Here is a 144179-nt window from a genome sequence, read left to right on the forward strand (position 1 = left end):
AAGAATTGGAAGAAGGAAAATACATTGTTTTTTGCTGGGTTTATGATTCTTGGGTTTTATACATTGTTTTTGCATTAGCAAAACTTTGCTGTTTATCTCAGACCTTTTCAGTACCTGGCCAGCTCAGAAGACACATGGGAAACACTTCAGTACACACGAAGAAAAAGAGAACTGGGAGAAAAGAAAGCAGGGAAAGTAGTCCCCAAAGAATAAAGACAGGATAGGAGAAGGAAATGAAGGGAATCTGGTCAAGTGCATACCAACAGGACTTAAAGATGCCCCCTCCAAACCCCACACATTTCCAGTCATAGGCATGGCATGCTTTTTGCCTTTATTCCTAATCCTAAAAGAAGCTGTTTGAACTTGTGTAAGACTGCAATCCAGTGCTGCTGGTGTGCCCCAGGCTGTAGACTCACCTCTGCACCCTGAGCTAGCCCATCCAAGAGCAAGGCCACCATCTCAGCAGGGCCCAGTTATCACCCTCTTTGGGGCAATCTTCCAAGCTGTATTCCTTTACCTGTGGTAGTCCTGGCATGGCTCTAACCTGAGTGAAGACAGAATTGGACAGCACAGCTATTCTCAGTCACTGGGACTTCTGAAACACTGTAGGTCACATAATCTCAAAAGTTGAACCCATCCACACATTTTCATCTCTGTTCTCCAGTCTTTTAACAACTCTAGAAAAAAGGTTTCTTATTTGATAAATACAATGATAACAAGTTGCTTGCTCTTGGGCTTGAGAACTGTGATGTAACTGGCATCCTTCTTCTAGGAAGGGGGCATGGTTGTTCAGCCTACAATGGAGACAGAATAACAGCCATGAGGATGCATGAGGTTAGGTTTTGCTCTAATGGTCAACATAGTTAAATTTGAGGAGTGGGAGATTTCCTATTTTATTTTTTTTAATAGATAGAAAGCTTCATGTCCCTCAAGGACCCAGAAGGGATACTCTCAGACATTTTTCAGTGTGGCCCTGGGGCTTTTCCTCTGAACTCGTTAAAACCCTTAGAGTCATATTTTGGAACCCATTTCAGGACCTGTCTCATAATAAAAATTGTATCTATTATAGGTTAATACCTATAATAGATACAATATCCTATACATACCTATAATAGATATAATAGATTAATACAATACCAAATAACTTACATGCAAATGCCTCAGCATATGTAAAAGACAGTCTTTTCCTTCTGTAGCTTCAAAGCAGAGCTTTTTGTTTTTGCAATGTTAGTTCAGAGCTCTGTGCAAGTTTCTCCCAGGCCAGCTCATGCCCTTTAGCAGAGGAACAGATTTCTTCTGGATTTATCACCTTCATCATGGATTCCTGGGACTTTTTCACTACTAAGTTGGTAGATTTGCTACAAAATAGCAAAATTACAAAAATAGCTTCCTTCAGCTGAACAGCAGCAGAATGGACTGCAATGACTCACAAAAATAGATCTGCTGGCTTTTAAACATGCTTCAGCAAGAAAGGTGCAGCTGAATTTGATAAAATACACACACTTTCTCTGCTAACTTGCACAGTCAGGAGAAACTACCTTTCAAATCAGGTGAATTTGAAAGGAAATCTTTGATGTAAAGCACAGAATAATGACCTGCAAAAAAACCCAAATGCTTCTTCACTATTTTACTGTAGCTATATTTAATTAATATTGATGACTTGAAAATTTAATGTAAGGATTAATAGAAGAGACAGTATTTTTGTTCTTGATCTGCAGAGATACATCATTATTAATCAAAGCAGATACTGTACCTGAAGCCAAGTAGATAGCACACTATTTTTCATTTCTTTATGCTTCATATTTTTCAATAAATCTTTTTTAATAGGCAGAGTAATAACACCATTTATGAAAAAAATCTAACTACTGATTGATGTAGATTGAAAAATATAGTAATTATTACATTAACTTCAGAAAGCAAACCCCAAATGTTGGTTAGTTTCTGTACTGCTTCTGGGCATTAGTTTTGGCTTAATCCATAGAAAAGTGTTCAACTCTTTCAGGTAAAAGATTTTAATTGAAAGCTTTCAGGACATTCACTTTTCCATCTTTCCTCAGCTGCCAGGCTTTTCCTGATCTACTTTCATTGCTTCCACCTGCTCTGATAATCTTCAGCCATTACTTTCCACTTCTGGTAAAGAGGGCCCCTCTTCTGGCACTTGACAGCAAAGGAGCACAGCACTGAGCATCACCTGTGATGTGCTTCCTGCACCAACCTCATCTAGGATACATAGATTATGGTGTCTGTGCTTCACCAACCCAGCCACTTTCAGATGATGATAATTTATGCCAGAATGAAAATGCAGTCCTGAGATTTATGAGCAATCCATTAGAAAAAAAACATAATTATTACTTGTAGTATGCCAGAAGGCTATTGTCATAGTTTTCTTAGTCTCCAACTTGAAAGAGCCATTTGGGCACAGTGATCTCTGACACTTTGTAACTACAAGAAAAGCAACATGGAAGAACAGAACATCCTGGATACTAATGTAATGTGTACCAAGCCCAGGAATGACAAGGTGAAAATCCTCAGACACAGAGAACTCATCTTTAAAGACTGAAAATGGAAACCATGCACTCGTTTGTGTCAAAGAGGGCTGCTGATCCCTGCTAATATCAGTCTATTACTGCACTGCTGTCAGTGTGGGCAGTGAAACCTGCTGGATCAGTTCCCACCATTGCTGGCTTCCTTATCCCTGCTAGGAAATGTGATAGAGAAATATTTTGTCTTAAATGTGAAGGTAGGCCCTTCTTATGTTAGGTTCCAAACATCAGGACCTAGGCAGGACCTGATTAATGGAAGCAGTGCCACTCCAAAAATCTGGGGTGTGAAACAGCTCAGCTGGACAGTAAGTGATAGCAAGTCCCAAAGACTGACCTTAGGAAAGGGCCAAGTCAGGTATTTTCCTAGGGCAGCACAGATCCACGACGGGGAGATCCTCAAGGCTCACAGCAGGAGGGTGCTGCTCCAGTGGTTTCCCAGGCAGAGGGACACCAAGACCAAACAATCCAACCTCCCTGGCTGCTCATCCTGCTTCACCCACCTTTGCATCCTTGTCAGATAAACCAGCAGAATAAGTTATTCCTCTATGACAGCAAAGCCAAGCCTTGTACAAATCACTGACCTTGAGCCAGCCCTGCTCATGGATATCTCTAATGGGAGCTAACAGGTATTTAATCTGCTTTAGTCCTCATTTCATAAAATTTTACTAAAATCTCAATTTTTAACCTCAGCCAACTGGTGGATCTTCAAATGCATCATAAAAATTATGCATAAAAAGGAGTCTTTCACAGACACTTTTTTTGCCATCCTCCAAGGACCATTGACTGCTTTTCCCACCACTTCACTGTTCCAAATATAGTACTAAATTCCACAGTTATCTCCTGCAGGAATCTACACTTTCATACTCCAACTTTATATTAGCCTTTAAATTCTTTTGGTGCCAGAAATGCTCCCTGTTCAATAATGTAATTACATTGAAAGACACAGGAATAAAGGTGAGCAATTAAGTTTCTGTGAAATTGAATCAATTTGCAGCAGATTTATTTATTTATTTGAACTACTTGTAGTGCTTATCTTTTATCTTAACACAGAGTCTTGGAGAGTCATGATGGGAAGTCCTGTTCATTTTCATCAATCAGTCCTCTGAGGTCCAGGAAAAGAATGCTACCCACACGGCGTCTTGGAGAACTTTGTCACATGCATTTCTAGATTAAACAGTCTTTGACTTTCAAACAAGAAGCCTGACAGACAGAAGAGCACTGAGGGGAACTATAATCTTCACTTTGCTCAGATAATTAATACAATATAATGCTGCCTCCCCATTGCCTCCCATCCTGCATACAGTTATGCAGTCTAAATCTACAGAGAGATTTTTTCCTTCATTCAGAACGCAGGTCCTCAGAGTCCCTTCTTCAGCTTTTGCCTGACTTTGGCACTGGCTGTATCCCCATGGCACCTAAGATCCCATCAGTAAAGCTCTCTAGCTGCTTTAAATTTCTGCTTCTGGGCTTGCCCAAACATACTCAAGTTCTGACAGCACTGAAAAACTCATTATTTCAGTTCTATAGGGATTCACAGATAAGGCATTCTCCTTTTAGCAGCTTTATCTGCTAAGTGGGATCCCAAGGGAATTTCAATCCAGAGCTAGCAGAGAGCTTTGAGAAGGGGATGGTGGGGTGGTATAAACTACCACTGCTACAATAAGGAAGATGGGGGAACAAAGAAGTGCAAAGGATTTCCAAAGAGCGATTTGTGGTGTGCTTCTGTCACTCCTGAATGTACCAGCAAATCCTGGTAAGGACTTTTTGCAGGAGAATTTAATTTAACCAGTGAATGTGATGGGTAATAGCAGGGCCAGCTGCCTAGTTAATCAATGCTTGGCATGAGCAGCATGAACGAAGAGAAGTGCCCATGTAATTCAAAATTATACATGTGACACCTGCTCCTTTCTTGGCATTTGCTGTTGACCATCTCAGAGAGTCTCTGACTGCATGGTAGCTTTTGTAGCTCTAATTAGGCACCTAAATATCCACTTATCCAGGCTTTTCATTTTACTGGGCATCACGGTACCTAAGAGCTAAGCACTGCAGCACTAAAATTGAGTTTTCTGCATCACTCAGCCTCTACTTTGCAAATGAACTTTGCCTGGGAGTCCCATTTCTCCCCTTGGGTAATAAAAAGCTTGAAAAGCAGCAAATTAGCTCTCTGGATTTAATTATGCATATACACTAGTAATGGGAGTAATTGCACTGTCTCAGTCACATTGCACAGTGTACTTACTTGAAATCAAGTTGAAGAAATACCACTGGCAGCTATAGGAAGGCAGACTGGATAAGAGGACACTAGGTGCAATGAGGCTACAAGATTAACATCTCACCTGCTGTGGTAATTAACAGACATATCTCTCACCCTACAGATCACAGTTCTCTTTGCCACTCCATTCTCACAAAGGGATACTACCAGATAGTCATCCCTTGGCAAGACATCCTCTTGTATAAAAGCTAAAGGGCTGCAGGAGGAAGTGTATCTCCTTACTGTATACTCACTAAGAGACTCAAATTACCTGACTGCTACCTGCAGCTGTCTGAAGAACTGGGACATGCACTGGGTATTTGTGGTCTAAGATGAAACATCCCAGGGCTTATGTCTGCTCTGCTAATCCTGTGCTGTTGTACAAAAGGAAAGTCAAATATGCAGGGAAATATTGCGCCTCACCCACCAAGTTTTTGCAGGAGACAACCCTCTTTCTGCACCTAGCCTAGCACCATAATCTCACAGCAATACAGGGCTCCAGCCATCTGTTCACTCAACAAATTATTTAAGTTGAACTGAATGAGGGAAGCAAGACAGAAGTGTTTCCCACAGGCATTTTGTGGTGCAAGGAAATACTGGACATGGTCTGTGTATGCAAATAGCACAGGCTCTGAAAGGGAAGCTTGGATTAATCTGAATTTGTGGGGAAACATCTCTATTTACTTCTTGGTGCAAGCACTTGCTGAGGCAGAACACTCCCCATCACAGTTTTGCCCGGTTTGCTGTCACACCCTGCTGGTCCTCTGTGGTCTCTCCCAGAACAGTCAGCACTGCCACCCTGTTTCAAAATAGTCACTCCCCTTCCACATCCTTCTCCTTTCTGGAGGCCTGAAGTTGTTTTCATCTTCTTTGACACCATGCCAAGTTTTAATTCTTTGAACCCTGCAGTAGCCTTGGAGGTCTCCAAATGCACCCAGTGTCCTCCAAGCTCACCTTCCTCTTGCTTGTAATTTTATCCTTAGTAACTCAGAAAATAGCAAGTAATGGAAATCATCAGATACAGTCAAGTTTAAAGAGCCAAAACAAATTACTGAAGAAACATGTGTTCAGATGACACAAAAATATATTCAAAGAGGGATGTGTAATTGCACTTGGGAATGAAAAAGTAGACCATACCCTCATGAAAAAACAATGCTACTGTCAGCTTGAGGTTTAATTTAAAATAAAAAGTTAAATAACAAAATTTTGTGAACTGAATTTTTTGCAGGATTGACACCACAGAAGGGAATTTCTATGGGAGGTCACAACCCTCTGTGCCAACATGATCAAAGTCAGCCATTTGCAGTTTTGGAGTGTGTACATATAGAAGTATGCATGGTGACCTGGAAGGAAGACCAACCCTTTTGGTAAAAAGTGGTGTGTCCCACAAAGCATAGGTAGGTCTCATAAAGCGAGGTGCTGATGGTAAGGATTTACTGATTTCTGGATCTAAAACATGTAGTGGAAATCATACTAGTTCTAAGGACAGCAAGCAGATCACATGCTTCAGCTGTGGGGCGTGTTGTGTATGGGTGACAGAGTAATAAAGTGGCTTGACAGAAGCTGTTTAATGCAAAAACACTTCACTATCTGATTCTTCATCATCTTTAGTGTCTGGCTGACATTTGTCCTGCCAAAGAGAGTTCAAAATGAGCACATAAAGCACTTCTGTCTGCAGTAAGTGGAAAACTCTGAATAAGTATGCGTGTGCTCAAAACATTTTTTTCCGTAACTATAAGCAAATACAAAGATTACATGCCAAAAAAGAGTAAACACATTTATGTTTGGAATTCAAGTGAGTGACACCAACCCAAGAACAAAAAAGATCAAAGTGCTGCTTTGCACACACACAGGCTCACTGGGGAAAAGCCTGTCATATTTACAGTCAACAAACCTTCTAGGGCTATATATTTCAAGTAAAATTGTACACTACTGGATAAAACATGCTCCTTTCACTTTTTGCTTATATCTATCCTGTAAAGCCAGGATAGATGAATTATCTGCATCACCTTTATTTAAATGCCTTTGGCCAAGACGCTGGGACAGAGGGGATTTACGAAGAGTAGAAAATCCATTCTTCATTTACCTAAAACACATCCCTACAGTCATAACTGTGGAATGAGATAATGCCATTTTGGTAAACTGATCATGCAGAGTCTGGCATTTCTGTTTAGGCATTAAAGCAGAAACAAAAAATTGCATATACAACCCAAGATCTAAATAATGGAAGGGACTTTGTGCACAATTAACTAAAGCACTGAGGTCGTTATCAGCCAGTGTCCCACCCATCACAAAAGGAAATACTGTCCTTCTTCAAAGGCTCAGAATTTTACAGAACACAAATGCATTTATTTCTCCTCCTTCCCTCTCCCTGCCTCTCTACCCATTGCTGCAAAGATTTGTTTTTCTTCTAAGAAGAATAACATTTCACCATCCACTTTTAAATATTTATTGGTGAATTTAGTGTTCTTTAGTATTCCTTAGCATTCCAGCTTCCCCCATCATTTCACCAGAGTACATTAGCACTGATTTGTGAAGGTTAGAAAAATGTTGTGGGAATTTGTTGTTTCTTACTTTTTTTTTGCCCTTGCTCAAATCCATGTATCGTAAACATCATTCTCAGCCAGTGAATCTTCTGATTCTTCCTCAACACAATGAGCAAACACAGCCAGGACTTACTGGCCTGCAGGAAGCTCCAGCTGAAACACTGGCAAACTTCTGCTGCCACCCTCAGTGAGGGTATATATGTATATTTGAAGGAGGCACATACATATAAGCGTATGTCTGTGTGTATGTGTGTATTCCAAAAAAAGAAAAATATATACACACACATACAGAGTGTAAAAATAAGGGAGGGGAGACAAATTAATTTGGAAAGTGATGGCTCTCCCTTCAGAGAATTATTTGAGTAGCAAAACCATCATGGAAGAAATCCATATAGCTGAAGTGCTGGCCAGAGGGATAAAGCTGGTGGGGTCCACTCTGAAGCAAGTTTGCTGCAGATATAAGAAACATATGATCTGAGTGCAAGGCAACACATAGGATGAAATAATAGGACAGAGACAGGCAGAGCAGGCACATGCTACCCTAAAACTGCTTCCCTGTGTTCCCCTGCTGAATTTGTTAATGATATTCAAGAGCTGCTACTGCTATTGCCAGTGCTTGAAAAAGGACAGAGCCTGCTCCCAGACAGCTGGGAGAAGATATCTGCCCTTTGGAAATGCAGGGCTAAGCAGTGTATGGAGGGAAAAAAGTCCAGACATCCGTTTCCTGTTCAGGGGACACCTGTGAGGTCTTAGAAGAAATGACCTAAAGACAATTTATTCTGTATTACACTTTTATTAAACATTAGTGCCCTAATTAAAATGATTCACAGTTGGGTTTTTTCCCTTTGTTTTGTTTCTGTTTTATTCCAGCTGGTGGTGGAAAACACAATGAAGGAGGGATTATAGTGCCTCTTTATGTGTTTGACAAGAGACAGTTTATCTGCTCTGTCCGAAGAGTCCTGCCCAGCTTTCAGTTCTGCTGACACCACTGGCACACCAAACATCCTTGACTTTTAGGCCCAGATTTCCTATCCAGAGTGGAAAATATGGCAAAGGACAAACAGAACTTTTACCTCCTCAGCCACATGCAAGCAAGCAGCTCTGTCCCACTGGCACTGAGTTGCTGCATGGTCAGTCCTGGGCCGGCATTGCTCCCTGAAGGGTTGTGAAAAAGGACTGCGTCAGTCCAGCCATCCTGCAGCAAAAGGGTGTGCCCACGGTGATGCTGTGCACCAGCCAGTCACCACCTGCTCCCTCTGCCCCGGGAGCCAAGTCATTTTCTTACATGAAAAAAAGTGTAAATGGTGCTGTAGGTAGGAAGCAAATACTAAATCATCCCCTTTAAACAACATCAGACCTGAGAAACTTCATGCCTGATGCTAACATGGTATCTCAGGATGAAGAATTTCCTCTAGGTGAAAATAAAATCCAGAGCCTAGATGTTAACCTCCAAAGTAGCCCAGACCTTGTACAGAGACCGTACATTGTTACTCCAGTGACAAAACCCAAAGGCATCATAGGTTTTATTAGCTCAAAACTCCATATTTTACTTCAGATTGCTGAAGTGGTTTTTCAACACTTGACTGAACTACTGAGTGACTTATTTATAGTTTGACCTCAAAACCAGTTCAGATTTCAAATGTGTTTTAAAAAATATCAGGCAGGTCAAACCTATAAGACTATATGTCTTGGAAATGGCTGCTCACAGTTCTCAGAACAAATTCCTAGGCTTTCTGCAGCTTTTATCTAAACAGTGGGCAAAGACTGCAACTGTTTGATGCAGAATCTCTGGTATTCACCCTCCATCACCCCTTCAACACATATCCTTGAAACACAGTTTTCAGAATGGATCCAGAAGGGGTGTAAATACAGAAGATAGCAAATATACTAAGCTGAAGTACTAACTTCCAGATATTTCAGACCACAACAAAAACAGTAGCACTCATTCAAAATAAACCAGATGAAAAAGTAAAGAAATAATTATACAAAAGGGGTGAGAGTAAAACAGAAAGGATGAAAGAGCGATGCTAGTGTGAAGTTTGAGATCTCTGCAGAGCTCAGTTTGCATTGTGTCCCAGGTTCTATGTTCAGATAGAGCCACGTGTGCCTCTTGGTCTGCCTACAAAGAGAAACAAAATCTCTGCTGTCAACCCACAGTCATCAGCTATACTTATTTTGGGGCTCGGCAAAAACAGGTTTTGTGAAGGAGCACTGAGGAAGGGAGCAAGATAAAGGCTATCACCTCCAAAATCTACATATATTCAAGTGGGAGTTACTGCAGTAACAACATTAGCAATACAAACCCCAACACAAGTCCTGTCAGTTCTTTTTACAAGTGTCCCTTAACCTGATTCTTTGCTTCACCTCCTCCTTACCCAGGCAATATTTAGCAATAATCTTGCAGCTGTGGATCTCAGAAGATCCACGCAGAAAATTTTCTGTACAGGAGAAACACTCACTGATGGAGCAGAGTTTCATGGGGGGGGGGGGGGAGGGGGTCATCCCTTGCTCCTACAGTGAGCTCCACTGAAGCAACAAAGCCAATGGGATGGCACTGTGGATGACCTAACTTATATTTAAGAAATCAGCCATGACCATCATTGTCAACAATGTTCAGGAAAATTCAGTGTAAACAGGGTACTCCTTGGTACCCTAAAATATGTATTGTACCCCAGAACTCTGGTGAATGGCATCTCTGCCTTCTGGTATTTTTACTAAGAAGGTTCACTGAGGGATGATATTCAGGAAAGAACTCAAAGGTTTTGATGACACAAATAAGCAGCAGCAAGATGAGATGTGGAAGGGGTAATAATTCAAACTGTAGATCATAACAAACTTCTATTATAGCCACAGTAGAATGTTACCAAGAGAACATGAAAACAAACTGATAGCTGATCTTTTTTAATGGCAAATGAGTTTTTTCCTGCAGTGGTTCGAATGAGTTACAATGAGCGCAGAGTATAAATTACAAAGACAGTCTTTTCCATTGTCCCTGTATTTTCAGGAAGCACCATTTTCATAAACTTTCTTGGCAAAACAGGAATACCTTTCAGGTCACACATTAAATAAGAGAATGTCTTCCACATCTCTGATAAGTATAAAGAAGGCCACTAAATTAAGAGTGCATATCAGAGTTCAAATGTTTGTATAAAGGTATTTTATACCAATTCTGAAAAGAGGATAAAAACAACTCTTGTTATAAACATTTCCAAGGGCTTCCAGGTGATGTTACATCAGTCAGGAATGAACTGCTGCCATGCCCCTAGGAATCCCTGTGATGGAGCTGAGGCAGCTGCTGGTCCTGAAGGTGTGCACATTGGGAAGTCTGTGTGTGACAGTGCCCAGCTCGCCTGGCTGTTCTGGGCAGAGCCAGCAGGATGCCTCCAAGTTGGTTTAATTCAGATTACTTCACTCCCAGAAGGGGAATGTGCTTGAAATGGTACTGTGTCTGTGCCTCTGTTCCCGGGGGACACATGCAAAAGTGAAAAAATTCCCTGGTTTAGCCAGCAGCAAGTAAAATGTTCTTAAGCTGCTCAGCCTTGTCAGGAACCTGCATTAGCCACTGGCTCTGGCAGACACTGTAGTTTCCCCACCTCATGGAGAGAGAACTCTGACAGGGTTTTTTGAAAATCTTTGTGCTTTCTACAGTTATTGGATTGTGTAATGAAAAAGCCTGCATTTATTGTCAGTCTTGTGATGCTTTCAGCTCTCTCCTTGAACACACAGTTTTCTGTTGCCTTTCCAAAAAGTAGAGCTGCTAAGCAAGGAAATTGCTGGGAAAGCTTCCATAAGTACATCTAGTCCCCAGCAAATCATAGCAATCAGTCTAATAGAGAAATTTAACAGAATCTAAGTATCTTTGCTGCACTAACTGCACATTACCAGGGTTACTCAGAGTAATTAAACTGTGCTGTAAGTCACATCACCATAGCACCCTGGATTTCCTGCCACCTGTCTTGCTCCTCAGTCATTAACTGACACAAAGTTCAGACTTTCTATCCTTACCCCACTTGCCATGCTGCTCCAGAGGTGAGGAGCAGACACAGCAGGGAGGGAATGACATTAACAATGCAAATATCCTAGAGAAAGCAGATTGGGAGCTACATTTATTCATTTTTCTCTCTACACAAATGCATGTAAATATAAATCTGATTTACTGTCAGCAGGCAAATGCTGCTGGAATTATCAAATCCCCTAAAAAAGAGAGAGTGAGGAAGATGTTCTGCAGTCAGATATGGGCAGAATGGACCAGCTGCAAAACTGGTGTTGGACCTTCCAAGAGGATGCTGCTAGTCCTGTAGCTAAGATGAGCACAGGGGAAGGTAGCCTGATGAAGCAACACCATGTCTAGCCCACAGCATACAAGATAATAAGGGATTGAGCAGTATGGAAATCCTACACATGTGAAGTGTTAATGAAACACAGTTTCCTTTTGCACAAAGAGAAAAAACTGAGACCTTGGAGAGCTAAGATTGAATTAATGTATGTCACTATTAAGCTCAAGCTATTTACTAAGTTTTTGTTACACTGCTGTAATTTCCTCTTTTTAATGGCTTTGCTATTGGAAAACTTTCCTGTTGCAGTTGATTGTTGTAAGTTGTCCTCAGGAAGAAAAACAATAGCCAAGTGTGCAAGGCAAGAGGAGCACAAAATCCCTACGTTAAATGCATGCTTAAAGGGCTTGGGTGGATGGCTGAAGTGTTCCCCAGTTTACAGGGTCTGAGTCTTGAGTACCAGAAAATTTTCCATTCATCCTTAGGGGGAGCTCAGCCTCGGGGTCCTGTGACAGTGTCTACCACACAGCTCAAACTTCTCTACAGCAAGAGGTGCCAAGGTTGGATTATAAAACTGATTCCTGCTTAGATCCTCAGGTAATCAACAAGTCTTTAGGAAACCAACAATAGCAGCATCAGAAGACTTCAGTTAGCAGTGATGATGAAAAGGAAACTTTACCATTATTTCCTTTTTTCCTCAGCATGGGGCAATCCTGTAAGAACTCTTTTCTAAAACCAGTAGATATATGTAGAACTGTTTTCATCTGATAGATGCTGTGATTTTCTTGCTCCTTGTAAAGTGGTAGAAGTATGGTACAGTAGTTACACTATTGATGCTCCCAGATAAGAAGAGGGAGATCCAGGAATCAGGTATCATCTCATGGTTATACTGCTTCTCCAGGTGGCAAGCACTACATGCCACCCTTCTGTGTGTGCCACTTTCATCTCTGGATATGGGGAAAGATGGATGAAATCAGGAAGCCATCAAAGATTAGAAGCAGTGCCTACCATGACTAACCTGGGGCCTGTCCATGGAGCCGCTGGACTGAGAACAACTTGAAGGGACTCCAGTATCGGTTAAACCTTCAGAACTTTGTTCAAGCAGGACAGTAGAGCACAGCCTGATGAACTGGACTTATCTTGTAACAGGGTGATTTCTCTGTAACAGACTGTAAATGCTGAATTTGTTTGTAAAATCGGGGTTGATCTCTGCCATATAGCAACTATTTTGCACATACATAAGCATGCAATTCAGTAAAAATAGGAACAGAATTAAGTTAATTAAGTTAAACCCATTATTTGGCACCATGTGGCACAGCTTCCCTGCAATTTCAGTAGCTGTGGCAGGGAGGTGGGGTGGATTATGTACTGCTGACCCCCACACATGGTTACAAGTCCCCTTCCAACCTGCCTAATGATGAGAACTTCATCTGGAGTTTCCAAAGAAAGAAAAAAACCTAAATGCGATCATGCTATTTCAATGAGACTAATTAGCTAATAAAGGTCATTCTCATTAGAAGCTCTTCAGGGAAGGATCTACTGAAGGAAATTAAGCAGCAAAAGAATTTTAACATGATGTCCTCCCTTGCCTGCACGACACACTTCAAGGAGGATTTGATGAGCAACCAAATTACTTGACTAAGTGATGAAAGTGTTGATGCATAGGCATCCTGTGACAATAGAAATATGTATCTAAACTGCCAGAAGATCATTCAGTGTCATGCAGAGAACCTCTGCTAACTCCCTGTACTAACTCCCATAGTGGCAGCCCGGCGTCCATAAAGGAAGCTTGTGCCTGAAGTACATTTCCTAATTACCTCTCTACTACCCAATACCCAGAATCCCATCTCCCTGCCTATCCTAGGTAGTCAAGCTCGTACACAGCACCCTGATATGCCATTTCCTTTGATTTCTGCATATTCTGCCTCCTTCAACTACACATTAATGGAAGCTACTGTCTACTCATGGGTATGACATCCCACTCTAGGCTAACTCCATTCACTCCTGTAAAGACCATCCAAGAGTTATGACTACCTCCTACTTCCCACCTCAGGAAAATCTAATTCCAGAAGTTATAATGTGTTACAGTACAAAAGAGAGGAATTAAGTTACAAGAAATAGTTTTTCCCAAAACATAGAATGGACCTTTGCCATGGTCTCCACATGGATCACCTCAGCTAAAGAAATGATTTTAGCTTTTTTCCTGCTCTGAAAGGGCTTAAATCAGAACTGTGGGTGGGTTAGATTTCCTCCTCCCGTGATACTAGAAATTCCTACAGCATAAAGGAAAGTAAACAGGTCAGTCCAGCTTTATAGCTGGAAGTTTAACTGAGAAAGGAACTGTCACCTCTCTGGCTTGCACTGGAAAAATGAATGCAGTGGTGAAGGAAGAGAATATGATGCTCTGTTGCTTCTACTGCTAGGCCAGAAGAATGCAGCAACAGCACTCCTAAAGTTCTACTTACAGCTGTTCTCTCATCTTTTATGGTCCTTCTGTCATGGGAGTAATGGGGAGACAGGAGCTGCTCTGGGCCCAGAAAGGGCACTCATGTTAAAGAAGACTCACAGCACCTCAAAGACTTTGATAACTGCCTTTTTAATGAGGCATTAGGATAATTTTTAGTTGGGCTGAGTTCATGGGCTCCCGTCAGAAGAGCTTTATCATATTGTCTTTGGTTTGGCTGGGGTAGAGTTAAGACAGAACAGCTTCAACAGAAAGGTCTAGAAGAGACAACTAGTTAAAGAGATCTAAAGATATGAGACACAGAGCTGCTACCCAGAAAAAGAAAGGAGTAAGGGGAGAGTAATTTCTTTATCAACACTGAAGGTGAACTTCCTTACTACTGATTCTAGGGTGTCCATCAAGCCCTGAGGATCCTGGGTCATGCTTCTCAGGACACCTTCTCCATGGGATGGAGCTGTTGGTGGCTGCAGCATCGTTCGCTCCTGGGGGATTTTCTCCAAATGTTTTGTGCAACTTCAGGGGAAAAGAGAGGAGATGGTAAAAACTCCTTAGTATTCTTTAAATGTTGCTATCTGCGACAGGATGCATGTGGGGATGTCTTCCTTACCCTACTGTAGAAAGGAGAAATATGTTCTGAATTTGTTCATTCCTTTTGTGGTAATCGTAACAAAGATGAAGAAAATTTATCCAAGTTGACATTTTTAAGTAGCCATTTTTTTAAATTCCCTGTAATCTTTCGCTAAAAATTTCCTGTCAAAATGCTTTGATTTCCTTCGCTTTGTTTACTTCAGTTGCTAAAACAAAAATGCAAAATTTCCTAAATATTCACCTTATTATCCAAATTTTACAGAAAATTATTTTGATTAAATCATCTTGACTAGTTCTTTTCATAGCCATGGAGCTCTTTGTGGCTGATGCCCTGCCTTAAGTACTACAGCACTGAGTTAATATGGTCATGGGGTTTGCAATAGTTATATTTGTGAGGGCTTTAGCTTCTATGTTTGCTTGCTTGTTCTTAAATACAGATTTAAAGGGGGTTTAGAGTCCTGTACTGGCTATTGATTAATCAATAGCTGTTCATGGAGACCTTTCCCTACTTCATTTTTATAATATACACCAGGATTTTTTCTGGTAAAATTCAGCTTTGCTTTAGCTGGCCAGAGCAGTTCTTCATTCAGTGTCGCTTTGCTCCTTCCCTGCCTCTGCTTTCTCTATGATTTTTTGGAACCCACCCTTTGAGGACGGGGATGTGCAGGCAGCAGACGTTAAGCAGGGAGCTGCTCCACCCAGTGGGTGCAAGCAGCAGGCACCACATGCTTCCTTTAGCAGAAAAGTCCGTAGGAAACCTAGCATTAGAGGTATTTGAGGAAAGGATGCATACCCCTGTCCCTCGGGGAGATCACATCCCATCACATCCTGCCTTCAGCTGCTCCAAGTGACATGATACTGCTGCGAAATCAGGTCTGAACCCACAGAAGAGCTGCACCCAAAACAGTGTTACTCATAATGCTGGATGATGGCTTCTTGCCTTGGGCCTATTCACAAAGACTGGACAGTTGCACAGTCCCTGTCCTGGACATCAGAGGGTCCCCAAGCTGATATCAGTGGGTCTTGAGCCTTGGTCAGCCCACCTAGCTGAGTGGACATGGTGCACATAGCCCTGGCAAGGGAATGATGGAGCTGCCACAGCTGGGGGCAGGCAGGGCTCCTTACACCAAAAGTAGCACAGTGCAAATATATTTGAGCTAGTCTGACTGCATGAAACCAGGCTGTGAATCAAAGAAATCCTTACTTTGAGTAATACAGCATATCAAAGTTTGTGTGTTGAATGTACATTCCCATAAAGCATCACCACAACATACTAACAGATGAAGGCCAGGAAAACCTTCTGTCCACGCCCTGGCCTTTCACTCTCATGTGCTTGGCATCAGGCACAGCCAGGCAGGCTTTTGTATCAGTCAATACCAGGGGCTCTGCAAATAAAGATGTGGAGCTGGGGCAGAAGGACTCCTGCTCTGCTGACTCATCTCAGCAAGCAGTCCAGGCCAGTCTCATGAGCATCAGTTCTGAAACGCTAACTGCTGAGTCCCCTGAGGGGAGGATAATAACTCACAGGAGGGACAAGGTCAGAGGATACGCAGTTTATAGAAATACTTTAAGGTTGTAACTAAGTACAGCACTATTTTGGGAGGAAGCAAGCCTGGGCAATAAACAACTGAACAACAGAGGCTACTGAGAAATTAGTTGGATTTATATCTATCCCTTTCTGCAAAGGGATAAATATAAGAGAGATTTTAAAAAGTGTATTGCGTCACAAGCAGCCCTAGTTGTAACGAGACGACTTCTGTATCCTTCATGTAAAGCAGCCAATTAAGGCTTGACCCTCAAGTATGCTTTGCAGGAGACTAGAAAGACTCGAGGCTACTCTCTGCCAAAACAGCTCTTAGTTCATGATCTAATCCTTGTATTTTTAGCCAAGAGTTCACAACATTATTCTGTTTCCTGTGTTATAGCAGTTACTATTATTACTACTGTTACTATTATTGTTATTACTGTTACTATTATTATTTCACAGCTTTATACTGCAATGGCTGGTAGAACATCAGGAAAGTTCATTGGAATTGTACCAGGTGCTGCACAGAGTTTTAACTGATGGTGCCCCCTTGAAGCACCTCCAATGCCTTACACCAGGTGGTTCAGTTTGGTGCATAAAAAAGCATGGCAAGCATTGTTCTCTGACCAGAAACTGAGATTGGTGCTCTTCGATGCTTTGCTCTCCCAAAGTACATAGATAGTCTGTCAATATCAGGCAACTTCTCTGCACCCCCAAGCTTCTGAAAACATGCTGAACACTCCATGGCAAAGATCTGGGGGAGTGCTGGAGCCTGGGATCGCTTTGGGATTAGAGCTCCACAGACAAAAGGCTTCTTACTCCTGAGAGGACCTGGGCTAGACGAGAAGGGTAAGAAGTCAGGGGAACCCATGCCAAGCATGCTGTGACTACATCATTAACATAAGATTTTTAGCGGGGGCAACCCTTCTCCACTCCTCCTCTCCAAATTCCCATCAGGCTTTAACAGTGCTTCTGACTTAGGCTAGCTGGCCTGGCATGGACCACTAACTCAACTGACTGTTCTTACATAATTAATAATCCATTCACCATGGCAATGTGGATGTACCAAAAAATGTTTATTTCGGGCCTATGGTTTGATGTTTTATGAAACTGTTCCACAGCTTCTGACCAGATGAACAAAACATTGTAGGAAGGTGTAAATATTCCCAATTGCAACTATACATATATTTGTTCTCTGCTCTGTAACACTGCACAGTTCTGACTATGCACTGACTGCCAAGTACCTGTGGGACTGATGACCCTTTTCAACCTGCTTTCCAATGCAGAGAATTCTGTAGAGCAGAGGAACATGATGTGTCAGAGGTGGCTAAAGAGATCATTTTGATCTGAAGGATGAGCACAGCAGGAAAACGAGATGATGTGTCAAAATGAGATGAATGACAAAACAATCTCTGGACCAGACTTACTGAGAACATAACGTTTGGCCTTCTCACAGGCCCTTTGGTTCCTCATGGTGCAGTTGATGGCCTCCCCAAGGAGAACAGCGAGAGGACCTGAAATATCTTGCATTTACTCAGCAGAGAGAAAGACCTCTGTGTTTAAATACCCTGTGTCCTGCTTGCTAGCTTCAGCACCTGCAAACATTATGTAGGATAAGTACCAACCTCACGTCATCGTGGCAGTAGCGATGATGAGATGTGCTGCAGCTTCCAGGACAGGCAGGTCTCTGCACGAGTTGCCACTGGTATCACACAGTCTCTTTGCCACAACAGTATTATCAGGACATTACGGAAGTACATTTGCTCACACGGAGTCCAAGAATTAGAGTCTCAAAACATTTTTTACAAGCAGAAGGATAATGAGGATGGAAGAAGCAAATCCATCAGAGAAAGTTAGTAGCTTGGCAGGTTACCTGTTGGCATTTTTTCACCTCATTTTTGAAGGTAGGAATGGAGTCCATTTTTGGAAGTGCTCAGAGTTTTGCTGAGCCACATTTTATTTTAACAAAAATGAGATAGGTGCAAAAGGATGAGCTTCCAGCAGCAGGTGATTTAAGTTTTGTCTTCCATTCTTGCTGGTTGTTGGCAGGAAGGGTAGGGCTCACTACATACAACTTCACTACTAAAATGTTCATCTTACCCTGGGGGGACCACAGAGAATGTTCTTCAGCCAAATCTGTAAGAACACATTTTTCACCACTCATCAAACTGCTTGCTGTTTTTCAGCTTGCTTAACTGAATACAGCTGAGTGCTTCAGCTCTGAGCCTATGTAGAAAAAGGGTTGAAAGAATTTGATGGTGATAGCAATAGATGTAGACAGGGGGAAGAGCAGGCTGACCCTTCACTGGGTCACAGGTGTGCAGAGTATATACCTAGTGTTACCCTTTCTTTTTAATCAGTGTACTTGGTGTGGCTGCCAATTTGTGGTCCCAGGCAGCAGTAGCTACACACAGCACCCAACTGCTCCCTGGGTCCAGTGAGCTGCCAGCTGCCCCTAGGAAAGAACCTCCTAATCAGGCAAAAGCTCTGTTTCATAAACCCCATGAGCAAACCAGCTCTTCATAAACAGATGAAACATTCCAGCATTATTTTTATGCTTACCTTACTTACATAACTGAAATGCATCAAAAACAGTCAGCAATTTCCTTTAGATGACAAACATTTGTAGCAGCAATTTTACAGATGATGCTTATTGGTTAAAATGACCCCACCTCCACTTCACACCTAACTGAACAACTGAAAACTTCATCTCAAGAAACACTGAAGTGTAGCTCGGGTATGTTGTGCTCCTGCTTTAAGATTAGCAAACATCCATTAGTTCACAACAGTGAATGTATAAAGCAGAAACTGCACATTTTTTATCACTTGACAGCTGATTCTACCCGCTGAGAAGAAACTGCTGTCTACAGCCTTGATTTAGCACAGCAGGAGGAAAATGGCCTATGACAATCCCACTACACATCTAAAATTCTTTACAACCTTAAAAAGGTAGGAGGAGAAACAGGGATTGAGCAGAGCTGCCACTTATAGAAAGTTGAAGGAGCAGTCTTGAGAAAAGTGGCTTTTGCTTGAAAACCAGGATGTGCAACTCTTTTACTCTCCAGCCTGTATCTGTGGAAGACATGGAACAAGAGGAAAATCATGCAATAAGATCATGACATGCTTTCTTTTACCAGGGAACTGCTGCCAAACTACCAGCATGTCATCTTCTTTCTCATGACAGCTATGTAATAACAGAGGCATTTCATTGCTGAGAAACAGTTACCCCTCAGAAACACAGCTGAAAACCAAAGTTAAATCAGCCCTGGCTTCTTAAAGAAAACACAGCATTTATTCTGGAAGTAACATGTGGACACAGAGATTAAATGTAATTGTAGGCTTTGGGATCTTTTCCCCAGCAGACAGGATCTAGGTCTGCAAAGAAAAGCAATTTAATGCAGTGGCCTGGGCTTCAGCGCAGTCCCCAAGTGGGGCTGCACTACCTCTTTGCACAATCCCAGCAATAACGTACTAGCGCACAATGGCCTTTTATTAGCACAGAGTGCTGTTCCTATTAGATATCTTTTACAAGCAGATTTCAAAACGCTTTACAAAGCCGAACTCTTGAGCCCGCTGCCCTCACCGGCAATCTGAGCGAGGTGAAATGACTTGTCCACGACTGTCGTCCCCAAAGGGACGGCGCAGGCCGGGCCGGGCCGGGCCCGCTGCCGCTGCCGACAGGCGCCAGCAGAGGGAGCTCCGGCCCTTCCCAGCCCTCACGGCGCTTCCCAGCGCAAGGAAGGTTGCAGGAGCCTCCCTTCCCATTTCTTTCCTTTTACTTCGTGGGAAAGGAAAAAAAGAGCTCCACGGGGCTTACCAGGGTCTCTGTTCCCTGCCGGGCTTCTCCAGGCCGCTCCCTGAGACGCTGTGCGGCCCACGGCGAGGGGAGTCCCGCAGCCGGCACCGCCGGGCAGCGAGGCAGAGCGAGGGCAGGACTGCCCGCTGACCCCACCGGCATCTGCTGCCCAGGGAAGCCGGCGTGTGTCACTGAGGACTCTCCACGTCTGCATCCACGCGTACTTTCAGCTACCTGCGGCAGGGAGGAGGACAGAGTGCCCTGCAGGGCCAGCTAGAAAAGCCTTCAGGGGTGCCTGAAACCTTGAGGGGGGGCTGAATCAGGAGCAACTGAAAGAAGCCTCCTACAGAGCAGCAGTCCCACTAAAATACAGCATCTGTGAGCTGCATTAGACACGTTCTGGTCACGCTCTGTGACATGCGCTTACACAGAATATGGCCTGATCTCTTGTAGTCAAGGTTAAAGATCTTGCTGGGTTCACTGGACCAGTGGACTTCAGCTAGAAGTCCTAACCAAGCTGCCACAGGAGAAAATATTTCTAACACCTCCTCGCCCCTGTATGCAAATATTACTTGGCAAAGGTTGGGCATTTCTCAGATGTTGCATTCTTCATCTTTCCAATGGTCTGTTGTTTATTTTTCCCTGTCAGACCGCGGTCAGAAAAACATGCTAAAGACAAGGCTACTATTTTGTGGCTCCTGCTCACCTCCCATTCATCATTACACAAGCTGGTGTTCTCAGACATGTGTGATCCCTCCTACTGCATCAGGCTACTTCCCAGCTGCCTGACAGGCCACAATCTGCTCTTCTTCCAGATCCTGTCTGCCATTGAAGGCATATAACATTGCAATCTGACAGCCATGCAAGCTGCCAAAATCCTACCCAATGTGAGCCAGCACATCCTGAATTCAGTGCAGATCTTATTAGCTTCATCCGGCGTGGATCAGAAATCCTCTTCACAGCTGAAAATCCTTTCCAAGTCAAGGGGGTTTTGCCACCATCTGAGCAGCTCCCAGCCATCACAAGGCTGTTCCCAGAACTGGATGCTTGGCAAGGGCAGTGACTGGAATGTGAAACAGAATCAACCTTGTGGCACTCCAAAAGCCACGTGGACCTGGCAATTTCCAAGAGCTTTGAGTACATATGAAGAAATCATAGCAGTGATGGGAGAAGCAGCTAGATCCAAATTATTATGAGGCCAAGGAGAGTAAAAGAGTCATGAAGCCAAGTTCTTGGCTCTGTCGTGGCAATAGCTTACTGCTTTCTTCTGCCGTAAAACAAAAAAAAAAAAAAACAAAACAAAAAAAACCCAAATAAACAAAAAAACACAGAGGAAAGCTGCCATACATAAACAATTTTTTCATCATTTCTCAATATCCAAAGTACCTGACTCAGCAAGATGAAATCTCTCCATGGAGACCACACAGTCCTGAAGCACATTGTGGAAATGGCTGTCAGCCCTCATGAATAAAAAGCGAATTACAAAGTACATCAGTATCACTGTATTGGCTAATAACCTATGAAGGGTTTCTGGTTTTATCACAGACAATAGTTACAGAAAAAGTCTCATTATGCCTACCTCATCCTGAGGGAACACAGCAGGATTAGTCTCTCTGGGGTAAGTGCAAGTGCTTTCTTTTACCCAGGCAAGAGAGAGCTGTGATTTGCATCTGCAAGGTTCTAAGAATGTAAGTGCCAAAGGGCCCAGCTGGATAAGTGGCCCCTGTGCAGAGCTTTACCTTTAGGTTTACAGCATTACTTTAAACCTAAAAGTAAAACAGTTCCTTGCAGATCAGCTGCAATTTGACTTCACTGTAACCCTCATATACCTACCTGGTTTCAGCTATATCCCTGTCCCCCCACCCCCGGCCATCACCTGGTAGTGTTCATCCCTGATTTCTCTTCCTCTGCAGAGGGTTGTGAGTATCCACAAGACACTTGCTCAGAGCAGTGACATCCACAAGAAAGGGAAACGTGGAAGATCTAACCCAGGCACTGGCCAAAAAGTGGAGCTGAAACTGGCTTGCAGCTTGTCAGAGCACTGGGGGAATCTCAGACATGGTGAGGGGTTAACAGGGGATTCCCAGGATATCATAAAACTTGGGAGCTCTTCATGCCCCTCAGCACCTGCCACCTATTTTCACACCTGCTGTCCTGTTCTTCCTTCCAAGGATTATTTGCAGGCCCTGCACCCAAGACAACTGTGTGTGCCTCAAACCTGCCTTTTCCCCATGCTGTTTTTCTAAATTGGGTTTTCCAGCTTCTCCAAGTGCAGCACAGGATTTGGTAATCGTGTTTCTTGGGACCCTCCTTGCAACTTACCTGCTAGATGTTAGGTCCCCACCCCTTTCCCCATCGTAGGGGTCCTGGGCATGCACATCCCTGCATTGTTCCGCTTCCAATGGTTCTCTCTCCAATCTTTTTCCCAAACACATCAAAGTGTCTGAGGACACTGCAAGACTGTTCAATCGTTTGGGTGTTCTCTGGGAAGCAAAGGAGCAGGTGGATGATGGAGGCTGGACTTCACTGTGGAGGAGGTAGTTGAAAGAAGCCTTTCAGTTCTATATGTCTCACTCTCAATCATCCTCATCGTGGGCTGCATGCAGTTCTGTCAGTCATTTTCATTGCCACTGGTTCCACTTTCAACTGGAGAAACCCAGTGCTCACCGAAATAGCAATAGATAAAATAGAGCCTAAAGGACAGGCACCAGACTATAAATTCCCATCCCTGAGTCAATGTGTATTTTACGACAAATGAAGGAGATCTATGAAGAAAAGGTGCGAGAAAATATTAGCCAACCTGTAGTCTGGTAGTTGGGATGCTTCCCTGGAAGATGCAATATCAAATCCCCTTGAAGAGAGGAGGCAATGAAGCAGAGTCCTCCAGCATCCTGGATGAACTCTGGAGCCACTGAGGTGTCTGTGGAAGAGAGGCACATTCCCTGTCTCTCACTTTCCATCTTCTATGTTGTCTTGCTGGAAACTATTAGAAGCCTTTGAAGTGGCCATGAATTGCATGGACAAAAAAGGCTTAGTGCATAGAATCACTTGCTTGTCCTACTGGAGGGCCATGAAGCAAGCTGCTTCCCCAAAGGTTCCCTAAGAATATAAACTCAGAGGATAATGATTAAAGGACAGGAAATAAAAGGCAGATACAAGGAGCAAACCTTCATGACAGAGAGAGTTCACCAGGGCAGTGTCAGAGGGATGAGTGTTGAAGGCCATGATGTTTGCTGAACTTAGTAAATTACCTGGCAAATGAGTTAGTAATAAATGTGACAAACCTCCTGGTAGCATGAGGTTATCCTAAGTAAAACAGAAGGGTTATCTGTGAAGAACTGCAACACAACTATATGCTACCAAATGACGAGGTAAGAAGACAGCAGGAAAGCTGTAACCTAGAAATTCAAAAGAAAGGACATGGGAAAAACACTTCTGACCTCATTATATCAAGATGGCCTCTTGGGCCTGTTCTTAAAAATAATGTCATCTTAGTTTATGCTCCATAGCAGTGCTCGTGATACTTTAGGAAGGGGTAGTGAACACAATGGACAATGCAAGGATAGCACAGCAGTGCATCTGCATCCCAAAGACTGTGCACTTCTGGTCCTGCCATCTGCAGAAGGGCTTTGCAGAAAGTACAGGGCTCAGAGAAGAGCAGTGGGAAAGATTTAAAAGTGCTTCCATACAAAAGGTAAAACTAAGGCCAGACTAAGACTGCAAAAGAGACAACTGAAGGTGCTTATATATAAACCTGACTCCTTTGGTCAAGAAGCCCCTAAACCAAATTGCTCCAGGTGTATTCTAGGGGAATAACCCTGTCTGCCTGCCCTGTTCTTGGATCTGTACCTGAATGCCCAGTACTGAACACTGAGCCAGACTGGCTTCTATCTCATCCGGTACAGCTAAGCCCTGAGCTCAGCTACACCCCATATGGGGAGTACTGCTTCTGATCAACTAGAGTACTAGATCAAATAAAGAAAATTATTTTATTGGGATTTATTAATTTTCAGATAAGGATAACAAAGATTTTTCTGTTAAATGAGAACTAATTTATTGATACATCTGGTCTCAGAAATTAAACCAGAACTATCTCACACAGCATAGATATGGTATCAGCAGAAACTTTCAGCTGCCATCAGACAAAGTGTTAAATATACAGATGGCTACAGACAGGCCAGAAGCATAACAGCCCATGTCTCTAAATTTTGATTTCTTAAAATAAAAAAAAAAAAAAATTCAGAAGCAGCCTGTTTCTGTCTGTAATGCTACACCATTGCCTGAAAATGTGAAAACAAATCCATGAGAACATTTTTTTCTTGGCAGGAGTGCAAACACAGTATTAGGATTTAAGAAGTATCTGCATGACTGGCTGATAAATACTTTTTAAAGGCACTGAATAGTTTGATTACCATTATGGACAAATAGTGAATTGCTGTACATCCCACAATCTGCCTGTCAGTTTCAGGTATGTTATCAGATCAGGACCATAGAGAACTTGGAGCAAAGTGGAAGGCACTAAGAGCATCCTCAAAAGTTGTTACTAATTTTGAATGCCTTGAACTGTGAAGTTATTGAAGGGAAGGATTTGCGGTTGTGCCTTACATACAAGGCTTAGATATCTCTGAGTACACAGCAGCAGCTATATGATGAATGCTGGTGCCCTGAAGACTGTGTTTGCAGAACCACTAAACAGCCACAGTGCCTGATGCAATGGGATAAAAAGCAGGTCAGCCAGCCTTTCCTGAGCTCAGTCTGGAGCCTCGGCCCAGACCACTGGAACACAGAGCTGCCCTGTGCTCCTGGCAGGCCTGCCAGGTCTGCTGCCATTTGGGTACCTCACCTGCTCCAGGCCCTTGGGTAAATCTCTGACTCCATAGCCAGCCCTGTGGTGCCTTTGAGAAATCTAGGCCCATTTTCTCATTTTACAAGCTTTTCTCAGATCCCAAGGGACTCAAATTCTTCTGTTTTTTTCCCAGCCCAAAGAGATGCACTTCAGAAAGCATGGCCCCTTCCATTCAAACCTCCTGTTTAGAACTGGCTGTGGCAAAAAGCCTGTAAGTACAAAGCTATGTGTAGGGAAAACTTACTGCTTTTCCTCCTCACATGAGGACAGAGGTGAAGTTCAGAAACCAGCAGAAATTCAGCATTTAACCCACTTCAGCACCTTGTGAAACTGATTCAGCCTTTATCTGTGCATTTAGACACCGCCACTTGATCTTTTCAAATCTGCCCTGTATAAAAGCACTAAAATTAGTTTATTTTCAAACAGACTACACTGGAAGTATCCCTTAAACTCTCTCCCTCACTCTCAATACCTCAGGAAGCTTAAGCAACATGTTCTGTTTTCCCACAGGCATACTTCAAGACTACTCTGCCACTTCCTACTTGAGAAACTTCAGTAAGAGAGGTGTTGGTGTGCACTTACATGCAGAGTTTCGTTCTGTCTCTCCCTTGTCTTGTCATGAAATGGTTGGCATCTCACACCAAGCAGCCCTGGTTTTTCCTGTTCTGCTGGCACCTAGATTTCTGGGAAAACACCTCAAGGGCTCTTGTCCAGGATTGCTGCAGCTTCTCCAATGACTGTTGTGCGCAGGACTTGTCTGCCTTTTCTTGACCTCAGACTTTGCCTTGCCAGCACCTTTCTCTGAGGCACTTCCCATCATTTCTGCCCACTCCAGCCACAAAGACAGCAGGATGCAGGTTGCATGCCTGAGACCACAGAACCTGAGGGAGGACATCTTGCAGCAGACTGGAGATCCACATTACATTTGATTCTTATGTGATTCCAATGACTCTCCCCTATGTAAGCCATTACTCATATTTTGACTATCTAATTAAGATGGCTCACTTAAAAATCAAATATGGCTAAAAACTACAGGGACTAAAAACTAGTGGGGAATTAAGATTTAACTGCAGAATCAGACCAAACAAGTTAGAGCTGTGGAACTAATGCTGGTTTGAGTGTTGCTTTTAGGCCAGGGAAGAACTGAAAAATCACAAAGAGGGAGATTCACAGTTCAGTGCTATAGGTGTAACCTCATCAAGTTTGGTGTTTGAACAGTTAGGGGAACATGGTGCAGCTCTCACATATTTGGCCTCTATGCGGGACTTTCTAGCAGACTAGATCAGCTAGAAAACTTCACACATATAAAAATCTCCAATTTCAACAGCTCTAAGTGTGGCAGAGCACAAACAAGCAGGAAGAGGGGAAACAGTAGGCAAGGAGCTAGTTCTACATATTCCTCTCCACCTATTCTTCTTCCCCAGGCTGTGTTGAGCCTGACCTGAGGAAGAATATAAAGCAGAGTAGGTCACAAAACAATCTGCTAGTCAGTAATGTTATTAGGACTTGCATAGCTAGTCAGTAATGTTATTAGGACTTGCATATTGTGGTGACTGACCAGTCTACCAATGTGAAGCATAATATGGAAGAATGGCTTTTGTCAGATGCTTGTGCACAGCTTGAAAACACCTAAACAACCTTGAAAATAACCTTTTCTAAAAGAAAGGTGCTACAAAGAATGTTAAAAGCAAATAGATGTACACTTCTATTATCCCACTTTTAGGGCCAAATGCCATGGGTCACTGAGAGAGTCAAGTGTCCCAAATCTTCCATCCATGCAATGCCAGCAGAAGCTGGCACTGCAGAGCTCTAGGCTTCTCCTCTGGGCAGAGCTGGACTGAGCCAGAAGCCTCGAAGGAGGAAAGGCCAGGCAAGCACAGTGATTTTTCCTGCTGTGCATGGGCAGACACATCCCAGGCATTATCCCTCACATATTGCAATTTGGGCATGACATGGCTTGTTCCTTCCATATAAAGGAAGTTATCACTGAGCATCCCAGCTCCAGCTAAGCTGGGAGACTCAGTGATAACTTCCCTACATCGGAAGTTATCTCTCCTCGAGGCACATTTACATCTCTTTGTATCTCACACCCAAAAGGAGTGTGAGATAAAAAGAGATGTAAATGCAATGCGCCTCGGCTCCTTTCACAAAATAAGTGAGCAGTCAAGCTCTTCAATTCAGCCAAGTCCTTCAGCTCGACTCAGTTTCGCCTTTCAGTTCAGCCACAGGCAGACACAGCTTCGCTGCCAGGACCATTAGAGCAGCCCCTCTTTCTGCATCAGATCCCTGGAGGCAGAACAGCGGTCAGCAGCCACCAGACAAAGCAAACTGCTGGAAAAGCACAGGAGAGGTAGGAGGAAGCAAGAGGAAAGAACAGAAATGAACTTTCAAACAACACTAGGACAAGTCCTTGGGTTTTTTTGCCCCTGTGATGTGAAACCTCTTTTTAGTTACTAGTTGGTGGCATCTCCCCCTGTCACAACATTAGATTAGGAAAGTACATTTAGTCCTAGTCCTGGAATACATCCTCGTTTTAGTCTCTGACTCTTTTGCATGCCAATAGCTGATAGGTTTCTTCAGCTGCCAGGAGCATCCTCTGCCCACAGCTGTGGCTCCCCAGCACGTGTGTCCTTGGAGGCAGCACAGAGTGAAGGATGTCCAGGGGGCTCAATCTAGGCCCTGATTAAAGCATGAATAAGCAGCACCAAGTACAGAAAAGAGAAATCCCTAGCAACTAATCACAACTGGACTGTAGGAAGTTGATTAGTGAACTGGAGCAAACAGCACTCAGCATCCACCAAGCTGCAGGGCTCTTTCTGCCAGGCTCACCAAAGGGAAAATGGCAAATGTGGGTGCTGTGCTGCTAGTCCCAGGCAGAGGACATGTGGACTATAAAGGAGGGTACAGACCCCTGTGCCATGAGCTTTTCGAATGTAGGCAAAACAGAGCCCACAACTGCTGCTGAGTTTACACCTTTCTTCTAATAGCCCTAATAGAAACCTTTTCATGGTGAAGAAAGCAATGCATTGCCCAAAAAGACCATGCATCTCCATAGGCAGAGGTTTTTCTTAAGACCCAATGGATAAAGTCCAAAGCAACTGGCTGGACTCCCTGAAAGATCTTTCCAACCTGAGTTACCTTGTGATAGACCATAAATTCTGCAACCCCACCCCCTGCAGTTTGGTAAGGATATGTAGATTACTGCAGCACTCTGATTTTACTTCCCACTGGACTTCTCCACTTAGCCACACTTTGCTGCACCACAAAGAGTCAGGTCCACTTTAAAACACTGACACAAAACATTTGGGAAAAACACAAGCTGGTTGTGACACACAGAAATTACCTTCTGAAAGGAGACAGGTCCATCCATGCAAGCACAAGAATAGCTGGACAAAGGGACTTGCTTCCTGAGTGGGACAAAACCATAGCAGCTCTGTCTCCCCAGAGCTGACTCCTCAGGCTGCTGCTGTACAAAGTGGGAGAGGATCTGCTTTTCTCAGACAGTGCTGGAGCTGGTCTTCCTTAGAGAAAGGAGGTGTAAGTGGCTGCCATCAGCGACAGCCTGCCTTGGGGCTCAAGCAAGTTCAACTCAAACTCCCAGCTCCACTCACCTCATGCCCAGCCAAAACTGCTGGGGGAAGGGGATCTTACTGCAGAGCTCTGAATATTTCTGAGCTTCTTTTCCCCTTAGCATTGCCTTTAAGAGCCCAACAAGGATTTCCTCCCCACTACCATTATCAGGAAGAGGTGAAGCCATCTGTACAAGCCTCATCTCGTTGCTCATCTCCCATCCATTAGTAACCACCTCAGCACAGCCCATGTCTACTCCAGCTGCAGCAGTGGGGAAGGTACAGTATCATCTCTCCTCCAGGGAATCCAGCTTTGGATGCCATACCAGCAGATAAACTGCAACCTCCTCTTCCCCTGCTGTCTTGCAGCAAAGCAAGTTGCTCACATACAGGACTAACACCATGCTGAACCCTCTGCCAGGAGAGAGCCGACTGCTTAAAAAGAGGATTTGTTAGCTGTCAGCCCAAAGGAAGGCACTAGGAGATGAGAGAATTACATAAAGGTTTTAAAAGCAGACCAGTCAATCCTCCCAGGTTGTGCCTGGTTTATGGGGACCTTTTCTTCAATAGGAAGAGCTGGGGGAAAGGCTCTCGCACTACTTGTTCACTGAGTTGGAACACAGCCTCCCACAGAAACAACAGGCTATCATACAGTAACCACGCTTTCAGATAAGCAAAACCTGAACGTGTTGTATTTCATCTCATCTCCTCTTCCACAACCCCGTATCAAGCTCCCCCAGGCCCCTTCCCAGCAGCCTCTCCCCTCACAATCTCTGCTCCCTGTGTGCCTCGCAGCTCAGCCTTACCACACCCGGTCACTCCTCTGACCTGTTACCCATGCCCAGCACCACTTCTGAGAAGCATATTATCCATCATTCAAGCTGTAGTCCCTCTGTGGTGACATCCCCACACCCTGATTGGGGGGTTTTGGGAAAAGGCAGATTGCTGCTACTGTACAAGCCACATCCAGCTATCAAAAAAAACTGTCACAGGGAAACAGCACCTTTGCACTGGAATGTAGACAAGGAATACTAACTTGTTTCCAGGAACATAAAACATTACTCTGTGGGAAAAACGGGTGAAACAGGAAGGTGACCCTTATTGCCCACACTGCTCCCACAGCCACCCACCTTCTGCTGAGGCCAGACACTGCTCCAGCTGCAAGGAGATGCCTGCAAGTTGGATCCTGCCCTGGTCTAGGCTGACTTAGTGCTGTGTGTGGTGGAGCGTGGGAACCTCTAGCATGAATTAATTATGAATGTGGACAGGGCAACTCCTTGACCCGAAGGAAGCTTTGTCCTCCAACTCAGCTACCAGGATCCAACTACAAATGGGAAGACAGCATCTAGTTTTCTTTCCAAGATTCAACTTCTATTTTTCATGAGATAATTCTATTTGCTCTTGCTGCTTCAGAGCTCTCTTGGTCTGGTAACTTCACTTCTAGAAATAGATGAATTTTCTTTCTCCACATGCCTTGTAGGGATTTATTCAGTGAACTGGAAGACACTTTCCTGCAGACTGACCTAGTTCCAAATTTTTGAGCTGTGAGGAATGCTGATCTGGTGGGCCAAAAAAACATCTGTTCAAAACACTTCCAAGGTCATCTCCCAAATTAAAGATGGAGATCTGGAAAACAAAACAAATGCATTATCTGCCCAACCCTCCTAAACCTAAAACCTGATGTTGCACGCTCACAGGTTTGGCTCTGGGACCCAGCTCAGTGTGTCCTTGGGCAGATGATTCAGGACAGTTTGGTTTTCACCTAAATTAGCTTCAGTCCAAGTAAGTTCTAAAATCCCGATAAATTATAAAAAACCACTGCCTTTCCTTTACATCACTCTGGTGAAGTCTGGAGTAACTTAAAGGTACCAAGCCCTCATAAATGGGGAAAGAAAATACATTTGTGCAGTAATACAAGTAAAAAGTCAAGGGATGGAGTGTTTTTTGTAATGGCCTTCAAAGGGATAAAAATTAGGAATCTAATAGAGAATGGAACTCCTGTATCAAAAAGCACTGCCAAAAGTGGTACAAGAAGAAAGCAGGAAGAAATGAACACTCTGGAAAAAGTCTTAACAAATCAACAAAATCATAAAATTGTTTAGAAGAACCTTTAAAATGAGTTTTATTGTCAGAATTTTACAAGTAGCCTTCAGTGGCATCATACAAGAAGAACTCTGTTGCAAAACTCTAATAAATAGTCTGCCCCAAGTCCCAAAATATTTTTTGAAATAAAATAGAACAAAACCAAACTTAAAAATAAAGAGAATAAAAGCAAGACTTCAGGATGCTCAGAGATGTTAGCAATATCTCCCATTTACAAATAATATCAGGCATTATATAAATCTCCTTCATACAAGTCATTAAAAAACCCAAGACATTCTAAACCTTTACAAAAGCACTCCAGAAATAGTTCCAAAGAGATCCATTTCCATGACAAAACATTAGAGAAGAACTCCATGGGGATTAGCATCACAAATGAAGTTTGAGGTTGAAGTGTAGTGTGTACTTGTGTGCAGCAAGATTAAAGACCGTGAAAAAGGGATTTGAAGAGAGCATGGAAGTCCGTGACAAGACTGTGCCTGATTTTAATCTGTGTATTTGAGAATCTGTGTATTTGAGAACACAGTGATAAAGGGGAATGAGAGGATGCTCTCAAAATTAACCCCCAAAAATACTGCACGTTATGGAAGGCAATATTTACTAAGGTAGTAACTATATCCTCAGAAGGGACTAGAAAAGGTTTCTCAGCACACTGCACAGTTCAGTGCCTGTGCAGACTGCAGTGCTTAAAAGCTGCATTTTGAAACCTAAAAGGTATTTTCTGTAGAGGTAACATGTTGTGGCAAGTTAGCTGTTCCTTCAAAGAACAAGAAATCAACTTAGCTGGCATGAAGCAGTTTGGGAAATCTTGTGCGAGACAGTTTCACTGGGGACTGGGGAATTCAGAGCTCCAATCCTGTCCCAGTGCTTTAAAAAATACACTTCTCTAATTCCCCTTTGCATATTCCTCTATCTTCCATAGTAAAGGATTTATAAGATGTCTCATGCAATAAAACACAACTTGAATATACTTTTCTCAAATATGTGACTTGAGAAAGCCAGGGAAACAGAATGGGAGGGCAGGTACATAGTGATGTTTGTGTGGTTTTTCATGGTGACATTTCAGAGGGCGGGGGGGGAAATAATCTCAACCTCTTTACAACTTCAGCTTAAGTCTCCTGCACGTATGCAAGCAACAGACTCCCCTGGAAGGGAAGGGGGCTGTACTTAATCTAGCACTGTTGCTGGATGGCTTATGTCTCAGCCTGCCTAATGTGCCATGAACTGCAGCGTGCCTAGTTTTGCTGTTTGTAAAGGTACTTGTAGCCGTTGTTTCCACAGGAAACAAAGGCCACCAGAAATGCTAATGCAATAGATGTGTGATAATGTGCCTCACCCATGGCTCACCTCTCTAGTCTCTCTCTAAGCTGTGATGCTGGTTGTACAGTACCATACACCATGGACACACGTTCTCTGCAATGTATGGGAAGGTAGCACTAGTAACCAAGCGCAAATTGCTAAGGAGACACCTAAAACATTGCATTGCATCCCCTTGTCTGTGGCATACTTCAGAAAACAATGTTAGAAGAGCAGCAAAGTAAACATTTCTTTCTAATTTTCTAGATGTCATAATATTCGCCAAAGCTGCAAGGAAAAGCAGATTACCTGAAACAGAGAGAAAGAAGTTAATGGAAACAGAGGCAGATGGAACAGCAAGCCTGATCCTGGCCTCCAAATAATTTTGTACATAACAGATAAAGAGACAATGTGCAAAAAATAGACATTCACATTTTAGCAGTTAAACTTTTATTTTTTATTTTACCTTTTTAAAATTATTTACTTTGTTTTTTCTACAAAAGGCAGACATTGATTGTTGATCTGCAATTGTTCTGAGTGCGCGCAGAGATGCAAAAAAGGGTTATTGGAGGATGAAGAACAGGGAATTGCTCTGACTATACTTTCACATGTCATAATTAAGGTGGCATTAAAGCTTAAGTCCCAGTAATAATATTCATAACAGATATTTTCTTTCCCCATACACCGTTCTCAGTTCATATCAATTGTGTTGAAAACCCATTCGGTGAATTTCTTCAGCTTTTCAGTTGCATTCTGGGATTCCTCCTGTAACCTCAAGTTGTCTTCCCGCAAATGTTGCACTTCAGCCTGGAGGCTGGCCTTGTCCTCTTTTTCCTTAGGCATAAGGAAAAATACAGATCTTAGTGGAAAATTTAGGTGATGCTTCCTATCTATCTAGAGCAGCAAGAATCTCTTAAGAAAGCATAAGTCTCATTCTTTTTAAGGCTTTTATGTGCAATAAGACACATGGATTTATAGCCAAGGGACATTAGTGATGTTTCCTTCCCCACATTTTGACTGCATGAACAGGATTTCTTTGTAATAGATCCCAGTACAAAAGCTGGCTCCCCAGGTGGTCCAATAAAATTGGCCATGACCTATTCTGTATGTACACGTGGTGATGGTTAAGGAAGTAAAGGGCAGGGACTCTTCCTGCAAACACTCTCCCAGTGAGACTTCATCTCATTACAGCAGGTCCTTCATGGACCAGGTAGGCATTAAAACAATACAGGAAGTTTTCCACCACAGAAATTACAGGTTTAGATAACATTGTCAGCTTTTCATCAGCAGGATACGTTTTTATGGACTAACTTCAAAACTTTTGCTATGTTACCTGAATTAGGAGTGGGGGTACTGTGAATCACCCTCCTAATTTAAGCAGAGGAATCAAACGCCTACAAATTCAGACACCCCATCCCAGCCATACATAATTAGAAGCCTGAGAAAAGTAGCAAAGAAATATCTTTTTCTCATACAAGGATGAGACTGTCACAGGCTAAGGCATGGCAAAGCAGGATTACACAGTTATTAGCACCACCAAGCACTAAATAAGTCTTACAAATCCTTCTGTAGATGAAATGCTTACCTTCCTTAAATCTTCTTGCAGCATCTTCAGCAAACCTTCCAGTTGGTCCACTTTAGAGGCGAGAGTTGGAGGAGATTCTTTACTGTTGAAAGGGAACAAGAATAGGTATTGATATGATTTACTGTCTTCACATAGGGTAGCTAGAAGCTTTGTCTATACCGAGCGGCTCTATGAAGGAATGCATTTGCATGCACCAAGAGGTCACAAAATGAACATAATAAAGAGTACGTGGAACACATGCAGCACATTAAACAAGAGAGCAAATTTAACTCATGATTACTTGGGTTCATCCCATCATTTGACTTCTTTCTACTTGAACTCACTGTAAATGCCTCGAATTACCATTGCTTTGGACAGGTTCATGAACATCTCAGACAAGAAAGAAACCCCAAAAAGGTTCAACTGGACGCACAATTATTTTCTTTTCACCTCCCAATTCCATCTTCATGAGAACTTGTGAAGAGTTATTACATGAAGCCTGGAGAGGGCTTCCAAATAAAGACATCCCTACTCTTTTTCTTAGTTTGCAGCTGGGAAAACCTGGACATCTGGTGTATTTACTTACCCTGTATAAGGCTTTATCTGTGCAGTAAGCTGGTCCTCAGCCTGATCACTGCTGGAAGCAGCGCTCACAGGTCTGTGATTTTCATCAGCAGCAGCAAAGAATGAAGCTCGCTGAACTGAGAAGGCAAACATACAGAGAAAAACAATGGCAGCAGTAATGATTATTTGTTCATGCATACCACAACAGCTACGCTGCTGCAACTCAGAAATTTCAGTCTGTTTCAAGCAAGCTGAAGTGATGGTATGACATACCAATGTCCACTTGACAGAAGCAAACTGGCAGTGCAAGTTTTTGCACCAGGTTTGCCACTGTACTGGATTCAGGAAGTACTGGCACTGCACAAGCAGCACTATGCAGCTCTTCCTGGGTACGACTGCAAGATACCACCCAATAACTTAGCAACTATATTTAGCTTCCTTTGCTCTATAAAGAATGCCTTTATCTTGAGGAAAGAAAAGCTCACTGTGTGCAATTTGGCCAATGACTTTTTCAGATCCTGAATTTTACTCCTTATGCCTTATAAAATGCTTTCAGATTGAAACATGAAACCTCTTTGCTGCCTTGTGTGTGCATTTCTTGTCCGGTAACTATTCAAATGTTCTTACACATCTCTAAATCACTGTCATGTGTGGTGTGAAAAACAGCAATATAAAGTCTTTTAGCTTAATAAATGAACCTTAGCAGCTGTTGGGCTCTCATTGGAAACAGAAGAAAATTGTCTTTTTCTGTTTGGCCAATTTTTATACTACAGGTTGGTGTAGCTCAGGGATCCAGGCAGCTGGTACAGACACCATGATTTGCAACTTCCAGGACTTGTGCTAAGGACACCAGTCAATGGTGTAGAGGAGGTGTTCAGGATCACAAACCATAATTTAGGCTCCTTGGTATGTGTCAATGCCTACTGGCTCCTGTCAGAGACTAGAGAACCAAAGACCAATGGAACTGTACTGTGATTCTTCTCCAAGTCAAATTTGAATGTATTTTTATAGCAGTGAGATGGAAGCTGCCAGCTAACACATTACTCCAGCTTTTCTTCATCTGAGCTGTCAGTTTGTTATCTTGACCACAGTGACTGCGTTCACACTTCTGAAGAGAAACACAAGTGAGTCTTGGGCCTACCAAGTGAGAGATTCAGGTTAATGAGGACAGTCAAATAAATCTCACCAAAAAACAGGGGATCCTTTAAAGAGAAACTGCCAACCACAGGGAAATGTGTTAAAACCTGAGTTTCACCCATATGTGGTGACGAAAAAACCATCACTACAAATTCATCTCCTCTTGAAGACCATGTCTTACTTTGAATACTCTTCCCAAAACTGCACAGCAGAAATATGAGCCAAGCTGCTCCTGCAACTCCTGTGGCAACAGAGCATAGGACACGAGTACATCTTGAACACCCATAGAGACATGCATTGTCCTAACAATATATAAGGCTACTACCAGAGAACAGTCAAGAAATCAAAGTGCTTCACAGCCTTCTCCAACCATGCTGAATAAGGTGAGTGAAAAAACCACTTCCATGAAGGTGGGACAGCATTCATGCAGATATTAGGAATGGGCACTTGTGTTTCACACACCTAGAAGACTTTTCTATTGGATTCTAGTAACAAATTCTCTTTCATCTAAACTGCATTTAATTTTAAGTTCAAATGTACCTAGACAGTTTACAGTTCTCTTCAGTTTACCAAGTATCATGGAGATGGAAAATGTGATGGGATGAGACAACACTTACATGCAAATCTATGTATTTGGCCAAGGAATTCCAGTATGAAGAAATGGTTTCTGAGTATTACATACAAAGTTTCAGGCTCTTAACACTTAAGTTGGTATTTTAAATGATCTTAAGATTCAGACTAAGTAGAAAATTAAGAACAACAAAACTGAAAGTCAGGATTAAAATAAACCCAAACAACCACAAAACTGTCCTTAATGAAAGTGTGTACAAAGATCAGCTTCCTAAGTATTATATTCTGAAAACTTACCTTCAAAAGCTTTGGCAGCATCTACCAAGTTTGACCAGTCCAGATCAGAGGCAGAATCAGGCAATGGCATAAGACCAGGGTCTGGCATGGGCTGCCGTCTTTGCTCCTGGATATCTGTGAGGGAGCTGTCTGAGGCAGAAAACTCTCCTAGAGCAATGCAGAATAGATTATAAACTCCATAAAAACACCCAAAAATTCCTTTCTTAATACTATTACATACCCTATTCTTAACTTTTCTGACATAGCACTTTTGGAAACAAAATTCACAAGAATGTTTGATCAACTGCAGTTAACCAGATACAGCCCTTTACAAAGCAGTTTCCTAAACCCAGCACGTTCCGCTCCTTTCTAACATGCCTTAATCTTTGTACCTGAGTGCTTCAAAAGCCAATCTCTGATTACCCAACGCTGGGCCTGAGGGAAATACTCTTCTACCCAACAATTCCTGCCTCTGCACAAGCTGAAGATACTTTAGAGGACTCTGCTACTTGCTGGGGATTCTACAATCCCTGGTACCTATTTGCTTCTGCAAAAAACAGAAAACAAACAACAAACAAACAAAGAAAACCGACCCAACCAAACAAAAAACACCAACCCAAAACTGTGGGGTTTTTTTGGTTCCTCTTTACAATCTTGAAACCAATGGGAGCCAACTTAAGCCTACCAAGACAAATCAGAACAAGAAAACCCTTAAAATTACTTCCAGAGCATTGCACATCTCTCAGCAGTTTTGTGAAACCTTCAGACCTTTACTACAAAACAGCCACACCCACCTGTAAGCTGTTATATGGCTTACTACGAAAAAAAAAAAAACATTGGCAAGCTTGAAAGAAGGATTTCAAATCCCTGTAATTTTTGTGCAAATTCAAACAACAGAAGTGAAACTCTTAGGTTTTCACCACTAATTAGGGCAAGACCAAACTGTCAACCAAGAATTATCTACTGTATTTCAGTCTACTGGCTGGACAACCAAAACATGTGCAATGCCTGGTCCTATGCGTGAGCTCAGAAGCATTAACAGCTTCTTTTCTCATGCCCTCTGTCAGGATGTAAAGAAGAAAACCTTGTAGGCAGTATTAGAATAGACAGATGTAGGGGTGAGAAGATGAACTGGGCACTTGGGAGGCAGCTGCTGAGAAGATTATAGTGAAGAGTCTGCTTGGATCATACAGAATAGAAAGAGTGTGACAGGAAGGATACAATCCCAAAGTGCCATGAGTTGTGTTGTTTATTTCCCTTCCCTTCTCAATAATTAAAATAATTTCATAAGACCTTCAGCTAAATCATATTGCTGCCTGGGGAACAGTGACCAGAAAAGCTACACTGCATTCACTTCTTTGTTCAGAAATCTTGATTTCTTTTGTGTCTGTATTTACTTTTTGTAAATGTAATTCTGGCTCAACATTAACACTGAGGATTCTTATCTTAGCTCTCAAGAGAGTTATTTTGGAGGTTGTTAACATGAAAATATTTCCAATTAGTGAAAAGATACATGCAATTAGATAAAAACTTAACTATTTGAATAGCTAGTTTTAAAAATGCGACTTGGATTGTTAAGGCAGATGAGTAAATACAAGCACTTCTAACTCACTGTTTTTCCTCTTTTTATAAAGGATGTGCTCTGGAATCTTTGAATTTAAAGAATTTTGAATAACTGGAAGCCAACAAATACTTGTGGTACTAAATATCTAGCTAACTTAATCCTTTTCTCAGCAAAGTACGTGTGGGAAGATAATTTGTGTGCCAATCAAATATCTGGTCCTTTTATCATGTAGGTCCTGCATTTTATAGAAAATGGAAAATCTTGTTTTGTTGACAGAGGTAGAAAGGTTATGTGCTAGGATGAGTTAGCAGTTCAGTGTGGAAAAGAACATGACAACAAAAGAAGGTTTTGTAGTTTTCTTTTTGGAAAACACAGTATTTAAATGAAAAGAGACAGAGCGCTGCTTTCCACTTGTACTCAGGTGGCATCATTAGTCTTCTGACCTCAAGCCCTCAGAAGCCAAATCCTCCAGCCAGTTACAAGCATAACCAAAGTCTGCAAAATTATTTTAGTGCATATAAAAAACAGAAATGAAAATAGCTCATTTTCTTAACTCTTATGCAAGAAACACGTTACACAGACACAGCAGCTCATGAAAATGTCAGGTTCAACACTGAAAACTGATGCCTGGTGATCACAGTCAGATGAAAAGAATTTAAAATAGATTTCTTCATCAGCCTTCACTGTCAAAGGTATCCTGTGTTGCTAAATGCAGACTGTGCTTAGGACCCACTACAGTGAGTTGAATCTATTGATAGCCTTGCATTTTCCTCTTGAAACAAACTAAAACATGGATAAATCAGAGCAGATACATACTTCTTCAGAAAACATTGCAGAATCCTACCCTGAGATCTACCTCTATTTCTGGAAAACACACTTGGTTACAAAGTACAGTGAGAACCTGTGAAAATTCCATTTCTCACTGAGACATTCACGTGCAGCAACACACAAGCCATCAAATGGTCCAACTGAGACTTTTCAGTAAACTAATGAAGGAAAGCTGAGTGTCTTCTTAACCAGAAAATGTTATTTGTAAAGTGCTGTCAACTGTGTGACTAAAGTAATTCAAGCCCTCTAAAATAATTAGGGTAAGGAAATGAATTTAAAAACAGTTGAACAGTTGGCACAATAAAAGCTGTATCTGGTGCAGCTGCATATCCAAATGTATTTGGAGATGCACCAGTATTTATCCACTTCTGCATCACTTTGCTAATTGTATTTTATTCCCATAATGCCACATTAAGGAACTGACAACAGAACTGAAGTTCTCTCTGGTGGATAACCAGGAATACATTATTTGTCCATTGGTCCAACTGATCTAGGTGACTCTTGGAAGAACTGATGGAAACTGGCAACCAGTGCGGCAAATTTCTTTGCTCCCTCCACAAGGCAAATGCATGACCAGTCATTCCATCTCACACCCACTGAAGTGAGGAAAAAAATTAAATTCCCATCCTTTTTCATATTTTCAGTCATGTGACTGGACTCCCCTCATCTGAGCAAAATCAAGATGGAACTATCAAGATGGAACTACCAACTTCTGTAACAAACATTCTCCCCCAAGATGATTCACAAAGGATTCCTCTGAAAGTTGAAAAATCCAAACTCCACTTACCATGTAGTGATTTCATTCCCAAAGTATAGGATGGTCTCCGTAATGGCAGCGACTTTGGGAGGGAAGGGTAGGTGCTGGTGAACAGAACATCATTTGGCATGGCTTGGTCCAAGAGCGAGGCCCGCGAGGTGAAGAAGTGGTCCCTTTGACCACTGTAAATACTCTCATCTGACAAAGTCCTTTGCAAGGCACGCCTTGTGGTAGGAGTGCTGGGAAAGGGAGACTGACAGGACAGAGTGTGTGACTATACATTCATAAACACAAATAAAAAGAAATGAGAAAAAATAATCAATAAAGAAACTTTTGAAATAGTTTTTTAAAAAGTAAGAAACCAAGTGTTAACATAGCATTTTTTCAGAGTGGACAGGTAAAAGAACTGACGGAACTGGCTTTTAAGGAGGTTATAACTAGGTAACATATATAGGCTGGAAAAAAAAAAAATCTCACATTTTAAGTTTTAAACACCCTTCAAACTTCTCCCGAAGTGAAAATCTCATGTAGGTCTTGCTGACTCCAGAGCTGATGTGTAGCAGAGAAATGGCTACAGAAGGAGCCTGAATGCTGGAGAAACCAGAGCTCTCCCCATTGCCCAGGGCTGGCTGCCTTCCTGCAGGCACAACACCAGCAAATGCCAACTAATTAGAAGTCTCCTGTTAATGAACAACTAGACATACCCCCCACTGCTGTGGGTCTCCAGAAGTATTAGAATCAAAAGCAGTCCCATAAATAAGAAAGCTTGTGTCTTACCCCCACCATCATCCCAGCTTCCTCCATGCTGCAAACAGGAGAAAGCAACGCTGGGGGTAGCCAGGAGTTTTGCACTCTCAGGCCAGTGTCAGAGAGCTCCTATAAGAACCACTCCCTCCACCAGAGACACTGATTTTCATGAAACCTGTAGCAACATAGCTATCTCTAAGGCATAACATTTCTTTACAGTTTGGTTGAAATTTGCTCCAAAAGCTTTCATGGAGAAGTTTTTACAGAGCTTCATTTGCTCTGTGAGAATTTAAACAAAAAAAGAGAAAATGGGTTTAACAAAAAAGAGCAATTAAAAACAGAGTTCCTCATTTGCACATAAAAACAGTCATCTCTTCTAGGAGAGAGGAAAAAAAAAAAGTTTCAATAGACAATATTCTATTCCTGTTATCAAAATCCCTCACTACAAGGTGGAAGAAGAGCAGGGAAGAGGGACTGTTGTTACTGCACACAGGAAGACAATCTGCGAATCCTCACACCTCTTAAAAATTTCAGTATGAGAACATTGCTGGACATGCTTGTTTTATGATTATGAATCAAAATTATTAAGATTACTTCCAAAACCCTGCTATCATCGGAAGATAAGGAAATAAAGAAGCCAACTTTCTATTTTCCATGCCAATTTTTTATTATCAAATCCTCCCCTCTGTGTTGCCTCCTTCAGGACTTGTCCATCACAGTGTGAACCTGCATATACCATTAACACTACAGAAATGACAGCTCCTGCAACACAGTTGTTACTGTGGCATATGAAGACTGAACTGCCCTTTTTTTGTTTTCTGCTAATGAAAACTTCTGGTACCAGAGCAGGGAAAAGATAAAAAGCTACTTGTCTGAGAATATACAATGCTAAAATAGTAGGTAAGGAGATAAGGAAAGCTGCGGAGATTGTGTGAAGATGCACAAGGCACACAAAATCATAGCCTAGAACAAATTCTACTGGCAAACAAAGCCTTTGTCAGCCAATAGACAGAAAGAAGAAGGATTTTTGGTGCAGTGAATTAATGTAGGCCATTACCATTCTTTCCTTTTTTTCTTTTGAAGTGTCAAAAATTTATATGCTGTAAGACTTTTTCTGTAAGATTAAATCTGAATTATACAGTGGACAGAATTAAATTACTTTTAAAATGGAATTTTACTTCTAAGATGCAATTTATTGGTGTGACAGAGCATTTTTAACTTGCTGAAACTTATCAAAAGTGCAACCAGGAAATAACGATCAGGGTAAGAACTGATTCACTAACCCCACAGCAGAAAAACAGCAAACTTGGGAAGATGTCTTGGAATGAGAACAATATTCTTGCTCAAAACAACCAACAGGAGGTGTTTGCATCACCCATATCCCAGCTCCCCTCAAAACTGACACAAACCTAAGAAAAAGCTATCTTGCCAATTATAAGGTTTTATTATCTCTGGCCTCAAAAGTAACATCTTTAATAATTTGTGTATGGAACCCACACTTACAAGCTTTAATAAGCCACTTCATGTTTTTACTAGCAAAAATTGAAGTTACAGCTCTCTTCTGCATGGTTGCTGTGGAAACAATTTGGGCTCTGGATGGCAAGCACTGGCTGTACATGAAGACTAGAAATCAAGACATTCTCTTCCAAATGATGGATTCTAAAAATACATGCACTTACATGTTATTCAATGCATTTTGAAACGTATCAGGAAATGTTTCTAACTATTCTGCAAAAATATAGGCTTAAGTTTAGGGATCATTTCTGATACAGGATTACTGAGCTATAAAAGTATGCTTTTTGCAAGGAGCTTCAATACTGTCAGTAAGTCACTGTCTAGTGATGCAATCAGAGAACAGTTAAAATATGTAAGACAACACTGCAGGATTTTCCATAACCCAGCAGTACTATACGTTCTTTGCAATTCGGCATATTAGTTTCTTTAAGTCTGCTCACAAAGTTGTAATAATATTGAGAGACTGTAATAATGAAACTTTTCACCAAATTAATTCTCCACTAATCAGTTACAAAGAGATTATTTTCTGTCCATGATGAAAATTCAGGGAATAACTCGCATTTTATTTTCCTGTTATGGGTGAGAACAGAAAATATCTCTCTCTTTACCATACCTTAAAATTCTTCTGGGATTCAGGTGTTGGGCTATCAAGATCTATCAATTTCTTCAGCTCTTCTTCAACAGTGGACTTGGAGGCTCGTTTTGGGGATGCTCGCAGGTCTCTTGCGGATGCCCGCAGCCGAGGGTGGGCCATTTCATTGCCATCACTCTGGTGACGTCTTAAATGAAATGGAACAGACACATTCAGGTCTCAAAGCCCTGGGGCAGGAGGCATGAATGAAACAAGAATTATAGCACCCTCAAGTTTTTAAAAGAAAAAAAACAAACGAAAAATGATGTAGAGGGCACAGAGGATGGAAGGAGTTTCACTACTACAGCAGAGACTCGCTTTAGTGGATACCTGTGGAAGCACTAAGCTTGTTTAAAAACATCAACTAGCAATGCAGTAAAGTAATTCAAAGGTTAATGTAATGCATTTTCCCAATAAGGGACTGAATCCATTAAAATAACATGCATTCTGTACAAAGCTAAAAAAAGGTGTCCTCAGTAAGCCCAAAAGCAGCAAATCACCAAGTTTCTTTAATATTTCAACTGGCTTTTTATAATGTAGTTATCATAAAGTTTCACCATCTCCTTTTGATAGCCAGTTATTGGTATCATCTAGTGATACGGTGCCTGACTCAGGAACAGTCAAGGTTTGAATAAATTACTTTGAAATGGGCTTCCTGAACTATTCCCTTTTTGAGTCATACTTAACAATATTTTCACTAGTAAGTTGCTTCTCAATTTCTCTTCCAAAATAGATGCTTGCATATTTTAATTCTGAGGTATTTTGGCTTGCTTTAAGCCAGTTAGACTGGATACTGGCAGCAATTTTAACAAGGCAATGTGGAATGCCAGAGTTAATGAACAACATGCACGGTACTACTACATGGATGAGAGGTTTAAGTAAAACTCAGACTTTACAATAAGAGGATTTTTAATATTTGCTCAAATGGTATTTTGAGTCACCTTTAAGTAGTCCCAAGAAAGGATAAGCTTTAATAGGACTGAAATGCACAGAGCTTTCTAGAAATGATAAAACCCCCAACTTCTACAAATGAACAGGGAATGAGATTAGCCAACTATCAAATATTTAAACCATACTCCAAGAAGACTAGATTAGAGATTAAGTTCTACAGAAGATGAAGCATTATATTAAATAGTCTTGAACTCTTCTCTACAGAGAACTGTCACAGATCAAAATGCTTCTTTTACAATTAAGGCAAATGATCAAGCAAGAGAACAAAAAAAACAGTCTTACTTTCTTGAATCCATAAACCCCACTGAGTTTATTGTCCCTTCTGGCTTCTTCCATCCAATCAGATACTTGCTAGTAGCACCCTGGCGAGGGTAGAAAGTCCTAGGACCAGACGAGGAGGAAGAGGAGGAGGAGAAAGAAGGTGCAAGCTGGGGAGAAGTAGCAGAATGAAGTTCTTCTTTAGGTGAGCTTCTGGCACTGGTGAAAACAACAGGGCTGGCAGAGTGTCGTGAGCTCATGGTACTAGGAGGAGAACATAACAAAGACAAAAATTGCCTCAAATGTGTATATAGGGGCCTTGTTTAAATGATTTTAGAGCAGAACTCTGGGCACAAGATGTTACTCTTATGAACAGCGGGTAAATTAGTAAAACCAGTTTGCTCTTCTTAGGGGCCTTCCACCAATGGCTCATTAAAACATCTCACATAGTAAGGGAAAAATTTTGCAAGCAACATCTAAAGATACAATACAATCACTTCACAAAATGGGAAACCTAGAGGTTCATTGTCATTAGGCAGTTTAAAAGTAATACATGAGATTTTAGTTGAATTAGCAAAAAAGAACCCAAGTCCAAATTCTTGCTGGAATTTCTGGCTTTAAAAGAAAACATATTTTGAAGAAACTTAATCAACAAGAAATGTATCTTCAGACCCCACAACAAACTAAAGAAGAAACCAATACAGGTCTCGAAACAGGGCTTGCTGAATTTCACCTGAAAAGCATTTATTTAGCATTTGCAAGAAAAAAAAAAAAAGGAAGACTCAAATTGAGACATTAGAGCAGGTCTCTAACATATATCACTATTTGTCAAGACAGAAAATGGAGCTGGGAAGACCAACTGCAGCTTGTTGGGAGAAGGAGATGGGCTTTAGATGGAAGATACTCTTTAGTAATGCAGATACTCAAATCTGATGGAGCTAGCTTCCTACCACAAATACTAGGCCTAGACAGTATTTACTATAACAGCCTTAAAAGGTCAGTCATTTATAAGCACAATACCAAGAAATTGTTGCGTACAGCTTTAATACTGAAATAGCATTACATATCCAGAGACCGGTTTTCTACCAGCTCTCTACGCAACTTATCCACATTTTCATCCCTGGATCCAACACTGCAGTGAAGGAACTTGAAACAGATGGCCCCATGGTAAAGAACAGTTTCTGACTGAGAAATAAAAATAAGCAGGAAGGCTAAATAAAGTCACTGAATAATCTCTTCTTCCTTAGCATAGCAGAAAATTCTTCGCCAATCTTTTCGTAACTTAATAAAACAATGCATTTTCACATGTATCCCTCTTACTGAAATAGAAAAAAAAATTAAGGTTAAATTTATGTTGCTGCCTGGGAAAATAATGCCACCCATGTTTAGTCTCAAGCAGTCAGTTATCTAATCCATGCCACTTGTCTGGCTCCTGCTGTAGTAGTCAATGAAGAAATATCCTAGGGAGGCGGTTCTGCTTGTCTTAAATTAGGTATCTCAGATATGCAGGGAGAATTGATGCTTCGGAGTTTCTTCTCTCCTTCATTGACTACAGATGGAGTTGAAACAATCACCCTGAAATAGGTTTCATTGTCATGTGGCTCAAGTTAAGGACCATGATTCCCAGCAGTGAAGTGCTGTGGGCTTGATGAAGAGCCTGGGTGGACTGTAGCCTTCTACTGCCTGCTGCAGCCCAGGGGCAAGACGCACCTCTGCACTTGCATACAAACCAAATTACAATAATACAGCTTTTGTATTAAAGAATTATATTTCTTCCTTCCTCCATCTCTACATTTGAAAGGTCTATTCAATAGAGAACAGACTGAGAAAATACAGGAAGATATTTTCCTGTCCATCAATGCCATATATTTGGTGCTGCACAGCACAACCTTCATATTTGTAACAGATTTAAATAAGCATACTTTTATAGCAAGAAATTAGAGAAAATTAAGAGCTAGGGGAATAGACAGTAGTTTTTTCTTCATTCCCCCTTTGTCTCTTCCAGTACTGAAAACAAAAAATCTCCTACAGAGTCTAAGTAAACCAGCCCATCTGTAAGGTATCACTACCACAGCATAAATTGCCATTTTAGCCCCTCTTAAATACACTCAAGAAGTAGAAAAGTCTTTCTGCTTCAGTGTAGGGAAAAAGGAGAAAGGAATCTCTGTCCACATTTTAGAATTCTTCAACCCATCAGGTATTTCTCAAGGAAGTGCTAGTTGTGACAAACCATTTGTTAATAAAAATGTGTAAAAATAAATATCCAGCTCCTGGATAGGCTAATGGTGTTGTTACTGGGGAAAGAAGGTAACAATTGATGTTAATTATGCTTGGCATAAAATTTATATAAGATGCATATATATGTATAATATTTATTATGTAATATACTCTACACATTGTGCATTTTAAGTATTATTTGAATATTTATTATAATATGCATCATATAATAGACACCAAGAGCAGCCTGGCAAATGCTAGCAAAAGTAGCATACAATTGTAAATACGGTTTTCTTTAAAGTTCATTGCATATTTTGAGCTGTGGTTTATATGATATAGTATTTTTGGGAGGCTATTCTGTTTTAGGACTACACACAGAACTGTGAATATGACTGAAGCTTTTCACCCTACCAGTAAACACAAGCAGACCAACAGGATACTGACAGGCAGAGAGACACTTGTTAACTGAGAGCGTATTTGGAGAGCAAAAGGCTTTGGATAAACTCTACAGAAACTAAATCAGAGCTGGAGCACTATGATAGTGATGGGAAATCATTAGAATATTTGACACCAGGAAGGATGCAGAGAATTCATCATACTGCAACAGATACCTTAACCAGCTTAGTTTCATCTGGAACAGATTCAGTCCTCTTTCTCAGGACAGAGAGATGGTCACTATTGTTCCCCTATCTCCCATCTCAATTACTGAGACACCAAGGATTGAATTATGAAAACATTCAAATATTACATGAGTGACTGCAAGAACTGCAGATGAGCCATTCATAAAAGCTATCTACAATAAATAATATTTTAAGTGTCTTAAGATTATCAGAAGTAATGAAAAATGTATTTGATTATAAATAGTCAACATTATCCTTTTAATTTTGGTAAGAAGACCATAAAAAGTGTACAGCTTAGGTAGGAATGAAAGTTTGATTTAATTTTTTTGTAAGGAATTCATGCCATCAGCACATACTGCTTCATTTAATGACATTCAGTTATAATGGTTCTGTATAATTACTGGCCTACATAATGCAGTTCTCCTGGGATGCTATGAGAAATCTGCACAATCATCAGGAAGGACTTTGGGAATGGGGGTGGAAAACAGAAATAAAACCCAGCCAGAAGCTCTGCTGTAGAAGTTAATCACTATAATTTACATTTTGCCACCAGTTCTCAGGTACAAGTTCTTTTATGCACCATTAAATGATCTGAGCAGTAATTATCGCTCATCTTCTACAGACACAAACACTCTAATTTGTAGTTATTTTCTTTTCTTTTGTCACAGAGATCTTTTTAGGGCCATATTCCTTTTCTTCTTGCACAGAAACCTCATTTTAAAGACATTTCAGACATTATGGCATCCACAGGCAAAAGATGAAAAAAACAACAAAGGATAGCAATTTAGAAACTGATAAACACACCAATTAAGATGTTCATTTCTCATGAAAAGTAGCCTGTTCAGAATCTCTCTTTCGTCTCCCCTCCTTCACCTCCTTGAAACAGGCATCTTCCTAATAATCTCCATAATCTGTACTTGTCTTTTGGAAGTGCCACTTTAACCTGCCACCAGGTCCAAGCTGTTGTGCCTCCACAGAGGAAGCAATGAGACAGTTGGGAGCAAAGAGCTGGATGATCTAGGGTTTCACTGCTGTTCAGTGTGCAACCAACCGAGGATGCCACAAGTACCAAAACCAAAGCTTTTTATCTCAGACTATGCCTTTGTTTATTGACATGCTCTAGTCTTCAAAAATAAAAAAATAATAAAGAAGGAACATGAGTCAATCTGTTTTTAATCTGCCACAACAAACTATGTATGCGCAAGTATTGCTCCATTTCTCAAGTATCATGCCTGACATGTTCTACAAACAGCTACTACTCCTTTTTGCAAAGAGTTGCATTACTAACATCTCGGTTTTAAATTAAACTTGGCCAAAAGAAACCTCAACTGCTTTCTCCAGAATAAAGCCCAGGAAACCTTTATCTGTAAATTTCAGTGACAGTCCGAAAATTACAAGGAGAGAATAATTTCAATACCATCAGAGAAACATAACATCAGTTAATCCACACCAACTAGAGAAAACACCATGTTTTGACGACACAATGCTATAATATAATAAATAATGAGATAATAACCCTATTTGGTGCTTGAAGAAGAAACCAGAACTTCTGATAGTCAAAGATGCCATTCCATTAGGCTTTACAATAAAGCTTCCAAGACTTAGACAAATTTCTTAAGATTAAGTGGCTTCCTTAAAAAAATCCTTCTAAACAACAATGCCACTAACTTTATTGCAATCAGCATTTTGTATAAGAATCTCAACATTTGATGTTTCTGCCAGGTACATTCAGATAAGTACTGCAGTACATGTGGTAAATTCTACTGAATGTTAAAAAATGCACATAAACATCTTAAAATAAAAAGTGTAATACTGTAGACAACTGTCATATAGACTGTTAACCTTCAAGAAAGGGGAACACACTAACATGCCAGAAATCTAAGTTCTTCTGCAGAGTGTTTCCTCCAAATTTGCTCAAGTCCTTCATGCACACGCAGCTACTGGAAACACACCAGTCTCAAACACCTGGGTGGGATTTCTATCAATTGAGTGTCAGCTTTGGTGCCAAAAATGGCCAGTGAAGAGAGGAAGTAAACCAGAGTGGAACCACCATTAATGGATTATTTAGTCAGAATTACCATGACAAAGCACATAGAGACCACTACAGTCTCTATGACAACCCCTTTATTTGCAGCTACTGTATGAGGGATTAGTGAACTGTTCTCATAAGCATCTAGCCTTGCATGGTAGCTTTGTTCAAGACAATTACCAGAAATTGCTTTGGGCTTCCAGTCTGCAGGGATTTTGGCTACACACTCAAAACAGAGGTGCCTTAAGAATAAAAATGCAACAGTCAGGCTCCACAAGGCCAACAAATCATGATGATCCCACATCCCCCCGAAAGACCTATGTTTTCTTCTTGTTGCCAGTATGGCACAGCAGGAATATTTTTGAAAAGCACACTGAATGCTTCTTGGAAAATGGGTTAGGGAAATGGTCTAAAATATTTTCTGCTTCTATTAGCACTGATTAACTTATGAAGTGTGCATCTTCCATCTGAGGTGTTTAAGCACATTACACATGTACTTAATAGTGCTGATTTTACAAGTGGCAATACTGAGGGAGAGAGAGAAGGTGACTGTAACCAGTCAAGCCTGTACCCACAAGCTTGCAGCAGAATGAGATTAAGATCTACATGGTAGCACTCCCAAGCAACTTGCTGTCATTATTGATCATACCAACTGCGAGCGGATTTCCAAAGACTGGGGGGAAAAAATGCAAAACATCTGAAAGGAGTACTTGCAAGACTAAGAATAAACCCAATATTAAACTGTTTATTAATAACATGGACTGATCTCCTTTCTGATCTACACATGAACTGCAGTTGTTGCAAGACACTCCCCATGAACACATCAGACATGCCTGTCTCACAGATAGTTTAGCAGCAGCAGTTTAGTACAGAATATGCTCCAGACTTAGTACTATAAGCAGTAGCAGATGCAAAAGCTGGTCTTAATTTTCAAGCAGTCTGCACAGTTCAATCTTTCAAAACGCTGATTAACATAAGTAGAACCCCCTCTCTTCAACATCCACTTCTCACTTTTTACACGTTAGAGAGTGAGAATGGGAAAAAGCATGTTGGGGGGCAATCATACAAGAGGTGAAAATTACCTTGTATGTGAGACAGCATCACTTAAACTGTAAGCACTGTTCTCCCTTGTGAGAGGGTTGGAGGCTGGCTGACTCTTGCTGTGAATATCCAGGCTGAGTGAGGATTCAGCTTTCCGGTCCATGTGGCTGTCCTTTTCTAGTGTCCTGTCTGCAATGGAGACCACTTCGCTGGAGCTGTGCCACAGCGGTGCCACCTTCTCCTTGGCCAGCCCTGTGCGGGGCGATGTGGCAGCCCCCAGGGAGGCGGTGCTGCCGTGGCTGGGTCCGTAGGAAGTGGTGTCTATGCCACTGTCAGCTGATGTCCCTTGAAGGTAGTTGTAGCTGTTCAGCTCCGATTCTGTGCGCTCTCCACTGTCGTACCATTTCTCATCACTGTGAGCACTGGAGGCATTGCTGGAGAGTGTATTGCTGCTGGAATGGCTGGAGTAGTGGCTGTCAGACTACAGAAGAAGCAACAAAATTATGACAACGGAGAGGAGAAAATAAACGGTTACAAAAGCCACCACCGTACAACAGGAGCTCTCCTACCTGGAGGTACTGGATAGATTGAGGAGACTAATAAACTCTGAAAATTTGATTCCAGCACAGTGCACATCCTCTGTGCTGACTGCACATAAAAAACCCTTTCTTATGGATTTGGAAGGCAAGAGAAGCTTGAGTTGTTTGTGTTCTGTCCCAAAATACCTTGCAGTGGCTCCTTTCAAACGCAGTTCTGCTCAGCCCAGTCCAATGAAATTGGCTGAGATATGTAGACTTTGACTAGGGTTATAGCAACAATAATTAAAAATATTCTAATACTGCAATGTTTTAGAACATGACACATAAGCAATCCACAGAAACCGCATGCTATTTTATAGGCAACTGGATTACTAAAAAAGTCAAAGAAGACCATAGCCACTTCTCTTCCTCTTCTTGGCAGTAGGGTCTCTTTCCTCCTCAGCAGGAGTGTCCTTTGCAAATGACCAGTGAAACATCATTTAACTAATGTGAAATTGTCTTCCAAAAAGCAGAACTGCATGAAAAGAAGCTTTAATGTAATGCTTTTAAATTATCCCATCAGGGCACGCCAGTGCCTGCATGGTTTGTATGTCCTGTCCTTGATTACAGCCCACTATTAACAAAGAAACTGAATGTCCTTTAATTCTTAGTGGTGGAATATCCCATTTCAAGAAGAATTTCTTGTCATACACTTACTGCTTAGTAGATCATCTACCTTTGGAGTATTTATATCCATTTGAATTCTACTGAACCTAAGTTCTGATCATCTATAGAATCAGAACTGAAGCAGTAGACAACAGATCTGTTGGATGACCACATGGCCTGGGAAAAAAGGAATTGATAGAAAGCAGACTTAAAAGTTTTCTATTTGTCTACCCCTGTTTAACTGAACAGACACAGACAGAGATCCCAGACAAGTATAAAAAAAATAGATGCTGCTACTGTTTTCAGAAGGAAATAGGGAACAGATGCATACTGAGAACAAGGAATCACCAGCTTCCATGTCTTTTAATATGCTAAAGAAAGAATTGACAGGAAAATGGGGGAATATGAAGTTGATCTGGTCTCCTAGTTATCTCCAATTAAAGTTACTTTTCTTCATTAATAACTTGATCACTTGCCCATCCATCTGTCCACATAGTAAAGATTTACTTTAACAATGACTAAACCAGAATAATGCAAGCATTAATAATTCCAGTGTTGCACTTGGCACTCAAGCTAATGAGTTATGTATTAAATCACTATGCAGTCAAATACATCTCATGAAAAACAGGTCAATCTAAATTTAAAAGCTAGTCTGTGCTTCTAAGAATACGAAGACGGGCGTATTACTGTTTGGGTTTATTTGGTGTTTTCTTTTTTAAGTAATAAATATGTGTTGTTATGAATTAATAATCTAAAAGCAACACTGCCAATTGCATTGAAAGAATAATGCTGGCAAGCAGGAGCAAATTAAAGACTTGGAACCATTAAAGGCTTTCTCATCACATCTAAATAAATGCAAGTAATACTCTCAGTAACATCATGCAACACAACTCTATTTCAGATTGTTGTACAAATAAAAAAAGTGATACAGTTTATTGAGTAAAGCTTAAAGTGTGCTTCTTTTGTAACAGTGACTTCAATAATTTTCAAGACATTTTAAATTTATGAACTTTACTGTATCTACCTATCTCTCTGTACATAAATTGGGAAGTGAGACTCTCCACAAAGGCATGAATAGTTAACTCTGCGGAGACAAAAAGACAGAATTTACCATTTAGAACTTCAAAAAAAAATTTAAAGAAAGGGGTTCTTCTACAGCAGGATTCCAGGAGTCCTTTCAGACAGACTTCCGACAGCATTCAAGGTGCATTATAAAAAAGGAGAAAATACAAAACCAAAATCACTATTCTGTCTCAGAGCTGTAGCTTTCTGGGCACTGCATTAGAAGATACACTAGTTAAACTGCAAGTCTTATGTGTTAGGTCTAGGAACAGCTTTGCAAATTTTTACAAATCCTTTACTTCCCACAAGATAACAGACAAGAGGTTGCTGTTCAACTGTCAGCATATCTTTATTAACTAGTAAATATTTCAGTACACTGTGCTGTAGGATTTAGGTACCAACAGGCCTGCTCTGCTGCATTCTCCATGTTCTAGTAGGGAACAGGGTTTTTTATTTCCTTTTTTTTAAACTACACTCCAAATGTAACTTTGAACAACACTTTAGGTATCAAGAGCTTGTGGAGCAAAAGCAAAACATTAAATAATTCCTTTTTTAGGATCACTTACATGACCCTGCTTATTTGGAGACAAATGTACCACAGGATCCTGTCTCATCAGTCTTCCACTGGGGCTCTCTCGGAAGGATGGCAATACTTTTGAGACTGCTGGGAGATGGCACGTTGGCTCTGCAACACAGCACACAACCATGGACTGAGAGAACAGTGCTACAAGCTAAGAAAACATGTAACCTCACTTTACACTGCAATTCTCCCAATATTACCTTAGCCAAAACCAAGTTCATACTGTGACAGAACACAGGGGAGGAAGAGGGGCCCATTCCTGCCTGGTGTAAATCATTAAAGCTTCATGAAATACCAGCTGCCACATTCTGACTTTTGTTAGAACAACCTGGATGGTATCATGTCCCCACTGTCTAACAGCACTGTATCAGAGCATGAAAACAGCAGACTATTAATTTTCACAGGGTATTGACACTGGATCTCTAAATGTGTGATATCTACCAACAAGAGAATTAAAGACTGAACACCCACATTTCCTTAAATGGCATTCTATGCAAGGCAGGACAATAGCAAAAGTCTACAGTGATCACTTAAATGAATTCATTTTCCCCAGTACAACTACTACACATTTCTTACCAAAGCTGATTTAACAAACATTTTCTAATTGGAGAGAGTGCAGAGAAAAAAATCTCTTGATATAATACTATCTTAAACATTGCTGGCTGTGAATGCGGAAACTGCATAGACGGACAAAAGGGATACTTATTAAGCTAAACCTGACAAAAGTGAATGGAAGTCAAACCACTCATCTTACATGGACACTCAGAGGAGCACACTTTGCCAATAAAATTTACTTTCCCAGGATATAACTGTGGAGATCTAGAGGATGTTCAGACACAGTCTGTTAGGTAGGTAATTGCCTTCTCACAGCCCAAGGTCAGTATTTTAAAAGAATCTCCCTCAGTTAAGAGTTTTTATATATACTTCTAGATATATTCTGTAGTTCTAAAAATGCTCTAAAATGCTCTAAAAATGCTACATGCTTACAAACATCAAGTACTTAACAATATCCATTGCAAATAGCAGTGTTTTTTCCAACACAGCTACCATTTGCTCATTTTTATCTGCAGCATTTTTTTTAAAGAATAATGATAATACCAGTAATATTATCATCAAACTTGATTTCCCCTGGCAAGTGGTAGCAAGCAGTGTTGGTGAACACAGAACAAAGGTGTTCTGTAGCAAAGAATAGGCTAGGAAGGTGTCAGTGTGTGGATTTACTACACCTAAAGCCTTATTTACTCTGAGACAGATTATCCCAAGTGGAAATGTACTTATTTGTCATAAAACCAAACTTTCACCTAGATTCACCAGATTGACAATAAAGTCTCCCATCAGAGATGCAGCTTCCAACTCTATGAATTCAGGACAATACACAAGAGATAAAACACAGGGATTTTATGTCACTGTGTATTTCTCATCCTTTGCCAAACGCTGGAGCCCTATCTCCTGCCATGCAATTTTTCCTGTTCTTTCTGGCCTTATTTATTTTGCTAATATGTTGACACCACACACTGTACAACAGAACTTGCTGGCAAGCTCCACTCAGTGCCAGCACCGACACTCAACTGTTGGTTTGCAAAAGTAATGCTGAGCAAAAGATCATTTTTACATGTGTCATTACCATCACACTGTTTCAAAACGTATGTGATTAAAATTGTTCTGTCAAAACAAGAACTGCAGACCAGTATAATCACAGTTTTTCATTGAGAAGTATGGGGGGAGTTGCGAGGGAGGGACCGACAGATGGCTTTGATAACAAGCCACAGCTTACTAAGGTTGAGAAGGTGTGTGAACCAAGAACATCTCCAGAACCAGAGGCTGGCAGCATATGCCATAAACTCCTCATCTCACTGAAGTGTATTTTCTCTTGAACACTAGTCCATTTGTACAGTGATGCAGCAAAGTGATGCAATAAAAAACTATGGTATTGTTTAATCTAGGGTAAAATAAAAAAGTAAGAGAAACACAATCTAGCACCCTTGGCCAGGGTCATTATGTTGGAAAACGCTGTTCGTAGATAGGACATTTTCACTGGTGAAAGGATTACCAGTAAGACTGACAAGTCAAACCATAGCTGTAGCAAAAGGTCTATGTGCAAGAACTTCAGATGAAGGCCTAACAACATAAATTCTTAATTCCTAGCTCTTTTATGCAGTTAATATGTTCCCTCAGCTGACAGCTTAATTGTCACGTGCAATGAAAATGTATACACTTGTGGAAGGTGATTACCTACCTATAGATTTACTTCACTATTGTGAAGTAAAAACTTGCATTTTTTCCATTTTATTAATGGTGTTTTTATAGCTTCAATGTTCAAGCAATCAATTTGCATTTATATTGCACCATTTGAAAAGGAAGCATCATAAGCACTTTAGACAAACTAAGCAAAAATTAAACTAAGCCAAGCCACTCAGGAGAGAAGGTAAGGTCAAGCAAGTTCTCAACAGCAAGACAAATTAATCAGTGTGTCTGCCTCGCTGCTTCTAAAAGGACAGAGTGTTTCAGGCTAAGAGCATTAAGGCAGATTTAATCCCACAATCAAATAAGGAAATGAAATCAGTTCTTCCTCAGGTGATATTCCTAGGTCTCAAGGAAGCAGACTGCAGAAGCTTCAGTGCATGCTCTAGACCTAATTATTCATCCCGATGAACAAGGTTCACTTTCAAAGCTGCTGAAAACACAGCACCCAAGTGTGCACCAGGAGAGGCATTGCCAAAGTCGCCCTGCAGCCCGTGCAGGGCTCAGAGGTCTGTACGTACCCATCTGGTCAGCGATGCTGTCCTCGCTCCTCTGCCAGCTGGGCGTGGATTTGCCGCTGCCGCCCGCGTCCGACTGCGTGCTCTGCCTCTCAATGGAAGCAGGGGATCTACGGCTAATTCCAAACCTGTTCTCCCCAAAACACAAAGCAGATAATCATTTTAAATATACATAAGTCTCACACAAGTGAAAAGAAAAGCACTTTTAAGAAGCCAATGTCAAACAACAGGGCAAACCAACGCATAGCACAAATGCTAGAGGGCTTTATAATGCTTTACCATTTCATTTTTGTGGTAGCTCTCCAGAGCCATTTATCAGCTTTAATGCATAAGATTACAATATACATTAATTCACTGAGCATCCTTGGTTTAAGAACAACTGGTTACAATGCTACAATTGGGGGAAAAAAAAAAAAGAGATCAAAACATCAAGAAAGAAAATTATGAGTTTTTATTTACACAGATGTTTACATGAAAAGGTGACCAGACTGCTACATGGTTGTAGAAAATGGAAAAATTTGGATCAAAACCACACAGGCAAATGGTGTGTTTATCAGGAAAAGATGGGACCCTTGCAACTACTTCAGACTAGTCAAAGAAAGCATCAGAAAGTTTGTCGGGATAATCCCATGGATGTCAGCCACTTCCCTGGGTTCCTACCAAGAGAGTAGTACATATATACCAGCACCATGGATTTGTTTGGGACAATATTAACACTGCCAAATATTTTAAATATTCAACTGTTGAGTATGAATTTCCAGATCTGGGGGGTTATAAATTGTGTAAATTATTAAGTTACTTGATAATAAAATAATTTGAGTGGATTAATGCAAACTAAATATAGCTGTAAGAAAGTAGTGAGACATACACCTATTTGCTGTAAACAAAAGCATATAGGGCAAAATGAAAACTCTGCTCAATAGACTTTGTAAATCCTGCCAGATTAGACAGATGGATTTCAGAAAGATCAATAAAGACAGAGTAAACTCAAGGAGAACAAGTTAATGACAAAAGAGACACACAGTGCCTCTGTGCCATACCGAAGCCTACATGCCTCATGCTTAAAAGCCTGTAAGACTTTTAAATCTACAGTTCTGTATTACACATAAATCATTTATAAGTCTGTAAGCATTATAGCTGGGTTCAGAAATAGCAGATCAATTGTTAAGAATTCATCAATAATTATGCATTTCTGAGGTGTTTTTTTTTTTAAATCAGACATACCCTGAAGGAAAAATAAAATCCTCCAACTCTACATGCACAGAATAACACACAAAATAATTACAAGCTGATATATCATCGCTTTATCAATGAGTTTCTACAGCTGTAATGTCTAACAAAATGAGAGAAAATAAAATACTACAACTGTGCTGTCTACCCACTCTATGAGACTGCCCCACACAACCTCCAACATGAGACATCTTTCCACCTGTCAGAACAAGCTCAGTGTGGTTATCCCATTTGAAGTTCACACCCTTGTTAACTCAAACAAACCCACCACAGCAGCATTATATGACTCAGAACAACAAAATTCCACTCCCATCCCCAAAGACAAGCAGCTGGAACACGTGTCTAACGTGCAGCACGTATTGAAATTTCAGCATTCTAAAAATTCACCCAAACATGATCATGCTTTGCTTTTATTCACTGCTCCCTGATACAGCCAGCATACATTTTGATGAATTAAAAAAAAAAAACCCATATATATCTGCCTTCTGAATATTAACAACTTACATTGAAATTAGACAAAAAGTAATGCTTTTCCTTTTCTATTCACATAAACTAAGTAGGATTTCACTTATCAAATACCTAAATTAAACAGGATAAATTCAATACCATTCAAAGTATGTATAAAAAGTCTAAACACAGCATTTCAAAGGTGATTGATTTCTTAAAACACTGATCTGTGGTCTAACTTTTAAGATTTGTAAACAAACTGTCACGGGGAAAATATATTTTCATTATAAAATAGCTTGAAGCTGGCATCGAAAAGAAAAAGCCAAACCCCAAACAAATCTTGGTGCAATGAAGTTGCACTGCATCAATATTTTGATTTCTCTTGTGATATCCTCTTAACCATCATAATGTTCATATGTATATAACCTGTCACTCTATGATTAAATTTTACATTCTACAATCATTTATTGTAGAAGCAAGAGCAAACCCACAAACACAGCATAGGTATACAGAACACACATATACACATCAAGATCAATATGGATATTGTCAAGGGCAGTGAAGTTTTTGCCCAAACCCAGTTTAGGATAAGGATCAATATAAACTAGAGGCATCAATTACTGCTTGTACTAATGTCTGACAGAGACTGGGCTCGCCCATTCTTCGGGTTAGTTAAATTTCACAAACCTTCCAATTCTGTCACACTGTGTAACAATAAATAAATGTATACACAAATGGTGAGGTTGAGATTCTCTGCACTGGGAAATCTCAGAGTGGCATACCTAGAGCACACTGGAACTTCACCTCTGGAAGACCACCTTCAGGACATGGCTCCCCCTTGGCCCTAACTCCAGCCCATTATTCTAACATCTTAGCAACTGAACTTAGTTACTGTCACTCTCACAGACTTTAACAACACGTGCAGGGTAATGCTGACCAGCCCTCCCTGGGGCACTAAACATCACTGCAGAGCTGCCCTGAACCTGCTCTTTCAGACCCATCTCAACAGAAGATGCACATGGAACTGCAGTGGATTTTACTAAAGGGACAGACATTAAATTCCTTCTTGAGGCAAGGAAAACATTCCTTCCCAATCACATTTTTCATGCTTTCTGTTTAGCCTGGTAGATGTTTAGGAAGTCCTGAGTAAGTATGATTCACGGGTACAAGGACAGTATGAAAGGCAAACTACTTTCCTTATCAGAACAGAAGAGAATAGTAAAATAACTGGAGTTAGGCAACTGGGGTTTTTTAAAAGAGTATCCAATAAATAACAGGCAAAATTCATGTATTAATAATTTCGTTCATTATTCCATTTTAACTATGTTTCCTTGCAATGAAGTAAAACTTCAACCCCAAAATGACAGTATAGTCAAGGTTTCTAGAACACATCTCTTTGCTGAAATTGCAAAATGCTTGAAGAATGCTGTAGTGAGCATGCGTATACAATTAACTTAAAAGACGGAAATGGGTTGGGATGGGTTGTGGTGTGCTCTGAGGACAATTCAAAATAAACCTTCAAGTGTTTGATAGTGTCTGAAAATACTTTCTTACTCAAGCAGTTATGGTTGTGATGGTCTAAGGACATATGGCAGCATTACCTTTTTTGTAGCGCGAATGACGTAGTTGGAAAAGAGCAAACAATACTGGGAGCACAAGCTGCTCATCAGAATTCAAGGTAACACAGAAATGCTGCTGGAGTGACAGGAATAAGCCAGAAAGTCTACAGAGGATAAAGAGGTTAAGCGTCTTTTTCCAGCTGCAGAGCCCTGGATACACCTATATCTAGTGTTTCCTTAGAGCAAAGTTTAACAGGTTTAAGAGCTAATCTCCTAATGTCAGTAGGACTTAAGCACAAACTAAAACAATGACCAGAACAGGCCTGATAGTGTCATGAATCAAAGCCTTCATGAAAGTGAGCAGGAGAGATTGACTCTTCATAAAACCTCAAACTGAGCTGCAGGAAGGACAAGGAGGACAAATCTTCAGTGCTGTGGAGCAAGAAGCAGTACTTTTTCAAACACATGCTCAGAACAGTGTTTTCTGAACTGACACAGAACACCTAGAAGCAAAAAGACAGTGCCTCGTACTAAGCAGCTCCTGACAATCTCATTTAATCCTACTAATATTTTTTTAAACAAAGATATTTCTACTGTATAAAACACCCAAACCAAAATGAATTACACACAATGACCAGCAAAGTACTCAAGAATACTTCAGAGGGAAGATCTGCAGTGTGAATTATCAGCAGTTTTGCACCTTTATCTTCTCTATAGGAAGTAATTTGGAATGTAGCAGACAGTTGTTCCGCCAATTATTTTTTTCTCTACTTGGAGATCTTTGATGTATTGGTCCTTTTGGTGCTCTCTGGAAATGATACAGAATTAATTTCTTCCTCTACAAGTTACCCCTTGCACTGACACTTCAGAGAGTTTGAAAATTTCTGGAAAGTTGGAAGCCTTAAGACAGAAGGACTGTGAATATGTGAAAAAGAAGTTAGGTGTGGATTAATTAGCACTTTTGTGCCTACACATCTAAGTCTTAGCTGCGCTCAATACTACTTTGCTTCAACTATTAACTGACTGCAAAGACTCCCAAACCTATTACTTCTTTTATTTTAGAATCTAAACCTGTGAAAGGAAGCAATTTGCCACATGAAACCCACACCTTTAATGAAGGTTTTTAAATATATAGAAGTCCCTGTGTGTAGCAACCTGAGCAACTGTACACGAGGATCAGGGAGAGTGGTTAGGCTGCAAGGTAAAAGTGGAAGCAAGGGATTTTTAAAACTGGCTTTTTCAAGAAGCATGACAGTGATATTTGAAAACAGACATGGTTTAATGCATGTAAACAACAGCTGACAGGAGCCTGTGTAAGCATTCCTTGAGTACACATTGCAACAAATGGAACAGAGAACAAAAAATCTGCTGAAACAGAGTATGTAAAAAGTCTGGTGCCTACCCTTCTGGCATAGATTTTTGTCTGTACGTGCCTCCAGTAGAGCCAGTGTCACTCGAGGAGGATAAGTTGCTTGGAGAGTTACGGCACTGCTGTGATCTTGCTAAGGCGATGGAGGAAACGGTGACGTAGACGTCGGAGCCAGGGGACAGCCTGTTCAGAGCAAGGGAAGCCTCACATCAGCAGGATCACATTGCAAGGCACACGACAACACCCTGCAACTGCCACGGCTGCAAGCAAGGGCATCGTGCAGACAGCAGAAATCCTACTGGCTGAAGGATCAGACATTTCTACCTTATTCATCTACTGGAAACCATGAAAAAATCAATTGTAAAAACCTGGATGCATGGGAAGAAATAAAGAAAAGCCAATGTGGGAAGAAAATACTGGCACACACTAGGAAAACATTCTGGTTTCTAAAGTCTGTTGTTACAGATTGATTGTAAGGAATAATGAAACATGACATTCCTCATCAAAATCCCAAGTAGAAGAAAATATTCCTAATTCTCATAGCAAACTCTTGCCTAGGATTTATATTAACTGTAGTGAGCTGCCTATGCAAACTCTTCCAAGAGTATTGAGCTTACCTATGCCAACAAACTTGTCCACATTAAAACACAAAGGCTAAAAAAATGCAACGCAATCTATACACGCCACCTTAAAATGCTCCCTAAAAACTTTACATTCTAATATAAAACTATCTCAACAGATTGAGAACTTGGTTTGAAAATAAAGACCTGAGTCACATGAAGCCTTCACCACAGCAAATCAATAGTCTAGAACTGCAACACATGCAGCTGGGCAGAATGGCTGGAAGCAGCAGGCTTCATGGGCTCAGCTCATATCCTGCTCTGTAGCCAAAGGCTTTTTTAGGTAACTTCTAGCTTTGTGCATTTTGTTTCCCAAACCCCAGCAGAATTCACTGCTTTTAGCTGGTTCTTTGTTCTACTTGGTTGTGATGGAAGCTATACAAAACTTTTGCAGTGATTTAAGGGAAGTTGGAGTTATGCCATTCACAAACATCAAACCTCTACTGTGAGCAAAAGCCTCTATTAATTTTATCTATGAAAAACACTAATTTGCACAAGCCAAATAATTTAATATTCGAAAACCAGATAATGACTTCAGTGAAACATATAGATAAATTGCCTCAGTTCCCAGCTCAGGTCTTGGGCTTTAGAAGGTCTTAGCCTAGCCATTTAATCTATAAAGGAGTGGCAGATTTTAAATTAGCTCTCACCACAATACTGCAAAAACTTGAAAAGTTAAAAAAATCCTTTGACAATTTAAGAAATGCTATTCAACCAACTAATGTTCCTTATGTATCCATATATATCAAAACAGTGTGTGTATATATATTAATACTTACATTTATATCAAATGTGCATTGTCCTCCTAAGTACTTTGCAAGAAATCAGTAAACTAACAAAATCTTAAACTGGAAAGAGCAGTAGGACTGACTCAAACATCTTGATCATTTGGAATTTCATGAAGTGCATATAACTAATAGTAACTCTTTTTCTGGGACAAAACAAAAGAGGAATTATCTAAGGCATGACCATGGTAAATACTACACCAAATCCAGTAACACCTTTCTAGTCTACCAAACGTATTTTAACTTATCCCACATTTATCAAATAAAGATTCTGAAATATTTGATTGCAAAGAACATGGCTGAAGACTTGAAAACTTGGGGACCCATAAGCCAAGCAGTTTATTTTCCTAGAGGCACTCCTATAAAAAGAAAAAAAAATAGTTTGGCTCCACAAAAATCCACTTTCATTAGCATTTGCTCACTTATAAAGGCACACACATTTAAACTCAGTTACACTTGCAGAGTAACACACAGTTTAAAAGTATGACCTTTTCTCTCAATACTGAATTAGAACCGATGGCAAGGAAAGCAATTACTTTTTGAATAATTTCTTTAAAATTATTTCCTGCTGAAAAATCGTTACATTTTCATTTCAGATTCAATTACGTCTTTATTTCCTATCCCTCCCAAAATTGACAGCACTGTTCAGAAGGAACATCAAGATTTCAGAACTATGTCAGAGCTGTAACTCACTTACAAAGATGAAACACCTTGAGGGCAAACAAAATTGTATTATAAATGTGGTCTGAACAATAGAAATGAACAACCAATCAGGACATTCTTTTATTTAAAGCAGAGGAATATTTTTGTTAGTATGGTTCACAACTGTACTAAAACACACAAATACTGTAAGACATTTCATTTTGTGTGAAACATAGAAGAGAACTTTAGAGCAAATTACTTCAAATTGACTTTCTGAGCTGCTTTGAAATCTTTTGATGAAAGGCACTTCCCAAGACAAAAGGTGTATTGTGTTGTGTTAGCAACATGCCCTTATAGCTAAGATAATCTGAGCCTGTCTTTTATTTATAATTAAAAATCATACTAAAGCAAGCTCTTATCTGTTTCAAAAGAGAATTTTAAGAAGAAATGCCAAAATGGTTAGGTGTATGAGTCCCACAACTGTATATAAAAATAGGCCAAGCATCCATTACATTAAACAGCTACAATTACATTGCAGTCAATTGAACTGGGATTATCTCATGCATGATTTAGTTCTAACAGATCCAGTTCATCCTGAAAGAAGTGGTTGAGACTTGCCAACTATGGGAAGAACATCACCTTTTGTGAAGGCAGTGAGTGGATCGGGCATACATTTATTTTGTTTAATATGACAACACAGACATTGAAAGCATCCATCTCACTCTTAATAAATTAATTTCCATGTCATTAGCTGTAATTTTCCCCACGTATTCAGTATGCATAGCTATATAGTACACACATCATAAGAAAAATGTCAGTCTAGGTCACTTTCTGCCTATGGCCCAAGGCAGTCTAATTACAAGATCATACACAGGTGCCTTTTCCTGTAAAACTGTACAGACACAGCTACTATACTGTGCTACAACTTCTCCTGCAAGAGCTGCAGAGCTCAGAATCAAAGGAGGATCAGGGGGGCAGAAAAGGAAAATTCCCTTACAGTCAGCGCTGACTTCGCAAACTGAATTCTTACTTTGTGTTTGCTGGAGCACTCCAATGTGATCACTATTGTATTTGTTAAAGACAATTTTTCATTTGTTGTTGCAAACTTAATTTTTCCAAGGCCTTATGTGATTCCAAGACCCACTATATCTCTGAGCTGAAATCTTCCTAAAGCAGTTGGAGTCAACTGAGGCTATAATTTGAATATATAAAATATTAATGTTGAGCACACTTCCTAATATGAGATGACCAAAATAAGCAGAACAAATGATTAGAACATGAATTATCTCTCTACCTTTGTTCTTAATCTGAAGAGGACCAAAGACATCTCTTCTTACTCAAGAATTTTGACAAGTAAGTTTAATTAATACCCATGAAGCATTCAGAAACTATAGTAATGGGCACCACTGTAAAGCTTAGAGGGGAATTAATAATGGCATCTTTACAACAGGATTTGAATGTCATCCAGTAAATAAGGGACAGAGTAATGAAGAGAGGAAAAAATATTAAATAGCTCTTCTTTAATGAGCTGCATCCACTGTGTGAATTGAATGAGACAGATGTCCTCTGTTAAAAGAAATTCTTGTACTCTAATCAAAAGAAGCATCTGAATATATAGTTACACAAGAGTTCTGAAAAAAACAGCACAGCAAATCTTAATTCTGGCATGCTTACCTTCCATGTGTTTGAGTTTTACAATCCTAATAATACTGCAAGCCTCAACAATTCCTTGCAAACACTGTCTCAAATGCTCTCGTGTTTAAAGGAAATCAATCCATTCCATTCAAAAAGGAAAAAAAACCCAACAATTTTGAGGAAGGGAATAGTGGATGAAACAGAAAATGCAATTGTGCTGTCATGTTGTACCTTCTAACATTGTTGGGTTTTTTTTCAATGCGATCACCACCTTTCAGAAAACACACTGTAACAAGAAAATATACTGAGGCAGGCAGTGGGACACCAGAAGTATTGAAGAGTTTGTGTACGAAGACACACTGAACAAGCTCTGTGGCCCCAGGGATCATAGAGGAATTCACCCTCTCTGCTTCACTTGACCCAAATGTGAATTACACTGGACCAAGCAAGCAGTGATTACTCACTATCCCTCATGACAAAAGAACAAGTAGGAGGTCTAGAACTGCCAAGATATTAGCAGGAACCTGGATAAGAGACACCAGCCACAGCAGTACAGGTGCACCCAGCTCCAGGCAATCTTACACAGCAGACAGCCAGGGGCTGTCAGACCTGGTAGAAAGTCTTCCTTTACACTTGGAAGCATTTCTTATGCTTTTTCCTGGTCACCATTGACAGCCCTTGTCAAACAAGAAAGACCAACTCTTGACATGACACAGCATGGCTCTTCTCAGATGTTTTTACATTGCAGGAGTTTGGCCACACAGCCATACATGTCAACAAACCTTTGATTTTTCCACTGCTACATCCAACATCCAACTCTAGAGCCCAGAGCTGGTAGGAATTCTGTGGTATATAATCTCATGTTAGTACATGTTTTAATTTGAAGAATGTTATGAGAACATTTAAATAACAAATCTGGAAACCCCGTGAGTTAGGCAGTGCATGTACTACAATGATGACTTGACAGGTGGCAAGATGAGCCCAGACACCCATTTGTTTATATTCAGAAAAATGTCACTGATGCAAGACAAACTGCAGCAGACTAGGATTTTTAGGTAATATGGAAACAGTTTCAAATAGACTCCACCTGCAGGAATTAACCTATTAACTACAGCTGGCATAGTTACTATCTACATATATACCTACAGGGGCATCATTTAAATAAGTATGGTGTCTTAGGGCAAGACTGTGCTTCAAAGTCCTCAATATGACACAAAACCAATCAATTATATTTTTCTAATACTTCCACACTGTGGAATTTTACTGCCAGTGTGTGACTGCAGTCATGCCATAATTAAGTTTTCCATTTGGTTTAAAATATTGACTGTGCCCAGAAATTTTCTAGTTAAGGGCCTTGACCTCTCATCCAACAGTACTCAACTGCAGACTGAAGTGCTCAAGTCCAGACCTGGGTCTTCAACATGCTTTGAGCACTGATTTCCACACTTCTTCAAATGTCTGTCAAATCAACTTCTAGTTAAAAATTGGTCCCAGTTTATGACAAATTAATTAACAGATTATTATCATCCATTATCTCCTCTCCCTTCCTTGCACATTTTTTCTTGATAGAATGTGGAAACCAAGTGTACAGGAAACCTGAAAATTGTGAGGAGGGGGAGAAATAAACTTAAAAAAATATATCAAGCTCTACAATTATATGTTCTCCAATAACATTAGCTCTGGTTTACTTCACACATATGTGGTTTATTGTTTTTTCCTTAACATATCCTTCTGATACTCATTCTGGGTTATAGGCTACATAGGATCCCACATGTATTCATTAATATTGTGAAATAAGCCATAACTTGGGGTTTATTGAATTTATTTTATTAGATTTTTCAGTCTTAATGTTGCAGTAATATTAGAGATTTGTTTCAAGATTTATAAAGTTCTGCGTTATTTTTCCTGCCTACAAATACCCACCTATATCAATAATTACTACATTCAAGGATCCTGGTACTGTGAAGACCACAGAAAATAAGCTAGCAAATTGGATATATGAAGACAACCCAAATAAGGCAAATTTAAATACTCTGCTGGTTAGCCACAGGACTGGGCATTTGTCTGCCTTCTCAGAATGAGGGACTGTCAGGCAACATACCCTCCCACCTACCATAGCAGTCTCTATGGGGAGATGATGTTTGGATGAATATGAAGTGAAATCCTCCTGTTCTGAAGACTGGTAATCCAGATTTTATTTATTTTTAGCATATTTATAGGGACTAAACTGAGCAAAGCACAGCAGAGCACCATCACTGCTGCCTGCACCAGAAACATGCACGGATTTCACCACCTCCTCCTCAGTGCTCTTTAGGGTAAATATGAAAACAGTGGTGAAAAACTAAATGGGACAGTAGTTAAGAGGGCTATGAAAAACACACCTTTGTTCATTTTAAGACTTTACACAAGAAGAATTATGTGAGCTTCCTGAAAAGCAAAGCTTTATTTTATCATGTAGAGAAAAGACAAGTAAGTCTTGCAGTAAGCTTATTGTTGAGGTTTCTCCCCCTCCTGTATTTCTTTAAAATGACAGAAATCTATTTCTTCCCTTTAAGTGGTAAGACATTAAGCTTATGCAAGTGATGATATACTTAAACTTGATTCACCCAAGACTAACATGTTTAGCAGACCAGAAAGATGAAAGAAGACATTTTTCAAGCATCCAGAAAAATTCCCAGTGAAATTTAAAAGCTACTTTGATAATATACTTTTAAAGATGAAAGATCCAACAGAAACCTTTTTAAATAATACTAAAAACAATACTTAAAAAGAATGCCTAGAGGAAAAATAAACAAAAACCCAGCTACCTGCCCTGAAAATGAAGGAAGTGAAAAGTCAAAGTTTCACTTTTGAAAACAAATACTGACTAAGAAAATGTAATTTTCACTTTGCAAACATTTATCAGGCCATAACCCCCCTCTAGAAGCCTCCAGAGACTGGATAAATCTTGAATGTCTTAGGTGTGTGATATTGCCCACATACAATTTTACACACAAGGAACACAGAGCTGTCAACACCTCTTCTCTCAGGGAAGCCAAAGGCTCTCTCTCCCACATGAGCCAGCTCCAGACTTCACCCAGGCTCTCTGGTTACTACAATGATGAGATGGAAGCATCTGGAAAAACCAGCAACTCAACAGAATCTGATAGTCTGGCACTGCCTTAACCTTTTCCCAGGTGACTACTATGCCTTCTGGAACTACATAAGGAATTTGTTCAGCACTGGAGAGAGCAAAAAAACGCCACCAGCTCAGCTGCTCTTCCTTCCAGTTCAGCATCTGCCTGTCTTCAGCTCTAACAGGCAGACATAGCCTGTAGCCATGCAATTTTTATGTTGGTCCAAATATAACATTTGAGAATCAAATCCAGCATTTCAATGGCTTCTGCAACCTTTTTTAATAGACAATCTACTCTGGTTGTCTGTGAAATTATTAGTGCCTTCAATGTTGCAGGTTCTTTTTCTGAATCCCATAGATGGGAGCTTTTAAAGTATATATTTAAAAAAAAGAAAGTAAGAATATTAAGACCTTAGTAACCACCACAATTTCCTAACAAGGTATCCAACACAAGTTTCAATTTCACCTTGGTAGTTTCTTGATCTTGGCTGTACCATCTCTGAAGATGTTTTTCCATCCCTAGTTCTTCGGGACGTGAAAAAGATTTTTAGTTGTTTCATTAGAACTCTCTTTTACATTTTCTACCATATGCATCTTATTACTGCTTTATATTTTTGATACACAGAGACGATCAGAAACTATTTAAAGCTTTTTTTTCCTAAGGAACTGTCTAAAATAAGAAATGTAAGCTAATAACTTTTTTTCCCTCCACAGATCTCATTGAAAATGCAGAGACAGATTTGTAAAGATAATCAAAACAATGACAGGTCATTTGAATGCTATCAAATACATCTTTTTTTTCATGAAAGAATGAAAATACTGTGACATAATGGACCTGATACCTTTATCTTAATCATCGCTTTCTTGTTTTAAGAACTCAAAACAAGAAAAAAACCCAAACCACCCTGGAGAAATCCAAACTTAGAACAATTTGTCCTCTAGCCTAAAATGTCTGAACACTCCCCAATCAGATAAATTTGCTTTCTGTACTAGTCAGAATTCTCTTGCTAAAAAAAAAAACTCTGTCAGATACTATTTCTGCCTCAGGTGCTTTAGGCGATTCCACCAAGCCTATGAACAAGATAAATTTTTAATTTACCATTTCCAAATGCAGAATTTCACAAATACTTAGCTCTTAAACTCTGACTGTAACTCATTTAAAACTTCAATAACAATGCAGCAGTTTCAGAGTACCAACACAGGGAAACATCCCAGTGTACTTCATTTTGTGGTTAATCATGCCAGGAAAGGTATTTCCTTTTGACTATTGTTTCACTCAGTCATGCTGCCTTTTGACTAATTAAAACCAAGATTAAAAGCAGTCTTCAGATGCTTATATAAAACTCCTGTGAATTTTTCCAGGCAAGATTCAGAGCAGCAATGAAAAGCCATTTGTGAAGATGACACGTACCTCCGGCTCTCCAACGGGCGCCCGTCACTAGAGATACTTCGGGGAATGTTGGCTCGTTCTGGGGGTGGCATTTTTCCTTCTCCTTTTCCAGAGCTAATCCTAGATGGTACTGGACTTTGGATTTGAGATGGTACCTGAGCCACATGAGGTCCCTGTCCTTTGCTTGCATTTCGTTGCCATTTATTATTATTTCTGAAGGGAAATTTGAATTCATATGACATTCCTTCATTCACTTTGTACTCCATCACTGGCATACGGTAGTTTTCTGAAGAACTCCTGGAAATGAAGAAATTTAATATGCAGCTATAAAAAAAAAATAATAAAAAATACGTCCTGTTCACAAGAAGAAATTTGAAAACAGAAACTGAATCAATTCTATGAAAGTATGAGATTTTCCTTTTAATAAAAACTTATTTAAGAAATTTTAGAAGGCTTGTACAAGAAAAAGGACTAGTGATGGTGAATGATTCACAACAGACCGCCATGGAATCTGCCTTGTTGGCCTTACCCCTGATTCTCACTCATTAACAACCCTGTTGTCATCACCACTGAGCCCCAGACAATCAAACACTGCATAACCCAATGCCTGTCCTTGTCTATCCCTATAGAAGAGCTTATAGCCATCCATTCCAACATTCCAGTTGGTCAAGGTGATACTCTCCATCTGATTACCTGGCTACAAGAGCTAAAATGGTATGTTAGAAGGTATTTCCCCTTCTTAAAAAAAGCCATGGGCTCTAGAATTGACCTGCACCCAGACGAATAGGACCTGAAATGTTTGTTCTTTTTGAGACACACCTTTCTGATGCACAGACATTAAAAGACAAGAATCACATGAAAGAAGGCACTCTACATAACTTTCAAACACCTTTGGCTTTGGAGTACCTCAGCTGATAAACTTGCACATTATGAAAAGACTGGCTAGAAACTGTAGATGCCAAACCCCAATGATGCCCATTATTTCCTGAGGAACAGCACAACACAAAAATCTGACTAGACCAGGACATAAGCTAATGCACGCTACATAAGAAGCAGGGCAAACTTCTGCATACATTTCAAATGAGGCCAATGGAAAAAAAGATGTGATCTTCCACTTGAGTAAGGATAATTTTGGTATTTCTCTTGACAAATGTATCTATCTCTGAGTGAACACTAAGTGAGTATTTCTGAATCAGGATTATTTTATCTACATACATCACTCTCTAATGCAAAGAAAAATAAAAAATCAGTGCAAAATTCTGAACCCACAGCTCTTCCTCTAAGCAATTACACCATTGGAGGTGAGAAATATTAGTATATCTTCCCTGCAAGAACAAAAAAGACAGAACTTGCTATCTGACCATGGTGACATAAGCAAGTTGTGCAGTCTAATGGGAAATGATGTAGTGAAACAGTGCTGAGGTCCTGCTGCCCACAACATATACTTCTTTGTGGTTTTATGCTGGTCTACCCTCTAGTCTTCATGTCTAAATTAAATTATCAGTTGGAAGGCACAAGGTGTGCTTCTGAAGCACATGTAGGTCAGCTTCACCTGAAAAGTCTCCCAGGCCACTCTGAAGTGATTCACTGCATGGTTGAAAGGGATGAGCAGGAGATAAGGCCACTCACAATTGAACTACAGTATTGATAATTTATATCCTTTGTTTTTTCTCTTCGTATTTTATGTCTCTGCTATTCTTTCCCTAGTGCTTATGTACTTAGTTTTGGTTTCTCTTTTTCCCCCTGCAATGTACTTACAGTTTAAAAAGCAGGAATTTCCTCTTAGTGCTGTGTCCTTATCTTCAAGGTCAGCAATCAGTCCACTAAATAAGTTCACTGGTAATATTTTAATAACCTTGGTTTAGTAGAGACTTAACCGTAACAAGGCCTGCCTCTGCACAGGGCATGAGAACGTGATTTGATATATTTTTCATCTCCTACTGATTTAGTACGTGTGCCTGTTGCCAAGTCAGCTTATCTAACTGCACCCCTGATCTTCCTCCAACTTCATGCCAACCAATTTATTAGGATAGGGATTGCTTCCCATATGAATTTAGCATTCCAAGCAGAACGGATCTTCATTTTAGTTATGCTCTGCAGAAGTTACTGTTGTAGAAATAGTCAGTGACCTCCAGAGGACACAATGAAAGGACTTGAATTGCAGAAAACTGGTTGCCAAAAGAGAAACTGCAAATACTTAATTGAAGTCTCTTGTAATACATGAAGGATAGCTACAAATTCAAGACACAGTTCTTGAACTTTTATGTTTTTTGATAGAGCAAATGGGGGGAAGGGGATCAAGACTTGCTTTATGGAATTTTATAACTAGCTATAACCCACCATGAACATTTTCTCACTAGATGGCAACAACAAAACTCTCAGAGCAGTGTATTTCAAAAAGTGCAGTCATTTATCTTAATGCAATGGGTTTGGATACACTAAAAGTGTACACTAAAAGATACACTAAAAGCCTGTTTTTGGCTGTATTTAATTTAGTTCAGAAATAATAGGATCTGTGCTTTCCACACTGATTTTTCTGCTCTAATCCTTTCATGATGATTGCAGCTGAACTTCCCATTTGCTCAGGCTGCTAAATACTGCACAAAAGCTTTCCAAATATCTCATGAGTGACCTTATGCCTCTGCTCATTTTAATCCCTGACATGTATTCAATTTTCCACTGACAAATAAAGGACAAATAAAACTCCTTTTCTCTCCTCTTCTGCTAGCATTTACAAAAGGAGTTAATGTTGCTTAGAGTAAAAACAAACATGGATTTTTCTTTTATACAAGTACCAGGTCTTTTCTCAGAGAGACAATTTCTTATCAATATCATAAATATGTGTTAAAGTTCAGCTCCAGTCTTAAGTATACAAATATTTAGCAATTACACCTACAGAGGTATAGGCTGATTAAAAAAGAGCTGTGCAGAAATGCTCTCTCGGTCTCACTTCAAGGAACCCTTCGGACTTTGCTAACTGTCCTTGCTTCTTGGCAAACCTATCCTAAGCCTTCAACTAGACTGCAGGCAAATTTATTCCATTAAATATCATTCCATTTTAACCATATAGCAGCTTTTCAAGGATACAAATACAGGATGTCAGGAATATGTGATTAGAGTTAATGATGTGGCTGAAGGCTACAGACAATGCTGAGAATTCATAAAAAATATAAAAGCTTTAGTGTGAATTCAGGAAAAATGGAGGGACTTAGTGTCCAGTATAAGAAATAAGCAGCTATTACTACTTATTTCTGATGAAGCAACAGTTTTAAACAATACAAGCAGCAGTATAATTGCCATGAGCTTCAGGCTTAGTACAGATGGGAAGTGAGAGAGATACAAGATCTGTGGAGTAAAGAAGAATTACTATTTGCAGCAATTTCTCTAGCCAGATTCATACCTTTGATAAACCCTCATAATTTACAGCCTTACTTATTGTGAAAACAGAAGCATGCAAGTCTATTCCTAGCTTTCAAGAATTATATCCACAGGCATTACAAACTACCAGCAAATGGGAAAGCAGGAATGTGCATAATCAATTTTGATGCATGCTAAACACATATTTATGACTAAAAAAGTTGTTTGATTTCTAAGTTAAATTCCATGGTTACATGAACTTCTTCACACGTTATTACATTTTGGTATTCAATGGATATTTGGGGGGCATGGAGAAGGAATATGGGCAGCTTTTCCTGCTCTCTTCTTCCAATCTTAAAATATTGGATTCTGTATTAACTCTACTACATTTTTTTGGAGGCTAACACTCTGTGGTAGTTCTTCCCACAAAATAAGACACAATTTCAGAGCAAATACAGCTACTGCAAAGCAAATACCTGCGCGGTGTGCAGTCCTCATAGGGAGGGACAATGACGACCTTCACTGTCACCGACGTCCTGAGCAGATCAATCATTTGCTCGTGGCTCAGGGTGGCCACAGCCACCTTGCAGATCTCCACCAGGCGGCTGCCCTGGCGCAGCCCCGCCTGCCATGCGTAGCCGTAGGGCTCCACGTCTGCCACAATGCCCTCGTAGTTCACGTGGAAACCCAGCTGACCCAGGCCATTCCTGCGCAGAGTCATCTCCACTGTTTCACAGCCCTTGGTCACAAGCTGGGAATTGAAATGTAGACAGAACTTAATGCACTGAGACACCTGTGGGGCTAGCAGAGGTCAAGGGGCTCAAGTTTTGGACAACCAATTCCCAAGGATCACGGTGGGACACGATCAAGGGATATACATTGCAGTCCTAGGTAGGTATTCAGCTGAAACGAGTCTTTTTGCTCAAACAAATATTTTCAGTAGAATCTGGTTACTCAAGTTCTGCCTTGGAATTTTTACTGCAACCACAGGAATTTTTGAAGATACATGGCAGCACACAACAGAAAAACACATGGAGTTACACAAGCAACCCTGTCTTTTACACTTTAGTAACCAAAAAAAAAAAAAACATTCTCCATTTCTGGCTGTTTTGGGAAACAGCAAAATTACTTTTCAGTCAAAATGTGGTAGCATGCAGCTACTATGCATAGTAAACTGGGGACTATGCCAACTCTTCCATGTACCATGAGCATGAATATCATCAAGAGAAATTTCATAGGGCCTAGATTTCCTTTTTTTCTGGTTGTTATACAACTACAGTTGTGAAATTTCAGGAAAGAGTGAAATGTAATACATTCTTTCATAACTTAATTGGATATAAAATGAGCATGGACAGATGTTTTATAGGGAGATACCATGATTCACTGCATTTTTAGTTTACTGTATGCATTCAGAGAATATCTGAAGGTTGCAGTGGGGATTGGGACTGCACCCTGCTGGCAACATAATAAGTTAGTCTCAAAGATATTGCAGATTCATTTGAAACAAGATACAGCAAGCCTATAAAACAGAGAAAAGAAAGGAAATGAAGGAGAAGAAATAATGTGACACTTCTGTACTTGTTGTGTGGGAGCAACTTCCACATCTGAAAGACCTGGTCTTTTTAATATATTAATACATGTTTCACACACACACAGCTAGCTGAGACTAGATGGTATCTGATAAAAGTGAAAGCAATTTTCAATTCTGAGAAACAGAAGCAGGTAAGTCCTTATAAATTTCATGATAAACAATTTAAGTAGCTTAGGAATTCCAAGCTTTATTTGTATTGAAGCTTTACTTGGCCAAGGGGTGAGAGAAGAAAGCAAAGAAGGTGAACCAAACAAGAGAACACATTCTAACCTCCAGCCTTTTGACGATCTCTTTGATGTCATCAATGTTGCTGATGAAGCTCTCCAAAGAAACACATTCACCTCTCTCATAGAATATTTTGATATTTGTGTCCGTTGAAGTCCACCCTATCACATCTCGACAGGAGCAATTAAACACCACGCTTTTTGTGTCCTGTTCAATGAGGACTACGAACTCATTAGAGATGCCTAGAAGACAGTCTATTTCCATACCCTTGCTGTAGTCTTTTGCATGGACACTCCAGACAATAGCACCAGAGCTATAGATCTCTGCTCCTGGATAAGGTTTGGACTTTTCCTTCTTCTTTGAAGCAAGTGAGATGAAGGGGAACTTGCCAGAAGGGTCAATAGGTGTGTTGGTGACATTCTTCTCTGCCAGGTCTTTCAAGTACTCTTGCCGGGTCCTGGTGGCCATTGCGCGGAACTTTTCTGATTTATGAGCAGCATTCTCTGCATTAATGACTTTAGCTAGTAAGAAGTCCCTGAACACATTCGATTTAGGAAACGTCACACCTTTTGGAATAGGTGGGCCAAAGGATGGCACATCTCTGGATCTTGTCACAGCAACACTAAATTAAATAAAACAGTAAGGAAGAAACACAGTGTTTCACTCTAGGTAAATTCAGCAGTTTTTGCTTACAGACATTACATTCTCTCAATTTTTATTTTCTTTCCTCAGCAATATGTCTAAGCTTACATATTAATGTTGCCAGTGTGGAGGTTATGCCCCCCCGCTTACTGTATAAACAGAAAGGCACTTTTTTGCATATAGGCATTTTTGAGTCAGTCCCAGTACCACAGCTTAAAAAGAGCTTCAAGTATAAAACTGTAGGGTTTTTTTAAATAAGTAATCACTCATATATGGCACTTCTGAATTTTGTTTCATTTTGGTATTAAAAGAAAAATCTCTAGCTCACACTACTAGAAAGGCTAGCTTAGAATGTAGCTACTTAATGCTGAAAGGTTCATCTGAAAGCACTGCCAAGTGTATGACCAACACCAGAAACATACACTAAATGAGCACATTAAAAAGATAAAAGCAATGAAGTCATCTCACAAGGCCAGTTCCACTAAGAAAATCATCTGGGGACTGAATGCATATATACATCATACTACAGTTGCACATTTCTGTAAAACATCTCACTAGCTGATATTGCATGCCAGAGGTAGAGGGACAACTCCATAAATACCAGAAAAAAAAACTTCTGAGAAGTTCAGAGATACACAGTAGGAACAGATACATTCTTTTCCAACTCTTCCTTTTAGTTCCTATACCAAGTGATGGACTAACAATAAGACTGCCTTAGGGAACAGGGTCCTGCTTAGCTGTTCTCAATTCTCTTTTGATATAAATCAGATGAGAGTTGTTTGTAACCACTGCAGATTTGACATTCTAATCCAGTATCATTCCCTTGGCAAACTATCCTAAGAGACTGAAACTCTACTCGGATAGCTTTGTTACAAGAAATGCTCCAACAGTTCAAACAGGATTTACCACATATCTATAACTAGAACTGAAAAAGCATTAACTAACTTTGGCCAAGATACCATGGTAATGGAAATAAAGAAGGATAGGATAAAACTTGATCACATTAGAAAAGTATAAGGTGTTTCACTTAGAACACTGGCCAGTATTACTTTTGTATTTTGATTTTCTCCAAATTCTCAAACATAATCAGAAAATTTCCCAAAAAAACCCTAAGTAACCAAGAATTCAGAGTAAATCTTTTGTGGGGGCATATAGAAACACCAAAAATAAAAATTAAGTCACCCAATCTACAACTGAATCTTCTGGTTTTGAGTGGTAGGGTAGTTTGTTTTGCTTTTGCTCTTCTGAATTGCTTGGGGTGGTTTCTTCCTTTTTTGGTTTTTTTTATTTGTTTTCTAAGTATTATATTTTCTGGCAACTGATATTGAAAGATGTCATTACTGTCATATTTCCTCCAAACGTATGCCAGTATATCTCAAAGTATGCAACAGGGGGTGCTCATGAAGCAACTATCTGACTCATCTGTGGCGGTCCTGAAGGGTCTGTTATTACAAAATGGAAGCCTAAGCGTTAAACACAATTATTGGACACAATGGGAACTTAGCAGAAACCACCAGTAAGATTTTGTTTGGTTCAGTTTTCAGTGTCATGAATGCCAGGGATAAGAATTCTATCTTTAACACATGCTAGGGAAGTTTTAAAAAGCAAGCAATGCTCAGGGCTGCCAGACTTTTGAAATACTGTTTATCTTAGTTGGGAGGGAGAATCACTGGCCAAGACAGTGCTTGATTTTATTCCTTTTATGTAGTTTTAAAACATAAATTCCAGTACATTTTTATGCTATATGGTTTCCTGTTTTGTCTAGAATTATGAATCCATAAAACTGTTCCAAAAAATTCATTGAAAAAGTGGTCAAACTTACTTTGAAACGTTTCCTAGAAGCATTTTACGTAATAGAATTCTACAAATTTAAATCAACTGTTTGCACTGAGAGGACAGGGAAAAAAAGTTTTTAAATCACAGACAGTACAGAGAACATACAATGTCCTGGTGGTCTTGTGTATCAAAATGAACACTGACATTCTCCCAGCTATTTTTCTTACCTGTTTCCCCTCCCTTTAAAATTTAAGCCTGTACCATCACTAAAGCCAAAATTACCATTAAGCAACCGATGAGGCTCCAGCCCATGTAGTTAAAAACACTTGAAAAATTACGTGACTCAAGAGTCTGAAGGTCAGAAAAAGAACCCACAGATACTTCAACTTATTACAGTTTACCAAGTATCAATCTCTCCCCCATGCCTTTTAAAAGGAGGAAATACATGCAGTCATATTACTTAAAGTAACAGACAAAAGCAGATTTATGTTCTATTATGCAATTCAAGTGGAAGATGCATCTGCAGCCCTTGTGGATGCATTTCCTACATTCCCTTTGCTTCAAAATCATTTTCTGTACAGGGTAAGAGCTGAAACATATGTCTAAGAGTATAAGAACAAGCTGCATTCACATAAATTATGCAACAGTTGAATTTTTCAATAAGGTGCCTGAAAAAGAGTATCAACATGAACATTCTTAGTCCAGGAGAGTTAATACATGTACAAAGTTCAGCATCAGTTTCAGAAATGCTCTGTGAACTTTACCAAAAACTTTTGAGGAGAGAAAAGCCTTTAAGCCATCTACATGTACTCAAAAAATAATGAATACAGCAACTCATACACAGCAGTCTAAGATTTTCCTCTAAATAAGCACTCACCTTAATAAAATACTTAAGTGAATATTTGTACTTCAGCAAAAACAAGTTAATTCTAAGGCTACCTCATTTCAAGATACATGCTCTAAATCCACCACCCTGACATTTCATATTTTAAATGCAAATGCTTTATTGAAGTTTTCTGAGATCAGTCAACACTTCAAAATGAAAGTACTTTAGGAATTCAGTCTATAACAAAGGTAAGAACATTCACTGATAGTAAAAAGAAGGGTAACCCAAAACCATTCTTTCTATATGCTTGCAATTTAGTTTAAAAAAATTATACCAACAGGAATATAATCTTGCAATTCTTTACTACATGTTACTATCAATTACCATTTTCTATTTTAATCACATTGACTTTAAGGTCACATTAAGACTTTATTTTTTGCTGCATAATTCTCTGTAATTTCTTTGTTGGACTGAAATGAGAGAAGAAATTATGCTATTTCAAGGAGCTTAGCTTCTTCCTAAAAGGCTAAGTCAAACTTTTTAGCTGTCTGAATTTCAAAAATGGAGCATAAGCTCAGACGACCAAATTATCTAAGCAAACAATTGAAGTGGTTTTTTCTCCTTTGCTCTATTTCTATCCATGCAAAAATATTCTTCTAGCATACTCTTTATGAAGAGAATAAAAAGGAAGTGAGAAGGCAATTCTAAAATCATTTCCAAGTGCTTGATATGCAAGCCTATGTGCACATAGTGTACTCACTTCTGACAACAGCAGTTTCCTCACTATGTTTCACCTACATATTCGTGTGTCTATTTACTTTTTAAAAGAGTTCTAAATTCAAATGACTCAAAAGCTCCTTGTCCCTCATCTTTCATTACATTTGCCTACTGAGAACTTAGGAGAAGAACGACAGCTGGCTTTGCACTCCAGTTCCCTGTGTGCAGTGAAGTGACTGCAGCAATAGGTACCTGTAACAAACGCTGTCAGTGCAGGGGCCGTGCACTCTCACAATGACAAAGACGTGCTGGAAGTGGGATCGAATGTTCTTTGGGCTGAATGGCTGTGCTCCAGGCTCCTGGAAAACTATTGTCACAATATCATTTCCAATATGTCGTTTTCTCAGAAGCTTTAATGAGGGGGGAAAAACGAAAGGTTAAAACAAACTTTTTACAAATTTCCAATTATTTTTCATTATTATAAATTATTATTGCTCATTTTCTTTCCCCAAGTGATACTTCAAGCTGGAAACAAACAATTGAGGGTTATATAACAAGTACTAGAATTATCTGTTCACCTAATAAATTTCAGGCATGGTTGTTTTCCTAATAATTTCATTTTTATATGTAGCATAGACGGTGAACTTAAGGGAAAACTTTAAGCTAAACAAAGGTGAAAAACAAATCCTGTGAATATCAAGAATAATCAGAGATACATGGAAGCAGACATTTTTGCAAGCTAGTGGTAGGTTCTATTTAAAGTTGTAAGTAAGTTTTCATTGTTCTTAAGACAAACTATAAATAATTTCCTGGTAGACTTCTTTCAGTAAATACACGACTACAGTACAAGAGAAGTTGAGCTACAGAGTACTGGAACATTTAGTGTACAAAAGCAAACTAAAAAGAATTCCATGTTATCTTTTATTGTAAAACAAAAATCTGTTGTATTTGCAGAAGTACAAAGCACGATTTCTAGAATAAAATGCATATACAACATACAAAACAATATGGTTCAGTGTTTAACAAAACCAGATACAAAGATAAAAAAAAAATTAAGAAGATTGAGTGTAACAAAGCAGCTCAGCCTAAGTAGTATAATATAAAGAAAACCCCCAAAAAACAGGGAAAAAGGATCTTGACCAAATGATTTTGAATCATGTACTGTTGTGTGGTGTGCTGGACCATTGGACCATCTCTGTGCATATTACAATTTGCTGAATGGAAAACTTAAAAGGGCAAATGACTTAGCTGCAGAAGGTTTAAAATGATTTAAAGTCATCAGGTACACTGTGGTCTTTCTGGCATGTGCTACTGACAATATTGCATACTATTTACATCAAAGTAATGCACAATAGAAAACAGTCCAATAGAGAAAAACCTACAATGTACCTACAATCATCTGTTTTGCTCATCTCCCTGGCACAGACAGCCACCTTGACTTTTGATTCCTTAAGGGTTTTTTTGCTAGCAACAAATAAGAGCTGTCATAAAAAATACTGTATTGTTCATCTATTCTGAGCCCATCTTACCTGTTGCTTGTTGTTTGGAGTATATGGCAACATAGTAGAAACATGGAACATGATTTCATAGTCCTTGTATGTTGTGTACAAAGAGTGAGTACCTGTTGAATCAGCTGCAGTTAAAGAAGACAAAAGTATTATTAAGAAAAAGTTTAAAAGCAAAGTTTCATTATTATTAAAAAAAAAAAAAAACTTCAGCCAGGACAATAATTTTTATTCATCCTCAATCCTAGCTGACATACCAGCAAGTAAGAACTTATTCAGAGTTTATTCCCCTGCCAAAGCAATTGTCACATAAAGACAGCTTGTGCATTTTTGCATACTTTTCCCAGACAAAAACTTCTTAGGAATAGTGAATTTATACCAGAAGACCCTGAAGAAAGCCTATATAAGAATGAAAAGTGATAAAGTCTGTGATAATTTTCAGGCATCACCCAATATCTCAGAACAAAACTGAACTGTAAGGAATGTGAAAAAGACTTCAGAAAGGAAGGCAGGCAGATACTGAAAATGACTACCATGATCTCATACGTAATTAAATAGCAAAGGACCTGTAACACTGAATAAGAACAAGATGAGTTCTCTTAAGCATAAACATCAGGATTTGAAATTAACTGTAATGAAATCAGGTAGCACCTTCACTACAGCAGCTGCTTTATGGACAGGAGCAGCCAAAACCCCAAACGGGGTGCCAGCATGCTTATAACTGATGATGGAAAAAGCTCACCAAAATGAAATTATGATGCTGGTAAGGTAATCTCACCTGTTTTGAGTTCTGGCCACCCTATTTTAAGAGTTACAGAAGAAAGATAAGGGATCCAGAAACAGGCTGCAGAAATAATTAAATGTGGACAGAGACTTCCATGTGGAGAAAGAACTCTAAAAACTAGGATTATGAAGTTTAAGAAAAAAAAAAAACACAGAGGGGGATAGTACTCAGTTTACAAAGCGTTGGTTGAAAACAACACTTGATTACAGACAAATTGTGAACTTGTTTTCATTTTCTTTCACTCTAAAAAGTGACCATAAAAAATGTGCCATTAATTTAAGCAGCAACACATTTAAAGATAAAATAATGAATATATTCTATTAAACACAACTTATGTCTACAGTGCAAAAAGCCTGCTTTCAAACACAATTATGAAAAGTAACTAGCTTTATAAATGCAAAAAAAAAAGCATTCTGGCTATTTGAAGTTATATAAATATGCTACTAAATTATATAATCCCAGCTATTTATAACAACTTATTTCAAAAAGCTCTTAAAAACTGCATCTTGGCATTTTCATTAGCAGAGATCATGTTACTAAGAAAGTAACCGATTTGAGACTTGTGATGCATTTACAGTAACAAATAGACAGTTTATTTATCCAGATTTTGAGTATAAACTTGAGATGTTTGTACCCTGACAGATTCAGAGTAATAAAACAGAGGTAGCTTTACTCTAAATCAAACAAAATTATCTGTAAAATGAAACTGGACATTTCCTATATTATAGCCACAGAGATTTTGCATTTCCAAATCACGTATCTCTAATAAAAAGGAAATTAGAAATAAAAGATCCCTACAATCTAAATATTAATATTTAATAATCTAATATTAATGTTAAATATGCTAATTATTTTCTTTCTAATGCTAATTAGAAAAGCAGGACAGCTGAAAGGGGATAATTTAATCTTGCACTGTGTTCACAGCAGCCTCTGTCCTCTGCCTGATCACTGCAGTGCACACCCAAGTCACCTAAACATCAAAACAACTTCATAACAGCTTTAGCTGTGGAACTGTAAATAGTCTGATTTGTACATCACCTTTTAGAAAGAGAACATACAAAAATATTACAATTAGGAATGGGGAGGAGGAGGTGCAAAATGATAGGGATGTGAGATGGGGAGGCAGGCCCCAGAAGAGGGTAAGGGGCTCAAAAGGTATTGGGGGAATAGAATAAAGCAATTCTGACAAAAAATATTTCAGAACACCTACATATTTAAGCCAAACCTTCAACTTTCCTAGCAGGATTTAATTTTAGGCAGAAAACTGTTTTCTGAGAACAGCACTGATTCTGCAAACTAAATAATCAGGCTACAATCCAAATGACACCTTTAATAGTTCCAAGTATTTCCAAGCACTTAACAGTTTAAATCTCTGCTATTCAAATCCAACTACCAGCAGAAATCCATACACACTACAGACTGTACATCTCTCTTACCATTCAGCTTTTCTGAAGTTCATAACATTTTTCCTGAAGTACACCACCACAATTGCAGGTGTTTGCTTTAAATCAAATCACAGCTATTGCAATAAAATCCAAGACTGTGCACTGGAATAACATCCATCATTTCAAGGTCAAAACTGCAAGCCAGCACTGCAATCTACTTTAATTTCCTTCTATTTAACGGAGGCCTGAGGGATCTTCAAATTCATTAGCACCTTTTTACACTGAAGAAATCCCCTCTGGCCACCAGTTTATGGCATAGCTATTCATGATGCTTTCCCAGCCTTGCCCTATTACTGGATCTGGCTACTTAGCTGAGTAACTGATCCATTTTCCCTTCCATCATTAATCATGTCTCAAAATCTACCTTAGTTTTCTGTCCTTCCAGTGGTTCTCAGCTATATTCACAAGGATTAACAGACTCACATTTGAAGTGAACACCAATAGCGTTCAAAACTATGGCTGACACCACCAGCATGCTGCTGACTGAATCCACAGGACTCTGTCAGCCTGCTTCTACAGCACTTTAACTTCTGCGCTAGAAAACTCTATAAAAACCATTATGAGTAGGAAATCTGACTCCCTGTTTCAAAGACAAACATTCCAATGAATTGTAGGAGAACAAAAAGTAAGTTACACTGATAAGGCAGGACAGCCAAACTGCAAACTGGAGAAGGGCTCACAATAAAAGGGTAAGAACAAATATTTTCAGAGCTTAACGTTGCTCCCCTCTACCTTTGCTTTGTCAGGAGCTGTCAACACAGAGACAGCTCTTCTGTCATACACAAGGATTACACCAAGCACTCGTGATCCATTTCTATAATACCCAAGTTGTTTTCACACGGAAATAAGGACAGAATCTTTTATTTTGTACCATACAAAAGTATATGTGTAACACAAACACAGAAGAATGCAGATGGACTTCCCTCCCTATTTCTGCTTCTTAGGCAACTTAACATCCTAAGATTTACTGGTCTCTAAACAGAAGTCTCAGACCGAAGAGTAAGTCTATCATTATTTGAACAAGGCTAGAAAGATGTCATACAGTGCAAGTTAAGAAAGTAATCTGTATCATTTCATTACAAACACTGGGGTTTCTTGACAACCCCTAAATGAAACATCAATTCAAAGTCCATTCATTCCCTAGATTTTATCATCTACTTAATAAGTTCATGGTTTTATATTCTTCTTTTGCCTTAATCAGAAAATCATGCAGTATACAAACATCTAGTACAGAAACCTACCATTATTAGCTTAGTTTATAATCTTATCAAATTGATAAATCATCAAGTTCCCAAATTAATTAACATCCCTTATTTCCCACATCAACCACACTACCACTCTGTTGGACACACAGTCCTTGTTACCAGGCCTAGCATTACCAAGCTGATCCCACTTACCAATTCAAAATATTGAGAAACAAGACTAAGTGAGGGGGAGGGAAATAAAGCATGCATTACAACTGGAAAATAAAGTAAAACGACTGAAGTTATAATTTGAAAGATCACTGTGATGTTTATTACTTTAAAGTGATGCCCATAAGCTTCCTAGACACTGTGGGATAGGTGACATTTTCAAGCTCTATTTCCTATCCAATGTCTGCAGGCTGCCAGGAGATAGACTGTTTCCCTTCCGGTAATTCTAGAAATAAACAAACAAAACTTGAAAAGTAGCATCTCTTTTTCACAGTGGTACTGGCAGAGATCCAAAACTAAAGCCCTTGAAGGATCCAATACACTTAAATAGGCTTTCAGTTAATAGCATGCATGAGATTCCTCCTTCTAAGGAAATGGCTCTGTTATGAACACTTACTATTTAGGACCCTAACACTAAAAATTTTTAAGATTAACTGCTCTGAAACTGCCTTTTGCCAGAGCAAATTTACTTTTCTAAATTTGCATAAATTAAAAATATTGTGAATATTTCCAGAGTACATATTCAAGTCAGCTCATCTCCACACAGAGAGAAATCCTTCCATGTCTTACATCATGCAACTGCTTTCCACAGCTTGCAAAGCATTGTCAAAGGGTACAGAAACTAGAAAGTAGTCTACATAGATCTGACCTTTCTGACAAGTCAACGAACAGATATTTGTTTCTAAGCACATCTTTGGAATCAACTGTGCTGCCACTGAAGAGAATTCTTGTGCAGGAAAATCTCCTGAATAGTAAGACTGCAAGAACTATTTCAAGACTGTGCTCTCTAGCAACAGAAGAGCACAGATCTGGAAGATGGAGAAGCTCACTTTCTCATTGTATACCTAGCTGTTTCAACAAAACCTATAAACCTAAGTCACAGTAAAAAACCACAACCCCCTCCCTTTGCAGTTCTCTGTGTTAAGGCCAAGGCAAAAGGACCAACTGAATATTTAGGGTAGCTATCAAAAATGTATTGCCTGGCTCCATTCTGCTCTTCACATATTCCCCACATCAGAGATGCAGCCCTTGTGACTATCTCTGGTCTTTAGAATTTTCCCTACCACAAAGTGGTTTTTTTCCCTATTTCCTGTGTAGAATATGCTTTAAATGTTTCCAAATGCAGCTATCCAAAGAGCTGAGTGTTGTGCTCCCAAAACACCTTCTCTTTCAGCATTTCCATCTGTGCTTTGCACACTGGCATAAAGGAGAACATACCACCATCAAGATCAATTACAAATGTTTCCTGCCATTGTTCACATTTGCTGCTATCTAAACCTACTCATTAAGGAACTCGTGCATACCCACATATAGTCATGTGTTTCCTCAGTAATCCTGCAGGCAATCTAACCTGAAAGATTTCAGACAATTTAAAGAATTCCTAAGCAGTTCGGGCTGATGAGGTTCCACATAATGTGAGGCTGTATACCTTGACTGAAAGAAAATGTAGTAAATCCTTCATTTAGAGGATTTCCCTTCCTCTATGATCATACTGAAGTGTTCACATAAAAACTTTTTGTATTTTTAGATACAGAATGGAGCTGAGTGGGTCTACTGGGCAATGTGAAAAAGATATGCCAGCTCTCAACATGGAGGAGAAACCTTCATTACAAGAAGATAACTCTCAAACCCAGGAGAGCTTCAGTCAATTTAAAAGTTCCATCCAACAGGTACTAGATTATAGTACAAGAAGCCTGACAAAATTCTTTCCCTGAGTCAGAAGCAACAAGGAATTCAGAACATCTCCAGAAAATTCTGCTGTTCAGAAGGAAGCACAAAACAAGTACTTAGAAGACATGTACAACTTTCTTGGGTATATTTGAGAAGATGAAGCAACTCAATACAGCATTACACATGCTAAAAACCAGTGTGTGTGCGGACTGACACCAAAATATGGGTTATTTTCTTTTTTTCACATCATAACTAACCCAGAAGAAAGGGAAGAGAGGAATTTTTTTTTTAACAACTGAAAGTAACAAAGTCACAATATAAAACCAGAAGCTGAATAAATGTTTTCTCTGTTTCCCATACCCATTTCATTTTTGACCTAGCTTCTCTTTATAATCAATAAAAAGTTCAGAGCTGTGCAAAAGGAAATTCACCTTGAGAGTAATACGTTTTTTCCTACAAGAGAGCCGGTGAGGTACTTTTCCCAAGGACACATAGTGATAGGACAAGATGGGGATGATTTTAAACTGAAGAAGGGCAGGTTTATATCAGATATTGGGAAGAAATTCTTTAATGTGAGGGTGGTGAGGCACTGGAACAGGTTTGCCCAGCGAAGCTGTGGATGCCCCATCCCTGCAAGTGTTCAAGGACAGGTTGGATGAATCTTTCAGCAATCTGCTCTAGTGGAAGGTGTCCCTGCCCATGGCTGGGGGGCTGAAATGAGATGATCTCTCAGGCCCCTTCCAACTCAAACTGTTCTATGTGTCTATGAAATGCTCTCAAGGGAAGAACCACAACAGAGGGAATATAAGTACTGCAAGTGGGGAAAAAAAAAAGCAAGCCCAATGTTAAATATGCACAAAATATATATCAATTTAGGTTTAAAACCAAAGGAGGCTTTAGAACACTCCGAGGATTGATGATCACACTGGTCAGGAATAGCCTGAGGAGATGGCAACACAATTGCTGTGAGAATTAAGAAGAGAATATAGAACGATGGAGCATTAAAGCAGAGCAAGGTACTCTATTTGTGCCAGGAGACCCATGACAAGACCACAGCTTCTGCTGCACTAAAGCTGATGAATGTTTTTCAGCTTTCATGAATCAAACTCCTTATTTAATTTCCTCTGCTACAAGTGAGCAAAATGGCAAAAGATCTCCATAGGAACTGGCTGGCTCCAGTACTTAAATAAAAGGAATACAAGACAAAATTTCCCCAAGTAATTTAAACAGATCTACAAACTGAATGCAGCATGTGCTAGCTGATAAACAGGTATTTCACATGACTGATTCCAAATGCAGGGAGTTTCTTTTCTAGTTACGGTCACCCAAGATCATCTTACCACTGCATTTTGTTGCAATATGTTTTACAGTTAGACCTGGTAACATCGCTGCCAAATCCACTTTAATTTCCATAACTCAGAAAAGAAAAAGCACAGAGGGAGGAATACATTTGACAGGATGACTAAGACAAAACTGCCTAGAAGAAAAAATGCACGCAACTGACATCAGAAAAGCAGTATATCAACTTCTCAAGGTGGAGTGACATAGATGGGTTCACAAAACATTTTGGAGACAGTCCATAAGTGCCTCATCATAAAATAAAACAAAACAAACAAAAAAAAGACGCACAAGCTCTATTACGATTAGCCTTAAGACTGATGATAGATTTGAAACACCAGTAATTGTTCCATAATTACTGGTTTCTTGTTGTAACTTTATTGATAATTTTACACTAAAGCAGTACAAAAATCCAATTATTATCAGAGTTGAGAGACCATATGAGTACAGTTACATTACAGACGTGCTCTGCTTTCACTTATATTAAAGCAACTGCTGTCCTACAGCAAAGATGTTATTTTTAAGAACTCTCTTGAAAAAGGCAATTAGCAACCATATCAAGCATTTTTTTCACTTAAAGAGAAAAAAAAAAATGAAAAGGTCTTACTTTTTGTATCTAGCTGAGCACGATACTTGTCAAATCCCTTGAGTCGAACTCGCTCTCCCAAGAGCTGAAGAAACTCCTCAAAGGCTGGACCTGCTGATTCATTGTTATACATTTCCTCTTCTGTGCTTTGCCCAGCTTTGCAGTACATGATACCCACTTTAAGTTGGTAACTTAACTGCAAAAGGAAAAAGATTAAAATTTTATGTGTATACCGAGTGATGAAGCAACTTATGCACTGAATTCACTTCACACATTTTCATAAACCCATAATTCACAAATGAAAAAATACCTAATATTCAGTCTAATTTCAAAAGTTGGTCTAGTTCCAAATACTCTCATTGTTTTCTATATAACTGCCTTGATGATTGTGGATTTAATCTGAAGATATCAAAAAGCTTTCTGAAGTGAAACAAACATGAATGCTGCTTATTTCCAGGAGGACAACACGGCAGCTTGCAAGTGACTGTGTGTCTAATGCTGTGCCACATGGGAAGTGCTGGCTGAGCAATGCCTTGACTCTCACTCAGGCTGGTGCCATGGCTGCCATCCTACACTGAGCCCTCCACGCAGAAGGATAGGACACATCATGTGCCTCTTTCTTAAACAAGTGACAAAATGAACTCTCTCTCATTTCAAAGAGAAGATAGAAATTATTCATCTGTTAGCAATGAGGAAAGACTCCATGACATCCAGTTGGTCCTCTATGACTTAAATATGATGATACTAACAAAAAACCAGCTAAATTGAAAAATGCTGGTCATACCTTGAAGGTACTACTTATTACCATAAACCTTCAAATACACTTGTGCTTTTTATTTCTATTTTCCCTGCTAATTTGGCAATTGATGTTTCTAATACAGCAGAAGCTGAAGATGTAAATAAAGTCATTTTTTTACCCAACCACAACTGTGATTCTTCAAAGCAAACTGTTTCTACCAATTCCAAATTGATACACACACAAAAAAGGAGTACACTGGCATCATTTACATCTGGACTACAGATAGACAAGTTACAGAAGGGAAGAAAGCAGTATCCACAGCCATTTACTGCTGTCTCCAAAACCAATTTCACAGGCAGGAACTCTGAAGGAAGACAAGGGAGAGCAGTATTGGAGTTTATGCATGTAATTCATCTGATAGAAATGCATCCTTATTGCCTGGTAAATAATCTATCCTCCCACACATGAATTTTTGCAGAGGCTCTATTTCAAAACAACACCAACCACATAGGCTAGAATGAACTGGTAAGAAAATCTATCACAGCTGGCATGAGATTTACAAGTCTAGTCTACAGGTTAGCGGGAAGTGAAAAGAGTCATTTGCAAGGGCACTGGAAGCAAAGTTATCTGAATATACTGTAATTTGCTCTCAGAAGATTCTATCCCAAAACATGAGGCAAAGGACTTTGCACTTGCTAGGACGATGCAGACACATAATGAAACTGGAATTCACTAATTTTAACCTATTATATTTATGGTGGGATAATTTAAAGGCCTCAGAAGTGGTCCTACTCTGTCTCTAAAGAAAGCAAATTTAAAAACTCTGGAAATTGCTACTTTACTGTATTCTTCCCTCACTACCAAGGATGAATGATGATGAGGATAAAGTATGAGCAGCAGGAAAACAAGGAGGGAAAAAGAAGAGCACAGACAACCTGGCTTGCTTACTCCTGCTGAAGAAGTCATTATATATAGTAAATCACAGTTCTAGGCTGCTGCTTTTTTCCCTGCTTCAAAATATCCTGTATTTTATCATCTGACACACTGACTTGAGTCTTCTAAACATGTCCAAAATTCTTATGACAGCACAAAATCATTAAATGGTTTGGGTTGGAAGGGACCTTAAGGATCATCTAGTTCCCCAAGTCCTGACGTGAGCAGCAGGGACACTCTACTAGACAGGTTGCTCAAATCCACAGGCAACCTAACTTTTAACGCTTTCAGGGATAGGACATGGCCAGCTTGGCAACCTGTTCCAGTGCCTCCTGCTGACATGTGGTGAGGGAGGAAAGAGGAGGGGAGCGAGGGAGGGTGGTGAGAGGTGGCACCGCCACCATTCCTGCCAGAACAACTGCCATCACTTTCCATACCATCAGTAGCAGGTCCTGTCTTGGACCATTTCAGGCATTGGCTGCTCAGATGTGCCTTCTCCAGTCTCACAGAAACAGAATGAATGCAAGTGCCTCATGGTACCACAACTTCAGCTGTACAGCTAGCTATGAGAGCTTCTAGTAATTCCACTTAGAGAAGTTAGGACAAAGAAAATAATTCTCATGAAGCACACTTGCACTACTTAAGCTTCAACTTGAGGTGAAGGAAGTATTTTCAAGGGCATAAATATAAATGGGATCTGCAGCACCGATGAGCAAGCAAACAACCATGCTTTATTGCTTTGAAAATGTCAGCCTAAGAAACAACTATGCAAAGAGCAGGATATGCCTTCTAGCTGTGTTCTTAGATTTGCTAATTTTTGAAAAAACTAAGTTTCCTTAAGGACAACACATGTTGGCATTTCTGAATCAAAAAGAGCAGATCTTGAGAAAGGCATGCAGTCCCCAATATTAGACCTCCTTCTGATAAACCTACAATCCTTAGACGTGCATTAATTACAAGAAAAAGCTAAAAAAAGAAGTTGAAGCACGAATTCTGTTGTGGTAAAACTACTAAAGTAGCATCTTCATTTTAATAATCTGAAAGTATTTACATATTCACATATGTGGGAAAAGTGCACTAAGTATTTATCTAGCACCCAGTAAATGCAGCAGAAAGTATATCTCTGATTTAACCAGTCAGCAGCTTTATATTATAAACCAGGAATTATATTAAGAACCAAGTGACATTTCACTATGTTTCTGTGAATGAAGAATTGCCATAAAGATTAGCTTCAACTGAAGTAAATCAGTAATTGCCCTAATATTCAAATTTTTAAATCATATTTGGAAGCAAACTTACAGTAACCTACCATGAGCTCTGCATTCAAGACAAAGATTAGTAGATGGTGATTAGCAAAGAAGCTAGTACAGCCCTAGGAAATGATTGGATTGCTATTTAACACAGAACCATTCAAATGAATACATCTTAATAAATCCAATAAAAGAACAGCTAGGTGACAAGCAATGTGGACCATATGTATGAACAGCAGATGTTACTGCTCCAGCAATCTAAAAGGAAATAAAGAATGAGCAACTTTCACATACACCACCAGTACAAAACTAGGGCAAGAAAAATATTCCCATTCTAACACTGAGTGACATATGCAGATATTGAAAGAGTAGAAGAGACAGAACTCAGCCATAAGAGTGATATGAAATGCAGAGAAAATATGTTGCAGTGAAAGACTTGAAAAGTGCAATCTGTTTAGTTCATCATAAACAAGACCAACAGATGATATAATCACTGCATACAAAAACCTTTGCTGAAAAAAAAAAAGCTCACACCAAAATGACTCTTAAGATGTAGCAGAGAAAAATACCAGAAGTCTTAAAGCTGAAGGCACATAAATTTAAATAAAGAAGTGTAAATTCTTAAATATGAAAACAAGCAACTCCTTTAAGACCTCACTCAAATATAAAAAAAGACATTTTATTCTAATGAAAACCAATGCATACAAACTTGGCTCAGTGAAGGGATTCCTGGGTGAAATTTAATGGCTAAGTCATGCTAAGGTGACTTGATAATCTTAACTCTTAAATTTACAAAACATTTAATCTGCTATATCAAACAAGCACCTGTTCATGCTGTAATGAAACAGTGTGACACTCAGCAAGAAGAAGTGATCAACATTCTATGTACTTAATTAGTAGAGCAGCTGCTACCCAATTTTTGTTAGCTTAGAATTGAAAAAAATGCAGCTTCTAATTAGTACAGAGTGTACTTATCTTTTTCAGCTAGAAGTGTCAAACTGCTCATTACCACAAAAACAGAAAATACTTTGATGCAGATAAAAAGAATTTAACTATCACTCGCCCTTAATGATTTTCAAAAGTTTAAGTATTAGAAAGCCATATTATGGGAGCTTAACATATAGGACATGAACTAAGGATTATTTAACCTCACAGTTTTGTTAGATGTCATGGAATCAGAGTGGTTTGGGTTGGAAGGGGACCTCAAAGATCATCCAGCTCCAATCCCCCTGCCACAGGCAGAGACGTGTCTCACTAGATGAAGTTTCTCAGAGCCCCATCCAACGATGGCCTTGAACACCTTCATGGATGGGGCATCCACAGCTTCTCTGAGCAATCTGTTCCAGTGCCTCACCATCCTCACAGCAAAGAACTTCCTCGTAATATCTACTTTAAACCTACTCTCTTCCAGTCTGAAGTTATTCCCCCTTGTCCTGTCACTCTGGGCTCTTGTAAAAAGTCCCTCTCCTTCTTTCTTATAGGCTCCCTTCAGGTACTGGAAGGCCACCGTTAGGTCACCCCAAGCCTTCTATTTCTCAGGATGAACAATCCCAGCTCTCTCAGCCTTTCCTCACAGTAGAGATTCTCTATCCCTCTAATCATCTTGGGGCCATCCTCTAGACTCACTTCACAGGTCCTCGTCCTTTCTGCTGCAGACCCCAGAGCTGGGGGCAGCACTGCAGGTGGGGTCTCACAGAGCAGAGCAGAGGGACAGAATCCCCTCCCTGGCCCTGCTGCCCACGCTGCTTTGGATGCAGCCCAGGACACCCTTGGCTCTCTGGGCTGGGAGTGCCCATGGCTGGGTCATGTCCAGCCCCTCAGCCAACAGCGCCCTCTGGGCAGGGCTGCTCTCCATCTGTTCATCCCCAGCCCATGAATACCAGAGGTGCAGGATCCCAGGTGCAGGACCTTGCCTTTGGCCATCTTAAACCTCATGAGATTCCCATGGAGCCACTTTTGAGCTTGTCCACATCCCTCTGGATGGCATCCCATCATTCAGGCATGGCAACTGCACCACTCAGCTTCCTAATTTGCTGAGTGTGCACTCAATCCCTTCATCTACATCATTAATAAAGACATTAAGTCCCACTATCCTGAGATACACCACTTGTCCCTGATGTCCACTGTGACACAGCCATTGACCAATCACCCTTTAGATGCAACCACCCAACCAATTCCTTATCTAACAATCTACTCATTAAATCCATCTTTCCCCAATTCAGAGAGAAGGATGTTGTGGGGGACCATGCCCAAGGCTTTAGAGAAGTCCAGAAAAGCAGCATCTGTAACCCCTCCCTTGTCCACAGATGTCATTACTCCATCACAGAAGGCCACTGGGTTGGTAAATCAGGATTTGCCCTTGCTGAAGCTGTGCTGGCTATCTCAAATCCACCTCCCTTTGCAGAGCTTCTAGGAGGATCTGTTCCATGACCTTGCCAGACACAGAGGGGAGACTGACAGGGTGGTGGCTCCCAGGGAATCTTCCCTTCCACCTTTTTAAACACAGGTACAATATTTCCTCTCTTCCAGTTTCCTGGGATTTCCCCTGACTCCCATGCTTTTTAAATGCCATGGAGAGTGGCTTGGCAATTACATCAGCCAATTCCCTCAGGACTCTGGGATGCATCTCACTGTCCCACAGACATTCAGGATATGAACACTCAGGTTCATCAGGTGGTCATGAAAATGATCCTCTCTTACAGTGGGAGGGACCCAGTTCCTGGTCCCTGTCCTGGGGCCATCCACTCAAGAGGCATGGAAAGAAAGGTTGCCAGTGAAGACTGAGACATGCACATAGATATGAAATGTCACTAGTGAAGTTTACAATCCTAAAATTCACTTCAGTCATGGACTTTCATTTTGCTAAGTCAAACCTGTAGTGCTGATGAGCCTTGGTTCCATTTTTAAAAGACCAGAAGACCACCACCTCATTGAAAATTATTCCTATGAAGAAAGCCTTAGAATATTTTACCATATAGCTTGTTCCAGGGGAAAGAAAAATAGAACACCAATAGAACAGAACAAGATAGGCACCCTGATCATGGTTTAGCCAATGCAGTGTTAAATGAAACTTTTAGCACCATGGGGGCGATTTCTCTTAGTATAATAGCAATAAGAAAAGCAGAACTCCCTCCTTCCCACAGCCTTTGAAAAAGAATAATGTAGTCTCTTTTAAAGGAAATTTAAATTAACATCTGCCATAACATTAATCTAAAACTTTAGGCTACCTAGATAAATGAACTTGATTTCATACATCCCTAATCTTCTGCAAAAGTTGGGGGAAATAAACACAAGATAACTCTCTCTACAGATTACAAGTTTTAGTTTAAACGAGGCATTTCAACACTGACTCTTAATCATCTAAAGCTAAAAGCTCATTTTGCAACTCATGGCAATAATCTGACAGATTAAGATAATTTGTTTTGTTCTGTAACTCTGCACTTACCCCTTGCTCATCAAGCTTCATAAGCTGTTCTGTGACTTTTGGAGTGTTGAAGGCCAGCCTTAGGCAATGGATATTCAGCTCTGGAACCACATACTCCAGCACTTCCTTTAGAGGAAGTCCCCTGGCTGTGCAATGCTTTGCAGTAGAAGGGATAGCATCTTCCAGCACGGAGCCCCTTAATGTCATGAGCTATGCATACAAAAGAAAAACAGCACATATATTGAATTTTGCACTGAAATTGACTAGCAGTAGCAGCGGAACTAAACATACTATTTTTCCAGTTCTCAGTAGAGATCCAAGGACATTAAGGAATTTCTGTTATCATGATACCAACACTGATACACAAAATGTTACTCACTGATAACAGTAATCAGACTATTTCAAATGATTAATCAGATGTGAGTTTTACAGGAAACTACTACCTGGAAAATTTAGTATTACAATAGTATTTCTATACTTCAGAGCATTTAAAAGCAAGAGGTACATTTCTTAGGTCTACCTAATGCTACATATAAAAGTGAAAAAAGCAATTTGCCTCTTCTTTGCTTACCTCTAGCTAATATAGCTCCTGTAAGTTTCTCAAGATTTAACCAAAACAACCCATTTCCTCTGTATTGGATGTTGTGGAATAACTCACATATATTCTGTGCCAGATAAACATGTAGCATAATTCTGCCAGGAGGTTCATGGATTATACAGAAATCTATTATCAATGCTGAAAACCACATAAACCCTACATGTTCCACCTGCTTTTCCCTGCTCACTTCTAGTTTCTTTTACTATCCCCCCTGAACTGCTTACCTCACTGGTTCTGAATATGATCCGGTAGTTGTACTGAGGTCCATTTTCTTTAATTTCCTCTGGCTTCTCTCTTCTTATACTCACAGCTACTGGACCCAGGTTCTCATCTGCCCCAAAATAGTTCCAGTGTTCTTGCATATGAGGGGGGGGAAAAAAAAAAGCCTGTCTTATTTCTTACACTTCAACTATATTTTCATGCTTGATTACTACACTGGAAGTAAACTGCCAGCTCCATGGAGCCAATAACAGCATGTCTTCTAACGGGATGTCATTCTTGTGCTTCAGTTCTCTTGTAAGCTTCTTTTATACAAAAAGGCTGAAATTCAACATAGCATCTCGGCTTAAATAGGCCCAAAACAAGATACACCTCTTATATCAGCTTTTATATTGCCATCTGTTTCATTCACATTGAACTAAATAAGTACAACCAATTTCCCCCCCTTAAAAATAAAAAGGAGGAAGTCAAATGCACCAAAGTGGGAAACTCAACCTATGTTAAAATAGAAATTTTGAACAACTGTACTTAGCAAATTATGTAAATTATTTTTGACTGTTTTTTGTTTTTTCCATACACATTACTCAGTTCTAAAATGGGAAAAATTGATGAAATTGAAAAAGAAGTTAAAGGCTTGTTCACAGTAAAAATATCAAATCATAGTACCACAGAAAAATAAAGCATGAGAATAAAATGACTAGCATAAATACTGAACACTGAAGTGCTAAGAGTTCAGTTAAAAACCAGTCTATTGGGGGAGGCAGCAGAGAAGGAAATCCAGGATTGGTGAAATCACTCCCTAGCTGAACAGCAGATTCTTTCAAACACATTTTTATATTCGTCTAACTATAGACATGCAAGTCCAAGCTTTACATGGAAACAAAAAAAAAGTTAGAAAAGCACATTTACAAAAATCAAAGCTCAACAATTTGAGATTGGTACTGAAGGCTCTTCTGTAGAACCTTTTGAGCATTACAAACTATCTTGACTGATGACAGAGGTGTATCACCATTAATGCAGCAACATATAAACAAAGCTGCACACATCTTAAGTGAATAATTTAAACATACATTCTCTAAAAGAAAATTTAAGGGCAAGGTCAAAAAATAGGAGTCAACCATTGCACGAGAAAAATAAGTCCCATGTCGTCATTTTCCATAAGCTGTATATATGAATGAATTTACATCTGCACAAGAACAGAAAGTTAAAACTACCTGAATATTCAGCAATTCAAAGAAAAGTGAAATTCAGTGAAATAAAAAAGGGACATAACTGCCCTGATAGGAAATATAACCATATTGTCTTTACTACATATAGATTACTTGTCATTCTTAAAACCACAGTTTTAAATAGCAACTTTAGGAGCAGTGTAATATGACCTATTCTACTATAGAGATAAAATGTAAAGTATTTTAACATCATCATCATCACAAAGAAATGCATCTTTAAAGATAATAAAAAGAGATTTTGAAATATACTCCATCTAAAGTGAATGGCAATAATTTTCCTAATTAAGAGTACTGATAAAAATTTGGGAGCCTCAGTTTTTACTGCAATTCTTTTAAAACTTATATTTCCTGCTTCTTACAAAATCTCCCTACAACATACTAAGTGCTTTCACACAGCTGTTCACCACTTTAAGCCCTTGGGCACTCTACTCAAGTCCCCAGTGTCTGGTATTTTATTATATTTCACTCAATGTTTTCTGTTTAAGATTTCAGAGCATGCAAGACAAAAGAAACATGCTTGTAGCACTAGAAGACTTACTTTCTATGAAATTCCTCTGCAAGTAATGAAAAGCCAATACTCTAAACAAAGTTAATTAAAATTCAAAATTCTTTTCATATCTTGTGGAATATTGTGAAAATATTGTCATTGAACTTTGGGTGGCTGAACCGTGAGTGGGGAAATCACTAATAAATTAGATTATCTATATAACCCTAATTACATTTTCATTCTAGTGCACAGACAGGAGCCCTGTAAATGCCAGAGATGTTCTATTGCTCAACATTTCCAACTGTTACTAGCACTCTAACCTTTTTCCTCCTGCATTAAGTAGCTTGGTTTTTTTTCAGGATGTTTATAGGTTGCCAGTTTACGGCACACAAAGTCAATGCAGAAGCAGCACAGTCTTGAAGAAAGATTAATTTTTGAATCAGCATATTATGCAGCTTCCAAAACCTGAGATAACTTGGCCATCTCCACACTAAACTGCTTAGTGACTTAAAAACAGTGATATGGCCTTGCTTTTTTAGAATAAACACTTAAGAGATATGGTGGACATGTATACTGGAGGGATCCAAACAATTCCATTAGATTTCTGTATTGACTGCCATACAGATGGTAAAACCTGTGTACTCTGCAACCACTCCAGCCTGCAATTCAGACAGAGAATTTTCTCAGGAGAAATTATTCTACATCTTGAAAACACATTTAAGAAGGGTGGCAAGAACAGTGTTTGAAACTGCATACACATATCCAAAAACACATACAATTCTGTGTCATTTGATGAAGCTTTTTCATTTGCTCTTACTGCTCTGGAAAAATGCAAGAAGTAGTGTGAAACTTTATATTTCTCTGCTAAGATGAAATGTCCTTTATTCTCTCTTCCTTCAGTCTGCACTGGGCAGCATTTTTCTTGCTCCCCTTTGCACATCCTTCACCCTCTCCTCACATTTACTACTGGGTTGTTCATTCTTTACCTTCATTCTTTCTCCTCCCCTAAACCCCATCTCCATATTCATTCTGCAAGCTACAGTATATATCTCTGTACCTGACTACTTTTCCTTCTGGTACACTTCCTTCTACCTCCACCTGATTTTCCTTTAAATTCTGAATCTCCTTACATCCAACAACTTTTCTCTTTCCAGTGTGGGAAAAGAAGTAGCAGGATTAAAGTGCAAAAAGCTTACTATCCAATGTAAAGGGAGCTAATTAGTTGTTTTATTTGGAAAGCAAGGGCTATGTCACAATTATAATTCAACAACTTAATGTCAAACATGAATACCATAGAAGACATCTTATTTCTCCACACAACACAAGCTAATTGGAAACAACATTTTTCAAGCTTGACATTTAATCTAAACAACTGCTGAAAAAACATTTAATTAACAGACAATCAGGACAACTAGCAGCAGCCATAAACTAATTTATAAATCCATAAAAAAATAATAACCTGGTCATTAGAATAAACTATATATACTTTCAAAAACAGTTAAATATTTAACATATAACTCAAAAGTTACTTCCTGTGAAAGAACCAAAGCTAAAATACTTATTTTCCTGGCAGATATTTGAGTTTCCTTTGCAAAGGAAATCCAAGTAAATGCACTTGATTTTAACTGAAAGAAGTCTTTCAGGCTTTCATCATATTTGTCTTTACATATCACGTCCAACTGACATTCTGCATAATCAAGACTAGAAATAAAAACGCCAAACATTTCTCTTCTGAATAAAACTTGCATCAAGCATTTTCCTCTAAGCCTAGCTCAGCATTTACAGTTCTAGAAAACCCTGCTCAGTAGTTCTCTGGAGACAAAAGGGCAGGCAGCATTTTGAGAGCTCTGCAAGTCTAGCCACATACTTGAAAGGCACCGACTCTTGGATAAAATACACAGCAATTTAAAGCATTAGGGCAAAAGATATTTTTTTACTGGCTGCCAACAGTTAAATGAAAGATGACCAACAGCTCATTTGTTATAAAATCAGTGCAGGAAACGATTTACTTCTTAGTCAAGTCTCTCATTCTATGCCAGTAACTAAAATGTGTCCTAAATGGCAACATTAGCAACTACTGCATGAGGAGGATGGAAGCAAAACAGATGCTCTTGGCTCTTTCTATGAGAACTGTCTTTCCATGAGAACTGTAATTCCCAGACACAGTAATGGGGACAGAGAAAACAGACCGCTCCTCTGGAGTGATACACTCTTTTCTGAACTGCACTCAGACAAGCTGACAGAAACAAATTCTCCTCTCTCTGTGATTTAATATTGATTACAAATAAGTCTTTAATAAATATAGCCACAACTTTCACAAATTGGTACTTGTGCTGGCTTCATCCTCTCTCCCTCCTTTTTTATGCACAAGCTTAACTTATAAATATCCAGTCTTTAAATATTTATTTAAGTCCTTCTATCAACTAGACCTTTTAAAACACACCATTATTTAATCACCTTGTAAATACAACTCGTTCATCATAAGAGTAGCATTCATTTCCCATAAAAATAAACATTTCTATGTGAGTTAGTTATGCAAGAGCTTGTGTTAGTGAATTGAGGGAAGAGACTTCAATTCATATGATCCTTCAAGGTTCATTTCTCTTCACTGAGTATGAAGGTAATCTGCACAATTAGTTCAGATATAAAGAGGAGAAACTGAATTCAGCTTTGGGAAGTACCATTATAAAGTTCTCTTCCCAATGTATTTTTCTAACTATCATTTTTCTTACCTCCACTAAACTGTCTCCACCACTATTTTGACATTTAGAAGTCTGGACACCAGGCCAGAATACTATTTATTAATTCTACTACTCAGTAGAAGGACCAATTTCCTTTACGTACAAAAACTCATCCATTTGCATTCATTAAACTTATACAAGACTCATCCATAAATGTCACATGCAAATATTTTACAGTAACTAGATTAAAATATCTGAATTAATTTGAACCATGTTAGTAACAGCGGAAGCTTACTTATCCTTCCTCTATACACTGCTAAAACTTGAGATGGATCTCTCACCTAAGTAACAGTACCTGTAAAAAATAAGCTATTGATTTCATATAATTAAAGACTTCAGACAAATCACCATAAGCATTTCACCAGATCACCTCGAAGAAATTAAAAGGGCCTATATGAATTCAGTGGCTTTCATCCCCCTTTTTTTTTTAAGGCACAGATTAACAATGTTATTTTTTCTTTTGTGTGACAAGACCTATTTTTCATTAAATCAGGCTGACTGGCATCACTGATGATTTTTAACTGGCAGTTCTTTATTGGCATAGCACCAAATTAATTACCTTTTCTACTATTTTCAGTTGGAATGAAAACCAACTCAAGGGTACAATTCTCTGATACACTGCTTTTTATTCTTTGCAAGCTCTACAATTACTAGGTGTTCTCCAAGTCCATGAAATTTTCTAGTTTGAGATCTTTAAAAGGTATTGTTGTCAAACTAGAATTCATCTAAGAATAATTCTAAGACTAGAAAATTATCCAAAGTCTACCGACTTGATGAGCTGATCCTCCTGAAACTGTCTTTTGGCACTGTCTGTTCCATCCATAACATCATAAAAATCCAACCTCCTCTTCCAGCAAAGAAATTCCTGCATCATTACTTGCTTCATGTTACATAAAAAATTCAGTTACACCTGACCTCCTAGACTTCCACCCCCGCCCCCTTATGCTGTTTCAATTTTTATAACTATCCCACCTCATCAGCTTAGTATAAAGTTTACTCAAGGAACAATGATACTCTGAGTGATCAACAAAATGTGTTTTGTACTTGTATAAAATGGGGGTTTGGGATATCTAACGAGGCTTCTGAAGTACAGCTTTGCAGATAATCTCAGGTGGAAACAACACCCCTCGTTTGGACTCTGCTGGACTGAACGCAAGAAAACTACATTTTAAACTCAGTTTTATTGCTTAAAAATAATAGAAGCTCACAGCTTCTTCTCCCCATCCAACCCTATTCCAATAATACACATTTTTTTATCTGGCTGCCTCTCACCAGTACCCTTAGGACTAGATTATGTCGATTTTATCAAGTCTTCCTAACTACATCTACAAAAAAATGGAAACATAATGACTGGACCTGTAGTAGTATGAAGGTGTGGTTTCCCTTAAGGAGAAGGGCAAACCAATAAACTGTTTTTGCCTAAGGGCAGCCACTCACACCTCCTTCCTCTTCTACTGTTCACTTTCATCCATTACCTGGTGATATGGCTTTGGCACTTCTCTGACTGACAGGAAAGATAATATCCCTCACCAGCACTGAGGAGAAACAACCAAGCAGTAAACCCCAAATTTATCGCGATGGCAAGAATTCTGCTTGTTTGTTTAGTAAACTCAACTGGCTTATCAAGTTCTCTGAAACCAAAATAATCAGTAAAAGGAAGAGGGAGGAATCATGTCTTCCCCTCTTAGTGCTGAAATGCTGTAAATCAGGTCAGCTGTAATATGAAACTTTAGTTGCTGATTGCAAAACTCACTAGACTGATAAGGAATCAAATTGTTCCAAAGGGAGGCAAAGAGGAAGATAATCACAGACAAAGGTCACAAACCTCAGGCTCTCCCCTCCAAACATACCTTATCCTATATCACACATCTAGCTTACTTTTCCCAGGAAACCATTATTTTCCTAACTCCTATGTCTCCAAAGGATATGGATCAGGGCTCTCAAAAAACACAGAGCAAAGGCAACCTCTCAGCCCTAGAAAGAACACAGAAAGAGGAGACTATGGAAAGAGCAACAAGAGTCACCTAAACAGTGGACAATGCAGGAAGGAAGAGGTGAGAGATGGACACATTTTGAAGACAAGAGAAAAATGAGATTATTAGCAATAACATGCAGTTAAGAAGCTTAAATTTCTTCTTTTAAGGCCAGCAATTTAATTCTAGCGGGGTATCCCTGTTGCTTTTGTATGTGAGAAACAAGCTCTTTTGACCTGCGTTCACTAAAGAGAAGAAACCCAATCCTGATCATGGGAAGGTAAGGAACAAGCACTCTCCAGGTCAGTCATCAGACCATGAGGAAATACAACACAATCCTGCAGAGGGAACTCTTTTAAAGGACTTTGGTCCAAAGTCCTTTTTGATCATTTTCAGAATCACAGAGATCGATCTGCATCTCCCAGTGCCAGTATCATTTTGATGGGGGAGGGACAAAGAGGGTGGAGTATCTGGGTAATGTTTGGGGTTTGCTCTTTCCTATGTGTAAAAAGCTTTGATCTGTTGCTTTGGGCTTTATTCTCCCTCCCATGTACATCCAATTGAAATTATAATCCTTGGTTTCAGGGAAGAACCATGTGATAAGAGAACTGCAGTCTGGTTTTTCAGATATTCTGTTGGCATTGAAACACAGGTATTTGTGTGCATACAAAATTATATCTATATTTAATTTCATTTATCTATTATTTACTTTGAAAAACTTCAAAATTTATTATTAAGTTAATCAGCACATCCAAAGATTATTATAAATGCTAACTGTCCAAGATGCACATTTAGTTAAATCCTCAGTATATCAACTCCTGGCACAATGGAAAGAAAGCTCTCGTATTTTAGGATTTTCTTGTTTCAGTATTTCAAGTGTCAAATCGTGCCCACTCCTATGGATACCCAAAGCGGCATTTCAAAACATACATATTTTGTAGCCATTGCTACCACATCAATCAGCAAATAAAATCCTCAACATTCTTATATTCCAACACTGAAACACTGTGAGATATAGCACATACATCAGTAAAATACACCATTAAAGAAATCCCTAGTTCTTGCAAATAGTATTAAGTATCAACTGAACTTTGCATGTCTGGAAAACAAACAAAAAAAATCATTTCTCAAGGAGAAATAAAATTCACCTACCTTTCTGGTAGAAGAATTTTCGATAATAATATGCACCAAGGTCTACATGTTCAACGATGTATCTTTTCACTCTGTCTAAATGTAAAATCAGATTCTCCTTGGGAACTTCCAGAACTGCAACTCCAGCATTTGTGCAATGAGAGCTCAGAGTCGACTCAAATGAGGCACTTTCACACCCACTGAAGGAACCTGAATTAGATTTGGAAAGGCTGATCTTCCTTTCCCCTTCCCCACCAATCTCATTACGAAAATAAGGGCAACTCATCACTAGTTCATTGCTTTTATCGTCCCCCTGGTCCATATTGAGACTTCCTTTTGAATTCAGGTCTTCAGTACTGCCCATTGGAGAATTGAAACTTGCAGAATGGGACAAGGGTCCAGAGACAAGTGATGCTACAGCAGCAGCAGATGCACCTGTCGTTGTGTTCCTTCTTTTAATGACATTATGCCTGTTGATTGCTGCTTCATTTAAATCAAATAAAATACTCTGTACATCATAATGAGCAAAACACTTTGGACAAGTCCAAGGTTTAATGCTATCTTCTGACCTGTTATCTTCAAGATCTGAAGACTTCCCAAGTTCCCCTTCACCTTTGGCATTGCGCAGTTTACGAAAAATAGATGAATCTCCCGTCTCTGATTTTGAGCGTCTCTTGAGTGGCTTCTCCCTTTCCTTAAAGAGTCTCAGGTTTTCCCTTTGAGTAATAGGTCCATCGATCACATCTAGAGAGAATCCTGAACCCTTGCTTCCACTGGCAATCAGAAGCTCACCGAGTTTAGTTGAGCCTGGGCTTCTCTGATCAGACTTTTCATCTTTATAGCCCTTCAATAAGTCAAAAAAGCTTTCCCCTGAAGTTCCCTGCTTATCTATGGAAGATGTGCTGCCATACTCTCTGTGCAGAGATGGTCCAGATTTAAATGTGGGTGAAATACATTCATCAAAACTATCCACATCAAGCTCACTTATGGTGATGTCACTGTTGCTGCGCTGTCGTATTCTGCGAAGAGCTTTCCTTGGGGAACTGGGATAGCCATCGGGTGTAAGAAACCTGGAGTCTAGATTCTCAGATGGTCTGGTCTTGTTTTTAAGTGTGCTCTGGATGCTCTTTAACATGACAGTATCACTAGCATTCAGGTTAACAGAGCTTCCCTGACTCCCAGGACTGCTTTTAGAAGACATGCTGTCAAGGCAACTTGATGTGTCAATATCTTGACTAGACCTGCTTGTCTCCTTGATGTTCTCCTTCCTTGGGGGCCAATCAGCAATCCTTGCCCTGACCCCCATTTTAGGGACTCCAGGGGTAGAGGTAACGTGATGGGAACTCTCGTTGCGAGGAGGTCCAACTGGAGCCATGACTGCAGACCCTAAGCTGCCATTCTGTGACCTGAAGCGCCTCATGTAGAAGTCATCCGAGTGGACTTTTGAGGTGCCATCTGTTCCAACTGATACCCCAGTGGCAACAGCCCTTTCAGTCTGGGACCGCTTCAAGCTGGTCATGGTCTTTCAGTGTGTTCAACCTTAGTAAGTTCCAAGAAAAAACACAGTCATCTCTGCTTTTTAAATGTACAGTTCTCTTCTGGAGAATAGTCTCCAAAATATACAATGGTTGCATGAGATCTTAATCATGGACATTTAAGGACACAGTTAAATGCAGGATGTCTAGAAAATTCAGATATTCAGTAGATTTTGATAAGCAGCAATTTCCTTTAACTTCTGCATTTTAAGAAGCAGACATGCTCCAACACATTCAAATAGTTTTAGCATCACTTGTGCTCCAAAATGTCAGAGTTGTAATCTAAGTGCTTATCCTTGTTTTAAGCCTATAACAAAAAAAGAGAGAAAATTATTAATTCTTTAATACAGAACTTTTTTGATAATTGACACAATCAAGGTAATTGTTACACATTTTAACAAACATGTTTTTAAATCACATTGATCATTAACTCAAAAATACAGCACTGTGTTACATGGCTGTGAGGAGTTCTCTAGATATTGTTGAGTTGCCTTCTGAAAAAAAAAAAAAAAAAAAAGAAAACAAAAAAAACAAACCTGGGTTCTGATTCCAACAAATATAAATTTTTCCTTCTGAATTGATTAGTGGTACTTAGTTGGGATAGGGAGCAGTACTACAAAGAACAAGTAGGGAGCTTCTCAGCTAAGGACGCATACAGCATACATCTCCCAGAGAAATTAGGTAAGAGCCAGATCAGGACTCCAATTTTTATAACCACTTTAAACAATCTACCATTTATAAGTAATACATCCTTGGTTGCTATAAGGTATTAACACTACCCATTCAACTCCCCCATTAATGCAAATATCTGATATGTTAACTAAACAAAAAAAGGAAACTAATTAGCCAAAAGTGTAAAATTGTAAGAGAGGATGGCTGTTAAGAACATTTATTTTGCCCTTTGCACAGTCTTATTTGCAGATTACCTGCACAGTCCAGAAAGCATGTATAACCTCTGACCAGGGTATACAACACATAAAAAGGTTAAAGTTAAATATCAAGTTACTTAAAAGTACGTGTTGCTATAAAAAGTTTCATTTATTTCCCTGGCTAACAAAATTGTCTACCACAGCTCCTGATTTATTCCAGCTTCACAAAGTCACAGAAATTAAATGCTTTCCCATACCTCATCAGTACAGAAGTGATTACAAAGCCTTTAGTACATTGCCCTTTGAGGAGCTAAAAAAACATAATCCACAAATATATCCTTGCTGGTAGAAGACAAAAGCATGGGATTGTCAAGATAAAATCTTGCATTGCTGTGTACATCCTTTAACACAAAGAAGTTAATAATTTTCAAAGGCTGAACCAATCACACAAAATGTGTCCTTTAAATATTTGCCAAATGTGTGCTGAGATGCTGCTGAACCAGCACTGCACTGACAATACAGTATTGTCTAAAATCAAGGCTTTCTGATGCTTCCAGAGAAACCAGCACTTTCTGCAGTCTCACAACTACAGTACTTTGCACCACACTAATTAAATACCAAGCCAGGGCACTTTCTGCCTCCAAAGGCAGCGTGTTTAACTTTCACTTGCCATATAAAGCACCACTTTAAAATAGCTGCTCTTAATATAAAGCTCAACACAAGGAATGCTTAAAATGCAAGCTGACTGCATCACATGCAACAAGAACAGTGCGAGTCACTCAGGGTACTACTGTATTTGCACAACCATTTACATCAATGCAGCTCTTCTTCTAATGCTGCTACAATCTGAGAATCATGGAATGGTTTGAGTTAGAAGGTCATGCAGTTCAAACACCCCTGCCACAGGTAGGGACGCCACCCACTAGATCAGGTCTTGAACACCTCCAGGGCTGAGCCATCTATAATTTCCCTGGGCAGCCTGTTCCAGTTTGTCACCACCCTCAGAGGAAATAGCTTTTTACCATTTAATCTAAATCTTTAATTTTTTTAGTTTAAAACTGTTCCCCCTTGTGCTACCACTATTTGCTCAGGTAAAACATCTCTCTCTTTTTCAAAGCCCTCTAAGTACTGGAAGGCTGCAATAAGGTCTCTTCACAGCCTTCTCTCCTCCAGGCTGAGCAATCCCAGCTCTCTCAATCTGTCTTAGAAGAGTTGCTCAAGCCCTCTTATCATCTTCATGGTCTTTCTCTGGACCTGCTCTATCAGTTCCACGTGTTTATTGTCCTGAAGAATCCAGACTCAGACCCACTACTCCAGGTGGGGTCTAACAGAATAGAATACAGGACAGAATACAGGGGAAGACCAAGCTCTCTGGCCCCGCTGCATTTGATGCAGCCCAGGATAAGATTGGATTTCTGAGCTGCACTTGCAACATTCTTGACTTCTGTACAGCTTTTTGTCCACCAGCACTCCTAAGTTCTTCTCCACGAGGAGGCTCTCAAAAAGTTCATCTCCCAGCCTAGGACTGCCCTGGCCCAGGTGCAGCACCTTGCAATTGGACCTGTTGAACCTCATTAGGTTCTCACAGTCCCGCTCCTTCAGCTTGTCAATCTCTTCCTAGATGGCATCCCTTCCTTCTGTTGTGTCAGCTGCAGCACTCAGCTTTGTGCTGTCAATAATACTGCTGAAATAACAGCATTTTTTCTAGTTAAACTAGAATAACTTTAGAAAGGCAGTCTACCCAGTTGCAAAACTACTGAATGTTCAGCTGTAACTTTTTACAATTTTCAAACACTCTCCAGCCAAAGAACTAATCAGGCTGGTGAAACAACTTAGTGCACTATCAGATCAAGGAAGGGAAAATGCAAACACTGTGTGCTGTGATTTAACACAATCTTCTGCCCATACTTTTCAACAGTGCCTATCAAAGAGCGTTTAAGCACTATTAACCTCTATGAAATGGCAACACTTCATAGCACTTCCTATAGAGCTATACAGGCTTGCTTTTATATGCAGGACAGAAGGAAAATGGAATGAAAACTGATAAGACTTTAGGGCAGGAGAATGCCAGGCTAAAAGGGATCATAAAGGAAGCATCAAGTTGAGAGCTGAACATAAAACATGCAGAAGTACAAGCATCCACTACCACAAGCTCCTCTTCAGGCTGCACTGAAAGCCAAGATTTGTTGCCAAGGCTCTGTTCCCCTTCCACCATCAGTATCTCTGAAAGCAAAGTACACACTTCCTTTCCCCAAATGCTGTTCTACCGAAACAGATAACCTAGTAGTACAGGTTTCTCATTAACTTAAGGGCATAAGTTCACACAGCAGCTCTATAAATTCCCAGTCTTGGTGTTGACCATTTAAGTATCCAAACACCACCAGTTCTCCCCATCTCGTCAAATTATATATTTTCCTTGAAAAATTTTCTGGACAACAATCCAAAGCAAGGATATAGATACACAAGCATACCTAAAATCATGTGAAAAAATATAAGTAAGTGGTCTATATAACTTATTCTTGACCTGTTGTATACATGGCTTTGTCATGAGTTACATGACCACACAGTGTATTTTTCAAAGGAAATTCTCTGTTCCTGTCTCAGCTTTACATGTGTCTCACTCTGGGGACAAGCTATTTCATGTTCTGCAGGTTTTTTGCAGCTGTCCTCCTTCATCTGCTGTAGCAACTGGAATACAAGCCATAAATTATTATGGTAGTAACTAATATCATACTCTGAAGACATGAACTCCAGCCTTGACTGTGTCTGTACCAATTAAATCACTATTAAGTCAAATTTTTTGGAGACTGCAACCACCTGTCCGTGTTTATTTCTCTGGACCTTCCTAGCTCGGTGTCTAATTTGAAACCTGTCTGGTGTAAAAGGTTTGCTTTTCTCCAATCAAAATAAAGTGAAAGCATTTCATTTGATAACATTAAGAATTCCTAAAGCACCAGCTTTAATGAAAGTAAACAGTAACAGCAGTCTGTACTTTAACCTCTGCTCATATTCATTATTTGCAAAACATGACAGCATCAAAGACAGAGTGAATCCCACCTGACTTAAATGACCATCAGTTACCAGTAACAGGTGCTGTTTTGAAATGGAAAACCTATCAGAACTTAAATATTAAGCATCAAAATCGCTAGCACAGAATATGTAATCTATTAAAATTAGTTACAATTACAAGATAGGCAGTATGGTGCTTACTTCTAAAGCCAAGAGCAGCACTTATGAAGAGCAACAATTCCTACTTTGTTACTATTTCAAAATAGAAAAAAAATACTACTTAAGGTAGAACTATGAATATCTACATGAACAGAATATGGCGACAACAAATTCACATAACCACAAAAATGTATACTTTTCCAATTCATCTCAACTTACTGAGGAGGCCAGCAAAGTAATCAGTTAACAACTACATATAAAAAGCTGTAAATGAAAACCACACACAAAAACTACTGAAAGGGTACATAAAAATTTAATACTGATTATAGCAATTAAAAACCTGAATAGAGAGTTACAAGAATAATCAGAAAACCAATTATCTGCTTATCAGATTGCATACAATAATTAGTAAAGCAGTTCAAGTATAGGTTTAAACTAGGTCTCAGATCCTCAGGACAAATTTTATTCTTAGGTTTCTACCAGTATCAGATGACTAAGTATGTAATCTCAACTCAATATGAGCACAAGCCTATTTTCATTCTTTTGCTTTCTATTTATACTTTTTAAAATCACTTTGCTGTCTTCTCCAAAGCCAAAGTTTTAGGGTAGGACAAAGAACCACTCTTATAAAACTTATAAGGATCCTGTAGATGAACTGCAAGATAGTTTTACAGACTCCATCATTCTTAAAAGGCAGGGAAGTCAAGGATCTTCATTTCTTATTTGTCATGCCTGAAGTCAGACACCCAGAAAAATGAAGAGCTACCAGTCAAGACTGCATCTAGAGACCTCTGGAATACAAGCAGCAAACACAAGTAGTTGATCAAGAAGAAATATCTCACTCAAATCAGTACAGGATAGTAAAAAAAAAAAAAAAAAAAAAGCCACAACTACTGCACAATAATCAGTTTCTATCTTGCATCTAGTTAGACAAAAAAGATCATTCAACAACTACTTGTTAAGGTGAATGGAGAAAAGGAGCTTGTGCCCAACACATCAATTCAAACCTTCTATTCCAGTTTTTCCTATATTAAGTGTAATCATGCTCTTTATCCCTGCAAACTAGTGACTTCAGCTACAACTGAGTCTTACTTGACAAGATTCAGCATTTACTCATCTGCTGAGAAGATGATGAGACTCCAGATTCTGGAATCATGGATGCTAATGATCCCAATAGTCTGATGTTGACAGAGATAGATTTTGGGAGCACCAAATTATTCATGATTCATAATGTTCCAAAGGAAAGACTTCATACTTCACCATCAGCCTTCATTAAAAAGTGGCATTTTAAAATGAAAAATTTGGAAATGAGTGAATCAGCTTCAACTTTTAGGAAAGTCTCACTTTTGCCATGCCTCCATACCACATACCTGCTCCACCCCAAACAGTGGAACAGAGGGTGATAAGTGGAACATATTGCCAGAGATACTTAAAATCACCAAAATTGTAGGATAAGGAGATCAGAATAACATTTTACAGCAAGCAGTTATTAAAAACTTAACTGAGATCTTCTGTGTTCCACAGCTTTTACTAAAATACAGTCAATTTAGGAAATGCAGTGCAACAACACACATTACTGGCAGCAAACCTTGCTAATTTTTACTGGGAAAAGAAATGGCATCAGCATAAGCCCCTGAAAACTAGAAGCTCTTGCAAAACTAGAAAAATAAATGAGAAAAAGGAAAAATATTTTATACATGAAAGCTTATCTATTTGTGTCACAAATTCTTCCCTGAATTATAACAGATCAAACCCCCTGAGGAAATACTAATTTATCAGTCAATTAAGTTATATGTACAAAATAATGTCTAATTGCATAAAATTAATTCCTCAAAGAAGAAAACCTCAATTTAGCCTTTTGAAATACTTTATCTAGTTACCTATTATTAACTTCATCCTTTTCTTCCCAGGATTACTTTCATTATTGTAATTGCAGGAAAGCTAAAAGGTTCATCTTTCTAAGGAACTTCTTACCAACTGAAAATCTATTTGAAGAACAGCATTTGATATTTTACTAACTTACCAGTTTTATTTTTTATTCCAAGCTTAACAGAATTCCTGGCTTTGTGTTACCCGAGTTTGTGATAACTATCAGCTCTGCATAGACAGACAGATGCCCTCAACCTCCCTTTCTTTCCCCCCACTAAACCAATTTGTGTGTCTACCAAATTTGTCACTGATTCACACGTCAGCAAGTCTGTTTCTGCCCTTTTCTCTGAATGTTTCCTTGCACCCTAACCATCAGAAGAAAACCTTTGCTCTGAGGACACTGGGTGCCATCTGTTGCCATACACACAATGATCATCTGCACCGATCTAGGATTTAGCACTGCTTTATTCTTAGCTGTATTCTGTGCTGAAGTAGCTGATGCAAAAAACCACGAACCTCTGCAAGGTTGATTTCAGGGTGTAACAGTAATTGCTGCGAGTCACTGCCACCAGCTCCTGAACTCTTGGAGTATGCCTCTAGACAGACAATGCCAAGCTCACTTTGCTTTCACAGTGGAACATCCAGAGGAGTGGAGTCACGAGAAAAGGGTGCAGAGTTGAGCACATCCACTGTGGTACTCGGCAGAATTTGCTCCCCCAGGTTTCAAGCCCTGGTAACCATGGTTGTAAACCATCAGCTGGCTCAGCACAGTGAACCAGCTGGCTGCCCTGTGCAGAAGACCATGAAGTCACACTCAATAATCATAATCTCCTGCAGTCAGGGGTAAATGCTCATGACATAACAGGATGGTAAATGAAGCATAATAAAAGCTATCAAACTGAGACAGATATAGCAGCACAGGGGACAGTAATCTCCCACCTGTGCACTTCAGCACATTTCGCTCCATTATGATTTCCTATTCATTATTCACCAAGCAAACACAACAATACCTCAAAGCCAGAACTGCATCCTCTGTTTTCACATCCATTTAATGTTCATTAATCAAGACATGGATATCACAACTCTCAAGTGTACAAGTAACTGCTGGTGAAACAAATACTTGAAAACTCCTTTTAACTGAGACGGAAAGGAACAGTGAGAAAAGGTTACATGGTCATTCTTACTTCAACACTCATGTCCCATTTTGGTACCAATATCACTCATCTAGTTAATTAAGTGAAGAATTCCTTTCCAGGAAGCTAATTTACAGGATCTAAAGAGAGATGATGACAAGTCTGACTATATGCTATACTGTATTCTATTCCTGGAACAAAACTATTAATAACAATTTATTTTTGAAAGGAGTGCATGCTCTCTAGGAAATGAGTCTACATCAGTGGCAACAGGAGAGCAAATTATTCCAGCTCACAGATACTGCCTCTCAAGAAATTTTTTACCAGCTACAGAACAGTTTGATTTATACTCCTCCCTTTCCTTATTTTAAAGAGATGTTTCTTCTCTGTTTATTTCTCAGTTTGTAGCTGTTGCTATATTGCATCCCTGGGTAATGATTCCAGAAACAGACTGCTCTTCCAGGTCTGTGGACTCTTAAAAAAGGTTTCTTTACTGACACTTGTCAGTAAGTTAATCGACAACTAATATCTGATACTGTGACAGTCTGACCTATCAAGAGTCACAAACCAAAACAAAAACCAAACAAACAAAAACCAAAACAACAACAAAAGGAAAAAAAAACCAAAAAAAACCCAAAACCAAACAAAACCAAACAACAAAAAAAGAAAAAAAAATACAAGAAAAAAAACAGGTTGATACTTCCTGACCTAGGTACAGGTCAGTGTAAGAGTTACAGATTCCAGAAAGTACCAAGGATACCCTTTCCTGAGATTTGCACCCTTGCACATACTTGCATAGCACAAAGACCCATACGAGACCTTTCCCCTCCAGCGTGGCCATGATTTTTTCCCAGGATATCTTTGGTACCAATACAGAGACAGAACTTAGCCTGTGATCTCTGAGCTGCTTCCACTGGCTCTGTTCATGCTGACCATACTTGGCAAACTAGTACACAGCCATCACCACATTTCATGACATGCCACAAACAGAGTTGAGCGAGATCTCAGTTTGGAAGAGGGGAAAGAGGGTATTTAATCTACTACCTCTAAACTTCCAGCTGCTTCTAAGTAGTCTGGAGTGCAACTCTAATTTAATTTCTCTTCTAACAGGTGTTGGACTGTGTCACTAATTTGATAATAGGATTATGAAGAAAATATAAGCCCATAATTTTGCTAGCATTTGAGATTTTTCCCTCAACACCATTAATATTCCTTGACTCTATCACTGCAGTTGCTTCTCCCTAAATTAATGATTTGGTAAAAGAATCGCAAGGAGCTGTTCTGCTGCCTTCATCAAAGTCATCCAGCCTCAAACCTCCACAGAGCACTATTTTTCCATAGGTTGGCTGATCATTAAACTATGTGTTTAAGGGAGAAACACAAGCAGCTTTTCTGGAGCAAAAGTTAAAATTTACCTAAAATTAATACGTTTTGTTTCCACAACCTCAACATTAATAATCCAGAGAGCGTTCCGCATTCACACACACTCTTGAACATGCTCTTGCAACTATTGCTCCTGCTTTAAAGGTACTGCTGCAGTGCTGGACAGGGAAGTTACAAGCAGAGGGATTATTAGCAGAAATCCACACCAGAGGTGTTCATCAATTCCTGTCTCACCACCACTCCTTTGCTTACATCCCAGAGCCCTCCAGCAGCCAGTCTCACAGTGTCTCCTGTCACTCTAAGCCCAGCTGCTTGCACTGCTGACAATCCCCCTGCACAAGCCTTCCTTCTCAACCCTGGGACCATCTGCCATGCAGACTTTTTGGCCTCAGCCCCCATTAGGATAGAACAAACTCCATCACTTTGGAATTTCAGACCTCAGTTTGTTCCCTCAATAAAATCCATTCAAAAGACAACTGAGCATCTCAAAAAAACCCCAGCATTTCCTCAAGCTTCCAAATAACTAATAGGTGTTCCGTGAATTTGCTTCCTTATCAGCTAATGTGAAAATAGCTAGTAGATCACTACTTGAATCTATTACAGTTCCTGTGTATTAAAAAAAAAAATTAAGAAAAAATATAAAAAGGCAACTGGAAGTTCCACAGATAAAATCAAACACTATGTTTGCAAAGTGAAAAACAAGTTTAAGCTACTATTGAAATATAACATTTAAAAGTACACACCTAAGAAAGGGTTTTCCTCCCCACAAATAACCTATTAAAAATGTCAATTGAACAACCTAAATGGTATTCTTTTATGACAAAGACTAACAGGAAGATAAAATATTTCCCCCCTCAAATACATGTTTTGCTTTTGTGTGTATATACCATGTATATTTTTGTATATATACATCTACACATATTTACATACAAGATGTTAATGTTATCTTTCCAAAGCTTCTCTAGACAGAAGCACTTAAATATAACATAAGCAAACATGGTAATTAACCCTCATGTCATTTAAAGACTTCCCACAATTACTCCTGTTTAAAACTAGTAAATGTGCTTAATGAACTGCATTCACATATGAAGAAAACAAAATAAAGCTAAACCTATCAAACATTCATTATATGTTTCTATGGGAAAATTTGACTCTAATAACCTGGAATATACCCTGAAGCATGAATCTTTTAGGCATTCATATTCGAATTTTAGCCAAGTAAAGACAGTACAACATAATTATATTGAAAATAACAGTATTAAATTATAGTCCAGACTATAAAGTCAGAGAGCAACAAAGAGACTCTTTTAACAGTTCACATCTTTGAACAGATAAGAAAGCATGCAATTCTCAAACAATCCTTGCAAGAAGTACAGCAGTTTCCATTTCAAGCGACTGCCACATGCAGTCAAGTAGGCAGCACCAAGAAAGGAAGTCAATTAAAAATCTTAGAGGAAGACAGTAATTTGCAGCAAAAGCTTGAACAATTCTTTTTTTTTTAATCCTGTGATTGTGAACCAATTCAACAATGCAACCAATGCAACACTCACATTGAACCCTCCACAGCCTTCCACTAAAAGTCCTTTTGGGGAAAAAAATTAAAAACTCAGTAATATTCTTCTCATCAATATGCTAATTTATCTTTTTTTTAAATTGCAAGTTTTGCATTACTATACTGTTAAACTATTGAAAACATACTGGTATATCAGTGTAAAGAACTTGATCAAAAAGTGCAAGCTAACTGTTTATTTAGATACTGATCTTAGAAGACAAACAAAATTAGTAAGCAATAGATTTTGTAAAAAAGCAAGAATAATTTTGAGCAAGTCTTCACTTTTGTATGCTTTCCATTCTTTCCATGTTTACTTAGACCATCAGTTTCATACTTTGCCTGCAATCATTTACCTCACAAACATGCAATCCCATTCACAAGCCAAACTCTGGTGTCCTTTGAGTGGAACACTGAAACAGTCAGTTATGTATCAACTTGCAAAGGATTCTAAAATGACTGCCACTAGCAACCACCCAGACCACTGTAAGAGTGATATTGATGCACAACTGCATGCTGCATTTCTCCCATGGACTCCACCCCAAAGCAGGGAACTAAATACTGGATGCAATCTTCTTTTTGGAACTGCATTTCTTGTTTTCTGAAACCTACTTTATCCATACAAGCAATCAAAAATGACAACCAGATGAAATAACGTTTTTCTTCAGACAATTAAACTGTTCACATAGAAGGCACAGCAACAGATTCAGTAAGTCACATGTATTTAGAGCAGTGCTTATGGCAACCCCTCCCAGTGCTCCAATACCCTAATCCTCCTAAACTACAAAGGCTGTGGTCTTTGTCCAATGAAGACATTTATTTACTAATTTGGTTCCATTCAGAGTTAAAGACGGGGTCATCCCACAGACCAAAAAGGAAAACCATCTTAAATTACCATCTGACACACATGCTGTGTAAATCTAATCTTATGAGCAGCTATAAATCCACCAGAATAATATTAATAATAATAATAATAAAGGCTTCAGGCTTCTCTAACTCTTATATAACGTAAACAGGCATGACGTCAGAGATCCCTGGGGAATAATTCACTTTCCAGTTTTTGACAAAACATATATAAAAAGCTTTTTGTCCTTAACAGTCACATTTATCTTCCAAACATATGCATTACACATGTGATTCTCCAAAATACCATACTCATGAATGTAAAGGAATAAAGAGTTCAACCTCCATAGGTTTGTATATAGCTTTTTTGGTTAATTTTCCTTTAAAACGTCAATTTAAATTAAGACTAAAAGAAAGATGGTTTTAAGCAAGACTTGATACAAAATACCAGTTTTGGGGGTATGAATACACGTCAGGAAAATATGGATGGGACTACACAACTGACAGGAAACAAATGACAGGAATTTAAGAGCACTACATATTCTATCAGCAGGTGACAAAGGTAAGTGTGTTACATTCATTATCAATATCACCTCAAAAACTGCAAAGGATGTCTAAAGCTTTCAATGTGAAATGTAAAAGAATAACATATAAACCTGCAAATAGCTCCAAAAAAACTGGTAGGGAACAGAGGGCAACTACAGAAACCTTGTACTCTGCTAATTGAACAAATATTACAATGGCATTCTCCTTTTCCACATAGGAATGTACACAAAAACCTAAGGCAAAAGCCAGACTGGGAGTACATAAACTATTACTCTACATCAAAAATACTTCAAGTACCAATAAAGATAAATAAAACATGTAGAAAGGGACAAAAACCTACCTGTGAAAACATTCAGTTACTCAGCAGAAATCTGTATCCTGCATGATTGCAACACTTACGGTTTAGAAAATAATAAAGGTAGATATAAATTGTGAGTGCTGTGCTACGAGTGGGTGTTCAGGCTGGATTTCACAGGATATAAATAGAAGAACTCTTTATATGCATAAACCCAAGAAAGTTTACTTAGAAATTCTCTCAGCAGTGACCAACAGGTACATTAGACCCTTAGGTTTAATGATGTAGGTACATTATGTTCCACAGTCCTACCATGGACCAGCAAAGAACTGAGAACATCCAAGTAGACAGCACTTGAAAATTTAAAGAGAGCCATCCTAGTCACTCACTGAGGGCAGAGAGTTATCTCCAGTAACTACAGCAGGAAAACACCTACCTGGCCACCCACATCAACTCCTCAGGAGTCATTGTGAAAGTCTGTGCACAACTCATTGTGTGAAGCTACCCACACCAAATTGCAATACCAGGAAGAAGCAAATAAGCAATTCAAGTCATGAATCCAGACAGTCAAGCTGGCAAATCAGGATACAAACTGAGAAGAGCAAGCAAGGTGGCAGCAACATCTAAAAACGCACTTTGCAATTTAAATAAGTCTATTACAAGCACACGTATACCAGCAGCACTGGCACCTCATCCATGTATCTTTAAACCTAAGAAGAAAATTTAGGTGGATGGTTGGATAGTACCAGTTGTCTCACAGTATAAGTAAACTTGTTTGTGTTTGACCTGCCCACCTGTCCATGCAGGTCTTTTATCAACTGCCTTTCTAGTCCCAAACCCAAATTACTCCATACAAGATTTATTCACTTTTCTGTAAGTTGGCCTACAACAAAACTCACAGACACCACAAAAATAAGCCTCCGGCCAAACAGACCAAACATAGCCCAACATGTCCATTTGAGGTTTTTTCACTATAATCTAAGGAAGTATGATGGAAAAATCTTTTTGCCTTATATGATTTTTTTTTTCTCCAGTCACAGTCAGTAAAAGGAAATATCTACATCTGTTCCTGGTTCACATGCATGAAAAACATTTTATAAAATGAAAACAGATTTGAAATAATTTAAATTCCAATACTAAACCTTCAAAAGTAAATTACCTACAGAAAGTACATGTGTGGGTGTATTCCTGTTTCACTGCATCAACAGCCTTAATCAGGCTTGCATACCATTTCTGATTGTGGTTCATTATATAAAATCACATTGATAACAGTTCAGCAAGAACATTCCTTAACCCTTTCTGCAAAAAGGAAGTATCATTCTTGCACAAGTTTTCACCCTTGTTGTCTGTATAGGGGGGGGGTGATTTTCTCCAGCCAGCCCTGACTCTGTGGAAGTCATGACAGCCACTGTAAACCACAGGAATCTCCTTGAACTCTCCATCAGTAAAAAGACTGTGGCTCCTCCCTGTGCTGAGTATGGTGACTCCTGCACATGACTCCTCAGCTCCACTTGCCCCTGCAACCCCCAGGTCCTTGTAGATCCTCCCCAAAAAGCAGATCTTGAAGGCTAACGCACCTCTCTGTTCACGTGAAGTCAAAATTATTCCAACTGCATCAGCTGGAGACACCTACCTCCAGCTCACAGCTGAAGGTCCTGCTCAGAGTTCTGAGGAGTAGTTAGGAATACCAACACTACTTTGAAGCTGTATGTGCCATTTTTGATTTGCAGGGCTGCATTTTCTTAAGCATGCACAGTTTCTTTTTTGGTTTTGTGTCTACTCTTCTATTACTCCGAAAGGGGATTTTATCAATATATTGTATTTTCTGTCAGCCAGATCAGTATCTGAAAGCTACATGAAAATATCAGCAATTGTGAAGCACAGCTAATAATTTCTCAGTAGGATTTCTGACCAGAAAGGGATTGTACCTGAGTTCCGTAATCTCCTTGTTAAATTTCAAGATAAATTGGGTCTTGGTTTCATCTTGTAAAGACTAGATGATTTTGTACCTCCCTCCATTGAGAAACTTTGCTCAGTGATACCATCACTGTTAAAAGCAACTCATCTTTCTCTACTGAAACATGGAGCTTTTTTCTAGAGAAAAGCTGTCAGAAATGGGTTGTTTTTACGACAATTTCAGTAACTGATTCAGTGAACAGTCTCATGCCAGCACTACTGTTTTCATAATAATGCAAAACTTTATCCTCCCACTAAAAAACCCTCTTCAGTAATTATATGAGTTTACGTCTCCAGGATTTTACAGAAAGAAGCCAATATAATTAAGCTGTTTTATGTGGACATATGTGTTTGGAGGAGGGTTGTGGGGAAAGGGAGAAAAAAGGAAAAGAAATCACCCCATCAGCTCAACTTGCATTGCAAACATCAGGAAATCAGGAAACCAATTCTATTATTCAAGCCTACCACAAGCACAGCAATGAGATTAGAGCAGAGAAATCTATTTGGAGCTGGTTGCACACCAAAAAAAAAAAAAAAAAAGTTACAACTAAAAACACTGTATGGCAAAATCTACAGATGTCTCTTTCTTCACTACTTTGTACTTAATGCCAACCATACAGTCATCATTTACCAAATCCAGTGAGTTAGTTTGTGAAGTAGTGAGACGCAGCTCAAAATAAGATAAGTTTTAAAACTGCCTGATGAGCATGAATTCTGAAGATCACAGAAATGCTTCAAAATATTAACTTTTATAATGAAAATATTTGGTTTCCACCCAAGTAAAGTACTTATATCAGTTTCTGCTCCCCTGTACGATAATATAGGCTTGCCAGAATTTCCACTGAGGATGAGCAATCATTCTATTTGAAAATCTCTCCGAAATGAAGCACATAAAATTTCTCATAGTCTTGAGTGGTTCACTTCACAAGAGGGAGGACATTTTTGGTGAATCTTTTCTTTCTTATTAGGGAAAAAAAATAGAAGTACTGGAAGAAATTCTACCGTGAAAACTGATTTTTAAATATTTTGTCTGTTTTTGGAGTTCTGAAAGAGGTGGGGGGTAATTTGTGTACTAGAAAGTCACGGTGTGTCCACTGAAATACTACGAACAGTTCTCTTACCGTAGAAACAAAATAATGCTATGAAGCAACCAACAAAAATGCATAATTAGTTATAATTCATAACCGTGACGTACAGATGCCAAAAGTTAGCTAAAAAAGTGGTCAGGTAAGTTCATATAAAAAAAATTGTCATCAGGGCTTTCAAGTGCAAATAGTTCAACAGGAAGCTGGGGAAGTTCCTCAGTCAGACTTGTAAAAACCAGGAAAACATAGCCCGAGATATGCAACTGTTTGCTTCTACCTTTCTATTCCACACAAACAAGATACAGCACTTGCCTGATTCAGACAGAACTGCTCTTGGCTATGCTCTTACATAAAATGAAATTACCAAGTTTTATTAGTAAGAGAAATTAGCTTAAGGGAATGGATGTTTTTGTATTGCCATCTAAGATGAAAAGCAGAAGCAAAGCCCTTGAAGACTTGAAACTTGCACTGGTCCAAACTTTCAGTTGAAAACCTGGCTATTACTTCTGTACTGCAAATCTGTCTCCCAAAATCCACATGCTACTCTACTGCAACAGCTTTTACAAAGGCTCCTTTGGTCAAAACAGCCCATAAACTAAAGCAAACAAAGAAACAGGCAAGGAACATAATAGAAAATGTTTGGGGAGTGTTAGCATAGCCTAATGCAGCTTCTGGAAACTAAATTCCTTTCAAGCAGATTGATTTCAAAATACTCATTTAAGACCTATGGTTCACACATCAGCTACTTACAAGGCTGTCTGTCAAATTACAAAAGATAAGAGTTGTCATGTTTTGGCAATTTGCAAGTATATGCAATCAGAACATGAGGACTACCATCTAACAGGTTATTTTAAGAACTAGCTTGAGGACTTCTCCTATCACAGCAATTGCTCTAACAAAACTCTTTCCTTGAAAACCCTGTATTTACTCTGTTGAACCTAAAACATGAGCATTTAAGTCAAGTCTTCTCTGAATTGCCCCCTAAAGGAGACTTTGGGTCTGCCCTTACTGATTATAGATCAAGTCTACAAAACCACACTGTAAACTACCATTAATTAGCTAGAGTGGCACTCTCCACCCACAGCTCCCAGACAGAAAACGTTTTGACAAAGCCACAGGAGATAATAGGATGATGTAAATCAAAAACAAGAGCGGAAAGGCACAGCATTATTTTAGCAGTCAGAGGATCTAAATAAGAAAATAAACAGTGAAGGAAAAGGATGTGCCTAGAAAGACAAGAAATACCTTCTTTTCCTTAATGGTATTTATCCATTCATTTATCACAGCTAATAATGAAACTACTGCAAAGCCTTTTTTCTAAAACAGAAGAGAAAGCTTTGATTTCAAGGTGAAAAGTACATCATATACCATCAGTAGTACCTACCTTAAACTGAAAAATCTGCACACACAGATGTTCCAGAGCTGCGCACTGCTACTATGCAACAGTACTGTATAACTGACAAATAAAATAAAAACCAAAATAACCCAACAAAATGCTTGCGATTCTGACCTATTATAAATTAACTGTGGAAACAGGGCACTGGGAACAGAATGGTATCACCATTTTTCAAGCCATGTTGTTCGAGAATCCTAACTTCCCACTCATACAAAGTCATTGCATCAACTCCCACTAACTCTATCTTACTTAACATCAAGAAGAAAAGTCATCAGCTCAAAGTAAGCCAAGAGAAAATATTTCAGTTGTGAGTACATGTGGAATGAGGGCAAAATAGGAAAGTGCAGTGAGAGAAAAAAACCAGAATGTAAGGCTGCATGAAAGTTACATGTAAAGAAACTGGGATGATGCTGCATTAGCACTAATACATGTGAAAATTAATTCAGTGGAACTCCATCCACTGCTCCTGCAAATCATCACTTAGAGATTAAAGCATCTGGGAATCATGGATCAACATCCCCATGAATACGTGTAATAATCTCAGTTACATTATGCTAAAAATTCTCGAGTTCATTATACTTATGGACTGAACATGATGATTACTACTGCTGTGAGAATTAAGTTTTAGCAATCCTGGTTACGTCTGAAATCTTTGTGAGAACTATTCACCTTCCAGTACAGATTAAGAAAAGAAATTTTTGAGCAACAGAGAAAGTTTTAATTCTTCAGTTCTTACTTAGCACTGTGTTTTCATCTAAATTACATACCCAAAGTAAAGCAATGCAGTCCTGTATCACCAAAGCATTTGAAAAAAGGAATAAATTATAAAAAGAATGTTTATTTTTAAATGCAGTGTCCTGGGTTTGGCCGGGTTAATTTTCTTCATAGTGGCTGGTATGGGGATGTGTTTTGGATTTGTACTCAACACAGGGTTGATGATACAGAGATGTTTTAGTTATTGCTGAGCAGGGCTTATGCAAAGCCAAGACCTTTTCTGCTTTTCATACAGCAACAGTGATGAGGAAGTTGGGAGTGCATGGGAGGGGACACAGCCAAGGGCAGGTGACCAAAGGGATATTCCAGACCATATGACATCATGCTCAGTATATAAAGTTGGGGGGAAAAGGGGGAAGAAGGAGGAAGAGGGGGACATTTGAAGTGATGGTGTTTGTTTTCCCAAGGCACTGTTACATGTGATTACATGTTACATTACTCCCTGCTTTCCTGGAGATGGCTGAACACCTGCCTGCCCATGGGAAGCACTCAGTTAATTCCCCATTTTGCTCTGCTTGTGTGAACAGCTTCTGCTTTCCCTATTAAACTATCTTTATCTCAACCCATGAGTTTTCTACTTCTTACCCTTCCAATTCTCTCCCTGACCCAGTGGTGGGGGAGTGAGTGGCTTCATGGGGCTTGGCTGCTGCCTGGGGTTAAACCATGACAGTAATTCAAAAGTTTCATTTATTGCCATTGTATGAACCCTGTTTTTCTTTTGATACACTTTCTGCTGCAGTATATTAACTCACAGCCCTAATGATACATACCAGCAGAACCCAACCCACATGGAGAGTAGTGCCTTCTTCCCTACTTCACATCTCCTCAAAAGAGAGGTCAGAGTTCCCTTTGGTTCCCTTCTGTGTCCACAGAAGAACACAAAAGTACTGAACACAGACCTAAAATTGAACTTCATAAAGACAGAGGCAATGCTCAGTGCAGAGTTTGTCAAAATTGGAGAAACAGAAATAATGATGAGAACTACTTGTGAAGGTAGTGCAAGTGCAGCTAGAAAGATTAGCTTCGAGTTTTAAAAAACACAGAAGTTCATAAATAGAAAATTATTTAAAATACTACTAAGAAAAGTATCTCTTAACTGAGTTATGTATCAGCACAGCAGCTACTACAGGTACTTCATATACTGTAAAAACACACCTTTATCATCACTGATAATACAGGAATACAGATCGGCCAAAAAATTAGACCTACATTTCTGGGAAATGACACAGCAGGTAACAAATCACTGTACTGTTTCTGACTTACAGGTAACATGTAGTGTTGTAACAATCTGGTGAGCAGTCTGAACAGATGCTGACTGATAACGAGAAGAAGTGGCAGCAGAAAAGTGCTGTGTTTCTAGGGTATTGATCCTTACAAATATCATTTTAAATCAACAACCTAACTGCCAGCAGAGAGGCTGTATTAACACATAATTCCTGTAGCTAATGATCAATAGTTAATCAGCAGAAGATAAAATGAGCAGAAAAAAGCCATTGGTGCATAAAGAGAATTACCAGATACCCTGAAATACCAGTGCAAAATTAAGCATGTTGGTAATGGGAAGACAACAATCCTTTACAAAGAAACAGCACTTTTATACATGAACTGGAAGTAATTTATTATCCAAATCACTGTTCGAAGCAGAACATGAGTGTGCAGATAGTATTGTAGTACTATATTTTGCAGTTTTCTCACATATAGCAAATACTTAAAAATTACTCTTCTTCATTCTTAGATGGTTTGAGAATTTTTTTGTCTTTTTCAAACACTTTCATGCTGGCAGGTAAAAGGCTTATAACTGCCAAGCTGAAGGACACAAAAAGAATGCAGAGTTCCTATAAATGGCTTTAAAAGCCTTGATTTGGGTAAGAAAAGAAAAATACAAAGATTCTCCTTGTTCCTTCTGGGTATACTCAGACCTTAAGTATGACTTAGTGATCCTTTTAACCAAATGCGTTTTTCACACACTGCCAACAACTCAATGTCTTCTTCTGAAACCAGATCATCATGCCAAGTACCTGAGAACTAACATGTTAAGAACAACAAATCAAAGTTCCGGCTCATAAGCACCTGGCCTAAAACTATTTGTTTTCAACCAATACTCAACTCTATTATTCTTCCTAAAAACCCCTTATCAGTAGAACAAATTAATATAACCAATCCTCTTGTTAAACCTATAAAATAAATACGGGGATAGGCTGAAGATCAGATTTTAAGTGGGTTTTTTTGGCTAATATAACAAAGATTACTTTTAAGTTAAATAATTACTTGAAATAACCACTGTGTACACAACCAATTCAAGCAATACACGAGGCCTGTCCCACAGAAGATGTGCAATAGCAAGGTATTAAATTCTTTAAGGCAAATGGGAAAAAAGAAAGTTTATTACTAAGGAGTTCCCATTATCAACAAAGCTACAGTTTTGGCCAGAGAACACGTTACTGTGGTATGCAGTGTGGTATGCATGGCTACTCTGATGAAGTCACTAGCCAGAATAAAAACAGACATCTTAGTTTTGGATCTCTCTTCAAGACAGGGGTCCCTTCTGGATCCTTTTACTTAATATATGTAGGAAGAAAGTAAGGCACTGTCAAGTCAGTAACGAAAGAATAACAAAAATCTACTATGAAACAATCCCCAAGTTCATCTTCTGTTTAAGAAGAAAACATGCAGGTACATCCAATCTAAGTATATACATTTATTTCCAACTGTCTTCCCATTACCTCAAAATCTCAGTGTTACCTCCTTTTTCTTCAAAATCAAGGGCTAAAGTTGATTTCTATATCCTTGATGCACACAACTGTGTATCCATTAATAAATCAAGAATACTAGGGGGTTTCCTGTGAAGCAGAGACCAAACTTTAGTCACTGGATCCATTAACCTGCACAGCACCTGGGCTTCCCTTCTCTGCTCCTTTTTAAGGATGCATGCAGGAATACATCAGAGATTTTCACAACAAAGAATGATTGTGCCACTTACTAGGTAAAAAACTGAAAATAAAAACATGAAAACTAAGTATTTAAAAGAGAGTCATGAGCTGCAAATGTAGCCTCCTCCACTACATCCAAATTATGAGATTAATTTTCTAATTCTACTATGTAAGGTGCTAGAATGCATGAGAATTTGGGCATTAATTATCCTACACATCATGCTACCTTCATTTTTAGGTTCAATTTTTAGTATTCCTATATTACATTTTCATCACTAGTTCTATCTACTATGTTAGTGGCAGGAGATAAGTGAACAAGTGCAAAAGGCACTTTTCTCTGCCTTTTGTAAAAAAGTTATTCTTTGGCCTGGTATAATGAGGGAGAAAGAATTTGCTACAGAGATTCAGGAGACTGAAGCACAAGTCCTGTGCACCATTAAAATCCTACAGAGCACAATGATGTGTGAAATCCCAGTAACACACAGAACTTGTGCTGGCCATCCATTAATGTTGAAGGCTACAACACAACCACAGATTTTTATCTGATACCCCATAACTCTAATAACCAGAGAGAAACAAATAAATAGAAAGCACTAACACGACCTACACTTCAAAACTTTTCCAAACAAAATTATGTTCCTGTGTTTCCTTACAAATTGAGTACTTGGAGTTTCATAATTTGCATGGCTGGCTCCTCAGATAAATTATTTAACTAATGCTGATGTGCTTTAACAACTGCTTTTCATTTACAGAAGTTAAGGCAGTTATGAACTGGAGGACAGTATTAATGCTAATTAGCTTCGATCCCATCACCAAAAAGAGCTGGATCATCACTCTGCTGAAGATTTCCCAGCTTAATGCTTAGGATCCCCTGTTGGGAATTCTTCTGAGGTCTTGTCTTGTGCTGCCATGAGTTTCCCGAATATCCACATCTGTGTAACATGCTTCTCAGAGAAGCCTGGGGAAAAAAGGAATTAGTAAAATATACAAGTCTCCTGTCAATTTGTTGTGATCATGGTACTCACAAAAGGCAGAACAGTTTCAGTAAACTGAAGGGTCAGGAATATGCCATATAAGGAGCCTGTGTTCTGCTTTGTACAGTCTTTTCTTTTCTTTTCTTGTCTTTTTTTTTAATTCATTTGGGTTTTGTGTCTTGGGTTTGATTATTTTTTTTTTTCTTCAAATTGCACTCCAACACAGATAAATCAAAGGTAACTGAAGAGTTTCTATGAAATCAAGCTGCAGGCTCCAATTTTCAAGGTAACTGAAAGAATAAACTCCTGAAACACCACTGGCCCCAGTGGAACAAATGGAGCTAAAAAAAAAAACCGGACAAAACAAACATTGTAAGAAGAGAATATAAACAATGGACAGAAACTAAACCACTACCTCCCACCCTGCATCTCATTACCAATGGTTACTGAGACGACCATTTGTTAGTACAGTCCTGCTTTCTCTGCTCTGCTCTCCCCAGTAGGTGTATCTGTATATCCTTCCTATCCATGAAAGACCAGAGCTGGAACCAAGCCTGCAGACGCACACTGCCAGGCAAAGCAAGGGGCAGCAGCACATGCAGCCACCCCAGATTGCTGAGGTCTCCACTTGACCCAGCTGTTTCTCAGTGGATGTTTAGACTACTCCTCACTAAAGCACCAATTTCTCAACTGACTCCTTACCAAGAACTTCACACCTCTCATCAATGGAAATCAGCAGCCAGTTAATATCCAAAATGCTGGTGGACTTTTTTTTCCCCTTTAGGAGTGAGGGAGGATTTTAAAGGGATTGATGGAGAGGCAAATGTAGTCACAAAAGCCTCACTTCCTTAGCAAACAGACTAAATGCAGTACCCCTACAAGAGATCCCCTAGGAAAATAAACCAACAAACTAGGCAAAGGATTTACATAGTGAAAATTCTTGCATGTTGACCAAGAACATAAACTTCAAAAGGAGTACTTGTCAAAAGACCCAATCTAACAGTGCACAAGGTGGGCCAGGAAATCTTCGCATGACAGGGCTGCTTTTCACATGTCTTTAAACGTGAAGCCAGCAGCTGCTAATTGGTAAGAATGGAGGAGATCCCACCCAGCACCTGCTACAGCAATTCGGTTTAATAGCAGTCCTTCAGTAGCTTTGACAATTACTCCCACACTCCCCTGTGAGAGACTAATGGCTTGCTAAAAATAAAGCCGAGATTAGCGTCTGCAGCAAGCTGCTATTCCACAGAAGGCGACATTCAACAACCTTGTGGTGAGCTGATGTCCAGACTTCAGAGGATTTCATTCTGCATCTAGAGATTTGGGTGCCTGGCTGAAATGGCAAGATGCAATATTGCTTTTCGTTCATTTTCTATATTCTGCAGCCTGCATCTTAGCACATGGTAATAATCTTCAAACTTATGCAGTGGGGAATCAACCTCAATTTGCGTACAGCAGCTGCTAAAAGCTGAACTTGCCAAGAAGCCTAAGATGACAAAGCAAAACATAGCAACACCTCCCCCTCCCCCAGCTGTACCAGCAATTAGTGAGATTTTCACTAGTATGTGAAAGCAGAGCAAGACTTACCAAATCACAATGGCAGTGAAGGATGGGAAAAAGTAGAAAATACCTTTTAATTTTTTTTTATATGATAGATAACACGGTTGTCAAAACCATCAATCAGTAGCTTGTATGTAGGATGCAAGTAACAAAGACCATATCGGTCTTCCAAAAGAACTGCTCTTATCTGTTTTAAAATACAGGAACTAACAGACCACAAAAACAGCCAATATAAAGAAGAAAGCGTTTTATAAACTACATACTTATTTAGTTCTGTAAAAAAATGTCTGACTCCATGACAAAAAAAATTACACAGATTAAGTTTTGCCTTATGCTAAACACTAAGAAAACAATCTGAATTTATCTAAAATTTATCTTTTGACAAACACATATGGAAAAGGACTCCATGTGATAAGATACTGAGTACAAAAAAAGCCTCACAAACAACCCCGACCTTGTTTTATGGAAACAAGCCAAATTAATTCCATCTTTCAAATTTACAAGACACTGGTGTCATACAGAAGAAACACTTTACATTAATTATAGTTGCTCTCAAAATAAAGTAGCCACCTTAATGAAATGATTCTTGTCTTACCTGGTCAAACGGGGTTTGAGAAAAGACATCAAGAACAACAGTTCTGGATTTCCCCCTTAGAGATAACAAGGAAATTTCTGTCTGCCTAGGAGGATAAGAATAGCCAAAACTCCTTTTGTTCTTCAGTTGTGTGAAAAACTTGCATTTTCAAAAGATAAGGAGGCATCAGGGATGAGGCCACTTGCAACAAATTTATCTTCCTGTACAAGTAAGATACCACCAGATCGAAGGTGGCCATGTCAGAAGGTGAGATGAGACAGAACACCTGAAGAATACACAGGCAACTCCATAAGAGAAAGGTTCACGGCTAAGAGGCAAGAAAACTCCAGCCCAGAATTCCTTCCCTTCAGCCTTCAGATGTAATGACCAACATCTCGATTTAACAACCATTACTTAAGAACAATATCCGTCACTTTCAAGTCACGTTTTCTCTAGAGCCTTTTATTTGGTTTCATAGCTATCAAATATTTTTACTATCTCCAATATAAATACTTATTAAACAGAAAACAGTTCAAAAATCACCAGAAGCATGATAATTAAAATTTAACATTAATGCATATAAAGAAGGGATCTTTCTTTGTGTGCTTCAGTTGAAAGATGAAGGTATTACATGATAATGGACATGGAAGTTTTCAAATAAGGATGTAAAGGTTTCAATCCCACAGAAACTACTGGGCTACTTGTTCATGCCTCAGTATTTACACTTAGGCAAGAGCTGCCAAATAAACTGCAGAAGTGTGATACTAAGGTTTCTTGACAGTGAACCTTTCAATGATCTCTTCAGCCTCCATTAAGACATCACAGAGGAAGCTGCAGTTGAAACTGTAAAGCACAAATTACACACAATTCTTGTGTAAATCAGGCAGTAAACTGAAGCAGAAAAGCAATCAAGTTTTAAGGCTAGCCTTTAGATTTCATGATGTTCCTCTTGAAATACTTTCCACTGAAAGTACAGAGATAAAAATAAGGAAACCACAAGAGCATCAGAAAATCATTAGTTAAGTGGTCTGCAAGGTTAACATGAATCTCTCCATAAAAAGAACCTGTACACAATAATTACTATTAGGGCAAATTGCATTTCACCAGAGAGAATGAAATAACTAAGACCAAACTGGCAAATGCCGCTGTTACCACAGAGATTTCAGACTTGTGTGAAGAAAAATATCACCAGCTTGTTCACAATGAAGGCCTCCCACATGATTATGTGGCACATGTGAAAATAATTTGTTGATTCTGAGGCTTGTACTGATGCAGACAATCTGCCTTTTCTTATAAAATTCAGATGATATGTGCAAAGAAATTCCTTTTATTGTATTTTACTACCAAAGAGTGTTCCCAATTTCTGTTTTACACAGAAAAGCAAATGGCTACCGAATATACAAGTTTATGTTCTATTCTGTACAAAGTATCACGTTTTTCTTTTAATCAACTGGGACTCATTTTATTGTTTAACACAGTGGAAAACAAGTTTTTATTTCAAAATTGATTGCAATATTGCAGAATGACACAAACAAGCTTTTGACACAAGTACTGCAGGGGCCAATCAAGGCTGATGCACAGCTGGGTCTGCTCTTCACAAAGCAGGATGGCCATGACAGCCTTGGCTACAGTGACCAGAAAGAGAGGTGGTTAAGAACCCGAGAAAAATTACCAAGAAGAGCAGTACAGCACACAAATCTGGACTTGGAAGAGATGCTATGGGAAACAGAGACACCTTTGGCTAAATAGTAAAATCCTGACTGAGTCTGGGGCAAAACAAAACTCTGTACAGGAGGCAGAGGCAGGCAGACACAAGTAAGAATTTAGAATCATCATCCAGGTACAAAGGTAGTCAAAGAAATTAATATATCAGCACGTCATGTAACTGTCAGTAGTTTAACACATATAAATAATTTGAGATGAAAAAATCACTTTAGTAAGTGGAATAAGAAAGAAACCAAAATGCTGACAGATCCAAAATAATTTAAGAGCAACCCTGCATATTACTGATCCTATTGCTAGAAATTCCTCCAGATTTATTTTCCATAATTTCTTTTGTTCATAAAATCTATGATGGAAATACAACAAGCAAATTCCCATACTAGAGATTCTGAATCTCAAACCACTGAATTAACTTACTTCCCTATACCACCCAGTTCAGGGTATTCAGCACAGCTCCACATCATGCTCCAGCTGTTCCTCTAACACACCCTGATGATACTGGTACAAAGACACTACATAATCCACTTCAGAAACAGCAGGTATTACACCTCATGGAATACAGCTCAAAGAAACAGATTTCCCCCTTCCCAAAGTGATTATCCAATCATTAAAGACAAAGATTTCAGCCAAAGATCAAATACCCTAAAACTTTATATTACTGCCCATTTGCTTAAAATACTAACATTTTAAATCCCAGAATGAAAAGAAAAAACACATGGCTTTTTAACCTCTAAGTGACTGTAACTGACCTACAAAGACAAAACCAACATTTGGACTTTGACAATCAATCAAATTTGCTATGAGGAAAAGCCTCAAGTTCATGAAAGACTAGCATAGTAATGCGCAGAGAATGGGACATTTGGGCTGTTTAGATGCAAACTGTTGGCAAATTGCTGGAAAAAGCTACATACATTTCTCTTTGAGAAAAAAGGAAAAAAAACCCAAACAAAAACAGACAAGCCAGACAAAATGGTTGCAATTACACTGGCAAATACGGCATAACTAAGTTTTCAGAGTGAGCTGGCAGCAATGAAAAACTTTATGTACAGCAGATTAATTTTAATATTTGAAGCTGAAAATTACATGACTCAGCCTGTACTCATCACCTCTACGAAGACATCGTTCTGCTGCTGAAATGTCAGCTCCTCAGCTTCAGCACACGGCAGAGATTGAAGCACAACGTTTCTTTTATAACTTAGCTTTTTGGCTTGGATTCTCAATCGCTCTGTCCTTTCCGCAAAGTTTGAAGTAAAGCCAATGCAACACTCTCTGCCCACCACAAAGTCACACAAGGGAGAACAGATGTATCCCCCACCAGCACAGCCCTGCTCAGACACAGGGGATTCCTCCACTGCTGTTAGGTGCTGTAACCAGCTGTGCTCCCCTCACCTTCACCAGCCAGTGCCACAGAGAGTTCAGCTTATTAACTAACACCAGTGCTTCTCAGCAGCAACAATATGCTCACTCTCCTTAAATGCAATTAATTGTAGTTTCTACCCGTACATGCTAAAAAAAAAAAAAAAGAAGCAGACAGTATGCGCTAGAAAGCAGAATAATTTAGAGTCCATTTGGGTAGATATTTCAGACCAGCAATTTCCAGTACTGGCTGGAAGGCAGTCAGGTAAGCATTCAAGCTGCAATCGAGGTTAAGTATTCAAGCTGCAGTTGATTCACAATGCAACACTTGTGTAAGCCCTAGTAACATCTTGAATGGTTTAAGACTTGACTTTTTAAAAAGATGACAATAGACATGATATTTGGTATGTCTTCCTTAAGCCTCGATCCAGATTTGCACATTAACCAAGACTATATCACAAGTCAGCTACAAAGTAATAAAAGCAAGATGCCATTCCCAAATATCACACCATGATTGTCTGTTTAATATTTTAGTTTCAGAACAAAAGTCATTAACAGAATTACCGCACTGCTCCTATGCTTCTTCCATTTCACTCTGCATTTAATACACTTTCAAACATAAGTAGCAAAAAAAAAAAAAAATTTTAAAAAATCAAACCCAGCCCCCCAGCATGCATTTAACAACTACCTTGTGTTGTTATGGAAACTAAATATCCATGAAGAAGCAAGAAGGGGGGGAATCCCACTGCAAATCCTGTATATTCTGTAGATACTTTTTTTTTTTTCTCCATCACAGATTCAAATGAATGGGATGCAATAGAGCTCCAAGCATCACATCCTTGCCTCTTCCATCCCTTCCCTTACCACTCCTCCCCAAAATGCAGGTAAACATTTTAAAATGCTATTGGAGATACTGAAAGCAGAAAGCTGAAGCAAAATTGGATTCCTCTACAAGGAGGATGGCTGCCCAAATCAACTCGAATCAATTGTTGCATGGGACCATTCAATTTCCAAATCTGTCCTTAAAGAGATCTGCTTGCTGTCCCTAATAATCCTCTTGTGCAGTTTCCCTGGAACTCACAGCTGGAAAAATGCCAAAACCCTAGAATACCTAGAAGAGGACAAAACTATTCTCTTGAAGAATTCTACAGAAAACGGAAGAGGGACAAGCCAAGACCTCTCTTACAACCCTCTGAGTCCCTGCTCTTAAAAGTTTTTGGTAAATATATCCCAATTTAACTGATACTCACAAAAGCAAAGAAACCTAATTAACAATATACAAATAAAGATTCTGTTCTACAAAATTTGAGAAATCCTTATTGAAAAGACTTTATTGAAAATAAAGTGTCAAAGAGATGTATTTTACTATATCTGTATTTATTAATTCACCAATGGGGACAAGAATTTATGGTTTTAAGTGACAATCAGAGTTTTAGTTAATAAATAAAATTTTGAGGAATAGTGTGGTGGAACCTTCTCTAGAAGTAGATGTCTTCCAGTTTAATTTCAGTATCTCTAAAGCAAGTATCAGAAAAATTTTCACTAGATAACTATTAGTAAATACATCTGCATGGCTATATGAAGAAAGCTGATCAATTTTTCTGCATAAGGAAAATCAGATTAATGGTATGAACAACAGTAGGAAACAATATAGAGACTGAATCTGCTGATGAACTTTTCAACTTTTGATACCTTTTGTGTAAATGCAAACTATTTCTTGAGGCTTTTGATTGCTTTACTGGAAAAATCTGCCCAAGAGAAAGAAGGTCCCATCCCTGACAGCATCTTCCAAATGATAAATTCCTATATGAGGTTTTAAACACTTATAGTCTAGGTTCAATGAACAGTACATATTCTTTTATGTTTTTATGTTTTTTCAAATTTACATATTAAGAACAAAAAGGAAAATACTTGATTAGTAAAACACTTGTGATGTCTAAGTTTTAACTATTTACTCTAGTGCCTGGCACGTGCTTTACAAATTTTTAAGTAATCAGTGAAGAGGGAAGAAAATGCATTTCCAGCATGTACCATCTTCAAACCTATCCAGGACTTTAGAAGGGTTACAACATATCTGCAGCCAAAGCAATTCATGCTGCCCCAGCCCCATCACTTTAGGTACAGCTTCAGCCAACTCCTTCCCAAACATATTAGTATAATGTTGCACACTGCAACACGATAAAGTACAACATATTTAAATAATGAAAAAGATAAAATAGCATCTGTAATTGTCACCCTTAAAGATAGTTTAGCAAGTGTAGCTCAGAAAAATGTTAGTAACAAATATAACCTTGAAACATGACAGTAAGAGACAACTATTAATAGAAGGCTCATCTACAGTCTTGCTTTACATAATACAGAAATTGCAGCAAAAATCAAAGTTCACTAACATCAGCAATGTACTTGAGAGCTCCATCTCAGCTGATGATAAGCATGAAAAATTCTCGGAATTTTAAAAGTGCCTTTTCCCTAGAAACGTTTATTCTTCAGGCCTTTGACAGCAGCACTTAATGACAATGTGACATGACCAAAGAGAATTTGCTCCTGCTCCTGAAGAAACTACTAGTTTCCTTTTCTTCCTGTCTTCTTGGAAACCACAGTGAAAACAAACCCACTGACACTGTGGCAAAACAACACCCAACCCTAATCCTAAGCAAAATGCACAAATTCTGGGAGCCATTTTGCAAAACTGAGATACTCAGAGTGATCACAAATACACTCACAATTTACATTGACAATGATGCTAATTATCAATCAAGGAGATATCTAGGAAAAGTGACTCAGGTGTGACTAAGAGCAGAAGTGCTAAGAGCAAGGTTTACCAATAAATTTCTAAGTATTTTTCTGTTTTTCAAACTTCTGGCCAAGATGTTCTAAGGCCCAGAGGTGGAAAATGACTCGCGTCTTCTGTTCTTCAGTTCTGGGTCCAAAGACAGGCAATTATACACACATGAAACTACATAGGGTAAATTAAGCAAAGCCCACAAATTACTAAGGACATTACTCATTCTATCCAACTGCTACTTGATAACTTTAACACTCTTTCAAATTACTACCAGTGACCCAATATCCCCAAAGACATAACCTTACAAAGCAGTTATTTCCAAAGAAATAAGGTGGTTCTCTCTCAAAGCTCTCAGGAATCAGTGTACCAAGAAATGATGCCAAGCAACAAAACAGTTTCTGCTCATCACTGGATCATGGAAGATACTATCCTGTCTGTCCACTTATAGACAACATGTTCCAGAGTACACACAAATATCTTACTATCTCCCTTATCACTCAGAAAGGGATTGAATTTTTCCTTAAATCACATTCCAAACATGAGTTCTTTACTCTGACTATCTGTTTTTTTTCTTTAGGGAAACATTTACAGTAAACACCAGAAGTGATGGAACAGTTCCATCACTATCACCTACGTCTTAATACAAAAAACCATTGGCAAAAAAAAGTTTAAGCCATTGAAACTCTGAACTGGGCCATATAGCTTCCCCAAAACTACTGGAGCTGGATAATCCTACTTGAGTGCTATCCTCGGTGAATCTTTCTTTATCCTTATTAAGTGATCAAGAAACCAAGACAACTCTAAAAAGATCATTAAATGATTAACAGAATATACCACTCAAGGGTATAAACCGATTTTTGTCAAGGAAAAATATTATTTAGTAGAGGTCCTAAGGACTCCTGTACCAGATTAAGACTGACATTCCAGCAATAATTTCCAGATGACCTCTGAATTTTCTTAATTTGGTAGAATATCTTCACAAAAATATGAAGAGAACTGTCCATAGCCTAATGCAGCAGAAGCTGGAAAAAGTCTTTAAGGTCAGCCACACTTGTTAGTCGAATACTAGAACTGAATTTGCCGGATAAAAATAAGCAAAAATTGTTTTGTTCTACTGCTAAAAATGCAAAATAGGAATAACACATCAATATTTGTTGACTCTAGAGGTTTCCCTAGTGATCAGAAAAAAACCCAGTATGTTATTTTAATTTTGATTCTCACATATTAAACAGCCTGGCTGATTTACTTTGCTGGCAGAATAGATAAGGAGGGTCTTCTCCAAGACAAGCCAAATCTTTGCAATGGAGATTGAAGTGTCTGCTAAATGACAAAACAGATTTCCTGGGGCAGACACAACTTATTTAGGCATGTCATTTAATTTCTATTCATGAAATCCTGGGAAGGGTATTACCTATGATGATCATATAAAGATATGCTTCCAAGAACCTTAATATCTCACAAGCTTTAAGGAGATTCAACAACAGATTTTTCTAAAGCTGTATTAATAAAGCAATAGTTGCATAACTGGCTTCTCTACACCAGGGCAGAAACGTAGGATTCAAGTATGATTAGAGCATATCAAAGATATAAGAGAAATTCTTGGAAGATGCAAAGAAGGTGAAAATTTCCTGTGATTCATTTGAAGCCAAGGACGTTTCTTCAAACCACAAAAGAATCAATGACCCCCCCATAAACTCAAAAGTCATCCTTCTGAATTAAAACCAGTTTCATTAATCCAGCAGTTCTAATGCAAGACCATCAGAGTGACTGGAAAGGCAGTGAGGTTAGCTGGATGCAATGACATTCTGATCCCATGAGGCATCAGAGAAGTGACAGCTCCTCCTACATAAAAATAGAGTCCTGAGGAGAGGAGGTGACAGGGCAAACACCTCCCATCAGCCTGGAGGGAGAGTGGAGCTGCAGGGGTTCCCATGAAATTTCTGAGGCTTATGTACTGTACAAAATCAGAAACTTCAACAAATCACCAACTCAAAGGACGCTGAAGTATGAGGGAGACAAAAAAAAAAAAAGGCTGATTTGAGGTACATAGAAATACTCATAATTGCTCTCTATCTAGGACATCAAGAGTAGTAAGAAACCTGTTTAAAAAACTCAGGTTGTGACTCTACACCTTTTTGCTCACTGCAAAGACCTGTCAACCCAGATCACATTGAATTTTTGCATCACTTGGTAGATTTGAGGATATTTCCATCTGATACAGTGCAAGGATTCTGAAACATCCTCTCTATCAATAAGCAGTCACACAGACAAAACTACAGTATTGTTAATGTAAAAAAATATAAGACAATCCATAGATTCAGAACAGCAATAACGTTTAGCACAGCAAGACAGGAATATAAATTGCTTTTACATCCATCAGCACAAATGCTTCTTTTAACTGATGCCAAATTACCAACAGTTTACATCAAGAATTATTGCAAAAAATAATCTGAGCACAAAACAAAAAATTTTATGACCAACACTTGAAGCATTACACAGCATACCATACACTAGTTTACTGATTTTTCAAAACATGCATAGACATAAGCATAGCACAACACAATCCTTTTTAAGGAAAGCCATCACAGATCATCTCGGACAGCTGAAGTTCCAAGTGGGCAGCTGAATCCATTCAAACAGTGAGCAAATATCAGGGTACACAACTCTACAACGTGCAAAATTCCTGTGCAGTAGCAGGAGATACAGTACAAAAAAACAGATAAAAAAGCAGAGTGTTTTAAAAGAAATGCAGAAAGACATGGTAAAGGGGTACATAGGATTGACACCATAACACACAGAGAACAGGGCAGAAGTAAATCCAAAGCAGCAGACTAAACCAGGGACACTTCCTCTGTTACAAGTGACATAGCTATCACATAGCAGAGAATGATAAGTGAACAGGGTGGCTACTTATTTTGCAGATACAGCATTACTTCCATGCCAACGTGACATACTGCACCCTGGCTGTAGCTGCCTTCCAAGACTTTCCCATGCAACATGAGCTACACTAAAACAATCCATATGCATCAGAAAAAGAGTGGCCATGGGAAACTGAGATGCTTTCAGGGTAACTGTAACGTTCCACAAGTGACTTGAAGAGCAGAAGAGAAATAGAGGTAAAACCCTTAAAGCTATTTTCAGCATCTGCATCTCAAAATCATAAAATCAAGAGAGTTAACTGTGAAGCAATCAAAATTTCATATACACTGCTCTGTTTAAAACTAAGATTCCTCCAGTTGAAAGCCCAAAGTGAGAAATGCTGGCATGCCCATCTAGCTTTGTGATCTGCCAAACACATCAATACTTTAAGCAAAGATTTTATGGACAGCTCATCATGAAGGGTCTTCTGAAGAATACATGATCAACATTAAAAGCTGGGATACCAACATCATCTATCAAGACCATCAAAAACTTGTGCTACCTCATTTTAGTTGACTATAACTTCCAGTCTGAGCAGACATGCTTATAAATTCTTGTTCATTAAAGGAACACGTCACAGTAACAGCAGTTGAAAAAATATATTCTCTATACATTATTCTTGTCACATCCCATTTTCTTGCACACCAGATACTGACACTTATTGCAACTCCTGGGAAAAAAAATAGGCACATGGCAAATCTAATAATTGAAGATGTCAATTTGAGAACATTCAGAAAAAGCTATTTATGTTATAACTATCAGAGACATAACATATACAATTATTTCTGCACAGATACATCTATGTACATATATTCTTGTAGCTGTTAGATCAATTATCTACATGCAGGAAGATACCCTACATAATTCACTGGACAACTAAAAACATTTCCACCAGGAGGTAGGAACATCACCATACAGCAAGCACTGTACATCAATTTCAGTACAGTACAGTACCAGCAAAGACTTGAAAGAATGTAATTAATGATATATTAAGAAAAGGGGAAAAGGTGGCAGATTTCACCATATATAAAATCTACTGCACAAAGCCAATTTAAGACCCACTCTAATAAATACATATTTAGAAGTACTGTAAAATTACTGCAAGCACTTAAGTAAAAAGAGACTACCCCAGATCTGGTAAGCATCTTTAAAATTCAGCCTTCTGCAGAAGTGCTGTTTCAAGGAGAAAGGTCTGAGAAATAAATACATGCAATTAACAAGAAAACTTAGTAATTTAATTCATATACACCTTCATTTTGGCAGCATGTCAGGATTATACTTGTGCATAAAAAGATCGATTAAAAGTTCTCGCATAGATCGTAACTTTTTATTATGCCATTTAAATTGTAACAAGCAACTGTCACTTTTCATTCTTCCACTGTGCTGTGAATGTTACTGTGCATAACTGCATGAAAAGACCAAGTTCTAACACCACAGTACTACTGCACTCAAGTTCCTTGCAAAAGAATTGCCTATGCAGTATCATCATTGCAGCCGTCATTTAATTTATTACTAAAGCACATGTCTTCAGGAACTAAAGTATTTACTGCACTGCTCCTCACAACCACCAATGAGAATGACAGCAACAGAGAATCAGGACACCATTTTTTAAAGACATCTCTGTATCAAACCAAGAGCACATTAGATATTAAAATAGCCAAATCTTATTTCACAAGAGAACTTCAATGTCAATAAGAAGCTTCAATTGTTTTAAATGAAAGCAAACAAAATATTTTTCCAAAACCTCTTCTGAATGCTCTAAGCTCCACAGGGAAACTGCATATACAAAACTCTGAAAACAATAATTTTTGTAGTGTTTTTACTGAATATAGAGGAACCATATTAGTAAAAGGACTATCTTGCGTGTCAGAGAAATGCACTATTAGATGTTAAAAAAAAAAAAAAGTTTTTCGATTGTTACTACTAGTTGGAATCTACAATTACTGTCCAATTCAGAAATGGACTCAGACCAAACAATTTCTAAAGCAACATAACACACAAAACATCAAATGCTTTTTTTAGTCCAAGATGTGTAAAATACACCAAAAATCCACCTTTCCTTTTACAAAAATAATTTCCAAGCCACTTGAGTGTGAAGCTTAAGGAAGGCAGCAGCTGGAGGCTGGGAGACAGCTGCACATCTGCTGGAATTGATTCCCTTAACACCGTGACATAACACGTGCCATCCATTAGACAGATTATTCACTTTACAGAAGTAATGCAATTTGTTCACTAGAATCGACCGTTTCAAATGCTGCAAACTCTCACTCCTGAGGCATGTGCCATCTTCAGCAGGGGGAACTAGAAGACCTCAAACACGAGCCATGCTTTCCAGCAGCTTCTTCAAAGCTGCACTAAAAAGTTCTGCAAACACACTTTCACCAGTGCAACCTGCAGGGCTAACACTAATCATAATAGCATAGCCCAGAGCTAAAAGCAGAAAATGAGAATACCATTTCCCCACAGGCAAACAACTGTCTCCATTAAAAAAAATAAATCATGAAACACAGATATAGATCTTAACACTTCTTTAAAAGTAAACGAAGGAATAGATGCAGATCAAGGAGTATGTTTTCTCCACTGTCTATTCATATTAGAGACACCATATTAAATGAAGGCCTGATGGCAAAAAAAGGATATTGGTGAATGCTAAATAGCCATGGGACAGCTTTTTGGGCTTTTTATTCGACATTTTAATGAAATACTTATTTTGAAAATTTAAGGTAGAGACAGACAGCTCCCTAATTTTGTTGTAAAGAGAGGAACATGATATGCCTCTTGAATATCACAGTGCAGTGAAAATAGCTCTTTGCAGGTTAAACAGCTGAAAACCGTCATAAGCATCTGATTAACTTAACAGGGAACACTCCTGAAACCAGTGCACAAATTCTACAAGGTTTTGAGACCCACCAATGTGCCTCAGTCTTGACCTGCATATAGTCACCTTCCGGATTTGGCATCACTAATTTAATTTCCCAAACTGCCAGAGATTTGTACCATTAGAAAACTCTGTTTCCTTCTTAGAAACCATTCCATTAAGAAATTGGTAAACAGCTTTCAGCTACAGCCATTTTTCCCCCGTTTAGATGAGTGATGACATTACTAAGAAAATTTTATTTGCCAAACCTCTTAAAAAACACATTAAAGATTAGTTTAAAATTTCCATAAAATGTTTACAAAGATTCGTGATAAAAGCCTGAAATGCATTTTCATTTAGCCATTACAAGAAGCAAATAGTATTTATTATATATTAAGCACTACAATGCCCTGAGGTTTCTGCTTAGAGCTCTCACATTTAAATGCTACTGATAAAATGAATATGACTTGTTAGCTAAGGAAGAAGCATTGGGCAGGGAAATGTTTGATCCTCCCTGGGATGCAACACCATACCATGCTTCTGCTATTTCTACTTACAGATAATTGGTTCCTGGGAGGATGATGTTTAATTAGCACCAAAGACATCCACTCGTTTTACAAACTGAATAATGCAAACAGCACAGGTAACCTTATACATGGAGTGCCATAAAGGGGGTTTCTTCATTGCACGGTAACAAAGTCTCAAGGACAAAAGCAGATGTAGCTGCTGTGCCCCCACAGTCAGGGTCAAATTCAAGACCACGAGGAGACTCTGTCCTATTACTTAACAATATTTTTTTCACTGGCATTTTTTATAGAATTGACTCACACCACTGCATTTTCCTGAATACCTAAAACTACCTCCAAAGGAGGTTGTAGAAAAGTGTGGGCTTGGGCAGGGCTGGTCTCTTTTCCACAGTAACAAGCAAGTAACAGGACAAGAGGAAGTGGCTTCAAGTTGTACCAGTTGCTTAGACTGGATATTAGGAAAAACACTGTCCTCGAAAGGATTGACAAGCATTGGAACAGGCTGCCCAGGGAAGTAGTGGCGTCACCATCTATGGAGGTATTTAAAAGACGTGCAGATGAGGCATTTGGGGATGTGGCTTACTTGGCAGTATTAGGTTAAGAGTAGGACCCAATTACCTCAGCAGTCTTTTCTGACAAACAATTGTATGAATCTGTATCCACAGGCAGCATTTCAGAGAAGATGATCGTCGTGCTGGAGGTGAGAAGTGCACCAGCTTGGTTCTGAAACGCTCCTGGATGTGGCACAAAAATCCCCATGTAAAGTATAAAACGTAATTAGGCAGAAAGCATGCTGCCTTCCCTCTTCTCTCAGATGATAAGAGAAGATGAAAACTTGTGCAAAGGTACACAGTTTTTTAAAAAACACAAAAAGGAAAAGTATTAGGCCTATACTGTCACAGCTACTGTGCATGTTAAACATACCATTTACAGAGACACCTCCTTTCTACCCTGTTTTGTAGGGGAGTGCATAATCACCTTCCCAGCTTCACAGATGAAACACTTGGGAATGCTTCTGTATTCCTTGCTTGTAGCTCTGACACCAGAGGGCAGGTGAGCCTGTGCCTGCAAACTCACAAAGACAGGAGACAGCTGCTCAGGAGGTACAGGCCCATTTTGAGGCTGCTGATGTGTTACTACACAAGTAGCAATGATTATTCAGAGTACCAAATTTCATTCAGCCATACGACACTTACATGCAGGCAAGAGCAGAAACCTAACTCACATCAGAGAAAAAGAGGCAGAAGACGTGCTTAACACATACCCTTTGAAGGGAGCACAGCATTTTGCTGTAGCCAGACCTCTACATTTTTGACTCCCAAACCTACCATAGACACTAATTCTTCTGACTATACAACAAAATACACACCACAATTAAGACCTTCCCTTAGGCAAGATGTATGCAATTTTAGATTCACTATGCAGCAACCTCAAGGATATAATTATTAAAGAACTACATATAGTAAGGGCTGCACAAGATTTAACAAGTTCAGCGTTAACAGCAGCAAACCATGCCTTTTATGAGATTTAGTGTCAGTTTTGTATGAGAGAGAACTGAAGAGATGGAACTCATCTCATCTATGTAAAAAATTGTGTTTATCATTCCTTAAAATAAAACTGATTCTCAGAAAAGCATAATTTTCTTTCAGAAAAGTTTTAAATACAGTGGACATTAACCAGCTGCAATCATGCCTAACTTAAAATTATTTAGACATGTTTCGTTAAGTATGCAAGGAAAAAAATAGAAAAATGTACAACATTCATATTGATTTAGCTGGTCACAAGCATTTTGCTCAGTTTTCAGTACTGAATAGCAGCTAATGAATCTCTCCTGACAGATGATCATTTTATTTTCATTTTGAAATTCCTCTTTAGCTTTGAGGTTTCACTGCAAAACAAACAGACAAAAAAAAAAATCTTCACTTTGCTCTCTACAGTAATGTTGAGATAGTATGTCTCCATAACTTGGAGCGCTCACTGAAGCTCTCCCTGCATTCAGATGCCAAGAGAAAAAAACCTTATATTCTTCTCATTACTTGACTCTTATTTAATTTACCCTTCACACTTTCACCTTTTCCACACATATAGAGCCAAAGTCATAGAAGGGTAGGGACCTTAAAGATGGCCTAGTCCAACACCACTGTCATGGGTAGAGACACCTTCCACAAGACCAGTTTGCTCAAAGCCCCATCCAACCCAGCCTTGAACACTTCCCAGAACAGAACACCCACAACATCTCTGGGCAACCTGTCCCAACGCCTTGCTAACCTCAAGGAGACACTCTCCTCCTAATAGATCATCTAAACCTGTCTTCTAAGTCTAAAGCCATTTCATTAACGAGAAACAACTGCTCCTATACACCAGGTAATGCCACCTTCAGTAATATTTGTTACTCTAACCCCAAGCTTTTGCATTTTCAGCCCTTTTTTGAAGATGCTCAAGCTTTTTTCTATTACCTTGATCTCAAGAATGTTATTCAAGCAAAACCAGAACTCAAATCAACAGAACAGCTCAGAGGCCTGCCGCTTTTAGAAATTACCATGTTTAACAGAAAACCACAATCGGTGATCACTTGTAAAGACATCTGGTTTTCTGCATCAATAAAAACCTCCTAACAGTTCTGTATTCTTCAAAACTTCTGCAATTCATTGTGTTCTGTGATTGCTCAATAACAACAGTATTTTCAAACTCATTACAAATATTTTCATTAACACAATATGTTCAGCTCGCTTGTTTACATCAATGATCAAACATCTTCACTGGTGACAGGATGAAATTAAGGTTTGACATGTTATTAAGTCAGTGTAGGTGACTCCTTCCTAGACTATTCAGTAAAACAAAACCTAGTGTCTTAAAAGTAAAACTCAGCAGGTAACCATCATAAAGAGATATGAGAACTAAAAGCATTATAGAAAAGGTATCTTAAACATATAAAAAGGAAAGACTCTTTCATCAAAAAGTTCAAGACTGCTTTGCATTTCTGGGTTCTGTTGTTTTGGGACTTTTTCCTAGTGAAATTCTAAAAAAAAAAAAAATCATACTTTGTTAAGCTTTTTTTTTTAACTAAATTAGGTGTTCTATATATCTTCCAAAGTCCCATTATTGCCTGCTTGTAAAGAAAATCCTCACTGACCTATGGAAAAAAATAGAAGAACTATAAGAACTATAACAGCTGGGGATTCAATGCTATGAGTTGCTGGCTTCCCTAAACGAGTAGTTCTGAGGAAGACTGATTTGCAATAGACAGAGTTCATTGTTGATTGATTCATAACATCAGTTATCCTGAAGTTGGAGCCAATGTTCTTTTACCTACATTCATTGTATCTATTCCTCCCTCAACATTACCTAGTCTGAACTACAGTCCCTCTCCCAGGCTTCCACCGCAGATTTTCATCCACATTGTTTCTGCTTACCCTTCTTCTGAATTTTCAGAGATTCTTAGTAAAATTAAATTCCTGTTACATGCCCTACCTGCCCCATTCAACCTGCCAACCATACCAACAACGCACAAATAATACTGTAACCACAACAGATCACCACATTTAGTGACAGCATGGGCATAAAAGTGAAATAACAAGAGGGTTAAAACAAACAGAAAAAATAGACAAACAGCCAGAACCACAAGAAATCTACAGCAACCTATGACTAGAATAAATCTTATGTTCAAACAGGCCATACAGCAGCAAGTAGGTAACATGGAATAAGCACAAATGATAAACAGCCTCACCTTCGGTTTTAAATCTGCTGCAATCCCATTTCTCAAGTTTTAACAATGCTGCACACTAAAACATTCTGTAACAAATGCTGTGATGCCACCACCAATACACAAGTCCATCTCTTGATTACCAAATCATGAGGTCTTTGACAAAACACAGGCATGTCTTCACGATTAGCAGAATTAGCCCCCTCATCCAGCAGCTTCAAAGGACTCCCTGCAACTACCAAGAACTCCTAAGCCTAAGTCTGAATCTGAGTACCTTTTACAGGCAGAACAATTATATACAACACACATGCTGCTGTCAACTGAAGTTCCTAATATTCTCATAAAGTTAACTTAAGCATTTCATACAATCTTGTATCGCTGTCAGCATTCTAAGCACAGAACATTCCTGAGTTGCTCAACACACAGAATCTATTAATTGAACACTCTCAATCCAAATAGCTAGCTCAAGAATTAGATATGCAGGTTTTAAAAACAAACAAATTCTCAGTAACATTTCAGGGTTTCTGATCCTGAGTAAAGAATTCCTGCAGACTTTGGAATAAACAGCATCTATTGCAAGGCACTTGGTCTTCCTTCTAAGCAGTTAAAAATGAAAGGAATGTTGTTTATCATCCTAAAATAGCTCTCAGTTAAACACTAAAGTCATCACAATTGGTGAAAAAGACAATTTCAGTAATACGGCATTTCAATTTTATCCTTAAAATACTGCACATTACAAAGGTTCTCCCTGCCACTGTATTTTCAGGTTTGACACGCATTTAAAATTCCTCTTCCCATGATTTCTCAATTTTTCAGTTTCATAAAAATATCTCACATCTCCTTGGAAACCTGAACACAGCACAACAAAGGCTGCTGGCTCTAATGCTTAGAAGCAGGTTAGAAAAACAACTGCATTCCCTTGCTAGTTAGGATAGGATTCAACACTTTATTTCTCCTCACTAATGTATCTCACAAGAAGCTGCCTCTCCTTACCATTAAATTTCCTACTTGTCTTCTCAGCCACTCACCCAAATCCCATCCACTTCTTCACTAACTTGCACTCACCTTGAGGTTTCATGAGTTTTCTAACCATCTACATAGAATACTAGAAGAAATTTAAGGAGGCTGGCAAATACCCAAGCAATAGTCCACTAAAAAGTCATCCTCCTCCTGCAAAACTGCTAAGAATGAAGTGAATTAAAGCCCCTTTTGCAGAGGTATTTTTAATCTTGATCTACATCAGCTGGTTTCCATACCAAGTGCTCTTGATCAGCACAAGATACCAAAAAACCCAACAGGTTTCTATTGTGTCCCATGCCCAGCTGTAGCTGCTGCAAGCCCTGGCTCGGGAATTGCTGTTTAGATAAGGCAGCTGCTGCTACTAACAAAACCCAACCTTTGACCACCCCAGTTTGAGACTCTTTTAAGTATTACTCTAGTTGCTGTAAGACATAAGCAAAGTGCTGCTTTTCATTTTGGAAGCAGGACTACTCAGGGAAGTATAGACAACCTCTAAGCCCCCACAAAAGGGGCTCTACCCCAGCCACATAACTGCCTGTGCTAATGTTTCAGGTTTAGCCAACATTTCCCTTGAAAAGCAATCTTCACCATTACAACTCAACTTTAAAATTCTGAAGCTGTTTCCCAAGACTTACACCTTTTCAAAGGCACAAAAGTGCTCCCTCCCAGGAACTAAGTGTTTTCTCAGTAGAAACATGGTGAGAAATTGGAATTATCCTGTTGCTGCCATTTAGTTAAAAGCCTTACAGAGAGACATCCCAAGAATAACAAGCAGCGTGGAAATGCCAATATGAAGGGGAAAATCGAGAAGACTAAGATTTCCCTTGCCCCACCAAGATACAAAACAGCATACAAAAGGCAGAGAAGAATTTCCTACCCAGAATACCGCAAGAACAAGAGATAATGTTCAGCCAAATGAAAGCTGACAAGTTTACCATCAACAAAAAGGGCTGTCTCTTCATACCTCTGCATAGGCAACATACTGCTAAGGGATATGGGACTGCAAGCCAAAAGTTCAGCACCATTAAAAGGAAGAACAGAAGATAAAATTACATTGTAACAAAAAAATATTTGCATAACAGCTAGAACAGATACCTAAGTCTTTTGAGTCTTTTGACACAAGTCAAACTAACAGGATCAGAGATACACCCCAGAGTATATTACTGTCATAACTGCCTATAGTAGATTATTTTTTTTGCATCATCCCAAGCATCTGTTACTATTCCTAATTAAAGACCAGATGGTCTGACCCAATATGGCAATTCCTATGACCCTATATTTATCAGCAGGTGGGGAAATTAAGTTTTGAGGTCTGAAGCAGCAAAGCAAGATGAACAAAAACACATAACTAAATAGGTCTCAAAGCCATCTGGTATATGACACTTACTGAAAAAAATATTCTTGAGGACTTCATACAATGCATTTTCCATGGTCTCTGTACTGAGAAAAACCAGCTTCCACTAACTCCACCAGATGCAAATATAACTTAACTCCAAAAAGACAAATATCAAGATAATGAGTCCTTTTTCATGTTAAACTAATGAAGCACAGCTATTCCAGCTGTACAGTGAAATTTGTGCAAGTGAAAGAAGTCAGCATGTTCACATAAAAGTTAAGAGTTCATTTTCAGTCTAACTATCTGGTAAGATCATTGTACACACCAGTAAAGCAAACAAAAAATGTAGACAAATGAAATAAAAAGCCTTTTTAAAGGGTTAGGGTTGAGGGGTTTTTTTTGCCTGTATGTTTTAAGTATGGGTTAAAAACACACACATGAACTGTGGAAAGCTGCATTCCCAAATCTGGTAAGAGACGAAGAAGACAACTTGAAATAATTAATCTGCACAAGAAGAGGATGTGAGTGAGACTGATACTGATCAATAAGGCGGGAGTAACATATCAAAGTAAGTACACTTCCTTAAGTGACAAACATCCCTCCTTCTACAGGTGTCTTTCAAGCTTAAGTGGTAAAAAAGGGAACTTCTAGTGGCATATGCCTGATATTTTGTTTCATTTTTTTTAATAGTCTGTTGGAAAAAAATTCAACTTGATGAAAAGTTCTATGTTCATGAGTCAGGGGAACTTCTGATGAGCCTACATTCTGAAAATGTGGATGATGAAGCTTATTATGTTGCCAGCAAATACTATTATTGAAACAACATAAATGAAGATTTCCCTTTCCATATAGTAATAGTGACAGGCACTGAGCTAATACACATTCTTAAATGAAGTCACCTGTTGGAGACCAAAGGAACAAGGAAGCTGGTTACTGGGGCTTTCTCTGTGACGACAAGAAAGATGTTCCTCAGCCTAACTTGAAAGTAGGCTTAATCTGATAACAGCAACTAGTCAAAATGAGAGGCCTCCTCCCAGTCCATGCCAGCAAAGCACCTCCCCTACAACAAATCCAGTACTTTTTCTTGTACCTGGAGAATTTAATGAAAAAAACCTCCAGAAAATTCCTAGAAAGGAAAGTTTAAGTCTCAAACACATTCTTTTGTTGCAGATTTCCAAGACAGGAAGGAAGGCTCTGTTTCACACCCATCACCTCTTCCATCTGGAAACATGATCATCATCAACCTGCATCACAGAAGAACTGCTCACAACTTTTTGCATTTGTTAGTTCATAAAAATTTCTGTACTTCAGAGGGGAAGGTGGTCTCAAGCCTTTCATAGTGTTTAATCCCACTTATCAACCTTTAAAAAAAACAGTAATTTTTATTTTTTAAGAATAATCTTGGAAAATTATTTATAGATCTATGGTTTTTAGACTGCATATTAACAGAGCCTGAAAATACAATACTGAAA

At 39.0% G+C, this 144179-nt stretch overlaps 1 protein-coding gene across 1 annotated transcript; it reads right to left on the reverse strand.

The window, feature by feature from the left end:
• Window positions 1-32488: 32488 nt before the first annotated feature.
• SIPA1L1 (signal induced proliferation associated 1 like 1) lies at window positions 32489-102366 on the reverse strand. Its single transcript, XM_062494226.1, has 20 exons — window positions 100065-102366; window positions 92488-92618; window positions 91687-91875; window positions 85341-85515; window positions 78108-78211; window positions 76831-76988; window positions 72663-73239; window positions 71278-71552; window positions 67466-67741; window positions 59291-59440; window positions 54656-54780; window positions 51880-51998; window positions 49109-49548; window positions 43185-43424; window positions 41934-42099; window positions 39089-39332; window positions 35931-36077; window positions 33949-34063; window positions 33384-33465; window positions 32489-32632 (listed from the first exon to the last, which is right to left on the reverse strand). The coding sequence occupies exons 1-20, from the start codon at window positions 101560-101562 to the stop codon at window positions 32489-32491; spliced, it is 5355 nt and encodes a 1784-aa protein (XP_062350210.1). The 5' UTR covers window positions 101563-102366.
• Window positions 102367-144179: the final 41813 nt, after the last annotated feature.

Source organism: Cinclus cinclus, chromosome 6 (genome assembly GCF_963662255.1).
Source record: "Cinclus cinclus chromosome 6, bCinCin1.1, whole genome shotgun sequence".
In the NCBI taxonomy this organism is placed as follows: Eukaryota; Metazoa; Chordata; class Aves; order Passeriformes; family Cinclidae; genus Cinclus; species Cinclus cinclus.

What these genes read in the sequence shown, in the direction of transcription:
- SIPA1L1 (XM_062494226.1), bottom strand. Translation starts at nt 101,562, where the DNA reads ATGACCAGCTTGAAGCGGTCCCAGACTGAAAGGGCTGTTGCCACTGGG. An exon ending in CTCCAAACAACAAGCAACAG is followed by an intron (nt 76,989 to 78,107) that starts GTAAGATGGGCT and finishes CCCTCATTAAAG; the next exon opens with CTTCTGAGAAAACGACATAT. An exon ending in CGCCCGTTGGAGAGCCGGAG is followed by an intron (nt 59,441 to 67,465) that starts GTACGTGTCATC and finishes TGCTCTGAACAG; the next exon opens with GCTGTCCCCTGGCTCCGACG.